We start from the raw sequence: 107,778 nt of genomic DNA, 5'->3' as shown, positions 1-107,778 counted from the left end.
TTCTAAGATGCCATTGCCACAGCTCTTTCACCTGTTGCCCTCCAAAAATGATGAACAACATTTTTTCTCACTGACTTCAGTTAGGATACTGTAGCCAAATACATCTGGAGGTGTCCACTGTTAATATTTAATAAGTAGTTAAAAATACATTTCTTGGAGAGATTGCAAAGTCATTCACCATTTAGTTGTGAAACACCAGGCTAAAAATCACATTGGCAAGAATGTGGGCTGGGTGATTTTGGGCCAGTCACTCTCTCTCAGCCCAACTCACCTCACAGGGTTGTTGTTGTAGAGAAAATAGGAGGAAGAAGAAATATTAGGTATGTTTGCCACCTTGAGTTATTTATAAAAATAACAGTGGCAGGATGTGAGTAAAGACAATAAAAAATAACTTCAATTCTTGAGCAGTAGTATAAATTTCAATATTCTTCCCTTCACATATCACATATCACCACACATCAAGGAAAGGCTGAATCTTAATGTTGTTTGCTTTTGGCTTTGCATTTAAAATTTTTATTATATCAAAGTAATATATGCACATCACTATGGCAATATGACAGAATCCCAAAATTAGTGATGAAGTTGAATTAAATAGCCTAATTCAAACAGTGACAAAGAACACATAGCAGTAATCTATTCTTGCATATCAGGGCTAGATTTCTCCTTTTGATGCTTTGTCATAATTTCGTTTAGCCAGATGATAGGTCCATAGTTTTTGCTAGATTTCTGATATTGGGGAGAATTAAAAGGAACTCATCATTTTTAACATACAGCATCTGTCTAGAATCAAATTGGATTTTGGCACCAAAGGCAAATCCACACCATTTGAATTAATATTTTATTTCTAGAATTGCATCTTGAACAGCGAAGTGATTTGGACCTCACAGAATATTTAATAAAAGCTGACTTCAATCTATAGATCTCTACTGTCAGGAAATTGTTATTTGCCTAACTAGTTGGCCAGGCAATATTTAAACTAACTATGTATGTTTATAGAAAGGCATGATATTGCTTTAAGGCTGTGCTGCATCATGCAAGCATCCTGATTGGCTGAGCTCTGTAGCCAATGTATAAAAGGACTAGTAAATTATGGCTTGTTAGGAATTTACAGGGACGCTACAGTATTGTAACTTAATGACATGGTACAACTGTATATTTGAGCTTTATGATCGTTGCTTGATCATGGCTAGTTACTGATTCGTCAAAATACTGATCGTTGTGAATTGAACTGTGTTTTGCTGAACTGAAAGAAGACCTTGTTTGTTTTACAAGTCTACATTTGGTAAGAAGACTGACTGACTGGCTTTATATGTATATGACCTGGAATTGTTTTTGGACTATGACTTTGCCTTTTCCCTAAAAGTAAAGAAATATCAAACCCCAGTTTGTCTGCAAGTGACTGTTATTGTATACATCCAGTCTCAGTCATTTTCATGCATAAGGTACTCTGATCAACAGTCCACAATCTTGGTTGTGAACCTAGATTACCCTTAACACAAGGGTGAAATGCTACCAGATCGGACCGGATCGGGTGAGTAGGTAGCGGTTCTGGCTCGCCAATCCGGTAGCAATCGCTGGCTGGCCACGCCCCCGAACCACTACACGGCTCACAGTCCAGCCTTCCCAAGCTGGATACCAGAACATCGGGAAGGCAGCTCGCCACCTGCTCGCCCTTAGGTCAGGGGTCGGGGCCCATTCCCCGAGGCCCCGGAGCTGCCGCCTACCCCAACCAGGTCAGGGAATGCACCATTCCCTGACTCCGGTCTTTCCTCAGAGCTGCCGCCCACTCTTCCTTTGCCCACTTGCTGCCCGCTTGCCGCCTGTTCCCCCTTTGCCTTTGGTCAAGGCCCAGGGATACCTCATTCCCCTGAGACCCCAGAGCCACCCCCTGCTCGCTGCCTGCCTCAACCGGGTCGGGGAATGCACCATTCCCCGACACCAGCCTTGTCCCGGAGCTGCCACCCGCTCTTCCTTCGCCATGCAGCATATACTTACTTTCTTCCAGTGGCTGGCTGCCAGGAAAGGCAAGCGTCCAAAAGTTACTGGAGTCACTCTCCTTGAATATGCCACCACCATTGCTGCTTGTTTCATGCACCGGCTGCGCAAGCGCACACCGTTTATTTCATTTATTTATCAGCGGCAGGTTGGATGTGCACTTGCGCAGCTGGCGCATAGAACCAGGCGGCATATTCAAGGAGAGCAACTCTGATAACTTTTGGATGGCGGCTCTGGGACAAGGCTGGTGTCGGGGAATGGTGCATTCCCTGACCCGGTTGAGGAGGCAGCGAGCAGGGGGTGACATCGGGGCCTCAGGGAATGGGGCGTCCCTGGGCCCCGGCCCCTGACCAAAGGCGAAGGGCGAGCAGGTGGCGAGTGGGCGGTGAGTGGGCGGCAGCTCTGGAGAAAGGCTGGAGTTGGGGAATGGTGCATTCCCCGACTCCGTTGAGGCAGGTGGCGGCTCCAGGGCCTAGGTGAACGGAGAACAGGTGGAGAGGGAAAGGGAAAAGGCAGAATAGAAATTAATTTTTTTCCCTACTGGGTTCTGTGGGCGTGGCTTGGTGGGGGGGTTGTGACTGAGTGGGCATGGCTGTGAGTGACATTGAGTTGGCCACACCCACTCAGTCACAGGACACACCCACCCACCAAGCCACACCCAGAGAACAGGTAGCAAAAAACTTTAGATTTCACCCCTGCCTTAACATCTACCTTGAGGGTTATAAACTCACTAAGGTTGTCATTGTGTGAATCCAGCCAAATTGCATAGGGTAGTTTTTTTAGCTGTTTACCATGTTGTACAAACTCAGCTTGTATGATTACTTTATCGTTTATTGCACTGTGTGAATTTTTAAAAAACAGGTAAATTCAAATTAAATTAAGTTTGCTGTATCAATGCAGTCTTAGACTATCTGCAAACTTGAACCCTGTAAAATCAATTTGTATGGGAACATATAAGATATGGCCATCAGGTGGTAACATGGTTCCATTTTCACGTGATTAATACAGGAAGGAAACCTGTGATCCCAACCTTTTTATTTTCTTTTTCAATAGCACTATGTTTCATTTTGTGTACTTGTGGTCATTAAGAAACAAGCTGCTTGGGCTTAAGTAGCAGTTGAAATACCTTTTACATTTGTGCCATTCAGTCAGTTTTATAACTGTGCCTTTTCACTGATAGTATCTTCTGAAAGCATTCAGATGTTACATTTGTAATATTTTTTAAAGCAACTTTGTTTTCATTTTTCGCAGCTCAAAGGCTGACAAAGCCAGATTTTTTAAAAAAATGATTATCTATCTCACTTTCTAATTTAAAATTTCTAGTGCTTTATTTTGTTGAAGCATGGTGTTATTATTTTTTATCAATGATTAAAGTTGCTTTATTTTTCATATTGAATCATCTTGAGACTTATTTTCCTACACAAAAATTTTATAACTGGGGATATAAATCATGACAATAGCAATACTTTAAATTGCAGCAGTCCCTACTCTAAAACTGCCAATATGCTATCACATTTCAAAAAATCTTGGCTCTATTTCTCTACAATTAAATGTTGGACTAATTGAGTAAAGTAAAATACACAATAGTAAATTAATCACTACATGGTCCTTATTTAAAATCCTACATTTGCAGAGTTTGTTTTTTGTTGGAAATGGAAATGAACATGACATTCCAATAATTTTTATATACTGGATTTCAATCAGTGAAACAGTTTTAAATACATGAGCAATCCCTTGCTTATTCCTTCAGTTTAGTTTCTTATCTCAGCCATTTTCTTTGAGACAAGACTTAGATAGGTGACATCTTTGACTCTTCCCCAACCTGGTACCTTCTTGAGTGAGTTGGATTTCAACTTCCATCCTGTTTGTGAATTAGGCTTTTTGATTGATTGATTGATTCATTCATTCATTCATTCCAGTGGTGGGCTGCTACCAGTTCGCTCTGGATCCGGTGGCGGTGGAAGGCTGTATTCTACTGCAATCATTACAACTTTCAGCACTGTACAAATAACAAAATCAGCAAACTAGAACTCCAAAATCATATTCCCAGAGCATTGTCTAAGTCCCCTGGAATAGTTTAGCTTTAACTTGCTTCTGGAAGGTGAACAGAACTGGGACAGCTTAGGAGTCATAACAAAGCAACTCCTCCAGCCTGCTCTCCAATTTCTCTATGGGGTGGAATTATTTTTCACAAAATGGTGCATTGGTCAGATTAACTCTAGATATAGTAGATAGTTCTGGAGATATTAGTACCAAGACATAGGGTTTTATCAGGGGTGAAATCTACTTACCTTCCTTACCGGTTCGGAAGTGCACGCACCACGCCCATGTGCAGACCTTATGCTCATGCACAGAAGGTAAAAAACACATTACTTCCTAGTTAAAACCAGGAAGTTTTAACTGGTTTTAACTGGTTTTAACTAGGAAGTAATGACACCCGGGTGGGTGGGTGGAGCTTAGCTCTGCCACTGCTACCGGATCGCCGAACTACTGGACATGATCGCTACCGGATTGCGCGACCCGGTCTAATCCGGGAGCATTTCACTCCTGGGTTTTATAAGTTAAAACTATCAGGTTCAATTCCACTAAATTTGACTAAGTAGAAATCTATTGATAGCCAATGTATGGGTCTATTGCAGCAATATGACATGTTCAAGGCAAGTTGGCACAGGAGCTGCTGTATTTTGAACCACCTCCAGTACATGAATGATCTTAACAGTCCCATGTTGCAAGATCTTTCCATTTGCCACTGCCTTCATCTGCCTATCCAACAATAGTCATACAGTAAGTCTAGGAAGACTGTAAGTCCACTGATCTACCCCCGAGAGTCAGTGCTACCCTTTCAAGAAATAATGCTATAACTGACAGAAGGATTTGTTGGACAAACAGCAACTTTATCTTACTTGTATTCTTTTGCAGCGTCTTTCTTCTTATCCAGGATAAGACTTCAACTGAATTACTGGAACAGCCGGGAAGGCAATGTAGATATTATTGGCATCAGCATCTTATTGAGCAGGACTATTCTATTTATTATTATTTAGCAGGATAACTATATTTATGATTCTGATACAGTATGCCATTATTCTAACCACCTGAAAGATACCAGGTTGAGGGAAGAGTTAATGGTTATGTTTAAATAAATAACTCTCTCCAAGTCTGCTTTCTGAAGAGGAGTCAACTCTATTCTACTCTTATGGGTAGGGCTGGGCACTGCAAATAAAGTGAGTCAAGGTTCTGGAAAAGTTTTTGTTTAGTATTCACCATTTAATCATTAGGGTTACAGGCCTTGTATACCATTAAAGTAGCATTGTACTATTTAGATCTATCATTGAGTATTTACCTACCATGTTTAAACAACCTCAATCTTTGTTGTCATCTGCCCTATTTTAGAATTTAAAATTCTCAACTTTCCATTTTCTCCCATCAAGATGACTCTGTCCCACCATAGCTTCAACATATTTAAAACTTGTAATGCTTTGCCACTTAGTATTTTGTGAATTAGACCAAATGGCTTGTTGCAGGCATGTAGGGGAAAATGGGCATCCTGTGACACTGTTTTCATTGAAGTTGGGTTTTTTCTAGGATTCCCCTCCCTTCCATTAGTACTTTGTTTCTCAAGTTCTTTGATACTTGTTGTCCCCTGCCTCACTATTTCTACAGAAAACATCATTCCAAGATCCAAATAAAATGGAGCAGAAGAGATGTCCACTATTATGTTTGACTTATTTTTGCCAGTTCAATACTCACTTTTCAGCTATTTGGTTCTTAGGGATAATCATACACACACACACACACACAGAGAGAGAGAGTAGGATCTAGGCTACAAGTGTGTCACAAGTGCTTTAAACTTTGCATAAAAGTTAAGAAAAGGTTCTTGAGATGAAGGTCACAAAGTGTCCTGTACCTCATAGAGCTACAGGAACCAGATAACAGGGTGGTCATTCAAGGTTGCATTAACAAAGTGTTAAGAATGGAAAATTACAGATGACCTGTATTTGGGGTGGAGGGATAGCAGTTAAAGAGGTCTGATGGGAGATTACAAAAAGATTGAAGTAGTGATGGGAAGAGTGAGATATGACAGTAGGAAGGCTATTGCAGAAGGGGCTGTGGTGGCTCAGGCTGTAAGATAGCCTGTTATTAAAACACAGCAGCCTGCAATTACTGCAGGCTCGAATCCCATCAGGCCCAAGGTTGACTCAGCCTTCCATCCTTTATAAGGTAGGTAAAATGAGGACCCAGATTGTTGGGGGGCAATAAGCTGACTTTGTAAATATACAAATAGAATGAGACTATTGCCTTACACACTGTAAGCCGCCCTGAGTCTTCGGAGAAGGGCGGGATATAAATGTAAATTAAAAAATATATATATTGGATTGGATATTTTATATCCCCTCTTTTTACCCTCAGCGTCTATAGCCACCCTGAGTCACTGAGGTGAGATGGTGGCTTTAGAAATTGAAGAGGGAATATCAGTCCCTCAAGAACAATCTCAGGAACAAAGAGTGACAAGGGGAGCTATTAGGCGTAAGGAGATGGAGGAACGACTTCAAAGACAAGAACGGGATTCTACTACTGAAGCTGTGGGAGGAGCCAAGCCGAAGAGTGAGGGTCTTCAGCTAATTGCTCAGAAGCTTCAAGAGGCCAGAGATGGCAAATAAATTTTTGACATGGAATGTTAATGGTTTAAATTCAGCACAGAAAAGAAGAAAAATATTCCATTATTTGAAACAATTTAAAAATGATGTGATATGTTTGCAAGAGACACATATAAAATTATCAGATCAGAAATATTTGATTAATTCGAAATTAGGTAAACATTTTGTTTCTTCTGCTCCGAATAAGAAAAATGGTATAGTTATATATTTGAAGAAAAATATATCAAGTAAATTAATTGAAACGGACATTCAAGGAAGATATATTGCTATTGAATTGATTTTAGAAGGAAAAAAGACACTTGTGATTGGCATATATGCACCTAATCAACAACAAGAAAAATTTTATAAATTGTTACATGAAAAATTGACTTTTTGGGACTATAAAACATTTATTATATTAGGGATTGGAATGGTGTAATGGACATTAGAAAAGATAAAAGAACTCTTTCTAAGAAAATTCCTATGCATGCAAAATTGCCTAAATCTTTTTGATTTGATGGAAGATGTTGAGTTGAAAGATTTATGGAGAAGGCAGAATTTTGATGATAGAGATTATACTTATTTTTCGGATAGGCATCAATCTTTTACACGTATTGATTTTATATTAATTACCAATGACTTGCTTTCTAGGGTTAGGAAAACAAAGATATTTCCAAGGTGTTTAACTGATCATAGTCCGGTATGGATGGAGTTGCAATATGAAGGTGGAAGAAGATCATGGAGAATAAATAAAAATTTGTTTAGATATGAGGATAATGTAAATCAATGTAAAAAACAAATGAAAGAATTTTTTGATTATAATTTGGGAAAGGAACTTGATAGAAATGGTGTGGGACGAGCAAGGCCTTTATGAGAGGAAACTTGATATATATTAATAGTAGACAGAGGAGAAAACTACAAAAACAGCGTAGGGATTTAGAAGAGGAAATTCAGAGGAAACAACAATTATTGGTATATAATCCACATGATTTAAAAACTATTGAGGCGATAAAGATATTACAGAGTCAATTTAATATGTTAATGGCAGATCAGGTGGCAACCAATATACAATATGCTAAACATAATACTTTTGTAATGCCAATAAATCAGGAGGTGGTTGGCTTATATGTTAAGGAAAAAGACACTTGTGATTGGCATATATGCACCTAATCAACAACAAGAAAAATTTTATAAATTGTTACATGAAAAATTGACTTTTGGGACTATAAAACATTTATTATATTAGGGATTGGAATGGTGTAATGGACATTAGAAAAGATAAAAGAACTCTTTCTAAGAAAATTCCTATGCATGCAAAATTGCCTAAATCTTTTTTTGATTTGATGGAAGATTTTGAGTTGAAAGATATATGGAGAAGGCAGGATTTTGATGATAGAGATTATACTTATTTTTCGGATAGGCATCAATCTTTTTCACGTATTGATTTTATATTAATTACCAATGACTTGCTTTCTAGGGTTAGGAAAACAAAGATATTTCCAAGGTGTTTAACTGATCATAGTCCGGTATGGATGGAGTTGCAATATGAAGGTGGAAGAAGATCATGGAGAATAAATGAAAATTTGTTTAGATATGAGGATAATGTAAATCAATGTAAAAAACAAATGAAAGAATTTTGATTATAATTTGGGAAAGGAACTTGATAGAAATGGTGTGGGACGCGAGCAAGGCCTTTATGAGAGGAAACTTGATATATATTAATAGTAGACAGAGGAGAAAACTACAAAAACAGCGTAGGGATTTAGAAGAGGAAATTCAGAGGAAACAACAATTATTGGTATATAATCCACATGATTTAAAAACTACTGAGGCGATAAAGATATTACAGAGTCAATTTAATATGTTAATGGCAGATCAGGTGGCAACCAATATACAATATGCTAAACATAATACTTTTTGTAATGCCAATAAATCAGGGAGGTGGTTGGCTTATATGTTAAGGAAAAGACAGAAAGCACGTACTATTGAAGGAATTGAATACAAGGGTAAAGTGCGATTTCAACAGGATAAAATTAAAAAAGCTTTCTTGGAATATTATACAAATTTATATGCCAGAGATACAATATTGAATATGGATATTGATAAATATTTGAAAGAATATAAGGTTAAAGGTTTAACTAATGAACAAAGGGAAGAGTTGAATCGGCCTATAACTTCTGAGGAAATTATTTGGGTAATAAAGCAATTAAAAATAGGAAATCCCGGCACAGATGGACTTACAGCAATATATTATAAAAAGTTACAGGATGAGATAGTTGGTCCACTTATGGAGTTATTCAATCAGATATTGAGGGGAGGAGGAGTACCACCATCATGGAGGACTACTTTTATTTCATTGATACCAAAAGAGGATCAGGATTGTACTAAGCCTGGGAATTATAGACCAATTTCACTCTTGAATAATGATTATAAGATTTTGCAAAAATAATGGCAAATAGGTTAATGGAAATTGTACAACAAAGGATCCACAGTGACCAGTCTGGTTTTATAAAAGGGAGACAAATGAGGAATAACGTTAGGCAGATAGTGAATATATTGGAATACTTGGAAAAGAAAAATCAGATTCCGCAGCGTTTATATTCTTGGATGCAGAGAAAGCTTTTGATCGTTTGCATTGGGAATTTTTATTTAAATTAACAGACAAAATGCAATTTGGAAATGGTTTTATACGAATACTTAGGGCAATTTATGGAGAGCAAACAGCTCAGATAATAATTAATGGTAGTTTGACAGATAGTTTTAAAATTGCGAAAGGAACAAGGCAGGGTGTCCTTTATCACCTTTATTGTTTATTTTATCTTTGGAACCTTTATTGGATAAGATAAGAGAGTTAAGGAGATAGAGGTATTAGAATTAGAAGATATGAATATAAAGTCAGAGAATTTGCAGATGATTTGGTTGTTATGTTGACTCAGCCTATAAATTCGAGTGTATATTTGTTGGAAGTAATTAATCAATATGGAAGAGTCTCAGGGTTTAAAGTGAATCAAAATAAAACAAAAGTGTTAACCAAAAATATGATTAAGAACCAGAAAGAAAAACTAGAGGAAATAACAGGATTTGAAATTGTAAAAAAGGTTAAATATTTAGGAGTCTTTCTTACTTCATTAAATGGAAAATTGTATAAGAATAATTATGATGTGTTATGGAAAAAAATTCAGAAGGAAATGAATACTTGGAAAAAATTACAATTATCTTTGTTAGGAGAATAGCAGCTATAAAATGAATGTTTTGCCTAAATTCTTGTTCTTGTTTCAGATGATACCAATAATTAAGAAAGATAAAAATTTGGATGAATGGCAGATTGGAATTAATAAATTTATATGGGAAGGGAAAAAAGCGAGAGTCAAAATGAAAATAATGCAAGATACACGGGAAAGAGGAGGATTAAAAATGCCTAATTTAAAATTGTATTATGAAGCAGTTGTTCTTTCGGTATTAAGTGATTGGTTTAATTTGACGGAGGAAAGGATTTTGAATATAGAAGGTTATGATTTATTATATGGTTGGCATGCATACTTATTGTATGATAAGAAAGTAGATAAAGCTTTTAAGAATCATGTGTTGAGAATATCTCTTCTGCGTGTCTGGAAAAAATATTATTATAAGTTAAATTACAAAATTCCTATATGGGCATGTCCTAGGCAAGCAGTAGAGAATATAAATATAGAACAGGAACAAGAAATGATTACTTATAAAGATCTTTTATACAATGAGAGGGGAAATTTACAACTAAAATCTTTGGATACATTAAAAGAAGAAGGGAGGAATTATACTTGGTTTCAATATGGACAGTTAAAGGCTAGATGGAAAGAAGATCAGAAAATTGGTATCATTCAAAATGAAGAAAATTTGGTTAAACAAATTAGAAATCAAACTCAGGGGCATATAAAGAGATTGTATACTGTGTTGATAGAAATAGATTCTGAAAGAGATTTAATAAAGGATTGTATGATAAAATGGGCACAGAATATTCAAGAACCAATAATGTTGGAAACATGGGAAAAAATTTGGGTTAGAAATGTTAAATTTACGCAAGCGCAGAATTTAAGGGAAAAATTTTTATAAGATGTTTTATAGATGGCATTTAGATCCTAAGAAATTATCATGTATGTATCCAGATATGCAAGCGAAATGTTGGAGATGTAATTGTGATGATGCTACATATTTTCATGTATGGTGGACTTGTAAGAAAATTAAGTCTTTCTGGATAAGAATCTGGTGGATTATGCAGAATGTTCTGAAGAAGAAGATAAAGTTCCTACCGCAATTTTTCCTTTTGGGAATAACAACGGACTGTACAGTGATTGAGACTAAGTTGATTTTGAACTTAATAACAGCAGCACGACTGTTGATTGGACAATATTGGAAGAAAAAAGAATTACCCACAATAGAAGAATGGATATTGAAAGTTTCCAATTTGGCTGAGATGGCTAAAATCTCAGCCTTCTTGAAAGATAGTACTCAAGAAAAATATTTAAATGAATGGAAGAACTGGATTGATTATATTCAAAATAGATATCAGATTAAGAAATTTCGGATTGCTTTTGAATGAAGGATGTTATTTTGATTTTAATGGAAGAAGTCAGGTTATGTGAGAGAAAGATTATAATTGTGTTAGATTTTAAAAATTTAATGTATGACTGTTTTGTTTAAGGAACTATACCTTGTGTTTGCTCCGGGAAGTCCGGGGGGGGGGGTTTAGGAGGGAGGGGGGGAGGGGGGGAGGGGGAAAAATTTAATTGTTGTAAAACTATTTTAATAAAAAAAAAAAAAAGAAAAAAAAAGAAATTGAAGAGGGAAGGAAGGAAGGCAGATAGGAAGGAAATGTTGATAAGAGTGGTTCTCTAGATATTTTATAGTAAAAAATCACTCATAACCATTTATAATTACTGGAGAATTTTGTCTCATGAAATAACAGAGACAACCTCTTGAAAATCCATTATAAGGTTCTCTATGGTGATGCTACCAGGCTTGAAAGAGGCAATAATGTGCCCCCCTTTTGGACATGCCACCACTTGACTCAATCACATTAAATAATTGCTATTGGGCCAATGCTTACCTTTTTATGGGAACCTAGAGAAGATGGGGCAACAAGTACAGGGGTTTCTGGATGAAACAGACTATCCAATCTGAATTTATGCCTGGACATGTAAAAGCTGCATTAATCATTTTTATGGATGACTTTCAGCATGACTTGAATGACCATGGTATATCTTTCCTGGTCCTATTAGATCTTTCAGCAGCATTGAATGCTGTCAACCATCATATCTTTTTGGATTCCCTGTAACAGCTGGAAATCAGAGGTATTATTTTGCAGTGGTTTTGCTGCTTTCTGAGCAGGTGATTCCAATCAGAAGAGGTGGAAGGAGGAGAAGTTAAATCCTGGGAAGTTCAATGGAAACAAGTAGCTCATTTTTTAAAAACATCTATATGAAGCCATAAGAGCAAAGCTGAACAGGAGATGCAGTGGAAATCTTGAACCAGTGTTTACAGGATGTGAAGGAATAAAAAGGGTAGAAGAGACTAAGACTGAATTCCAGCAAGATGGAAGTACTGCTGGTGCAGAAGATTTCAAGAATCAACATATTTAGCTATACATCTTGATTTAATTCAATTTCCCTTGAGGGTTAACTGGTACGAGCTGGATAGGGGAGCAACATCTGGGCTATAGGAATTTCCCTGGTGGTGAATAGAGTTATGATGTGTAATTCATGATACTTTTTATTTTTTTTAAAGCTCATTTGGATTCCCTGGCCATCATTACCCCATTACTCTAGGTGGAATTTGCCATCACATGTTTAGGTGGGAGGAAGCTCTGGAGTTCCATCCCAGAAATCAAGGGAATGGGAGCCAAGAGGAAGATTTTCTCTCTGTATTCTTTCCATTGTGGAAAAGTTTATCTCAAAAGATCAGGACTTATACCCTGTTAACATTTAGACTGTTCTTCCACAGGGCTATTGGAAGAACCTCAATTAGCCAAACAAAAGTACAACTATTTTCTGAGGTAGTACTTCTTTTTAATTGGTTCATTTCTTTTTGTGCTTTTATTAAGCTATCTAGAGGCCACAGAAAAAAGACCTATAGGCCAAAGAGACAAATTACTGCATAAAAATGAATTAATTAATAGAAACTGGCAATAAGAACAGCAAACTGCTTTTATCATTTTGTGACAACTCAGGGAAAGTTAAATAGTATATTCTTCCATTAAATAATTTTTTCTAAGTTTCATGATTTCCACAGAAATCATGATGCCTTGGGTTATTGAAAGCTTAAATCTAATGAAATATATTATATTTTATAATAAATTGCCAAATAGATATCCATTATAAAACAAAATGGAAGAAAAAATGGAAATACTATATTAAACTACATACTTAAATGATCAAAATAGAAAATTGTTCACTATGCTGAAAAATAAAATATATCCAGATATTTAACTTATCTCTATATATTCAGACACGCACACCCATATACATTTAAAGATAAATATGTATATATATGTAGATACATAGCTATCAATCTACTAAAAATATATGCCTTTCTCCAATTGTCTTTGTAGTTGTGATACAATTTTAATAAACAACAAATTGATTCTAGACCATAAAATACCATATTGTCCTGTCTTTCTTCTTCATCAGTACAAAGCTAATTCAAAGTTTGAGAGTTCACAAATTTAATTAAGCCATCATTTCAAATTAGGAATATGGACATTCTTCCATGAGTATATACTCAATTTTTTGCTACAGTACAGTGATATAGCCAAAGTTTATTGTAACAAAATATTGACATATTTAATCCTTAATTGCCTTTGAAGGATCTAATTTACAACAACAACAACAACAAAATCTAGCCAATACGGATTACAACTGGACAAATTCATATGTGCCATAATTACTCAAATTTATTACATTTGCAGCATAAAAATGGGAGCCAACCTTTTTAATACTGTATATTCTCTAAGCAGTACATTAACTGATTAACAATAATGATTTATTATGAGCCCATGCTTTTCAGAAAATTATGTTACAAGCCATTTTAAAATCAGAATTAATGTCAGTTTTTTATTAAAATAAAAATCAAATTTAAATTTTCAATCCAGTACAATAAGGGTAGCAATCTTTAACTGCTTTCGGTGTTTGATCAGTAACAAAGTTCTTGTAGAAGTATCATCTATGGGAAAGCTCTTGCTAAGTTATAATTAATGACTAGAATACAATTAATTAGGTTCCCACTAACTTACATTAATGGCTTGAATTGTATTACACACAATGTGTTATGTCAAAGAATAGTAGTGCCACTTAAATCAGTGAGACATTAAACTGAAGACTGAATTATTCTAATAAAAGGGCATCCATTTACTGAGATAAATAAGCTTGGGCTAATATTCCATAGAAATCTGTTAATATTGTTTCATAAAATAAATGTGATTAAAAACCATTAATCTGTGCAGTGAGAATGACAATTAGGTTTGATGATTGCTTTATCTTAGAAGGCACATCACCTGAAACATTATCGATATGTGAATGTGTATTATTATAGAAAGTCAATACCTAAAGCCCTCCTAAAGAATGAAATATTTTTGGAAATAATAAAAAAAGGCAGAATATTATATTTTCCCAAAGGGAGAAATGAAGAAACATTTTTTAGAGGCAGAAAGCAACCCCTCCTTTCCTTAATAGCTCACAGCAGATGTCAGCACTTAAGAGACAAAGAGCTTATTGAAAAGGTATATCTAGATAGCTCTACTCATAGGCAAAGCAAATGCCTATGAGTAGAGCTATCTCTACCTACTGCAGGCAAAAATCCATTCAAGACGGGATATTTTGAAACTCACTGTAGCAAAGTCTGAACAAAGACATAATGGTAGGATTAGCCCTCATTCAAGATCCAACACAGGACAAAGCCATTAAGACACAATAGGAATTGCCCCACATCCTTTCAGAACATAAGCCCCTTCATTGCATGATCTCAGAGCAGTCCAAACTTTCAACTAAACCTGGGAGCTTAGAGAAACACCTAGGATTTGTATTTCCTCTTTTGCCTTTAGAGCCAGCTATGAACCCTACACGACCCCATAGGAATCTGACAACAGCCAATAAAATATTAAAGGACATGTTCTTGCACAGGAACAGGAAGCTCAAATACAAAGCCCAAAGAATGTAATCCCCCCCCCCAAACTTCAACTCCATTTTGTCAGCTGCATAAATCCAGGTGGTTCTGCTTCATCAATAAGCCATCTTTGCAATCAACCTCCATGTTTCCAGTGTCTTTCTCCCAGCTTGGAACTGAATTGGATGGATATTTCTTCCCATACTATTATATAGTATATAGTTACTTCAATACAATTGGAAAAGTATCTGGAACTTAATTAATATTCAAGCTTTTACATAGCCATTACAAATAGATAACTCTGAACTCCGAATTTATCAGTACTTGATTACACTTTAGATCAGCGTTTTTTCAGCTTGCCTGAACTTTAACACGATGTGTTGATGTGTGAACCAACTCCCAGAATTCCCAACCAGCTATCCCTAACCACTTAAAAATACTATTTCAAATCAAGATATTTGATCCCCTATAACTAGCAGCAAGCATTTATTGCTCTTATTTGTTCAAAACTCCAAAGGAACTAAAAGTAGTTTTTCCTTAGACGTACAGGTTTCACTTGATGGGTGCAGATTGCAGAAGGAGAAAAAACTCAGCTTGGGAACGTATATTGAAACTGCAAAGGATTACGTCATCTTTTGCTCCTCTGGGCAACGAGGGTGACCCTGGCCTCCGCCACTGCCCTACAGAGCTCGGACTGATTGCCTGCTTTAGTCAGGCTAGGAACCCGTCTCTGTCGTAATTTCGAGGATGGGGGGAGAATAAGCGAAACGGACCACTTCCGGCCGAGACGGGCAACCCCCGCAAAGGCAAGCCCGGCTTCCCTTCGCTCTAACGGGTGTCGAAGGCGAACCGCGATTGCTTCTGGATTATGGGCACCAAACGCAAAAGCTCGGCCTCGGCCGGGGGGCAGGACTCGCCCCCAGCCAAGCGGGTTTGCAGCAGCGATGCCGCGGAATTCACCGGCGCCCGGTTCAAATTCCTCCTCCGCGACTCCAGCACTGCGATGAAAGGTCAGCCAGCCACGCCGCTCTCACGGTCCCCACGTGGATACAGTCGAGTTGATCTCTCCGCTGCAAAAAGCTGGGCGGTCGCCACAGCTGCTAATATGCGAACAGTAGTTGAATATCTTAAGGCCAATTAAGTTGTCTTTAATACATGTGTCACGGACAACGACGTGGTGTCCAGAAGCGAGAGACAAGCTTAAAATTGATTCTGTGTCCTTCGGTCCTGAGCAAAAGGATTGTGAATTCTTCGTATAGACAGCTGTTATTGCGAGTTACAATTGATAAAAAGAATTATAAAAGGAAGCGTGGGGGGGGGGGAACGTTACATTTATTGGAAGGCAGGCAGTCTTCAATAGATATAGTAAACTGTGATAGATTTTTTTTATTTTATTTTGTCACAACAGTATACACAAACATCAACATAAAACAACAACACATCATATAAACAAAAGTATGCAACAACTATATTAATTTGATATAATGAAAGGGAACAATAGGACAGGAAAGGTAGGCACTTTTGTGCTCTTATGCACGCCCCTTATAGTCCTCTTAGGAATGGAGTGAGGTCAATAGTAGACAGTTTTTGGTTTAAGTTTTGGGGATTTTGATAAGAGACCACAGAGTCAGGTAGTGCGTTCCAAGCGTTAACAACTCTGTTACAGAAGTCATATTTTCTGCAATCAAGATTGAAGCGGTTAACATTAAGTTTGAATCTATTGTTTGCTCTTGTATTATTGCGATTGAAGCTGAAGTAGTCTTTAACAGGAACTTTCAACTTTCCAACTGCTGTCCTTGGTATGGCATGCTCCTGCATTGTTTTAACACAAATTGCCAACTTTTTCGCTTTTGCTTTTACTATTACATTTATTTTGTCAACTTCTGCATTTGAAGGTCTTTTTTTCCATAACTTGTTTCCCAAATGCTGTATCGGTAAAATATTGATAACAATAAAGAAAGAAAGCAAAGTCCACTTTCCAGCTCTGCTATGAAAAAAATGAGGCAGTTAATATAATTGGGAGCCTGAAATACAAACTGCTATTTGAATAAAACCGATTAACCTGCCAATTATAGTTCGTTGAAGTAAAGAATAACATGTCCAGCGTGATTTGAAAGAATCAAATGTATGTTTCGTTCCAGGTTTGGAAACATTCATAGCCAAAGCTAAATTACTACCGTCAAATGAGCAGTATGATGTAGTGGAAGGATACATAAAAGTTTCTATTGAATGTGTAGAAATTTTTAAACTTCTGGATGGTGAAAGGCGTCCTGACAGTGAGGTCAGTGTTTCAATTGATGAGAGTTGTCACAGGCTCCTGTTAGGTATTGTTTTTGTGCTATTAAGAATGAACACTGTGTGCCATTTGTGATTATTTTACTCATTTAAAAGTGTCTTTGCACTAGGGAATTAACCCTTAGTGAATCTTATTTCTGCAATCCTTTCTAAAAATCTCACGCAATGTTTTAAAAGTATTTTTGTTCTTATGAATAATGAATTTCCTACCTGTTTCCTACAGTGCTAGGATGCTCATGGAGATACTTTAATTCAGAAATGGGCAATGCATCCAGGTCTTGTTGGACTGTAATTCCCATTGGCCACGTTGGTTAGACTTGTCCCCATATTGCTGTCCCTGCAATAAAGTGTTGCAAATAGCACTCTACTTTTGGGGTTAGAGAGGGGATATTATACTTCTGGTACTGGACTGAACCTACAATAGATACTAAATATAAATGTGCGTTCTAAATGAGGTAGTAGAGTTCTGGCAAAGAAATTGGCATGGATGAGCATTTGTCCCATCAGTGAAAAGGTTTCAATAATTTATTTGTACTATGTTACACATGTCAGCAACATCCTTTTTGTAACATAATTATTAAAATATTACTATCCTTTATGTTCTAGACCAGGGACAGAAAACTTTTTTTCCGGGTCTTTGATCTAGTCACAGTCACACATAAAGTATTTAAAGGATATTCGGGAAACAATAACAGTAGCAGAGTTGGAAGGGACCTTGGAGGTTATCTAGTCAATCTCCTGCTCATGCAGGAGACCTGTACTAAGTATTCAAACCGCCGAGCTGCTAACCTTTCTGATCGACAAGCTCAGTGTCTTAGCCACTGAGCCAGTAAACAGCTTGATCTGAAGCTGATGTGATGCAAGTATAGAACCTGTAGAAGTCCTGTCCTCAAGTTGACTTCAAGTGGAGACTTTCCAGTATCCCTATTTAATAAGAGATTTAAATTGTTGATAGAATTAAATAAAATAGGCAGATGTGTTTCATAGGCCATAGGTTTCCCATATGCCTTTTAAACAAAACCACCATAGTAACTAATAACTAAAGCTTTGGAAATTTTCATTATGATCATGTTGTCTTGTATTCTTGTATGGACTGCACCAGTAGAGGCTAAACTAATTTTGTTGTATACATGATGTACAATGACAATAAAGGATTTGAATTTGAATTTGAGTGTTGTTGCAATCCAGATCCTTGTCTGGGTATAATTTAATTTAGCAGCAAAGGGTTTTTCCAAGAATATTGCAAAGCTTCCTTTTCTGTTGGAGTACACTTTGTTTAGAATGCTCAGTTCCATTTGTATCTTAAAAAGTCAGTATATTGGGATGTTTGAAATTTTGCAGATGCTGCTAATTTTTCAAGCTCTAGAAAATATTTTGCTGCGAACAGCAAGTGATCTGTCCCATTTTCGTGTTGTGGGGATGAATATAGTAAAGAAGTTGATTAACAGTTACATGAAATTAATTTATTCCGCCTTGTATTCTGAAACTCATAGGTAAGTTCCTTGTTTAAAACAAACCATTGTTTAGAATTATGATGGAATAAAATTTTCATTGCTCAGTACTGTGTTTATGCTCTGTTACCAGGAATAACAAAGCACTCTTTAATACTGATTTACAACTATCTTACAGAAAAGCTGTGGTTACATTCTACATTGTAATCCTGTGTTGAACCTGGAGACTAGAATAATCAATTTTAACTCCAGTCATTTTAGGAACATTTTATTTCTATAAACTTCCTTATTTTGCTTTGTGGTTCATTGATTATCGTTTTATTCTCCATAATTTTTTTCTATTTTTAAAATTTTAAAAAAATCTAGAATAAAGAATAAGCTTAAATATATAGCTTCATATTTCCAACATTCATCTACTCTCAAATTACATATGTTTTCTGAAATTATAAAACCCAGATGGTGCAGCAATGGTGTTACTCCAAAAATCTGCTGTGTTCTGTCTTGTTGTTTTCATACGGCAGGCTCTGTCTTGAAATCAGAATTTAATGAATTTTAACCAGAAAAATATTTATAATACAGTGTTCATTCATAAGTATTTACTCTCTCTCTTTCCCCCATCCCTCCCTTCTCCCTTCTCCTTCTCACAGACAGGCACATACACATTTGTAAAGTGGCACTATATTCATGAAATAATATTTTTTTAAAAATCTGATGGGGTTATTGAATTGGGGTTATTGAATATTGGTGCTGTTTCATAAAGCACTAGGTTTTTTCAAACTTCAGTCCTAAAGCGGTTTTATCAATTCTGTTTTGATCTACTATGAAAGCTTTAGTAATAATCAAGATATCTTCTTTTCATGCATATTGATGCATGCATACATCCATCTTCCTGTTAAAATATTTGGGGCATATTTTAAATATAGAAGATAAATATACGAGGTCATTTACCTAGTAAATGAATAATAACTTTAGCAGTGCTATGTTACTATTTAATCTGGCCAGATAACTGGCTAAATGGACTACTGCAATGCTCTCTACATGGGGCTCCCCTTGAAGGGCATCCGGAGGCTGCAGTTGGTCCAGAATGCAGCTGCGCGGGTGATAGAGGGAGCCCCTCGTGGCTCCCGAGTGACACCCATCCTGCGCAGGCTGCACTGGCTACCTGTGGCCTTCCGGGTGCGCTTCAAGGTGTTGGTGAACGTCTTTAAAGCGCTCCATGGCATAGGGCCGGGTTACTTACGGGACCGCCTGCTGCTACCGAATACCTCTCACCGACCCGTGCACTCTCACAGAGAGGGACTCCTCAGGGTGCCGTCGGCGCGACAGTGTCGTCTGGCGACACCCAGGGGAAGGGCCTTCTCTGTGGGGGCTCCCGCCCTCTGGAACGAACTCCCCCCAGGACTTCGTCAACTTCCGGACCTCCGAACCTTTCGCCGCGAGCTTAAAACTTACTTATTTATCTGCGCTGGACTGGGGTAGTTTTTTAAGTTATGGGTTTTTTAATGGGTTTTATCTCCAAATTTTAATTGTGGCCAATTTAAATAAGTTTTTTAATTGTATTTTAATTGTATTTATAGTGTTTTGTGTATTTTTACTTGGCTGTGAACCGCCCTGAGTCCTTCGGGAGAAGGGCGGTATACAAATTTAAATAATAAATAAAATAAAATAAATAAATAATGTGTTCCCATTATATACTATATGAACTCTGTATAGGGCAATAATTTTGTATTGCTTTTGTAGTTAGCATATATCTAGATTTATACATGTAAAGTAACATGAAATCCAGCTTGCTGTAATTAAGTTCCCTTGAAATTTTTTGTGTCTGGTTAAAGTACTTGTGTCTAGATTGACTATATGATACTCTGCATCTGCTCCCTTAGCTAACTAAAATGAACAAACATGTTCATTTCAAAGGTGTCCTCACTTTTTAATTTTTCATTCATTAGTTTGTTTGCCAACATTGCTTAAATATTGTTCCCTGTTCTGACTGTCTCTCTTTACAGACTGTCTCGTCTGTGTCTAACTTTGCTATCAGCAATGGTGACACAGGGATCAGATGCTGCCAGAGATGTCTATAGCCACTTTGATTTCAATAATAAATTCTTACCTAATTTAGTGAAGAAGAGAGACTATAAGGTAAGAAAACAAAAAGTCTGCCATGAGGATTAACTGATGGCTTATGTTTTTTCATTTTATTTTCAAAACAAAGCTGTGGTCAAAAGAAAAGCTCTTTTTTATGAGACAAGTTGTTTCTTTTTTAAAAAAATCAGTCAACCATGTGCAACTCATATAACAGGAACTTGTCATCGTCTACATGATTTTCATATACCATTTGTACAAAATAGCCTCCTTGTTTTTTAAAAAAGTTGGCAGCTACGGTTTTGAGATAAATCATTTTTTTTGCAATGCAGGGACCCTAGTTCATATAAAAATCCTTAAAATTAAAAAGACAATGAAGCAGAGTCATGAGATTTTTACAGCAAACCTATAGACATGTGTACATTCAGCCTTTACATTCAGATTTTAAGAAAAAGTACAGTACACAATAGATTTCTGAAAAATGCCATGCTTGTCTGGAGAGATCACACATTTGAAGTAAAGAAGAAAAGCTATCACTTCTAGGAAAAAACAGCTTACTTACATTTTTGATATGCTAGTTTTCTGTATGCAGGCAGAATTTTGTTCTAAATCAGTTGTCCCCAATCTTTGGCCATCTTGATTGAAGATTGTGAATATTACAGTCTAACATAGTTGAATGGCAGATAATTAGAGACGGTTGATTTAATACACGTGACTCTTGCATCCTTGGGAATTGTGTTATTTGAGTCAAATAAGCATAAAAGGCAGCCAGAATAGTAGAAACTTCTACCTATCTAAACTATTATGGGCTCACTGTCAAGACCATAATTTAGGTGATACAGATATAAGATCCTGATAAGTGCAAAATAAGAAAGTTAAGGTACTGTACTTTATGAAATGTGCAATAGATACACAAATACTGGTACTTTTATCAGTTAATATGTTGGTCACTGTATGCTTAAATCTGCAAATAGATCTTTATGTAGGCTCCATTTTTAAGGCATTGTGGGTAATCTAGTGGCTTTTAGGCTTCTCATATATACTGAACATCTTTAATATTTGTTTAGGGCAAGCCTGATATCCGTACAGCATACATCCAATATGCCATTTCCTTTTTAATTGCTGGCGACCATTCTATCCTTGTGCAGGTTCTGGAGTTAAAAGGTATTTTACAAGTATTCCTAAATTATTTGTTGATGTGGGAAGGATATGTATAATGGATTTCATGATACCTAGACCAAGGTTTTGGTAATCATTACTTATTTCCATATGTTCTTGTTTTGTTTTCCCATCAAAACAAAACAAAACAAAACAATTCTTGAGGCATATAATGTAATAATAGAAAAGCTTTGGAAAGCCTCTGTTGCTCTTAAAGTAATAAGCTTGGGGTTGAGGGTCAAGCACCGCTGCATTAATAAAAAAGTAGGGTTCCTCTAACTAGAGAGCGTGCTAAGGGCCAGGAAAGCATCTGCCCAAGAATTATAAATATTTCTGTAAGGCACTATGGAATTAGTTCACAATATTAATTTTCTTTTTGCTGTGTTATATGCTCCCTGTTTTTGAGTTTGCTTTATGTTGTCAACATACTGTATTCTGATGTAATTGGCGAAGCTTTGCAAAATTGATTTAATTAAAATGTTTACTGTATTTCAGGTATAATGTTATCCTTTTTAATTTTTTTTTTTTAGATTTCATTCCAGATATTATTAGGACAGGGTTAAAAGAAGACAGAATCTCCACAATTAACCTTCTGCTTTCAACTTTGGAAACTAAGGTATACTCTGCAAATATTTTTGTTCATTATACCGTATGTTCTTTGATTGTTGAAATATCTTGATTGTGGTTTTTCAGACAATCTCTGATTACCATTTTATTTTGCTGTGCTTAAGAACTTATCAGCATTTCAGGTGTAGAACTTTTTGCTTGATTTGCTTATACTTTTAAGTAACTTACGTTTTTAAGTAAACAAAAAATTAAAGTTGCAAATGAATGCAACAGTGGTATAAAATTGTTTATGATACTTCTGACAGTTCCCATAGATGTAATAGCACATTTATGGCCTGACTTAGGAATTTTGAACTATTGTGTTAATATGTTGTGTTATTTGTAGGTGGTTCTCAATAAAGGTATCAGTAAGACCCAGAAGGTACACTTTTTTACCTCAGAAATACTGAACCACATTGCTTCACTCTATCGCTGGAATGGAATTACTGATGTCAGCACAGTGGATGTCAAGGTATAATAATCTTCTCTCCATCTTTTTCTTACATCTAAATACTGTTTTAAGATGTATAGAAACATATTGTTACGTGCCACCACTCGAGAAAAATGAAAGGCCATACCAAAGCCCATAGTTTGCCTAGTAAGGTAAAAATAGCTTGCCATTAGGAGTAGTAATCTGGGCTATTTCTGAGGAAATGGTATCCAGTTTCAATGCTCCAATGTGAGCAGCCAGTTTTATACAACCAGGTAGAATCTATACCAGACCGACACAGTATGGCTATTTTCAGGTATGTTGAAATTGCACCACCCAGAATTACCCAGCCAGATTGGGGAAGCACTAGAAACATTTAAGAGCAGAATCTGAGATCTTCTACTTTGTGCTCTGAAATACTGAATAAGCAAATGTGGTAAGATGACTATTTTTCTTCAATTTGTTAATTTTATGCAGGCTTCCCAAGGGTGTGAAGAACCAGGAAAGCTTTTAGTGAGAGAACTAGTTCATAAATTTTTAATGAATCTTTGTTGTTCTCTGAAACATGGCATTAACTTTTATGATCCAAGTCTTGGCACATCTGGCAGGTAAATCATTCAGTTATTCAGTGTTAAAGTCCAGTTATATTTTACAGTTTTATTTAGGTTAGAGCTAAATTGTTTGAAGTATTTTCTTCAGTGTTGCCTCATCTTTTGTGAATGGTAGAGTGTTGGTTATTCTATCTTATGGTAATTTCACAGGGCAAGCAGGAAACAGAGCAAGTTTTTTTACCTCTTGATCTATTCTAGAAGCAAAACTTCTACTGGTTTTGGTCATATAGTCTTCAGCAATCTGCATCTTTTAAACATAAAAATCTGTTAAATTCTGTTTTTCTTTTCCATCTTTCTGGCAACAACTTCTATAGTGGGCAATGTCTGCATATTAAACCAATAGCATTTAGTTAATTAATCCGCATGTCTGCATGTAAATTGGAATTACCAATGATAGAATAAATAACCAAAGGTTTTATGCAATAGTAGTAAGACATTTTAGAAGGAGTAAATCTCAGGCTAACAAAATAATGTTCTGCATATGTTCTTTTTTCATTCCAGTTCATAATATTTTGTGAGTGTAGAGGTTTGAATGCCTTTCACAGCGTTTGACAACATAATTTTAGTCACTTAGGGTTCCTACTGGTTTGGCATGATTGATCATCTGCTATTATATGTAGCTGTACAGCAAAGTTAGTCATTTTTATACACTTCAGGTTAATTTTTTTATTTCTTGTTAAGAAAAAAACTTGAAAAGTGGTACATGAAATCGGTGAATCTGACTTCAACAGGAAACAAAAATAAAATATTTCATTGAACAAGTACAGCTCTCTCCCCTCATATGTATATTTTATGACAGGGGTCCCCAACCCTCACTACTGGACCATGAGCCATTCAGAACCAGGCCGCAGAAGTAGCGTACAAGAGTGCATGTGCCCCCATTTGCACGAGCAGTAGCCAAGTGCATTCACTCCTGCTTGCCAGCCACTAGCACAGAACATCCCCTCTTTGCCCCTCTCACCGGTCCCCAGAGCTGGAAAGGTTAACTCTGTTTTATAATGTTCTCCATCCTGCCATCCTCCAAAATAGATGAGAAAAGCTAACTTACCATAACTCCTGCCCCCTGATAGCATCTGCAGCATAGATTCTGATCACTGATTGTCGATTATATATTATTATATTCTATCAAAGTGACGCTTCTTTCAAACTTATTATTTTGTTAGAGGAGGTAATTTGGTTCTGCTGCGCTTTCTTCTGAGTCTAAAGACTGCTGTAGAAGATGAGATGGTTGCTGATCTTATGGTGAACATTTTCAAAGTATGCCCAGATTTACTGAACAGATACTTTAGGGAATCCCAGTATTCTTTTGTTCCGAGACTAAAATCTGCATGGCTAGACAACATGAAATTGCTGAGAAAGGTAAGAACTACTTGAAAAGTATGTATTTAGTACATGAAAATGACCCTTATCAACATTTCTCTTGTTATAATGACAGTTATTGAAGTGTCTCTATGTGAACAGGACTATATTTGCCCTCTTATATTTGATGGTAAGTCAGAAAGAAACTCATTATAATTAATGGGTTGTGGAAGGATGGATAAATGGCAAAGTAGTCAGACTTCGGAGCTCTCTTGTGCTTCTCTCAAGATTTTGCACAACAGTAAAAGTAAATAACTTGAGTTGGACTGAGAGAGAGTGACTAGCCCACAATCACCCAACCAGCTTTCATGGCCAAGGCGGGACTAGAATTCTATCATCCTGGTTTCTAGGCCAGCACCTTAACAACTAGACCAAACTGACTATCTATCCTGTATATATTACATCAAATAATTGAGGGCAAAGTAATTCAGAAGTATATTATTTAGATACAGTATAATTTAAAAATCTCACAATCTCAACTTGTAAAAATCTCCTTTTCTCCCCCCCTTCTAAATAATATCTGTAGTTTTTATCTGATCTGCAGTTTTTATAAGACTGCAGATCTCACAGGTAAGAATTATTTTTAAAAAATCTTATATTATTTATGTGGACAGGATCAGAAAGGCTATATTGAAACAAATGTAGCCTAATTTGAGTAAGTTCAAATCAGATTTGAATCACTCTTTCAGTCTAACATCACAGGGTTGTGGAAAAATAGGTGGTTGAAGGAGTATTACGTATGTTCGCCATCTGGCGTTACTTATAAAAGTAATAAAGGCAGGATAAAAATATAAGAAAGAAATAATGCAGAAGTGGATTGTAAGTTCGTATTAGTTTCAAATATGCAAATTAATATTGTGATCAAAATGTAAAAGATCTGTATTTCCTAATTCTTTGGGATTATTTATAGTCTAGTTATATAAATTTCTGCCTGGAAAAAAATATTAGTGAATTCAGTGAGGTTTCTCCTCTCCCACGTAGTAAATCACAGTACATCTATAAGATTGCAAATTTATTCATTTATTTATTGTTTATTTTGAAAGGGAAAAAAGAGGGGCCTCCAACTCAGTGCCATTCATACCCCCGATCAAATCATCATAGCCATATCCAATAATCATGTATTTAACCTATTAAAATATCAGTTAGGCTTGGAAGTGCCAATGCAATTGGTATAATAAGGCTTCATATGATTTAATAAGTGAGTTCCCTCAAATATAGTACAGCATCTGCTGAGTTTTAGAATAGAATAGAATAGAATAGAATTTTATTGGCCAAGTGTGATTGGACACACAAGGCATTTGTCTTGGTGCATACGCTCTCAGTGTACATAAAAGAAAAGATACGTTCATCAAGGTACAACATTTACAACACAATTGATGATCAATATATCAATATACCGTATATACTCGAATATAAGCCGATCCGAGTATAAGCCGAGGTCCCCAATTTTACCCCAAAAACTGGGGTAAACTGGGGACTCGAGTATAAGCCGAGGGTGGGAAATGAGGCACCTACCGGTTGGGGACACCTCCTCCTCAGCTGAGAAGGCTGGCGGCTCCCCGCCCGCCCTCTCACTGCACCTGCAGGGCTTCCACACCGTCCGGTAAAATGTGAAAAAGAAAAAAAAACTCGAGTATAAGCGTATATACTCGAGTATAAGCCGAGGGCTTAAAAAAACAACTCGAGTATAAGCCGTATAGACCCGAGTATAAGCCGAGGGGACGTTTTTCAGCACAAAAAACGTGCTGAAAAACTCGGCTTATACTCGAGTATATACGGTAAATCATAAGGATTGCCAGCAACAAGTTATAGTCATACAGTCATAAGTGGAAAGAGATTGGTGATGGGAACTATGAAACGATTAATAGTAGTGCAGATTCAGTAAATAGTCTGACAGTGTTGAGGGAATTATTTGTTTAGCAGAGTGATAATTTTATAAATTAACTGTAAAAGCAATTCCTTGTACAGTCTATTATAATAATCCTGCCTAGCTGCGAGTAATGCATGGATAAGCTACACTATGCCAATATTTGCACAATTTCTTTCTGTTGTATTTTCAAACTTCAGTTGTGAAGGAAGTGGAGACTATGCTGTTGTTTTCTGTTACAATCCTCCTCATCTTGTAGATGCTTCTCTGACTGCTAAAACTTCCCAATGGAGGAATGAGTCCCATGATATTTTCTCATGGGATTTGATAGAAGTATGGGAAGCCAGATGCAACAGCTAGAGAGATGACATTTATAGTAAAAAATATACCCCTTTTGGCAGCCTCTTAATTTAATTACAAAAATGCCCCCCTAAATCCATAAAAGTCAGGCAGATTCTCTTCTCTTTGAGTACATTTCAAAAGCACACTGTTTTCATCAAACTGAATGAGAACTAAGAACACAATCCTATAGAGAAGTTTGCATTGAAGTTCATGCGTTTCAGAAGTTTGAAATGAAAAGAGCCAGAACAATAAACAGGAAGTGGGATTGTAATATGTGGGCAGCTAAATGTATTCTTGTGTGTTTTCTGTGCTTAATTGCTGTAATCTGCTCACAATCCTTTAGGAGTGCACTATTAACTCAGGAGAGGTGATTAAATACAGTAGTGGCCAATGTATGATTATCTTTCCCTGTGTTTATTGAATTCTTATATCATTGTACCAGATCCCCTCTATAGGTTGAATTACTGGTAAGCCTTTGAACTAAAGATTAGCTTGGTGGTGTGTTATTTGGTGCTACATATCACTAGTTATTTGTGGAAAATGTAACCAGCCTGAAAGATATTAGATCAGCCTTCCCTTGTGTATCCTACCAGCTTGGTGGACATTGGTTGCTATAATTTTATGTGAGTGTGGTTTGTGGGGGACAGACATAGGAAAGTGTAATAAAAGATGATGGAGAATGTTTGGGAAAGATCATTAACAGATGCTTCTCTGACTTCAAAAGATGACAATGATTTTAAGTAAAATCTTGAAAATCAAGTGAGAGTAGAGTTAATAGAAAAGGATTCATATCTCTAATCCCTCTCCCCTGCCTGCCCCCGTCCCTCCAGTTTATTTTTAGTATGCCTAAAAAGCATTGAGAGTTCTATGGTATTGTTCTTTTTATCTTGTCTTCTATGCTGCCGCTCACTGCTGATCATCTGAAAATGCAGAGAATATATATGCAGTATATTGAGAGATTCTTGATCAAATGTCAAATTTCTATGGCCCAGACAGAAGTGCCTTATGACAAAAATTACTAAAACACCACAGAAAAAGCCATAAAGGTTGACTCAGCCTTCCATCCTTTTGATGTCAGTAAAAGGAGGACCCGTGTTTCTGGGGGCAATATGCTGACATTGTAAGCCACTTAGAGAGGGCTGTAAAGTGCTATGGGGCAGTATATAAGCATAAATGTTATTGCTATTGCTATAAACTTCCAACATACCAAGTAGCAAAACTAGCAATATACTGTTGTGGTATGTTACAGTGGGAAGAAAACCCATGTATGTTCTGCAGTGCTGAGGCCTATTTTTGCTATACTTGAAGTAGTGTTTTCCTAATTAGCTTAAAACCAGAAAGTTTTCCTGCTTCAGTAATGATCTCTGATGCCAATGTTTCAGTTCTACATTTTTTTTCATGTGCAATTGGGCGTTTAGACCATCATGAATTGGCTACAGCCACTATTACATCACTTGGGTTTGTGTATATGTATTATATATTTATTTGTAAATACATGTTTTGTGTTTTTAATTTCAGATCTATGAGGCTCAACCAGACATTTCCAATGCTTTTAAAACCACTGAGTTTATTCCACTTCCTAAATTGCTTTCTATGGTGAAAGTGACTACAGTACCTGCAGTGTGCAACAAAGCCATGTTTACCCAAGGTTTAAATGTAAGAACTTAGTCCACAAGATGATGGTGATGTTTCCCATTCAGTTGTGTCCGACTCTTGGCAATTCTATGGGCCAAGTGTCTCCATATCTTCTGATCTTGCACTACTTCTTTGAGTTGTTCTATGCTCTGGCTGGTGTCAGTTTTGATGGTGCCACACTCTTAAGTGTGATCCTTCTCTCTCCTACTTTCCCTCTCCTACTGTAGTAACAGTATATTTTGAAAAAGAAAAGAAAAAGAATTGCATCATGAAAACCAATCCATGCACTTCTCAGGCTGATACTCTCCCCTTTTTTCCTTCAGGATGGTCAGAAAAGGCATGTGGAGATTTTTGTCTTAATAGATTAGGTCTGCCCAGCAATTAATTTTAACTATTAAAATAAGGCACTGTTAAAATGCAGCATGTTGTTTGTTTTATTAATCTGCAAATAAAAATAATCTCAGTGTTAGAGTGCAATGCTAACAGTAAGAATAAAAGAGCTTCCAATTTGCTCTGAATGCACTAATAAAAAACTTCACTTTTGAACATATAGTATATTTTGAACATTATTTGGAAAAAATATTTTTGAACACAAGTGTGGCACTTCTTTAGAGCAGCTGTATATTTTTGCAAGTTCGTAAATGAGTTTGAAAAGATACCACTGTTTTAATAAGTTTAATAAGTCATTTAAAGCATTACATCATTTTGCAATCTTCCATGTTTCTGAATTATTTTTGAAGCCTGTACTGTTCATTGCTATATTATTGAAAAGCAATAATAATCTTTGGGCAGCTTGAGACCACATTGTTTGCCTAATCCACATGCAAGATAAAATGGGCAAGTAGAAATGTGCAGTATCTGAAATTCTTGAAACAAGGTGGAAACAGACATGGTTTTTTAAGATAAATTTATTGTCAGAGAATCACTGTTACATTTAACAGATAAATCATTTCAATTTCTGTTTATAACTGAGAAGATAGTCAGGAAAGTTTATTAACTAAATATATACTCTTCCTCCAGCTTTTTTGTTTTGTAAACTTTTATTATCTTGGTATCTGTGTCCACAACATAGTATCCATTTCTTCCTGTCTATTTTCATTTTACCTTAAGAATTATGGGTGTAAGAACATGGATGCTTTCAGTTAGTATGACATTTTCCAATCAATATCTTCACTATCATGTTATTTGTTTGTTTGTTTTTTATTTACATCCCACCTATATTATTTTTACAAACATACTACATCAGGACTTTTAAAACCTGATTTATTGAATAAGCCAAAGAAGAATCTGCCTGCAGAACTTGCCTGCAGAAGTTGTAAATGCTCCAACACTGGAAATTTTTTAAAAAATGTTGGATAACCATTTGTCTGAAATGGTGTAGGGTTTCCTGCCTGGGCAGGGGGTTGGACTATAAGACCTTCAAGGTCCCTTCCAACTCTGTTATTATTAAATCTGGTTCAAATATCGCAGTAACGCCATAAACAAATCACATCGTATAGCACAGTATACAAATACAACCAGTAGCTCCAGTTCCTTGCTTTGCATTTTCTCTTAATTTTAAACAGCAATTCATTGAAACATTTTATTGGATCATATCATTTATTGGATCATATTGGCTGTGGATGATGGGACTGACAGTGCAACATATCCAAGGCATACCATTTTGCAGAAAATGATTATTGATTTTGCAGAAAATGATTATTGATTTCCCTAAGAGAAGCACTACATCAAAAGAGACTGAGCATACTTTTAAAAGTATTTTTATATCTTTTTTGGATTCGAATTCATTTGATGCATCCTTTTTTCCCCTCTTTCTTGTCTATATTTATAGTTGACTTGTTTCCCCTTCGTGTCCGTAGTTTGTTATGAGTTAACTTTAGAGAACATAGTTAAATCATGCAAGATGAAGATAAAGCTAAATAATTGTTTCCATGTTTTAATTTTAGATAGCCAGTAAAACAGTGAAGCATACTATATTTTCACTGATAACAACTATTCTGAAAAGAGCACTGAAAAATATTGACTATTGTCAGAATGAGAAGATATGGGAGAAGTCAGAAATCTATACTCCACTAATGATGAAGGAATTTGTTCAGCAGTACCGGGAAGCACTTAGTAAGGTACAGTCTTAAAAAAGGAAATGAAAACATGCTTGACTTGCAGTTTGATGAACAAGAAATGCTTCTGTCTAGATTCTTTCTCCTTTTTTCTGGCAGCTGTAGATATAAATATCTAAAGGTATTTCATTAGGTGTTTTTTTCTTCAATATATTGGCCTATATAGTACTATTGATTTGGAAGAAACTGTAAACGTTCTTTTGTTTTAACAATATTTAAAAACTTTTCACAAATTTAATTCCATGCTTATATTAGTGTTGAGTCTAAAAGTATAATTCTTAGAATAATGTGAAAAAAGCAAAAAACGTTTTCTTAATTATACATCTGAAATACGGGGCAGCAGACATAACCACAGGTCTAAGGAGTTAGTATACATTTATGGTTTCCCTTTTTATTATTCCCATATCCTAGCAGCATCTGCAGCACTCCTTGATGATAGTCATACTAATGACATATATATGTTCTTGTGTCTGAAATCTGTCATAAGTATGTATGATAATTGTCACACATGAATCCGTTTTACCCCGGCTACAAATGCCTATGCTTTAGAAGTTGTTTGGAAACTACATTGGAATGAATGTAAGAGCAAACAAGGATATTAAATGGGACAAATTAAATTTGAATAGATTAAAGTAATTTACAGGAAAAAAATAATCTTTCTTGTTAATATATTCAAAACAAATAATAACCTGCAATTTTTTGCATAAATGCAGATATCTGATTTTTCTGCTGTACTTCTGCTTTGTACAACATAATATAATGATCTTGTTTAAATCCTAGCTTTTACCAGATATGACTAACATCATCGCCGTCTGGCAGTCCTTTCTAAAGCAAGATAAGGCTCAGGAAGGACAGAAAGAGAAAGGAACAGAAGCTGCTTCTTATATGGAGGAAACAAATGAAACAAACAAAGAGCATGGTAAGGAATCTTTGGTCATTGTATGTACTTACAGATTTGTTCTTTTAATCCAGTGACTGAAAATATCTGATAATTCATGTTGGCCCTGAGCTGATCTTTGAAAAGCTCTATTTAATGTGAAAGTTGTATTTTAATAATATGTAATAAAATTATTAGATATCCTTTCTGAAACCCCTGTTTTATATAGACTGTTAACAACCCAGTCCTGTGCAAAATTCTGAATGAAGAGATTCTTGCAGCAAAGCAATTAAGGAACTTTTCTATAGAAGGCAAGCAGAAAGCAACTTAACTTTAGTGTTCCTGTATAGTGTAAAGCACTATTGAATCACTGTTTTTTGGATTCATAGAATTGGCTATTTAATATAACGTGGTTTATAACCTACAGTTGCTATGTTGAGAAACCATGCAAATAATACAGTTTGCTAGTCACTACTAGCAAACCGTATTATTTAGTACAAAGCAAGTATCACTTGTCTCTTGAGAAATATATTCCCGAAGAATGTCTATGGAGATTCTCAGTCATCCAGGTCATGTTTGTCCCAAAGGAGCTTTTTTCAAGAGGCAACTGGACTTTCTGGTTTTTCTTTGAAGACATTTCATTCTCGTCCAAGAAGCTGCTTCAGCTCTGACTGGATGGTGGGGAATCCTTCCATTCCCCACCATCCAGTCAGAGCTGGGATGAAAAGCAAAACTTATTCAAAGAAAAACCAGAAAATCTAGTTGCTTCTTGAAAAAAGCACCTTTGGGACATATTCCTTAAGAGTTCTTAATTTTGCATTTTCTGACTTGGCAGAGAAACAGCCCTACTAATGTTTCTTTCCTTCACATTTAGACATAAAAGTCTTATGGATCAATACTTTGTAATGTCTTTCTTTTTCCACCAGAGTGCTGTAACAATGCTGGCAATGGTTACTGACCCAGAAGAGGGAGTAGAATTCATTCCAAGCACCAAAAGAGCCAGGATTAAACTGTTAGAACTATCATTTTAATTCCCTAGATTTGCTGTCAGTTGATTCATTTTTAAATTACATATATCGGTGGCCACTATTTTCCAGGATTGTACTATGTGTAGAGAAAAAAAATCACTCATATCATAAAATGGAATTTTATTTTATGGCATTTTTTTGTTTATTTTTTAATATCTGTCAATCTGTGATTTTTCTAGGCTTCAATGATGTAGAAATCACTCTTCTGAAAGCTGTTTTACTACAAGTTATATGCCTTTATCAACAAGTTGTTCCTCATTTAGTAGCGCAGAGCAACTTTGATTTTAGCAAATTAATAAAAGGTAATGTTAAGCATATTCTAGCTAAATAGGAATACACCAAAAATAATATTTATAAAAGACGGTCTTGTCTATCACTTTAGCTAGCAACCAGCAAGATAAGTATACTTACACCACTGCATGAGATGGACTGAGATAGATAGATAGATAGATAGATAGATAGATAGATAGATAGATAGATAGATAGATAGACAGACAGACAGACAGACAGACAGACAGACAGACAGACAGATCTGTGAGGTCCTTGGTACTCTCTGAGCTTGGTGGTTTTCTTGCAGATATTACATTACCAAACTAGGTAACATCATCAGTGCTAGAAGGGAGTTGGATTTACTCTTATTTTTATATATTAGTGACTTGCCCTGTCAGTGTTAGTGGGATTGTTCTTAGTGGTTCCTTGATTAGGTTGTTGTTTATGGTTGTCTGAATTGGTAGTCCCTTGATTGGGATATTGTTTACTTCTTGACTATTGCTCCAAAGTTTATTTTGGTGTTACTCTTTGCTCATGTGGATATTGATTTCTGGTGTGGAGGTATACTGGGTTTTTTGTTTCTTTTTGGTTTTTTGATTGTCCCTTTTGCACAATATGTAGGCATAGTTTATCTTTATATGGCTGTTGATGGCTGATTTGTTTGAATGCCAGGCTTCTAGGAATTTTCTGTTGTTTTTTAACTTGGCTTGATCTAGGATGCTCACAGTTTCCCAATTGAAACTATGGTTGAGTCTGTCCATGTGTTGTGAAATTCAGTTTTCACCATGTCTTCTGACTGCTGCTTGGTGTTCATGGACGTGCTCTGTTAATCTTCTGTCTGTTTGTCCTACATAGTGGCTGTTATAATCCTTATACTGTCATAAGTTGACTCCTGTTTTTTCTTCTGGGGCTCCTGGGATCAGGGTAAACTTGCAAGATTTGCAGCTTCTTTTCAATTGCTTTGCAACTTCAGGAACCACAGTCACAGTTGAAAGATGCAGATGAGTATTGACAAAGTTGATTGAACTCTTGAGTTTGGTGCCCTAAAATTTTAGAATCTTCTCCCCAGGAAATCTTATATTTGGTGATTTCAATTCCAGATGAAGACCTTTTCATTTTCCCAAACTTTTAAAATTCATGTTAACATCAGTATTGTGATGGACAGGGGGAATAGCATGTGAATCCCTTTAGTTATGTTTTAGGCTGAGGCATAACACTAGGATGCCATTAATTGAATTGGGAATGCAAAGCTGGGATAGGAGAGGAATAACTATCTTGACTCTCCTTGATGACTTGGTGGCTTCCAGTATAATTGATTGTGGTATCTTCTGGACTGAGTACAGGAATTGGAAGTGGGAGACATGGAATTGTGGTGCTTCTCCTTTTTCAACAGTCAGTTTCAATTGATAATTGGTAGAGGAAGAGAAAAGATAAAATTCCAGCACCTTTTTTATGGGTGCCTCAGGGTTTTATGGTTGTCCCTCTCCAGGTGAACTTGCTGGGTGAGATAATCTGTTGGGTTAAATTATGATGATAAGTCTTGTTTCAGCACTTGTGGGGGAGGGTGTTGAGCAAGGCTCTAACTCAACTGTAATAAGAGTGAGAGACTGGGTTCTTGGAACACCATTTCCACAGCGATTTTAAACAGCTTTGAAAACCTGGCTGTTCCTGCAGATTTTGAATTAGGGTAGTTGTCAAGGTCCTTTAGGCTGGGTTTAATATGGAAGAGAAAGTTTTTATTATTTGACTGGGCTGCTGATGTCTTTTTTGATATTGTGCTTGTGTTGTCTTCTTTGTGATGTCTTTTTGATACTCTCTCCCGGTTTAAATGTATAAGTCACCCCCAATCTTTTTGGAGTCAAACAGTTCTAGAAATTGAATAGTTTATTGAACTGAATTGAATACTTTACTTGGCCAAGTGTGATTGGACACCCAAGGAATTTGTCACCAGTGCAGAAGCTCTCAGGGTACATGCAAAACAAAAGAATAATATAAAAATAATAAGACCAATAAGAGGGGGGAGTAAGAAGGTAATGTAGGATAAATAATTATACTAGATAGATAAAAAGATGGAGAGAGAAAGAGATAGATAGATAACAGTGTTGTGATGCTAAAATATTTTATTTATTATTAAATATATGCTGCCCTTAAATATTTGCTGTTCAAATATCTTTATGTGTAATGCTGCTTGGATTTTTTTATTTACTTTGGTTATTTTATCTTTGACTTAACTTTGATCAGCAACCGTACACTTTTCAAATCATAGGTATTTTTACTGAAAAAGGACTGCAACAGGAAATTTCTCCTGTTCTGCATTATCATATTCTCAAACTGGCTCTTGAACTGCCTGCAAATAAGTTTTCCTGGTTCAGAATACAGGTAAGAGTGATATCTATGATGTTTAGATATGTGTCTGTGTCTGTATTTATCACCAGCTGTAGGCTGTCCCCATTGCTGTGCTGACTTTCTATGTCTCTACCATCTCTGTAATGCTGTATAAACATCATTTGAAAAGAAATTTTTGCATCGTTTAAGGTTCTGTTTACACTAGGTAAGAGGAAGATTTGGTCCTTGAAGTGGTAAAATCTACAGCAAGCAAGAACCTAAGTCGGGCAGCAGTGATATTGCTGTCTAGGGGGGAAAAACTCTTTGAAGCTGGGAACATGGAACATAAAAAGCATGAACATGGGAAAGCTGATCATAGTAAAAGATTAAATGAACGGACGAACTACATACTGACAACTTAGGCCTCAACAAATTGAAATAGATTAGTGAGCATTTTTCAGTGAGAAGAACATACTACCATATTTACTAAGGATATAAGACACAGAAGGGTATTGAATTCATTGTTGGAAGATTATTGCAAAAACAGTACTTGAGTACAATGAAATCAATGAGTGAATAGTATGAATTAAACTTTGTGGGCACCCTTTAATGTGGCAATTATCCAAGTTTATGCTCTAATCACTGATGCAAGAAGTGGAGGTTGATGAGTTCTGTTTGAAATCAACAACACTGAGAAATGCAAGCAAAATATGCTGCTTGTGGTTGGAGATTGGAATGCAAAGTTGGAAATAATGAGAGAATGTAATTGGACTGTATGACCTAGGAAACAGGAAGCAGGAGAACACTTACAGATTTCTGCAATTTAACAATTTCTTTAGTATCAGCAACCAAAATTATGTCTGTGTATATGGACCTCCCCAGATGGAAGTAAACAGGAATAAAATTGACTATATAGTTACAAGGAAGTAAAAGAAGTCAGTTATAACAGTCAAGATATGGCCCGGGGTGTTGTAGAAAACAGATCACAAGCTACTCACGTGCAGGTCAACCTAAACAGAAGAATAAAGTCTAGTAGCCTACATAATTTTGAACATATACTCACCATTTTCAAGAACATTAGAAATTGCTTTAAAGTCCTGAATATTATTGAGTGGGAACCATAATGTGAAATACACATTTTAAAATACACATTTAAAAAATAAGGAATAAATATGAAGAGATTACTACAAAGATGAAGAAGAAATTAGATGAAATTAGATTTAGAGCAAATTGCAAAATTTGCCTTGGAGAGAAAAACCAACACTAAGAAAGCCAATGATATCAGGAAGGAACTTAGCAAAGAATTTCAGAGAGACATTACAACCACATGTAAAGACAGTGAAAATGAAAACAGATAAGGAAAAAGAAGGAAAGGCTTCTGAAAGATCTCTGAACTCCGAAGGTGATGCCATGCCAACCTTGAATGGGTATACTAAAGGGTGTCCATGAAAAGATAGCAATTGATTAAAAAATCCAGTCTATATGCCAATACCAAAGAAAGGAGAAATGTTAGTACCTTTCTTTATACTGGTGACAGTATTCTAATAACAACATTCAAATGATCTGCAGTCTTTAGTAATGAAAGTCAAGAAGCACAGTGAAAAAAATTGGACTAAATTTAAATATGAAAAATACTAAATTAATAGGTTCAAGTAATCCTCAGTTTACAGTTTCACTTAAGGCAGAAATGCTCAGACTCAAATTATCCTAGTTTGGACACATTATGCGAAGGCCTCACTCTCTTATAAATTCTATAATGTTTGAAAGAGGGAAGGAAAGAAGAGGAGGGAGACCTAGCAGCATTGTAGATGGACTTAATTACAGCAGCACTGTGTACATTGTTGGAACATGGCTTTCCATCTTGCAGGGAGTGACTCTAGGCAGTGTACCATGTTGGAGAACTGATCAGCTTGTAGGAAATATGTCTTTATGGTCACTAAAAATTGACACCATAGTCAAGGGTTGCCAAGATTTGCAGGCTTCTTTACTGTTTTGTGACATTTTGATTGGTCTTACAAAGATATATTTGTACATATTGTATTTTGCTTTTAGAAAATAGCACATTATTTGTTGTTTCTACAATTCAACATATAGAATATGAAAATATTGATTCATGCTATGCTTCATTACAGGTAGTCCTCGACTTACAATAATTTATTTAGTGATTGTTCAATGCTACAACGGCACTGAAAAAAGTGACTTATTACCATTTTTCTCACTTACAACCATTGCTGCATCCCCATGGTCACATGATCAAAATTCAGTTGCTTGGCAGCTGACTCATATTTGTGACCATTGCAGTGTCCCAAGGTCATATGATCCCCTTTTGCGACCTTACAAGCGAAGTCTATGGGAAAGCCAGATTAATTTAACAACCATGATACTAATTTAATAACTGCAGCAATTCACTTAACAACTATGGCAAGAAAGGTTGTAAAATGGGGCAAAATTAACTTAAATGTTTCACTTAGCTCTTCTAACCTAGGCTTCCTTAGAAAGTATAAAGCACAATCTTAGTCCCAGCAAAACCTCTTTTATTTACACGGCTGCGAATTACTGTCACAGTCCGCAACACTTCACAAACAGTCTTTTAGGGGAATGTTTATAAACACCTACTTTATCTCCCTTGGAATGCTGCCAGAGAACTAGTTGCCAAATGCAGGGCAAGGCCAAACTTGGCACAGAGTCAGACAGAACTTTTCAAAGCTTGAACTGACCAGATGAACTAATTGCTCATGTCCCGTTCGCTCCTTTTCTATGTCTTATGGGAGAGGCCAATCATCTCCAAGCTTTACTCCCAAGTTGACCCTGTTTTCTTAATTGTTCTTGTCTTCCGGCAGCTCTGCGCATGCACACACTGGGAACAGGCTCCTGCTGTTCTTCTGCCTTGCTGATGTCAGACTCCGGAGGCTCCAGAGACTCTGGAGGCAGCACATAACTAACAGATGGCCTTGCCTGACTCTGATGCAGAGCCCTCGTCCGAGCTTTCCCCAGCCCCCAGGACTGGCCTACGTTCCTCCCCAACCTCCTCACTGTCCGATTCTGCTGCCAGCTCTGTTGGCCGCTGGCGGGCCACAACATTAGCAACAGAAATTTTGGGCTCAGTTGTGGTTGTAAGTTGAGGACTACCTGTATTTATCTGGTCCTGCTATACACTTATTTAATGTATTTATTGTATGTATTTAATGTAAAATATTAGTTATTGTGATGAGAACTAGAATAATGCAACTATAACCAATGCAAATGCAAATGTGTTCTTTTAGGATGCATCTGAGAAGGTTTGTGGTGACAGATCTGTATTTTACCTACTGATGAAAATGTTTGTCACCAGCCCCTATTCACAGCTCAAAATAGCAACCAAGAAATTGATTTTTAAGGTGAGTTATTATTTGCCTAGTGAAAGCAGAGATCATGCCAGAGAAACTGATCTTTCCTGATTAGATTCCATTTTACAAACCGTTCCTTATACATAACTGGCATCATCTATAGAAGTATTTGTAAGTCCTGGATTGGGAAATGTTGCCTTAGAAGGTTGGGTTTAGAAGTTAGAAATATAAGCAACCTCCTTTTTTATTTTTTGAAGAACATACCACTTGCTATTTGAATGTACTGTTCTCAGATGAGGATCCATTAACAGTTTTAAAAATTATCTGGTTTTTTTTCAATCTTGGACAACAACTACACAATTCCATATGGGGTTTTTTTGGCAACATTTTTGTAAGTGGTTTGCCACTGCCTTCTTCCTAGAAAGAGTGACTTTCTGCTAAGGTGGGACTAGAACTCACAATCTCCTAATTTCTAGTTTGGTCTCGTTAGCCGCTATACTAGACTGGCTTATAAGGTTGAAATATTATCTTCTGCTTGGCAGGTCAAACATCTCCAGGCAGTGTTCAATATTAAAATAGCTTTTATATAAAAGATAAAGTACGTACAGGTAGTCTTTGTGGTCATTAAGTGAATCATATGGTCATTAAGCAAATCCAGGCCCCCCCCCAATGACTTTGCTTGTCAGAGGTCCTCTGGGAAGACATGATTCATTTAATAACTGCATGGCTTGCTTAATTAATCATGGCAAAAAAATCAATTTGATATACAGTAGTTGCTCTGACAATAATATACGTACAAATGGCTTGCTGCTACCTTTTTTCCAGGATTTTTTTTCTGTTTCCAACAATAGCAATGGATTTTATTGGTGGTCTATTTCAGGATCAGCGCTTAGTTTAGTCACAATAAGCCATGGTTTGCTAGTTGCTTTTAGATGTCTATTGAGATTCTCAGTCATCTAAAGGTGCTTTTTCAGGAGGCAACTGGACTTTCTTGTTTTTCTTTTGAAGAAGTTTTGTGAAGCTTCTGAAGCTTTTTCAGCTCTGACTGGATGGTGAGGAATGGAAGGATTTATATTCCTTGCAGACAGCTGGTCATTTGCATTTGGAGAGAGTCATTGAGGCCACTTGGATGTTATCTGTGTCCTCAGGGTCATTTGAGTAGTGTAAATGTGTGTGGAGCCTTCATGGCTGCAGGATGTTTTCTGTCCCGTGTCCCTTCAGTGTTGAAGACAGGCACAGGTTGTTGGGGATGAGTCTGTGTTGTCTGCATCTCAAACTGAAGTGCAAATGGTTCCTGTAGTCTGCAGTTTTTCTGGAAATCCATTCATACTCCTGTACCATTCAAAGGGTTTTCATCCCAAAGTGCATAGCTAAATGTCTTTGGAGATTCTCAGTCATCCAGATCATGGTTGTCACAAAGGTGCTTTTTCAGGAGGCAACTGGACTTGTTGAAGTGAAACGTCTTCAAAAGAAAAACAAGAAAATCCAATTGCCTCCTGAAAAATCACCTTTGGTATAGGACTTCTTGATTATATTGTCAGAAATATGAGATAAGTTCTTAATACAAGCTACTGTTTGTTTGAATATGAAGGCTATATTTAATATTTTAGTGTCTGTTGCATATTTATTCAGAAATAAACTTCACGTAATTAAATGGCAGCCCCTTTTTAATATATGCTTAGGATTGCGGCTTTAAAAAAAGGAAGCAGTAGGGCTAAAAACCATCTGAGGGAGATGGGTGGTTAAAAAGTATGAAAAATAAATATCGCAAACATGAGAACTTCTTTTTAAATTCAGCTATGATATTGTGGCCCTGTATCTAACTAAATTCCAGTGAACTCCATGGAGCTTACCAGGATATTTTGGACTGTTAACTTACTAATTAAATTGATAAATGTTTGCAGCCTCAGTATAACAAAAGTGACATATTGTTGGGACTGTTTAAAAGAAAAGGCTTTGTCTTGACTTTTTCAATTAAGACTTTTAATTCAACTATTTTTGGCAAAGAATTAGTTGGTTACTTTTATTGTTCCCAATCAGGGTCCATAACCATTGGAACAGGACATAGTTACTGACTGGGTTCATATATCAGGCAAATATATAGCTTATTTTAACTATGGTTTGCTGAATGATCAACAATTGCTAGATTTACACCTTATAATAAGTCTTATCATTAGTTAGTAGTTAGGTTTGCATGTTACAAAAACATATAAATTAGATAATTTAGTTTGATATGTGAAACCAATTATTTATGCATCTAAGCAAGTAATTTTTTATGAATAATTTCAACAAGAATGTCTTCAAGTTTATTTATTCATCATATTAATTTAACATGAAATATTTACTTTTATAAACTATCCTCTCTTTAGCACCTATCAGCACGTGCAATCCTTGCATTTATATTTCAGTGAGCAATCCTCCATTTTTAATAATTAATTGTCCTATCAACTGCTCTATTGATAATAGGAACAAGTTTATTTCTTTATCTGGGTTTCTTTCAGCAAGCTAGTAAAATAATAATAATAATAATGTGGGAAGCTTTTACCGTGCTGGCTCCATGGATGCCAAGTTTTGTTTCCTATCCAATGCTGACATGCCATCCTTCAGGAGCCATTGTTTGCATAGTCTGAAAGTGGCAAGCTGTGAATGCCTTCTTTAGCTTGCCAAGGCTTGTTTCAATTGTATCATGGCAGTGAGACTCATTAGCAAATCTGCATTTAACATTTGCACAGCTGTTGGATCAGTGCATGGAGTAATATACAGAATGTTCACTAGGACTGAACTAAAACTGGAAGATGAATTTGTGGCGAACCTTTGGGAATTTGAGGTTTTCTTTTCAGCAGTCTCTGGACGTGGAGGAGAGATAGTAATTATTTCCCACTCTCTGTCATCTGATAACTAGATGCTAAAGATAGGCACTAAGTTCTTATAAACATTCAGATTATTCATTTTGTAAGCTATCATAAGAAGCAAATAAATTGCTTGCTTAACATTCAGCAACTGCTTTGTTATAAACAAGTAACAGTTTGGATGTAAGCACAATTCTTGACTATTGAACTGGGCTAAAGAAATGCTTCTGGAGAAGCTGTTTGCAGATACGATTCTCTAATACAGATGCATGCGTGAAATCTATATATGTATAGACAGGTTGTTGGTGATTACCATTGGTTTTGCATCTATCTTAGAGATTTAAGTTGCAAGTTTGCATTAATTGCTGGTACAAACAAAAACTAATTTTCTGAAATGATATAGGTAATGTAAAATGGTGAGAGTGGAGAAGCAGAAGGCTTTCACAATTCTTTAATAGAATCTGTATTACAGGACAATACACTGTTTTTAGCAAAGCACAGCAGACTTTTATGGAAAAGGTCATGGTAAATGACTAATCTGCCATCAGCTTTTGTTAGCAGTCAGTGTAAAAAGTTGCTGTACAGAAATAGCAGCTAAAATGTATGTATAATAATTGTTTTCTTAATAGGTTTTGCACGACAGTGGAGTATTTGAGTACACTGGGAAGGAACTTGAATTGTGGCTGAGTCATTTGGATAATACAGTTGAAGCCAAAAAGGAAATCGTGATTCAGTTTTTGGAAAGGGTAAACAATATGCTAATTAATCGGTTTAACAATGCCAATGCTAATAGCAAAATCTTTTAAAAGTTATGAATGAATTATAGGAACCTGACATTTTGTAGTCAGGGAAGATGGAACAAAGAAAGTGATATAAACAAAGATTTTGTTAGAGATTTACATCTTATTTACAAAGGTGTGGGCTCTCTTCTATCCACATGATATTGTTTTATGTGGCAAAGTTAACAAAAGACGTTGGAAAGAATGGCACGTTATGTAAACTTTGCCTTAATTCCCCCAGTGACATTTTTGATGTACATATTAGTTCCCCCTTGTGAAAGCAGTAATTAAATTTGACATGCAGGAAAGACATAATACAGCCCTGAAGGATTACTTCTCAAACAGCTCAGTGATTAAGAATAATAGTACTTTGACCTCTCTTCAGATCTTATAAATCTTTTGCCTTACTAAAGAATAATAAATAATCTGCTAATTTTCTTATAGAATTAATTGATTAAAGATGACTAAAAATAAATTGCTATTTTCAAAGATAGCCCAAAATATTCAAGAATAATCCATTTAGAAGGAAGAGTGGAAAATAATAATAGCAATAATAATAATATACACTTTGTTTTTATTTCTATATTATATATTTAATTAAGACTTGGAATTATCAGAACATGAAATGAGTTTGCATATGTAGTGCAATTACAGCTCGGTTCACACATCACACTTAATCCCGCTTAGTTTTTACCATGGCTTATTAAATATATTTAATTTAAGTTGTCTCAGTTCAGTTCAGTAAACCACAAGCTATTTCCTTATGGTTAGTATAATGTATGAACTTGTATCTAATTATAGTTTAGTAATTGCAGTGAAAAAAACCCAAAACCTCAAAAAGTGATATATTGGCATTTAGATCTTGAAGTGCCACAATGCAATTTGGTTTATCATTGTTACCTTTCTTGGTTAAATTGTGTTCTGATAATAAAAAAGCTGTAGAATCATTCAAAGGAATTTCAGGAAATTAATTTGGTTGATATAAACTTCTGCAAAAAAATAATAATTCTTCCAGAATCTACTTGAAGAATAAAGTTGATACCATTATGGGTTTCTGAAATCTGACTGCTTTCCTTGTATTTTTATTCAGTTGAGTTACATGCATATGACATCAGTTGCTTTTACAACCAACACACATTGCTGCAATATTTTTTAAAAATGGATTTGATATTTTTTGTTATAGAAAAATACATCCAATCTCTCCTTTGGAGAATTAATCAATTTATTCTCTATAATATCTTGATTTTAAATGCCTTATTTTCTAGTCATCTTTTAATAAATACTTGTTCCCTTTTCTAGGTCTTGGTCAAAGTGGTAACCAATCCATATCCATATACAGATAAAGCAGCTGACTTTGTTCAAGAAGCAAGCATTCTTCAGGTCAACTTATTTAAACAAGATGTTGATAATATCAGCATACCCATTTCTCATATTGATGGTATACCAAATTCTTTCAAAATTATTCTCCTAATCTAGCACTAATATTCTTAGAAATTTACAAAAAAGCAACATTTTTAAAAAAGGCCATCAATTATAAAATCTCATATAAAGTTTAAGCCATTAACTAATATATTGCATATCTACTAGGAACAAAAGACTGTTTTAGTTTCCACTTACTGATACAGATTTTTAGGATTTTCTGGATTAAACAAATATTTGTGCATTAGCTTGCCTTTGATAATATAGATCCCAGGCATTTATTTTTACAAGGCTTCTTCCAAATTTTGGTAAGCAGCCATAATCAGATTTCCACATCACAGTTGATAAAGAAATGCTCTTTTTCCTGTTGCATTGTGTTTACACCAATGAGAACTAACATGCATTGGATTTGGTCAAAACAAAGTACCATAAATTGGAATAGATTTTCATTTAAATTAGTGGATGAAATGTGTCTCAATTAACTTGGTATCAAATGTGAGTTTCTATGAAGTTTCAGTTCCAGTAACTGCGGTAATTGGTTTATCATAGAAATTGTAAAGTATATATTCTTTATTTTCTTAATAATATTAAAATTCTTAACATTAATAATGTTTACAAATAATATTGTAAGTTACTGTAAAATATTTAATTGTTAAATAAAATGTGAAATGTTAATTGTTAAAAAATTACTGTTTGCCATATTATTTTAAAATATTATAAACAATTTTTAATTTTAAATTAAAAATTTGTAAGAGATTCCATATTTATATGGCATATGTTAATACTACCTGTTATTTTCTTTTTATAAAATTAACAATTACAATCTCTTTCCTTAGACAGTTACGTTTGCTGCTGAATGATAGAAATATCTTTTTATGTAAATTTTTTCCTTACAAAACTAGATGTTCTAGATATGATTGATGTCCTTGTGGAAGACACTGAAGGTTTAAATGAAGAAATTGGATGTACTTTAAGTCAAGACATGATTGTGAACACGTTTCCATTTAGTGCAATCGTCCCAGCTTCCTTAGAAGCAAGAAATAAGTTACTTGTTGATGAAAACACAAGAGGTATTTTTGCTTGTTTCTATTATTTCTATGCTGCTTTTTCACAAAAATAGTGATAATCAGCCTCCTCATAAAATGCACTTTTAACATATTGAAAATTCCTGTAAAAGCACACTTAAAAGGGGAACTTGCACATAAGCAGCTAAAAAAAACCCTTACGTTCAATTTCACAATCAAAATCAAGAAGCTGTTTGATTTTTATTGTGAAAAGTAAACAACGTGCAGATAACTCTACAGATAATCATGCAATTTTTAATCTTCCTGATAGAAGTTTGCTGAAGGTGCTCTTTGAATGAGGCTTTGAAGACTTCAGTTTCAGAAATCACAAGCATTTAGTCTTAGTTTTGTTATAGTTATTGTTTTGTCCTTATAGAAGAAAGCATTGTGGAATATCTCATTGCTGTGTTCACTGACCTCCTGAATTCTCAACGAGATCCTTTAGCCCTTTGCCTGATGTTTCAACACTATGATAAAGAACTTCAGTCTGTCACTGCTCAGCTTTGTCAGTTCAACTGTTACTATAACCTTTGGATACCACAACAAGCTAAGGAAGCTTTGGTAAGCAAGCCAAAATGTATACTAAACAGCATAAACTGGTGTTAATTAACATTATAAACACATAGGACAATTATACATAGCAAAACATGCTCAAATACAATTTGAAACTGAGACATCTTGTTAGCTTGCTCTTTTTTGATGCATCTTTTTTCATCACCAATCAGTGGAACTGCGTGATGAAAAGTGGACTGATGTCTGATATATCGCAGACTTTGCTCACAGAGGCACGAAGCTGAAAGCACCAGCCTGAAGATGATGAGTGATATACATACATACATACATACATACATACATACATACATACATACATACACACACATATATATATATATATATACATAAATACATACATACATACATACATATATATATATATATGCACATACATACATACATACATACATACATACATTATAACTGAGCTCATTTAAGTCTGATAGCAAGAAAATCAGGCTAAATCAGCCCTGGGTTTTTTTTTCAGACAACAATTCTTCCTGTCCATAGAATTGCTTTTAGATTATTTTGATTTGTTTTTTATATTGATTTTCCTAGGAAAATAATACTCACAAAATGTGAGACGCTTCGTGCTCTCTGAGCTTGGTTGTTTTCTTGCAGACATTTCATTACCCAAACCTGGTAACATCATCAGGAAGCACCAAGGTGGAATGGGACCTTCAGGCTCCTACCCTTGGCCATGCCTTCTTCGCCTCCCACCTCAGCCCATTTACAGCCAGTTTTCCTCCTCTGCAGCCTTTCCTGGCCTGCCCTTTGGCCCAGCCCATTCGCTGGACCAAAGGGCTACACAGGACAATTAGCCACCATGCAACTGAGTGGCAGGCAGAAGCCATGGTGCAATGGGCAATAGGTGATAGCAGGGGCTGTAGGGCTATGGGGAAGGTGCACCTGGTGAAAAGCGGTGGGGCACAACTTCAGGCAGGGGAGAATACGGCTTCAGGCATGGGGGAAAGTGCCTTCTGGCATGTGGGGGCACAGCAGTAGAACAGCAGAGGTTCATGGCTTCAGGCGTGGATTAGGGGAAGGAAGGAAGGGGAGGGAGGAAGTTCTCATGGCTTCTGCCTGTTACCTGATTGGGTGGCATCTAATTGTCCTGTGTGGCCAAAGGCCAGGGACAAACAGTATCTCGGCAAATGGGCCGGCCAAAAGGTGGAGGGAGAAGGGCCAGAGGCCCATTGGCTAGAGCGAATGGCTGGGGAGGGCCAGCGGAGGAGGAAAGCTGGCTGTAAATGGGCTGAAGCTGGAGGCGAAGGAGGCATGGCAGAGGGTGGGAGCCTGAAGGTCCTAGACCCCACCAAGGACCCCTCATTTCAACCCTGAGCTACCAATATTCTCCTTTATTGGAATAACAATGTGTGTTTTCTTACAGATTTTGATGTAAGAGCACATTGTTCTTTTAAAAGCTAAACTGAAAAGAAATCTGTCTGAAAACGTAATCCAAAACAGAGCTAGCAACCAAAACTTAATTTCACATAACTTTGACCTTAATTTCAGGGCTGTTTAGAGGAAGTAGAAAAAAGATGAGGCTACTGATCAACATTCCTTTGGTATATGTTTTGTGACACTGCGTGCATGTACGCAAGTTTTAGAGAGCAAATTCGGTATAGTGGTTAAGGCATCAGGTTAGAATTTGGGAGACCATGAGTTCTAGTCCCATCTTAGCTACGACAGCCAGCTGTAAGTGATCTTGAGCCAGTCACATTCTCTCAGCCCTAGGAAGGAGACAGTGACAAACCACTTCTGAAAAACTTTGCCAAGAAAACTGCAGGAACTTGTCCTGGCAGTCTCCAAAAATTGGACACAACTGAATGGGGAACCCTCCCCCCCCCACAAATGAGTTTGTGTTTCAGAGGCCTGATGCTGCTTTTGTCATTTTGAGGTCTGCCTAATTTCAAAAGCCTCCTACAGGCAGTTTAGCTCTCTGACAAGAGGAGTTGGTTCCTCTTCCAAGCGTCTTCTGTTTAGATAAAAGGTATTGGAGTACAAACAGTTTCCTTTACATACATGTAATTGTGTTTTCTTTTGTTCTTACTCAGTTCCAGCAAGACAGGAACAAGAGTATGGATGAGGTGTGGTCATCAGATTCCTCTTTTTTTACCTTGTTAAAGAATAGCTATCAGAAAGGTGTTGCTGTTTTACTGGATGAGGATATTCAAACAAAGCTAAATGAAGCTATTTCCCAGCTCCAGCCTCAGCAGCTTTCATTGGCTTTAAAACATGTTCTTCTGTACCTGAAAACTACTGTGGAGAACTTCGGCAGTGTGAGCTATTTTTTTTTCTTGTTTGTTGAAAGCAACTTTAATAGTTACATACAGTCCCTTTCATTAAGGACCATCTCAACTTTAGATGACAGCAAACATGCACTTTCTGAAGCAGGTGTACTGTATGTAGCTGAAAAATACATATAATCTCTTGATTCAGGCTTCTAAGATACATGCTTATAATAGTGTCCACTTGTAAGCATTGATTACAGTGTTGAATGGAGATACAAAGTATGTTGTATTGACTTGCAAAACAAATAAATGGAGCCTATATATGGTAATTAATATGTCCCTTTGATAAAATATATAATTGGGGTGTTTTGTTCTCAATCTCCCTTTTTTTCCCTTCACTTAGAAATGTCTTATCATTTTTCTAACAGTTTGGCAAAAATTCTGGCCTTTCCCTTGTTACTGTCTACATGGATTTGTTGAAGAGCTTGTTGCGCAAAGGTGATGATACAGAGTTGAGTGGTCAGCCTGAGCAGAGAAATACCCAGATTGAACCTGAACTTTTAATGGATGCAGAAATTTTGATACAAGACTCTGAGAATGACAAGGTGCTAATTTTTCTGTATGGATATTCTGGAGAAAAAAAAAACTTTATGCATGCTCTTTATTGTGCATTTACATGGACAAAATCCATGACAGAGAATTTTTTTGCTTAAAATGAGTCATGAGTGCAGTGACTATGTTCTGAGTACAGTGAGGAAAAAAAAATTCTGTCATGCACAGGTTAAATTAAAAATTAAATTAATGACCTCATACTCTGTATTTAGCCTACATATTTCAATATGTGCCATGGTCCTGGTAGGACATACAATTTCTGGTAGAGAAGATGTGCCCTCTAAGATTGATTATACTGAGTTCCAGTAAGAATGTACCATATTTTTTGGTGTATAAGACGCAGTTTCCCCCTCCCCCCAAAAGTGGGTGGAAATGTCTGTGCATCTTATATAGCCAAGGTTGCTGAAGCCCCACCCAGCTGCCGGCCCCACTCTTCAGCCTCTGTCTCCAAGCAATTTGCCTGAAGAGGAATTTAACACCTCTTCGCAGGATAAAAACAAGTAGGTCTTGTTTTCAGTCAAAATCTTTCAATAAATATTCTTTTTCAATTTGATATATATTACTCAGACTGAATGTACTATCAGGTGTAAGCTTTCAGATCCCACTCTTAACCATACTAGAGAATGTTGCTTTCTTATTAAGTGAATTTTCCTAGGAATTTATCGTAGGTAGCAACAGTGAAAAACAGAATGCTGATCAGACACTGATCTAATCCAATAAAGTTTGTATGTTTATTGGGCAAAGTTTTTTATTGCAGCTATTTCTATTTTAGATCATGGAAGAGATGCTCTCTTTGGTCTTCAAACACCCTATCCTAGAAAATTGGTTCCTGGCTATAGAACAACATTCCCTCCCTCAACACAGTCTTAATCCAATTAAAGTAAAACTGCTTTCAAGTCATCTAAACCGCCACATTCTTGACTTGTTGAAAATGAGCTGTCCATTGCTACAACTTAGGCATCAGCTGGATATACTCTGCAGATATTTTGAAGCCATCACAAAGACTGTTTTGGAAGAGCTGCACTCTGGTGCAAAAGAAGGATGCAGAATATCTCCCAAAAAATCTCTGCAGATAGAGGCTTTACAAGAACTGCACATTTACATGAGTACGGACCAACTGAAAGAAATCATGCTGCAACTTTGCAAGGCCAACCTAGCCACTTCAAAATCTGAAACTTTAGCTGGAAAAAAAATCTGTCTGAATATTCATGGACAAACTTTGATGCAACTGCTCACAGATGGCTACCAGAGAGGTTCTCTGAAAGGAAACTCCTTTTTTTCAAGAGAGCACATTCAAGGAATGAGCATTCTGTTGTCTGCATGTATCACTGAAGAGTTGGAAAAGGTCTTTATGTGTGTGATACAGAAAGAACCTATCTTTGCCCAGGCAGTTGACATTGATGTGCAGCTTTTGTGCCTTAAGCGTTCCACAGAAATTTCTCTTTCTATTGTAGCTTTATTGATTCAGTACTCTCACACTCATTTGCTACATTTTGAGCTTTGGTGCCTGAAGAGCAGTACAAGCAAATTTCTGAAAATGAATGCAGCCCTTTTTATGCCCCTTGTTAACGTGTATTTGGACTGTCAAGAGAAGCAACATTTCAAATGCTTATCAAACGGTAATCATGCCAGCTGATTTTTAACACTACTCTAACCATCTTACGAATAATAACATGGTTATTATGTTATTAACATGGTTATTATATGCCTCAGGAATAATATAATAGTCTTTTAAGCCTAACATTGTTAAAAATGTAGGACATTGAAACATTATTTTATTTCTGATTCATTTATATTTGAATATTTTGTTCTGCATTTCTTGCTTTGAAGCCATCTGCTAGGCTGATTTGTGCTTCTATAATATTGCCTAGGATAAATGATGCAAGAAGCATTTATCTAGATCTTATTCTGTTAGCTTTTTCGTGTACTATCATGAACCTTCTTTCCAAGCAGATAAGCATTTCTCCAGATAAAGTTCTGTCTTGGCTAGAAATCCTGCTCTTCTGTTGAGTCTATATTTAAGAAGCTCTTCTTAAGTTTTAAGTTAGTTACTGTGGGCCCTGGTGCGTACATAATCCCTTGAATTTTGGAAATGTTGTTTTGTTCCTTTGTACTTTGACTTTGTATCTTGTTTTCAGCTGTTAAGTCTGCCTTGAGAGAAGCTTTATGGCCAGAACTGCTGAATAATCTTTTGAAAGTGGATTCATCACAGCCATCTACTATGGAATGTCATGTTCTTTCTAAGTTATTGCCACTATCCGATACACAGGCCTTTACTGATCTAACAGAAAAATTAACTCTAACTCTTGAGAGACTTGGAAATTATGAACAGTAAGCTTACATAATTTCTAGCTGTGAAAGAATTATACATGTGAACAATTAAGGAATTATTTTTTATTTTAAAACAAGAGTAGACATTCAGAATTCTCTTTTTGTAGTGTATTTTGAAGTGTGGATGAAGATCATAAAGTTTAATGTAGATATATAACAGTTAAAGAAACTAAGCCAACTTTTACCCTCATGTGGCCCAATCCATCTTGCTGCCTTCTACTCAATTAACAATAGACATTTTGGGCTCAATAGTGGTTGTAAGTTGAGGACTATCTGTAGTTATGTTGAGCTTATATAATGGGGTAAGATTGGGGAGTGAAGAATTGAAAGAAGAATTGAAATAGACATTGCCTCTGTTCTGTTACTCTTTTCAAACCTCTCCAGTTGGATAATTGCTGATGCTGTATCAAGAGCTCTGGAGACCTCTGCAGAAAAAGTGCATTCATGGGGAAAACATCTACTAATTTCCTGTATGAAGTGGTTGATCCTGTCCTTCAGTAGTAGCCAAGAGCAAGAAACACATTCAGAAGTGGAGAATACCATGCTATTGAAACTAGAAAACTTATTGGTGAGGACTGGAATTTTCCATTCATTTGTATATTAATTTATTAAGAAATGGTGGAGAATCAGACAAAAGATACTGAATACAGCAATACATTTCAGGTTTTTTTCCATTAGGAAGTATATATCCACAGATGGATCCAACAAATAATTGCAAATGCTAGTTTTTCAATTTTGCTAGAATTTTGGAGAGCATGGACCCAACTATGGTTACTCCAGATGGGGTTTCCAAATGTTTCCTCTGTAGCTGTGCATTCTATTAAAGGAGACAAGTAATATACTGTCAGTATTCATTAAACTCCTAACTTTTCATAAATTTCATTAAAATTAAAATTCTCTACTGTAGTACTTTCCCTTTAAAATTTATGAAAATTGTTAATCATGGAAGGAGATTTAATTCATATAAAACTTTATTGTAAATGATAGAAGAAACATCATAGGAGCCAATCCACACCTTTCTAAAAAAAGTGTTATGCCAAAAATTTTAATATTTGTCAGTTTGCTGCGTTAAATTCATGAAAAAAGGATGGGATTTTTCTTTTCAAAGAGTGCAGAGACCTCCTTTTGAATGATCTCTCTTTCTAGTTTAGGCCAGTCAGTTCTGAAAGCTTTATTATATTGCAGTGCATGATATATTACTATTTCTTGTCTATCCAGAATTCAGTAACTGAAGTGGTTCCAGACGACTGGAATAGTTTTGTGAAGCTGGGGCTGAAGTAAGCATATTTATGTTTATAGCAATGATGCATTTTTTCAGATAACCAAGCTGGAAAAATTCTTAAGAACACACTGCTTTAATATGTCTATGGAGACTCTCAATGATCCAGGTCATGGTTGTCTCAAAGGTGCTTTTTCAAGAGGCAACTGGACTTTCTGCTTTTTCTTTGAAGACGTTTTGCTTCTCATCCAAGAAGCTTCTTCAGTTCTCCCTACTTCCAGTACTCCCTACTTCTACACAAATGAAGTGTTTTGGTTATGCAAGCTATTTTACTGAATTATCTCTCCCTATGTGTATTTAGAATAATTCTTGCACAGATTATATGTATGCAGAGAATTCTGCTTCCTTTTTTTTTTATTAAAGAGTTCTACAAAGAATTTTTTCAATACATCCCACTTCCCTCCCCCCACCCATCTTCATCAACCATTCATCCATTGGACAAAGAACTTGCACTATTTCAATCAACCTGAATAAAGTACAGGTTCACTAAAATTCGTCACTTCTATAGTAATGTGAATATGAGGTTAAATATTGATAGAAGTGGCCATAGGGATGCATTGGTGTCAATATCTATGAAATATAACAACTGACTGAATTGCTTCCTGATTATGGAATTTCTTTTAATTTAAGAAATAACACCTAATACACCACGTTATTATCCTTTAAAGCTGAAACACACAATCTGAATACCCAGAACCCCAGAAAACCCTTGTCCTTTATAGATCTGCAAAAATTTCTATTAAACTGTAATTGTTAACAAGGATAATTATGAAATTATTGAATGGCTAGTCCTTCAGCAACTGTTCACAGTTACAATGGCGATGAAGAAGTAACTTTTTGACCAGTCCTCGCATTTATAACCTTCTGAATTCTATGAACAAAGAGCAGTGGTTTAAGCACAATTGCAATTTTACTGAGTTGTGGCTTTCAATTGTGGTCACTAAATGACAACTTCCTATTATAGTAAACATATTTAATTTTAATTAAATGTAAAGATAATTTAAATAGTTTGATTTTTTTTCTGGTCTAACCAACTAGGACAGGGGTGTCAAACTTGCATCGTCAGGGCATCGTCACGTGACGTATCACGACTTTTTTCCTTTTTGCTAATGTGGGCATGGCCAGCATGTGACGCATCCGTCCATGGGCCACAAGTTTGACAGCCCTAAACTAGGAAGTTCAGCATGCAACTAAAAAGCCAAGTTCAGGAAAAATTAGTTACTGGATGAGTTAAATGACAGCACTAATTATCCATTGGATAACATGGGCAGGCAGCTAGAATCTATTCTTTCTAGAGGGCTCCAGGTTGGGAAGGCAATTTGGAAGCACATTCATTGTTTCTACAGACCCCAAAATAATGTCAGCATGCAGAAGAACTTCTGGTGTATATCTCTTTTTTACACAAGCTTGTTAGCAGAACAGTCTGATGTTTGATTTAATGTCTTTTTAATTGTCATGCAGGTATCGTTATAAAGACCAAACTTTCCTGAAAACTCTGAATGCAGCTATAAATGTATTATACCAGAAAGAAAACTCTTTTAAAAAGAGATTAACCAAACCTGAAGTGCTTTATATGATGATCACGCAGCATTCACTGTTTTTGTCCACAATGTTGAGACCACAAGAAGGCAGTGACACGAATGCTCATTTAAGAGGTCTCTCTTTCTTTCTAGCTTCTTTGGTGTCTATGTGTAATTTATTTATTTGCAAACCATTTTTCCATACATTTTGTTTGTTGCCCACTGATGTATTTTGGCAGTTGTATCTATCTAGCATGATAATTTATAGACTCATACAGACAGCATACAAGTTTAATAAATTATTTTAATGCCCAACTGAATTTGTCAGTGGACTTCAAAAAATGATTGTATATGGTTATCATACAGTGCATTTGGCTATACAGTGTACAGTGCCATACAGTGGTTACCAAATGTAGTAGAGGAGGGGGTATGTGAGAGAAAAGTGAGAGAAGTGAGAAATACTTTCTCTTCATAAAAACTGCTGATTTCCCAGCAAATTAGTTTTCATCATTCTCTCAAGGTCATTTTCCCAGAGGGTCCTGAACAAATTGAATTTATGCTAAGCTATAAAAAAAGGTATGGATGTGGGATTATTGTTAAATAATTAATGGTCTGTAATGTTTGTACCAAAAACACTATTCATGTGTAGTGCTTACCAACCTGTTGCTTTTCAAATGTCTTGGACATCCAGGATATCTTGCCAACATATAGTTGGAAACACATCTATAGTTTTCCAATTTAGATACTAGAAAGTTTTGTGCATAGCTTAAGTCATATGAATGAGAACACTGAAGAAAATTGGTGCGGCGCTGTTGAGATGATTTATTTATCCCAGAAGATCCTGACCAGTCAGCTTATTGTGCAGCATGATTATGTTAAAAAAGTGCTGGAAAAAAAATCAAATTGCATGATGGGAGAGAAAGAGCAAAATACCTTTCCTTTTTGCTTTCAGAGACGTTAGTGAACCTCCTGTTGTCTCTTGTGAAACTCTGCCCTGCAGTTTGTGAGAGTAATCATTTTGCTGTGCTGCTTGGAGCATATGGTGCAACACTGAACGTTTCAGGTGAGCAAATTTTCACTTGAAAGTGATGTTTATTAACAAAAAAGCTTAATGTAGAAGAGGAGGAGTAATCAATTGTGCCCGTTTGACTTAAACCATTTAACTGTAGTACTTGAATCAATCAAGAAAACAGAAGTTAATTTTAAAAGATTTTGTGTCTTTAAGGCTTGAACGAAACATTCATTTTTTCTACATTTTTAAACTAACACCCAGCAAAAATTCAAAAAAGAAGGGCTCATTGCTCAAGATAAAGCAGTAGTGATGACTGGATGGGGGCTTGTATTATGGGGTGGACTGAGCCTGAAGGATATTGAATACACTTTGTTATAGATGTTCAGGGACGTGAGGTGGTCTCACAACTAGATGATGAATGTTTCCATAAAATATTAGAATTCAAGATGATAGGATGGCTATAAAAGCTCAAAACTGAGAATAACAATAATGAGTCAAAGATGCTAGTTTTCACTTTAAGCCCTTAGTGACACACCTGAATGTGTGAAGTGCCTGAAATGGAGAGAATGGGATGGACACACACCTATGTTTAGTCTCCATGAAAATGTTATATGGCTATGTTGTTAGGAATGTTGGTTTCCTCTAAGTGTATGTCATTTTTACATTGTCTTTCATTTTTTTTAGATCAGAAGATACTGTTTCTACTTAAATTATATGAAAATAATGGCCTAAGCCTTCTTGACTTCAGGTTTGTTTATACACCTTGGTCATTGTAATAGATGCATAATGTACATATCTTGTCAGCCTTGTTTCGCTATGGTTTGCTTAATCAGAATTGGTTGAATAAACCAATATATATTGGGTTCATAAAACAGGTTAAGATTTAAACTATTTATAGAAAATAGTTTATATAAATATAAACTATTTACAAAGTACAAAGCTTGGGTTTACAATGCATAATAAGTTGAAATCAAGAAGCAACACAATATAGCCTAAAACTATAGGCCACATGAGGCTCTCAAAAAAATTGTGACTCTCAGCTTTCAAAACATTGTTATCAAATAGTAATTTTTAGTGTGGCAAAATAGGAAAATTATTTAAATATGTAATGAGTCTGATCTTAATTCAGTTTAATTTTAATTAAGGCTATAAGCTTACTAAATGAAATTGTTTAGTTTTTGCCTGGCTCCACCTGCTATTTTTGGAATGAAGCCTTCCCTACACCATTCAAAAGTCAAGAAATATTTATACAGTCTTGGAATAGTGTGTTACCAGAATGGAGTCTCTATGTCTACAGTCTCTTCTTAAATTATTTACTGCTGCCATAATTGCCTGTGGCCACTAACTCAAAGTGCAGTAAGTAATACGAATCATCTGACTGCTGCCATCTTCCTCCAATTAGAAACAGCAGAAATTCAGAATGGGGCCTTCCTTACCTACTATATATGTGCAAGGACAGATAAGATAATAGAGTTGTTTTATTTGGTAGGAAAATGGCACTTTGCTTTCTCTTTGCTTTGCAGGCCTTCAGATATTGGTACTTGACTATAGGTTTCAATATAAACTTAATGAACTGGTAAATTCAGGGACTGCCTTTTCTTCTGATCATTCTCCCAATTTATTTCAATGATCAAGAAACACTGTTATATAAATATTCTTCCCACAAGAGATAGAGTTGTAGGACAGATGCTTGTCATCTCTCCTGGTCACAAAGTGGTCAAGAATATAATGGTAGCACTTAAATATCTGGATCATCTTGCCCCTAGGACAAGCAATATTTATGATAGCTAGAAATATTGTTGGACTGTCTCCCCTGTCTTTGACATATTTCCTGAATCATTAAAGAACATCTTGAAGGCAACAGTTTAGGGTCTGTTGTAAAGCTTTCGTTTGATTAATTAAAAAACAACATTGTGGCTATGAAAAGAAGCCTTCTGCTGACTGATTTTGTTGACACTTTGCAGGAGTTAAGACTTTGTTAAGATAATTCACTGTGATCATCTCTCTGCAATTTACCAAAACTAACAGAGTGGACTAAATGTCATTTCATAACGGTTTAATTTTGTTTGAAATGGCTTAGGAAGGGAAGGAAACACATTCTTGTGTAAGAAGTGGATGCAAACGCTAGCCTTTTCTACTGTTAATAAGTCAGATTAATATTTTAATTGCTATCTTCTCTTCAAGCACAACATAAAAATAGATGTTTTTCTCCTGGTATAATTCTAGAATATTGCTTTGGGGCCCAGCTGCTGTGGAGCATCATAAAACATGCAAAAGTTTGGGGAAGTCACTATGGCAGCAACCAAGCATGCAAGAAATTATGTGCCTGCTGGATCGAGAAGTAATGATGAGGACCATACTCCACTTCCCCCAGCATCGGCATCTTCTTTCCCCTGAGGTGCTTTGGACTTAACTGCAGATTTCTGTTCTTTTTATATATAATTTAACTTGTTGCTCAGGGATTAAGCATCAGATCCCTGTTCAGGATTTGTCATTTAGTTTTGAGCTAACTATTGAGGAAACAGTTAAAATGTTTTTGAAAAAAGAAAAACCAGTCAAGCCAACATGTAGCAGTAATTTCTAAATTTACTGGTAGTCCTCAACTTATAATTAGTCATTTAACAACCATTCATAATGATGATGGCCTTAAAACAGGTGCTGTATGGCCCATAAAGCACTTCTACTGTCGTAAAACATTGTGTAGGGCTCCCCCCAATCACATGATCGTATTTCAGCCCCTTGGTAACCTGTTCTGCAACCTGCCCTATGATCACAATTTATACTCTTCTCTCTGACCTTCCCCAGAAAATTAATGGGGAAGCCAGCAAGGAAGGTTGCTGATGGGAGGGGGGACATTAGATTCTCTACAACAGGGGTCCCCCCCCACCCTGCCCACTTCAGGTCTGTGACCAGTTTGCAACAGGGCTGCAGAAAGATCAGGCGAGCTCACATGCTCAACTCCACTTGCACAAGTGGAGCTGTGCACATGCATGCGTGTACCCGCACACTCAAACAAACATCCCCCCTGCCCCCCATGCCAGGCCGCCAAGCCAGAAGGGTTGGAGACCTCTACCCTACAAGCACTGAGGAGTTTCCTCTCCCTTCTGTACAAGGTGGAGCAATCCTCCCATGTGCTGAAGGAATGGACCTCAAATCTGGCAAAAATGCTAGTGAATGCCAGCAATCTGCGCCTTTCAGAATGCTTTATTTCCCCAGAGGGGACATTCCTTGGTGCGCTGAAGGAATGCACTTCAACTCTGGTGAAAAAGTTAGCACATGCTATCTTTCTCGTCATTATTCTCCTTGGTGGGGCAGGCAGAGGGCCCTAGCCTCCTGGGTATGGTGGGAGGCCCAAGCCCTCTCCCTTCCCCACCCTGTCCAGGAGACTTGAGCTCTCTCCCTGGCACTCTGCACAGTGACCCATATGATTGCTTAACGACTTCAACTGGGCGAGCCAGAATTGCAGTTGTTAAGCAAATATATAGCATAGTATTTCTGTTGACAATCGCTTTGCTCAACAACTGAGATTCCAGACCCAATAATAGCCATAAGTGGAAGATTAGCTGTAGGGGTTTCTTTGCAGGATTTGTATGATTGGTTCAGAGAAAAAACAACCAAGGGATCTAAAATCCAAAAAGCAAATCGAAATTCAGGCATACATTCTTTTATGTTTTTCGTTTTAGGAAGAACACATGTTCCAAAGCAAAGGGAAAAGTGATGTGGCTTTTGAAGATCTCTACGATCCATGTTTTCTTCTCCAGCTATTCAGTGAATTATTAAGGCCAGGTATACAAAGTGATTGCTTTGCATTGTCTGGAAGCATTCAATACAGTATGAACTTTTGGACCAGTCTTTCCCAGTCTGGGCCAGCAATTGGCTGACTTCTGTTCCAAGAGTTTCAGCATTTGGGGATGGCTATATATTGGGGAAGATACTATAAACACTGTTTTCACAAAAAAATATTTCCGTTCTAAACTTGTGAGGTCTTAAGACAGGGGATCTTTCACAAGATCTTAGGGGCATCTACCAGAAAACCTGCTGAATCCAACAACTTTCTTGGTCAGCATGTATTTGATTTTGTCATTTGGACTTTTTCTGAAGTGTCTCTTTTTGATTAAGGGGATTTATGTTTCCTTGTCTGAGTTAAAAGAAAACTGGATTGTTTGAGAATATTTTCCAGCTATCTCTGATATTGTTCTCAGGGTAAATATTATGTTGTGGTAACTGGTCTTTACTTATCCAGCAGTAGTAGGATCTAAAAGAGTTGATTAATTAGAAATCTGATTGCTTTGAAAGAAAGAGCAAATGTCTATAATGAACAGAAATAAAATAATGCTTTAAGAAAAATGGCACTTATGTGTGTTCTACAATATTTTTAAATAATATATCCCAGAATGAATGGAGTTACCTTAACATTTTTTTAAAAAAGCTTCCGTTCAGAGTCATTAGCTGATTTTCAACAGAGAGCAAGTGGGGCAGGAGGGGACTTGAGGTCGTAATTTCTGTATTTCATCCCCAAAACTCTAAAAGGACAATCACTCAATTATTTTGTGATCACGAAAGAGAGAAAATGTTTAATAGAAAAGAAATTTAGGTAGCTTCAACATTATAATTATATTTAACAATTTAAATATAATTCAATTTTTCTTTCAGTTTTATCTTTTTTGTTGTTGTTCCAGTCCCAAGCTGCTTAGTGCTTGGGGCCTAGATACTTAGTGTTAAAAAAAAAAAGCACTGTTTTTGTCTCAAAAACTTCCTTTTATGTTGTCAAATCCAGAAGTCTACTGATTCCCCAACATCTTTTGTCTCAGTTGTATCTTCTTTCTACAAGTCTTGTTTAGGTTCCTTTGTGTTTTTGTGGCATCAGCTTTATGTTCTTCAAACCGAGGATTCCATTGTATGTCCTGCATGCCTTAATACTTCCTTTTATCCTGCAGATATAATTTTAAAACAGGCTAATTTTGTGAATCTTTTGACTACAGAATTCTGCAAGACAGTTGAGCATCCTTAGCTATGGATGTGGGCCAAAGGACCCGTATTTCTTTTTTTTGTGGTGTTATATACCACAAAACACTGTGAGGCAAACATTTAATAATTCTCACTATTTTAAAATAGTGTTATTTAAAAAAAAGAGAAAGATATGGCAATTTCCAGAACTGATTATTGTATCAGCAATTGTTTGCTTAGCAGACATCTTTCCAAGGTTCTGTAAATAAGCTGTGTGTTCAACATAAATTAAAGCTACATTAGCAACTGATTCTAGCTGACAAGGTCAGGGTTTTTTGTACATGTTTCTTTGTATGTCCTAGACCTATTTTCATATTAATCTTCAGAAAGTTCATGTAGGCGTTGCCCATAAAAAGGTTTTATCCTTGATAGAATGTGTCTTTTTATAAAATTGAATTGGGGGATTAACCAGAATTGCTTTTCATTCTGTTTCTGTCCTCAAAATTGCAGTGATTTTCATTAGACTTACTGCTCGACAAACATACGTGTATTGATTGAATAAAAATTCAAATCCTTCTCACAGGATACGTAGAAAAGTGTAGTAAGAGATACTATATTTTTCGGAGTATAAGATGCACCTTTTTACCCCCAAAAAGAGGGTGAAAATACTCTGAATGTTGCATCAGCCATACCTGGAGGAGGGGGGAGGGAGTTGATGTGATGGCTGCAACGGTGACAATGGCAACAGGCAGCTGATTGGCAATAATCTGGGATCCAACCGTCAATCAGAAAGGTGAAAAGCAAACGGTTCTGGGAACCATTTGTTATAAATTGAGCCCCGCCCTGCCGCTGCCTGAGCGCCCCCCCACATTGCTGCCACTCACCTGGAGAAGCTGCCTGAAATGCCGCCACCCGCCTTCAGGAGCTGCTGCTGAAGCCACACACACCCAATGCCGCTGCTCGCCTTCAGGACCTGCTGCCGAAGCCGCACCTCCTACCCCAACACCACTGCTTGCCTTCAGGAGCTGCCATCAAAACCGCTTGCTTGGAGAAGCTGCTGCCTGACAGGTTAGTCTTAAAGCTTTCAACTTGTGGACTTTAAATCTCAGTATTCTGGAAGTTGAAGTCCACAAGTCCTTAAGCTGTCAAGTTTGAAGACCCCTAGGATAGGGGTTAAGGTTAGCATCTGTTTGTAATGGGTTAGGATTAGCAACTGTTTATAATGGGTTGGGGTTAGCACTTGTTTGTAAAGGGTTAGGGTTAGGGTTAAGGTTAGGTTTAGGGAGGAAACGAATCACCAATGTCCTAAAATTCTCAGCTTCCTATTGTTACCGTAGTTTAGGGTGGGGGCATAATGAGCTACCATAGTATGTGCGTATGAATGTATGAACATGGTTTCAGCTACAGTGCTCTGCATTGTTATAAAGGACACAATATTGTTCTTTCTTGCAGAAAAATTGTCAAAGCCAAGAAAGTAAGCATACAAAATCTCTTTCAAGTTGGAAGTCATGAAATATGCTCAGGAGCATGGAAACAGAGCAGCGGAGAAACATTCTAGACCACCTCCAACTGAAAAAATGATAAGCAAATGAAGGAAACAGGCGGAACAGCTGCAAAAGATAAAGGATAAAAGCAAGCACAATTTTCCTGCAAAGTGGCCACAGTTCGAGGAGGACATGAGAGACTGGATCATAGGTCATCGGAACAGTGGCTTCGCAGTCACCACAAAAATGGTGATGTATGAAGCCACACAGAAAGGCATTCAGGATTTTACTGGATCACCATCGTGGTGCTTCAGATTTATGAGGCGATATGGCCTTGCTATGCGCACCAAAATTAGAATTGCGCAAAGAATGCCAAAAGAGTATGAATGTAAGATGATTCTGTCTTTTCATACTTTTGTGATAAGATTCCAGGAAGAAAAATAATTTTGAAATTGGCCAGATTGGGAATATGGATGAAGTCCCAATTACCTTTGATGTGCCATCAAATAGGACTGTTGATGTGAAAGGTGCCAAAAGCATAACCGTGAAAACCTCAGGACATGAAAAGAAACAAAATTGTGTTGTCCTGCTATGCAGTTGGTGCCAAATTGCCATTAATGTCAATATTCAAAAGAAAAATCTTCCCAAAGGAAGTGATTCCAAGAGGTGTTGTTGTGCAAGTCCATGAGAAAGGATGGATGGACAAACATGGAATAAAAGTATGGATTGAAAGATTGTGGTCCAAACGTCCTGGAGGGCTTCTGAAAAAAACAGCTGTATTAGTGCTTGATCAGTTTAGAACACTTATTAGTGAAACCACAAAGAAAAGATTCAAAGAAGTGAAGACTCATCTAGCTGTAATTCCTGGGGGTCTTACCAGCCAGTTGCAACCTCTTGATGTTTCCATCAACAAGCCATTCAAAGTGCACATGCAAGAAGAGTGGAACAAATGGATGGTTGCTGGTAATCATGATCTGACACCCACTAGAGTAATGAGGAGGCTCACTATCACTCAAGTTTGTGAATGGGTGAAAACATCATGGAACTCAGTGAAGGACAAAATTGTTACACGGTCCTTCAAAAAATGGGGTATAAGCAATGCCTTAGATGGAACTGAAGATGACATCATTTTGAAGATAGCGAAGAAAGAGATTGTGAGCAACTGAGTTTCCTAAACTCTGATACCACCAGATGATGATGAGTTCTTGGGGTTTCCAGAAAATAAGAGGAGTGCTTGAACCTTAAAGTCTCTCATCATTTGTTAATTAGATTAGATTAGATTTTAAATTTATGGGTTTTAAATGGGTTTTATTTTTTATATTGTTTTTAAACATTTTAACATTTTTAAACATTTGGCTTTTTAGAATAAGTTTTTTAATTGTTATTTTACTTTGTATTTATGTGTTTTTATTTGCCTGTGAACCGCCCTGAGTCCTTCGGGAGATAGGGCGGTATATAAATACGATTAATAAATAATAAATAAATAAATAAATAAATGACAGTGATAATGGTTCTTAATACCGCTGTTGACTTTACATGGTTGTAAAAAGTGTACATGGTTGTAAAAAGTGTACATGGTTGTAAAAATTATTCTGCTATACTGGTATTTTATTAAATAATATATTACCACCCCATTTGGTTCAGAATACTTTTTTCCTTGTTTTCCTCCCCAAAAATTAAGGTGCGTCTTATACTCCGGTGCATCTTATACTCTGAAAAATACGGTAACTACTCTGTTTTTACTGGCTATGAATATGCATTCTGGTAGAGGTGAACTGAGAAAAAGGGAGAAAAAAAATGGTATTTATACCAGAATGTAGAATCCATTAGAAGGGTACAGTAGGGATCCTTATATGTGAGGAGAACTTTAAGGCAATTCAACTTTATACAGGAGAGAGTGACAGAGAAGACTGTTTTTCTAACAAGTCTGTCATTAATTCTGCTGGTAATTGTTGTGATTTTAATGTGTGATTTCAGATTTTATTTTCTTAAATTATTTTTGAAATACTTTATTAAAAATGCATATTTCTTTTCTTCCTGCTGTGTAGAATGTGTGGTGGCATGTCATAAGTTTGTTGAAGTCAATGCATTGGGCTTGACAGTAGCTGCCCTTAGCAGCTATGACAGTAACATGCGTGCAGCTGCCTACCATGTCCTGAGTTCCTTTCGCTCTCATCTGGAAGCGGCTCGGTTTCGAGAACAGAAACAGGTAGAGATGAGTTAACTTTTGTACCACTTAACAGAAAAATAAATTTTTTGTATTAAAATGAAATCCATTCTATTCCAGTAATTTAGAATATCTTGATTGTTAATTTTTTAAATTAAATCCAATCTGGAATCATGATTAGAATGCTGATTTTTCTTTTCTGTCAAATATGAAAATGTATTTAGAGCACTTTGTAATTTATCTGTCTTCCTGAAATTTGAGGTTATGTATGAATCAACAGGTAAGTGAATCCAAGTTTGTATTAATATTCTTTATGCAATTTTTAAATTAAATCCAATCTGGAATCATGATTAGAATGCTGATTTTTCTCTTCTGTCAAATATGAAAATGTTTTTAGAGCACTTTGTAATTTATCTGTCTTCCTGAAATTTGAGGTTATGTATGAATCAACAGGCAAGTGAATCCAAGTTTGTATTAATATTCTTTATGCAATTTTTAAATTAGATTTAAGCTACTAATAATTTCTATTTTATTATGCATCCACATTGATCTTGTATATTTAAATGGTATGGTTTCAATGAGTTTGTTAATCTGGGATTAGGATAAATAACAATTTAATTGCAGTGGTCTACAGGAAAATAAATATTGTTCTATGAAAAATAGTTTTGTGAGTGCAATTAAAGGTTTCTAAATGGAATTTTAAAAAACCTTTTTCCAGTTGTTTTACTTTTTCTCTTTTTTGTAGTTGCTGTACCTCATGGACGTTGTGCAAAATGGAATAAAACAACCAAACCTCAGATTTACTTTCCCTTTAACACTGTATATAGCTAGAGTTGCTCAGCAAATACTGAAGCCAGGTACTATAGAACTTTGTAGAGTTATATAAGCTAAAGGTTTTACCCAGTTTAATAACAAAAGATTTGAGAGCTAAATGGCAGGCTCAGAGAGCAAACCACTACAAAAACAATGGAAATATTTGTAATTCACAAAATAATGGGGCAAATGGTCATTTTCCATTTGAGATATCTATGTGATAATGTTTCCATTGGAGAAAAGTTAACTAGAGGGGAAAATATAGTGAAATTAATTCTATGTAAATATATGTACAACAAAACAAATTAAGAAAATGAAGATGATAGTTGATACCTGTGATTTGTATTACAAATTTTATTATTATTATTATTATTATTATTTATTGGATTTATAAACCGCCCTTCTCCCGAAGGACTCAGGGCGGTGTACAGCCAGGATAAAAAAGAACAATATACAGGTAAAATACAATTAAAAAACTTATTATACAGTATGGCCGAAATAATTAAGAATTAAGAATCTAAAAACCCCAATTAAAACCAGAGAAAAAAATTTTAAATTTAAAATTAAACAATTTAAGAAAGCCCATACGAACAAAACAAATATGTTTTCAGTTCGCGAAAAGTCCAAGGTCAGAATTTGACGAAACCAGGGGAGTTCGTTCCAAGAGTGGGGCCCCCCCAGAGAAGGTTCTTCCTCTGGGGGCCGCCACCCGACATTGTCTGGCGGACGGCACCCTGAGAAGGCCCTCTGTGCGAGCGTACGGGTCGGTGGGAGGCATGAGGTAACAGAAGGCGGTCCTATAAATACCCAGGTCCCAAGCCATGGAGCGCTTTAAAGGTGAGTACTAACACCTTGAATCGCACCCGAAAGGCCACAGGGAGCCAGTGCAGTCTGCGAGGAGAGGTGTCACATGGGAGCTACGTGTGACTCCTCTATCACCCGCGCAGCTGCATTCTGACCAACTGAAGCCTCCGAGTGCATCTCAAGGGGAGCCCCATGTAGAGAGCATTGCAATAATCCAGGCGGAGGTAACCAGAGCGTGAGTGACTGTGCATAGGGCATCCCGATCAAGGAAGGCGCAACTGGCGCACCAGGCGAACCTGGTGAAAGGCTCTCCTGGAGACGGCCGCCAAATGATCTTCAAACGACAGCCGCATCCAGGAGAACACCCAAGCTGCGCACTCCCTCCTTTGGGGCCAATAACTGCTTCAACAGTCAGCTGCGGCTGCAGCTGACTGTATCGGGTGCCGCATCCACAGCCACTCCGTCTTGGAGGATTGAGCTTGAGCCTGTTCCTCCCCATCCAGACCCGACGGCTTCCAAACACCGGGACAGCACTTCGACAGCTTCGCTGGGGTGGCCCGGGTGGAAAAGTACAGCTGAGTATCATCAGCGACAGTTGATATCTCACCCCAAAGCCACTGATGATCTCACCCAACGGTTTCATATAGATGTTGAACAGGAGGGTGAGAGAATCGACCCCGCGGCACCCCACAAGTGAGGTGTCTCGCGGTCGACCTCTGCCCCCTGTCAACACCGTCTGCGACGGTCGGAGAGATAGGAGGAGAACCACCGATAAACGGTGCCTCCCACTCCCAATCCCTCCAACCGTGCAGCAGGATACCATGGTCGATGGTATCGAAAGCCGCTGAGAGGTCTAATAGGACCAGAGCAGAGGAATAACCCCTGTCTCTGGCCCTCCAGAGATCATCCACCAACGCGACCAAAGCTGTCTCCGTGCTGTATCCGGGTCGGAAACCGGACTGGAACGGGTCTAGATAGACGGCTTCATCCAGGTACTGGGATAGCTGCCGTGCCACAGCACTCTCTACAACCTTCGCAGTGAAGCGAAGGTTGGAGACCGGACGGTAATTACCTAAAATAGCTGGGTCCAGGGAAGGCTTCTTGAGGAGGGGTCTCACCACTGCCTCCTTCAAGGCAGCAGGGAAAACTCCCTCCAACAAAGAAGCGTTGGTAATCCCCTGGAGCCAGCCTCGTGTCACTTCCCGGGAGGCCAGCACCAGCCAGGAAGGGCACGGGTCCAGTAAACATGTCGTGGTATGCAGCCTCCCCAGCAACCTGTCCACGTCCTCGAGAGTCACAGGGTCAAACTCATCCCAAATAACCTCCACAAGACGCGACTCCGCCCCCCCACCTGGATCATCCCAATTTCGGTCCAAGCCGTCCCAGAGCTGAACGATTTTGACGTATAGATAACCACTAAACTCCTCGACACGGCCCTGCAACGGGTCATCCCACACCTCCTGATGAAGGAGGGAGCGGGTCACCCGAAACAGGGCGGCCGGGCGGTTATCTGCCGACGCAATGAGGGTGGAAGCATAGGAACGCCTCGCCCCCCTCATTTTAGATGTTTTATGCATGAAAAATATTTTTATTGTTGAGATAAGAATATAACATAAATGTAGTTATATAATGTGCTTTGTAATGAATATGAAAATATGCAGTCCTTTTTCATGAGCCGTGGCAGCGCAGTGGTTAGAATGTAGTATTGCAAGCTAATTCTGCTGACTGCCAGCAGTTAGATTCTAACCAGCACAAGGTTGACTCAGCCTTCCATCCTTCTAAGATCTGTAAAATGAGGATCCTCTGTTCTATGGGGACAATATGCTAACTCTGTAAAATCGCTTTGAGAGTTCTGTAAGCAATGGTCACCAACCAGTGGTCCACAAGAAAATTTTGATGGTCCGTGGAGAAATCTTCGTATTTTTGCCAATCCACCCTGGTGGAGGAGCTGCGGTACAAGCGGGCTGAATTGCAATGGCTGGAAGCTGTGGCTGGAAGCTGTGGGAGCAAAGCACTACTTGCACTTGTGCAGCATCAGCATTCTGCCTTGGTATATTTGCCCAGCCGGTGGCGCAAAGCAGCCCTTCTCTCTTGCTGCTTAGGACTCGGAGCAGTATATGGTCTGGGGAGCAGCCGGATTTTGCTCTATATTGCGGACACCAGATCAGCCTCCTGCAAGTTCTCATCTCATTTCCTGTGGCGCGGGAAACTTCGGCCAGGCTCCTCGAGAGACGAAGGCTTGCAGGGAGCCAGTCTGGCATCCGTAAAATCTGGCTGCTCCCCTGATCAAGCAGCAGGAGACGAGGACTGCTTTGCTCTTCCCGCTTCTGCCCGCCTCCTCCTTCTCCTTCCAGAGTCTCTGGGCTGCTTACTCAGCCGGAGGGAAAACTCAAAGGGTGCTCCACCGCCTGGCTTGCCCGCCTCCCCAGGGATGTCGCCCAGGGAGCCGCGAAGCCGTCTGGCTCTGAAAGGGATGCATGGAGAATCAGAATCAGAGAGAGAATCAGAGAGTGAGAGAGAGAGAGAGAATGAGAGAGAGACAGAATGAAATAGAATCGGAGAGAGAGAGAATCAGAATGAGAGAGAGAGTGGGGGGGGAGAGAGAAAGAGAATGAGGGAGAAAGAATGGGGAGAGAAAGAGGGGGGAGAGAATGAGTGGGAGAGAGAGAGAAAGAGAATGAGAGAGAAAGTGGGGGGAGAGAGAGAAAGAGGGAGAGAGAGAGTGAGTGGGAGAGAGTGGGAGAAAGAGAATGAGAGAAAGAGTGGGAGACAGAGAAAGAGAATGAGAGAGAAAGTGGGGAGAGAGAGAAAGAGGGAGAGAGAGAATGAGTGGGAGAGAGTGGGGAGAGAGAAAGAGAATGAGAGAGAAAGAGTGGGAGAGAGAGAGAGAATGAGAGAGAAAGAGGGGAGAGAGAGAGAGGGGAGAGAGAAAGAGAATGAGGGAGAAAGAATGGGGAGAGAAAGAGGGGAGAGAATGAGTGGGAGAGAGAGAGAGAATGAGAAAATGGGGAGAGAGAGAAAGAGGGGAGAGAGAATGAGTGGAGAGAGTGGGAGAAAGAGAATGAGAGAAAGAGTGGGAGAGACAGAGAAAGAGAATGAGAGAGAAAGTGGGGGGAGAGAGAGAAAGAGGGGGAGAGAGAATGAGTGGGAGAGAGGGGGGAGAGAGAAAGAGAATGAGAGAGAAAGAGTGGGAGAGAGAGAGAAAGAGAATGAGAGAGAAAGTGGGGGGAGAGAGAGAAAGAGGGAGAGAGAGAATGAGTGGGAGAGAGTGGGGAGAGAGAAAGAGAATGAGAGAGAAAGAGTGGGAGAGACAGAGAAAGAGAATGAGCGGGAGAGAGAGGGGGGAGAGAAAATGAGAGGGGAGCGAGAGAGAGAGAGAGAGAGACTGGGAGACCAGGCGCTTCAGCAAGCGGCATGCTGGATTCGTATTAGTGGTCCGCGGGATTTAAAATTATGAACTTGGTAGTCCCTGAGGTCCAATAGATTGGGGACCCCTGCTGTAAAGGACTGTGAAATAGTATATAAGTCTCTGCTATTGCTATTGCTATAATATTCAATTATATTTTGTTGTTTTTACAGAGGAACATATGTACACAAAGTTGAACAGATTTCTTCTATCTCACCAGTATTTGGATTTGAGAAAAGTGCCAGGATTTTTTCAGCTTTTCTATAGTTTTGATTCAGAGGTAAAGAGACTCATATGGACATTTTATGTCCAGCTATCTTTTTTTCACTTTTCTTTTGCTCCATTGCTTAGCTATTAATATTCAATTACTTTCCTGCTGTTATGTTGCCATTTTAAACATGTTCTCCAGAAAGTCTCATCCTGAAAAACCTTCACAACTTTTGCATTCTTATTTGACATAAGAAAAATGTGTAATATTGTTTTATGTCCACAGCAACCATTTTCTGATAGAAAATAGGTTTGATTTCACCATATATGCAGAATTATTATGAAAATCTTTGGGCATTATGGATTGCTAATATTCATTTAGTTGAATCTGCTGATTCAAAGAAAACTGGATAAAATTGAGTTGTAATCACTAAATTGTAAATGGAAAAATACCTGCTAGTATATCTGGAATTTAATTGGTTCAACTGTGGTTTAAGGGTTTCTAATTTTTTTTTACTCTCCTTTTTGAAGCACATCTGTTGTCTGGACTCAGCATTCTCTCTACATCAAAAAGAATTATAATGTAATTTTGCTTGATTCCTTGATGATACTTTACGCATTTTCTTTGTTTTCTAGCACAAAAAGGAGCGTGAATGGGTTCTAGCTATTATTGGAGAAGGTCTCAGAGATAAAAACTGCTATCAGCTGTATGATTATCAAAGAATTTTCCATGTCATTCTGTCCTTCTTCCATAGCCCATTGTGTGATGAAGCAACGCAGGTAAAACTCTTCTAAAAATAAAATGGTTTTTATTTCATTTAGAGCAGGAATGACATTTACACTTTTAACCCAAGATGTCAATCTGAGTCTGTCAGTGTAAATTGAACACTTGCCTAGCTGTTTCCCCAAAAATAAGACATCCCCTGATAATAAGCCCAATTGGGCTTTGAGCGCATGCACTAAAATAAGCCTCCACCTGAAAATACAGTATTTAAACGCAGAGCTGGAAATCAGGTATGACGGCAAGAGGATCCCCATCTTCTTCACGCACCCCAAAATAATAAGACCTCCCCGAAAATAAAGCCAAGGGTTTTTTGGGGGGGGGGTTTGAAAAAAATATAAGACGTGGTCTTATTTTCGGGGAAACACGGGATACATTCTGTAATAAATGTAACATTTGAAGCAAAAAAATATAGAAACTTACCAAATGTTGTTGCAGTCAGTTGGATTTTTAGTCTAAGAGAGATTTTAAACTCTGATGCAGAGGGTTGCCATTTCTGTGAAATGCTGTGGAAGATGGCAGAGAGAGGCCACCAGGAGTAAGCAAGTTTGAAAGGTTACCGCCTTTCCACTCCTGTTTGGAATAGACCCTTTTGGAGCAAAAAACTACCTTAAGCAGAAGAATATAATTGAATGCAATTTCAAATTAGTCTGGATGAAAATATAGAATCTGCATGCTGATGTTATTGCCGTTTGGATTTTTTGATGTATGATGGACAAATTGTGTATTCAGGTATAGAATTTGCATAACACAAAAATAGACCAGGAAATAGAAAAACTTCCAAAAAGCCTAATCTGACATGGATTTACCAATATGTTTGGGTACACACACACGCACACACACATATTCTTCAGTTGTTGTAGTCTACCTGAGCATTCATTATCCCAGACTCTTGCATATCTATCTAGTCGCCCTATATTGGCTCCTCTCTTAGTTAGTATGATTGCTCCGACAACTGAAATTCAATCTAGAAAATTTAATGAATACTGCGACAACTACAGCAACATCACTTTATTCTCTTCCCTAGGAAGTTTGATAGTATAGGAGCACAGATAATATAATAATTAGTATTTCTCCAAATACTCCAGCTCTTACAGTTAGAGTTGAATTGTAGCCACTATTATTAAATCATTAGATGCTATCCGGATCTATAACATGGTGTTAGAAAATTCCCTTTTATCATCTTCTTTTATTAATAGTATTGTATTGTATTGTATTGTTTTGTTTTGCTTTGCTTTTCAGTATCAGATTCTGGAAATACTTCAAAATGCTGCATACATCACTAAAGCTGCTTATGAACTCATAAGGGACCATAGCCTTTTAACTTGGCTGTTATCTGTTGTTGAGAAAAGGTACACAGAAATCTCTTTAGGCCTCTATGCTAATCAGGGATGTGATTGGTCTCTCTCTCTCTCTGTCTCTCTCTCTCTCTGTCTGTCTCTCTCTCTCTCTTTCCCTTCCTCCCTCACTCCCCTCCCTCTCTGTAACAATTCAGTAAGTGACTAAAATTAAATTTATTTTTAAAGAACACAGTATGCAATAAAGCAGTTTAAACCTTTTGCAATTAATTTATCTAATTGTTCTGGGGACATTGACTTTCATAGATGTATGTTTTCTTCTTTCATATTTAGACTTCGATATAATTGAATAATAATCAGAAAAATGACATGTAAGTTTATTAAAAGCTTAAGAAGTACTTCAGGGTCAAATAAAAACTCAGTTCAAAATATGCCATCTCTTTTAAAAATATCAGACTTCACTTAAAGCAAAGTGACTTACTCAAAATTTTATTTGAATAAAATCTGAAGAATGTAATATTGTATAATTGAAATTAGTATAAAAGTAACTGGTAACTAGTCTTATATTATCCTGAATGCTACAATGCTTAGAAGTTACTTTTTAAAACCAAATTGTAAGGACTAATATTAAATTTATATAAAAGAAATTGAATTCAGATGTTCCAACTATTTTGTCAGTTCCTAAAAATGTGAGATTTTATAATGTAAAAACATAGAGTAATAAAATTAAATGTTTCTTGAAATACTTGTCTTTTTTATTTCTAGGTTTCTAGAAAACAAGTTGTTAATATGTATAATCTCCTTAATCGACACTCTTTGGAAAACTAATTTAGGAAATAAGCAAACTTCACTCAGTTCATCTAGCCAATTAAAAGAAAACCAGAAATTGCTTCCCATCCAACTTATTAATGAATTTCTCTATGTTCTGCTCACACTTCTTAACCACATCAGGTAATTATTATCCATTTTTAAGGTATGGTATTGTTGTACTGCTTTGGCATATATTTTTCCTTTACAAAAAGAATTTTTCATTTTAAATAAGAGTAATATTTGTCATCATCATAATCTAGCCCAGTCTAGGCAGCCATTAATATTTTCTGCTGAAGTCAGGACTATCTTCCATAATTCATGCTTTGTATCATTTGGAATTTCTATCTCACATTGCTACTGATTTAGGAGGCTTTTCTTAAAGTTGTTTCACAGTAGTTTGGATCCTGTTAGCAGAACTGAATACGTAGGTATCAACTACTTATATTCTTTTGAGCCTTTGTTTTAGATGGGCTTTTGACCTATCTTCATCCCCTACAGATATTCTTATCTAAGAGAGATGTTAAATCTAATTTAAATTCTTAATGAACAATAAAATAAATGTATCTTTTATGGTTTTCCTCCTCATGTCTTCACATTCCTAAGAAAGAATTTGGAAGTTAAAATTATCAGCTTTGCAGTAGTTGAGCCAGAAGGTGCCTAGGACATGACTCACTGAAAAGCTTCCTGATCCAGGAAAGGATGCAACTGGTGCACCAATTTGAGCTGCCCAAATGCCTTTATGACCACAGCTGCCATCTGCTTACAGAGCAGGAACCCCAAATTGCATTGGTTAAAGATTTAATATTCCCAGATCCAATGGATCTTAATAACCCATGGCTTAGTTTTGGTAGGATTGAGTCAAAGTTGGTTGCTCCACATCCAGGGAGCAACAGATTCAGAAGCCATAAAATTTGGTAAGTCATTGGCTCCAAGGCACATATTATACTAATTTTCTATAAGATTAATATATAGATACAACATTTATGTCATATTTGTAATGTTTTCCAATAATGTATAAATTATCCATCAGTTTCTTGTTTTGCTTCATTCAGGAAAGGTTAACCATTTGGGCCTAACAAAATCAACACAGAGCAGTTAATTATATTGTGCATAATGTGAGATGATATAAATATTTTATCCCCTGTTTTCTGCTGAATAGAACCAACTTGGATCCTGTTGAGTTTATTCAGTTTTTCAGTGTATTAAGTTCTGTATTGGAATACCGTGCTCTGGTTATTGAAGCCTTCAGACAAATGGGCAGATTCGTTGCAAATGAACATATCCTTTCAAACAATGATGTGTTGGTACTTTTGTACAAGTGGAGTATAATTAGCAAAGATATGGAACTTCAGGATGACCTGCATGTTGTTGCACAACAATACCAAATCAAAGAATTGCTTAGTAAGTATTCTCAAAGTACTTCAGAGAGTTGCTATGTAATATTAATGTCCAGATTCAGCAAATGCTGTAAAAACAGCCACTTATTCTGAGATCAAAATAGATTCCTGCATTTGTAATAACTCTCACAAACAATATGTTTGCCAGATGAGTTACAGAATATTGAATTCAGCAGGCATATATCTGAAAATATCTCGATTCATGATGGCAAATTAATTTGAATATCTTCATGCTCAACCTCACCAAATGTCAGTGTCAAAAGTTTTTTATATAACACAAAGGCATTGAAAATAGGGAAATCGTCAGTTGTTTTAGTTTGTCAAAGATTACCTCAGGAAATGCAATCCCTAATGAGGGAGGAATGACTGAGGAAGAACTGTAAGGGAGTTAAAATACTTTGAAAATATGCAGGGATACAGTGTATAAGCAAATTTATCTTGTGTAATGTGAACATGTATCTGATTCTGTTTAGTTAAACTGCTACCGTTGATGTTAATTTTAAAGACGAGTATAAGCCTTTGATGCATTTGATACAGATATTTTTGCTGCACAAAATGGGTGCTGTTCCAGAGATCTTGTTAGATATGAATTATTAACATTTGCTTTTAATAATTGAGGTGCCATAGTTAACTTGCTGGCATTTATTTAATTTCAAATTGCTACTTTTTGAGGTAATGAGCATACTCACTAGGAAGTTAATCTGCATGACATCTGTCAATTCATCTCAGCCTTAGTACTGTTTAATTACTCAATGATTTCCCTTGTTTCATTGTTTATAAAAGGGGTTTTGCTTTTATCTACTTCAGGAAATACAGAAAGGAACAAACCACGGTTACATTCTCAAGCATCAATACGACTAGCTCAGAGAAGGAGTAAAATTGAAATAGAGGCAGCTGCAATCTCTGTAGGGAAAGAAGTTTATTTAAATGAATGTAGAACTCTTCTGAGATCCATTTTTATCCACTGGGAACCTGTTTTACTGGAAACATCAGCAAAATCTCCAACAGAACAGAAAGGATATAGTAATCCAGATCTTACCTGCAAAATTGCTTATTTAGTATTTAGATGGCTTGTGACAGCCTTCCTTGATAGCAACTTGAATATTCAGAATGCGCTCCTGACTTTCTGGTGGTTTAAAAAATGTGGTTTTGGAAACAACATTATATTGGATTATATTCTTAAAGATGAAACCCTGAAAAAGGCTATATTTAAGCTTTATAGTAGCATCTGTAATGCCTCTGAAGTTGTGAAATTGAGTGAGCTCTCTGTGCTTAATGGAATCATGCTCCATCTACTAGAATCTCAGGGCCTGACAGAAAATAATTTTCATGGGGCTGTAAAAAAATTCTGCCTCACTGAAGTGACAGAAGTGAACAAAGGTAATTTTTTTTTACACAAAACGTACTGTCCTTTCTCTACATGTTGCCTTTGACATAAGCTAAACTTCATGTCTATTAACTTATAGGTACGATTAGAAATTGTCAAATTGAAAAAGGCTGTTCTGCTTCATGAAACCTTGGAATTTGCTATATATCATAATAGATTAACATTTCCAGAAGATGGGTTACGGTCAAGGGCAAATAATAGTTCAGAACATTGGGTTTTAGTATATAATTATCTGTAATATCCCAAAGGTTAAACTGGACTTTCTTTGTTTTTCCTTGAAGACATTTCACTTCTCGTCCAAGAACTTTAGAACTGAAGAAGCTTCTTGGATGAGAAGCAAAATGTCTTCAAGGAAAACCAAAGGAAGTCCAGTTGTCTTTTGAAAAAGCACCTTTGGGACAACCACGACCTGGATGACTAAGAATCTCCATAGGTATTTTTAATATTATTTTAAAAGGTACAGTAATGTTTAATAGTTTGAGTCTTCAAGTATTAGTTTTTCTGCTATTTTTAAGTCAAGACAATACAATATTTCTAGTAGCTATTCAAATATTAATTTTGGGGAACTGAGGTTATAACTGGAGTGGGTGGGTTCTACTGGAAAATGAAATGTTCATGGCAGATCTTTTGAAGACTAAATTAAATCTATAAATCAGATACTCAAATACTAATAACTAGGAATATCTAAACTAGGCATGGTTATCTACGGGCCGGGTTATCTACGGGACCGCCTACTGCTACCGAATACCTCTCACCGACCTGTGCGCTCTCACAGAGAGGGACTCCTCAGGGTGCCGTCAGCTAGACAGTGTCGTCTGGCGACGCCCAGGGGAAGGGCCTTCTCTGTGGGGGCTCCCACCCTCTGGAACGAACTCCCCCCAGGACTCCGTCAACTTCCGGACCTCCGAACCTTCCGTCGCGAGCTTAAGACGCATTTATTCATCTGTGCAGGACTGGCTTAGATTTTAGATTTTAAATTTAGATTTTAAATTTGTAGACTTTTAAATTTACAGGGGTTTAAATTTGGTTTTAAGATTTATATTTATATTTTTAATATTTGGCATTAGAATAAGTTTTTTAATAGTTATTTTAATTGTATATAAATGTTTTATGTGCCTGTGAACCGCCCTGAGTCCTTCGGGAGATAGGGCGGTATACAAATTTGAATAAATAAATAAATAAAAATAAATAAATAAATAAATAAATAGGCATGTCCAACCTGCCAGATGCAGAGGGCATGTAGTCCTGGACAGCTAGTAATGCACCCCCACAAGACCATAAAGTTTTAGAGTTATTATGCGATTTATACACATTGACTATATTATAAATTATATGTGTGGCCCAGGAAAATTCCTGTTCATTCAGTGCAGCTCAGGCAAGCCAAAAGGTTGGATATCCGGTATCTAAATCATTCTCAATGCAAGTTATTCTCGGTACAAAACAAAAAAAAGGTCTATTTCAATCAGGGTAGAAGTATGCTGGGAGAAGCACATGAAAAGCCAAGACATCAGTAACTGAAGGGAGGAAAGCTAATGGGAACAATTCTTGGGTGGCATGGTGGCACATGTCATACTGGGACATCAACAGAGGCTGAGAAGGGAAGGCACTGAGAAAATTGAGGGTAGACCAGAGGGATATGCTATGTTGCGATTTGCTAAGAGGTGAAGGAACAGCATATATAACTCCGTCACTTAAATTTTGCTTTGTATAAAACCAAAGTGTTATGGGTTTTGGCCTGCCATACCATGACAAAATTTCAGCCATAGGGTAGGTTCTTTAAAGTTTGAAACAAAGTTGTTTTCCCATGTTATGCATACCCCTTTTGTAATTATCATTTTCTTTTTCCTAGCTGCAAGCATTTTCCTTACTTCAATTTATATTGGAGACATTTGGCTAGGAGGAAGGCAACCAGACATGTTTATGACACACATTAAACTAATATGTGGAGCAACCGATACTGAAAGAAATGACAAAAAAAGGTTGGAATTTGAAGATTCGATGGTTTCTCTCTGCAAAGACATATACTCATTCTTAAGTCTTCATTGTCATATTCAATCTTAAACATTTGTCAACTTCCCTATTTTGTAATTAAAAAATAAAATAAAAAGAACCATTGCGTACAATTCTACAGGAATTGTTTCAAAAACAGTGTCTATTTTCCTATTAACAGTATTACAATTGTATGTTATAATAGGCATGGTTTAAAATAAATTTATATTTTTTCAGAATTTGGCAAAGCTGGTTTTAAATACTGTTTTTGTATATTGTGTTTTAAACTGCTGGAAAAAGTAATGAACAAAACATTGATTTGAAGTTAATAATTTTGCAGTAAAGTAAACACAGAGTAATGTTTACTGTTGTGTGAAATAAAGATATCCATTAGAGCTGGGTATGCTTTGAAAATGGTTTTAGAAGTAGTGTTTTGTTATATGCAGAAATAGAGAAACAATCCCAGTTTAAAGCAACTGCAGTTCTTTTCAGGCTTCTCTTTTAATAAATCAGATTAAAAGGTGAAGTTGCTTCAATGGGGTGTTCTTTTCAAAAACAGTATCTTTGTAACAAGTTCATCACATAGAAGCCTGGAAAAAAAATGATAAAGAATATTTTTCTGAATTATTTTTGAAGCATGCACATCCCTAGTATATATATATATATCTCCACACTCCTAAGGAGTTTTTCCTTCTCTGAAGCTTCTGAAATGTTCGTAAGAACAATAACCAATGTTGAAATAGTTTTCTTGAATCATATTACTGCATAATGATTTCATGTGTAAATACTGTAACTACTGTTGAGTATTTATTTCTTGTTAGAAGCTTATACCTGGTCCATATTGTGAGATAAAAACCTCAAAATAATACCTATGCAGATATTGCTTCAGCTAAATGTGATTTCTCAACTATAAGAAACCATTCCTTTAATTCAAAGGTACATAATGCACAGGCTTCATACAATCCCATATCTGGATCCAGAAACTGGCTGAAAGAAAACAAGACCACAGTAGTGTCAGAGTTATACCTTGTTTTGTTTCTTTTGTCATGTTACCAGGCTAGTCTGTTATATACATTTACAAGAAATTGTCTGCCACATTATTTTGCAAAAGTGCTTAGCTATTTTCTGTAAGGGTGTAATGAAATCTGACTTCATTATCTATTATGAATTAATAAGTTATATTTATTATATTTATTAACATATACTATTAATAAGTTTGAGAAAAAACTAATAGAAGAAAAAGGGGCCCAAAAACGCACAGCATGAAGTGAATCATAGGTATTTACAAGCAAATCAAATTGGCTAAAATGAAATTTATTAAGATAAACATTTTCAACATTAGATTTATATAACTGACTATCCTACGTGGTTTGAAAAATTGCAACGTATTTAAAATCCAAATAATATATGAACAGTAGTAAAATCAATACATTATAAATCATAAAGTAATATAAATAACTATAATAATTTCTGTCCAAACAAATCACTGAAAATTAGAATATTATCACTTGAAATTTTAGATATGGTATAAACTCAAATATAGTATTATAATCCTTAAATGGTTCCCAAGTTGAATTGCATTCTGCGTCAGATTTACTTTTGAAATATAAAAGTTATTTTGGACATAGAGGTATACTCCTACGGGTTAATTAGCCATTCTTCTGAGAAAGAATTCTGTGTACTTTCTTATCAGAAGTGTAAAGAGTCCATGCAGCAATTAACATGTACAAAGCTGCTCCAGTGTACTTCGTGGGGATATAAGCTTTGATAATATTAAATTGGTTGGAAAGGAAAGTAAGCTTTTATAAATTGTTTCAATCCATTAGAGAGAAAATGAAGTATACCTTTCATTGTAAAACTTTGCCCAACATTATACAACACTATTGTATATTTTATATTACAGAAAAGAAAAAACATTTTTTATATTTTTTGTAGTAATGCTGCTTCCAATACATGATATATTCTATTCCGATAAAAGGATGTGCAAGTTTAATGTTGCATATACATACATACACAGAAATGTTTGTATTTTATAAAGTGAATAATTTATAATATAGAGCCACTGAATTTTGTTCCACTGAATCTCAGGCATAACTACTTTTTAGTTAGTCTTAATCAATCACAACTTATTTGCAATTAGGACAAAAGTCAATCTTTGGATTTAGCCAGTTTTTTTTTTAATATAACAATCATTATACATTGTGTAAAAATAAAAGCAATGTATTATTTCTAGTACTAGTTCAATAGAGATCTGGTTCTGGTTTGTTCAATTTCCTGAATGATTTGAAGCATGACTTTTAGCTTTTAATCTGTATATATAATGTTAAAATGTTGTCTCATCTATGTATAACTCATTTGATATTTTTTAAAAAATTAAATTGTGGATTTCATATTTTCTGGTATTTTGTTTTTGTATTAGATACTACAATGATTGCTATATAATGAAAAAGCCAAAGTATTTTTTTAAAAAAGAAATACATATTTTTTTACATGGGTATTCCTCCTAGCACATTATACTATATTATAATATGTAGTGGGCTTCATATTTCATTTGTGAGAAGGTTTTACACTGAATTGTCCGTATGGTGACATGGTAATCTATTACTTGAACAAAGCCCTTCAATTTTTTCTCCTTGGTTATCTACAGATGTTCATACAGTGTCATTGTTAACAAGATTTTGATGAATAGTTTCTGAATAATTCCATGGAAACTTCTTTGAATCTCCAGTCCTGAGAACAAAATTGCTAAATTAAGTTTGATTATCTTTAAATTGTTATCAGGTAATATGGGAAATCAGTAATAACTGATAACCAAACGTTCATATAATAAATTTATTGGGTCAAATCACACTGAACTTTATAACAGTGAGGATTTCAACTAGCATGTTTTCAATGCTAAATCAGTTTTTAATAACAATATCTTTCTCTATAATAGTCCCAGTAATGTTTATTTGGTCAATGACCAGCAATGCAATATTTATCTGTATAGAACTATTGCTCACTTACTGAGAGGTTGTCAATATGAGATAGGTTATGAGATTGGCTGTCAGATTGTGATATTCTGCAAATTGATAAACACTATGTCTAAGATATACAGTATATATTCCAAGTAAAAAATGATGTAATCTTTAAAATAAAGCAGCACTAAATTTGGCAGTTTAGATCCAATTTAATTTATTTCAATTTACATTAGTTAGAATTAATGTTTAATATTTGTTATAATAATATTATATTATATAATTATAATATTATAATAATATAATGTTAATATCATTTGTGTTGTAAATGTTGTACCTTGATGAAGGTATCTTTTCTGAGAGCATATGCACCAAGACAAATTCCTTGTGTGTCCAATCACACTTGGCCAATAAAAAATTCTATTCTATTCTATTCTATTCTATTCTATTCTATTCTATTCTATTCTATTCTATTCTATTCTATTCTATTCTATTCTAGTAAACTGAAATGAATAAATATGGATCTAACATGCCAATTTTGTAGGAGGTAGGAGATGAAGAAATTTATAGAAATCTGATATGTTTGCAATATTCAGTAAATACCCTTCAATATCTTTTCTTGAGATTCAACAAATTTCTTTGGTTATTGGTCACATTTCCGATACTAAATGCAACATGTGATAAATACATAAATTGCTTGGATTTATTTATTTGTATTTTTAAATACTCTAACCATCGCAAGGACTTTGCCATCTTTAAGATGTTGAAAAGTATTTTCAGAAAAACTGAACTGCAAATAATTAAGAACTCTCCTGACTATGTTTAGTTTATTATGTACTTTAAATTCAGTGGTTTTCATATGTAAGAGTTAAAATCACAGTCTTTTCAATGTATACCAATTTTTCTAGAGCTATACAAAATTTATAACTAAAAAATCATTTGTAGAATAAAAGATATTTCACTCACTTCATGGATGTTGTACCAGATCGAGAAATGTAGAACAAAATAAAGAAGAGTAATGCCACGAAAGAAACAAGTCCAATCCAAAAGCCTATGACAATTGAATCTGTTGAAAAATAAATTAGAACTCTTCAAATGAATATGAAAATCAGCATATTTATATACAAGTAATTCATATATCCTTTATTCTGTTTAATTATTCAAGAGATTTTCTTTAGTGCGGTATTTAAAATGCATGCAACATTTCCACTATAAATGGAAACTAACATCCTCAGTCTGCTGAGACTTATTGAGATCAATGAGTATTAGGGTACAGTAGTAGTGAAAGTTAAAATTGAAATACCACGTTATAATGCCTTGATAAGATCACACTTGGAATACTGCATCCAGTTTTGGTTGCCACGATTTAAAAAAGATGTTGAAATGCTTGAAAGTGTACAGAGAACAGCAGCAAAGATGATTAGCATACTGAAGGCTAAAACATATAAAGAACGGTTGCTTGAATTGGATATGTCTCGTTTAACGAAAAGAAGGACTAGGAGTGACGTGATAGCAGTGTTCCAGTATCTCAAGGGTTGCCTCAAAGAAGAGTGAGTTAAACTATTCTCCAAAGCACCTGAGAGCAGGACAAGAAGCAGTGGTTGGAAACTAATCAAGAGAAGCAACCTAAGGAGAAATTTCCTGCCACAACAATTAATCAGTGGAACAACTTGCCTCCTGAAGTTGTGAATGCTCCAACACTGGAAGTTTTTAAGAGGACAACTATTTTTCTAAAATGTTATAGTTTCCTGCCTGGAGGTGGTTGGACTAGAAGACCTCCAAGGTCCCTTCCAACTCTGTTATTCTGTTATTATTTTATTATTTCAATAGTCTATTTTAAAACATACCGTAAGTTGCAGGTGCCTGCCTAGTTACTTTCAAGAGATATTTTTCTAAATTAATCCATTAAAATTGAATACATTTTATTTAAAAAGAATAAAACATGCTTAGGATCTATTTCCTTGTATTCTAGATGTAACACTGGCCATCAAAAACCTGCCTCCATGAAGGAAGATTAAATTTATCTCCACCCATAGAATTTAAGGTTTCCCTGGTTCTCCTACCTTATCTATGATATTTATATCTGAGGGACTTACCCTTTTAGTTAAGGGAAATAAAATATTTATTTTGATTAGTGGAGAGAACAGCAGTACTTACATCTGTTGGCTTTCAGCTTACTTGCATCAACTGGAGATAGATCAAGGTAATCAAAGTAATATTCATAGCGCTCAATATAATTTGTTGAATTGGTCATTTCAGTAGTATAACCAAGGTAGCTTTGGACTCTTAATAGATCCAGCACAAAGCTAGTGTTTCCATAAAGCCGAGTTGTAATTGTGCAAATAAATTTTCATTTGACTTCCTTAAATAGATTGAGATAGCAGAACTATTCAGGCTGACCTTCATTTCTGCTGTTACAGCTGCCAAATGTTAAAATGACACTGAATGTCTCTTGCTTGAAGTACAAGCCATGGCCCACTGTGTTATTGTTTGTACTGTAATCTAATGCCAACAGTAAAAAAAACATTTTGCATCTACATTGTTCAACAACTGTTTAAATTCATTTTAGAATATCAGATGCTGCTTGTCAAGTGCATACCTCCTAACAAGTTTGACAGAAATTTGACAAGGATTACATAATTTATTGTTAAAAACTTCTCATTTTGGGGTAGGGTTTGTCTGATTTAGCTACCTGCATCCCGAGAAGTATTAAACGTTTAAGAGGGCAGCATTTGTTGGCACAGCAGGGTCCCCACGACTATCTGTAACACACGTTTAGGCTTTACCACCAGTTTATTTTGCTTTTTATACATTTACGCAGTCTTTTTTTTTTTAAGTGCAGGGCTGTATTATAGAATAGTATAGTCTAAATGCTAGCCACGATTCAGAAGTAAATGAAGCCGGCATCCACGTTTCTCGCTCTTCAGGCGAAACACGCTCGCAGTCTAGCAATCTCGGCTCTAAGCCGTCGAGTTCAAAGCGCTTCCGCGGCGAATCTATCAACGGAGGATGTCTTTCCATCTTGAGGGAGACCGTGAGCTGGTACGCATGCGCACAAATCCTCACACCCCCCCCCCGCCTTCCTTGCCTCGCGACTACTTCTGTCTCCTCTCCTCGGGAAAGAAAACGAAACAACCCTGTTGACGTGCTAGAGAGGGGTCGCCCGTTATTTCCGGTATTGAGGCAAGGGAGAAGGCGGAGTTCGGCGCGGGTGGTTTGGGGAAAAAATGGCGGCATTCCAGTTTGAAGAAGCCTCTCAGTCGGTGGTAACATTCTCTGACAATCTAGAGTCCGGTAACGAGGAAGGGCCGAATGCAGAGGACCTGCCTATGGTGTTCCTGTGCGCCGGATGTAAACGGCCTGTAGGAGACACGCTCAACTGGGAGACTAACGACGAAGAGACCAATTGCATCCTGCTCAAGAGTCAGTGGAAAAAAACAGAAAACAAAACGCGGGCGGCTACCTAGCAACGCTGCGCGTTCTTGGTCGAAATTCTTTTCCCGCGCGAGCGCCCCGTTCCATTCCTCGAGGCGCGCAACGGCCTTGTCAGCCGTGTAGGCGCCGGCGAAAGAATTTCCGCTCTTGGCGTCTTGCCTTGCTTTTTTCTCGGGTTGCGGTTCTGTATTAAGTAACGTAGTATAGATAATCCTCGACTTACAACAGTTCATTTAAGTGACCGGTCTGAAGAAAGTTATTTATGACCATTTTGCACACTTACAACCTTTGTAAACCTCTCCAGGAGCATGTGCCCAAAATTCAGATGCTTGGCAACTGGTTCATATTGATGACCATTGCTGTGTCCTAAGGTCATGTGATCACCTTTTGCAGCCTTCTAACAAGCAAAGTCAGTGGGGAAGCTAAATTCACTTAACAACCATGTTACTAGCTTATCAACTGCAGTGATTCACTTAACAATTGTGGCAAGAAAGGTCATAAAATGTTAACAAATGTCTCACTTAACAACAGAAATTGTAAGTTGGGTACTTGAAGTCATTGTCAGCAGCGATATTTTATAGGCTAAACTCTTCTCCCTTTCTTAGATTGGACTGCAAGACTATTTAGGGTTTATTTTTTTCTAAGAACCTGATATTGTTGGTCAAAATCTCAAACCCAAGAGAAGTTGTAGTTTGTCACTGCTGCTATTGGTGATCTTCAACAAATTTCATGTTCAACAAAGCTGGTTTATCTGTTCCTTAGATTGCATATGCTGTTGAACTGCATTGTATTGGGGTTTTTTTACTCATCTTTAGTTTTCTTTTACATATTCACTTGATAACAATAAAGGAGAATATTTATAGCTCGGTTGAAATGAGGGGTCCTTGGTCCTCTCTGAGCTTGCTTGTTTTCTTGCAGACATTTCTTGCAGACATTTCATTATTCTAACTAGGTAACCTCCTAGTTAGGGTAAGGAAATCTCTGCATAATGAAAACAAGCTCAGAGAGCACCAAGGACCCCTCATATTCATTTGAATGATGGTTTGTATGCTCCCCTACTCCAAATGGAATATGTTTAATTGTTAAAAGGAAAGTGTAACCTTTCCTGGCCCGAAAAGTATCATACAATCTTGTCATTGCTTTCTGTGTTTTTTGGTTTATTAAAGTGGCCTGTCTTTTTATGAGAACATTTTGTTACTGCTTGCTTTGATATGTATCTTTCACATTTCAGGTGTTACACTCAATGTCTCAATAGACAAAGAGCAAAAACTTTCAAGCCAGGCAGGTGAAACTGGCTGGTAAGTTATGATAAGAACTTCAGAATGAAAGTTATAATTGACTTGTAGCAGAACTTCATATTGCTGTAGCTGATTACTTTTGATCAAAGCTTCTTCTTTTTTTTTGAAATGCCCATGTAGTTTAATAGTAACCATATTTAGATGCCCTATTCTTTAATTTATCTGAACCCAGCAAATTAATATTATAGTAATATTTGTGTTAGACCATTCAATAACATAGTATGTTGTTTTTCATTTTTGAACATTTTATCAGACCAACTGTAAAATCAAAAGGCAAGAGGAAGGAAAATGGATGAAGAAACCCTGAATGTGTCAGTAGTGGGTTTCAAATCCCAGAACTACCGGTTTGCTATCAGTAGCGCATGGGCACGCTCACTCGCTTCTGTGCATGCACCGAGCGTTTTTGATGACATCTGGGCCGGTGGGCAGAGTCTCCCGCTGGCGCCACTATTGGTTCACCCGAACCGGGGTGAACTGGGAGCAGCCCACCACTGGAATGTGTAGATAAAATCTGTAGAGATTATATCTGTTTCTCCAGGAATTTTCAGTATTATTTGTTTCATTTGCAGGAAATTCTAAATTAGAGCATGTAATTAAAAATAAATCTGATGTTTTGCTTTACAGCATTCTTGAAACCTTAATTTGCTCTGGCTGTAACATGAAACTTGGAAATATTTATAGGTGTACCCCAAAACATCTTGACTATAAACGAGATTTATTTTGCTTAAACATAGACTCCCTAGAAAGGTAAGCAAACCTTTCACGTTTTCCTTATAATCTCTTAAGTAGAATTGGTTACTTTGGAGATTTAACTTTTTCAATTACAGATTTTTTTTTCAAAGGCAAATGAAATGTTTCAAGTTTAATGGAATATTATTTATTACCGGTATTTTTTGTTGCTTTAAATTTATGGAGCATCATTCTTTGTGCTATTGCTTTGTGGAAGAAGAAAACTACATCAGAAATGGCTTCTTCCTCCCCCCCCCCAAGTATTGAGTTTCTATTCATTTTTCCTTCCCCCCCCCAAACATTATATTTATCTCTTTATGAAAAAAGTCTATGAAATAGATATAAGTTCCAGAGATAGAATAGAATTTTTATTGGCCAAGTGTGATTGGACACACAAGGAATTTGTCTTGGTGCATATGCTCTCAGTGTACATAAAGGAAAAGATACCTTCATCAAGGTACAACACTTAATGATAGTCATAGGGTACACTTTACCACTTAATGATATAACACTTAATGATAGTCATAGGCTACAAACAAGCAATCAGGAAACAATATCAGTATAAATCCTAAGGATACCAGCAACAAAGTTACAGTCATAAGTGGAAGGAGATGGGTGATAGGAACAATGAGAAGATTAATAGTAGTGCAGATTTAGTAAGTAGTTGAGGGAATTATTTGTTTAGCAGAGTGATGGCGTTTGGGAAAAAACTGTTCTTGTGTCTAGTTGTTCTGGTGTGCAGTGCTCTAGAGCATTGTTTTGAGGGTAGGAGTTGAAACAGTTTATGTCCAGGATGTGAGGGGTCTGTAAATATTTTCACAACCCTCTTTGATTCGTGCAGTATACAGGTCCTCGATGGAAGGCAGATTGGTAGCAATTGTTTTTTCTGCAGTTCTAATTATCCTCTGAAGTCTGTGTCTGTCTTGTTGGGTTGCAGAACCAAACCAGACAGTTATAGAGGTGCAGATGACAGACTCAGTAATTCCTCTGTAGAACTGAATCAGCAGCTCCTTGGGCAGTTTGAGCTTACTGAGTTGGCGCAGAAAGAACATTCTTTGTTGTCCTTTTTTGATGATGTTTTTGATGTTAGCTGTGGATTTTAGATCTTGTGATATGATAGAACCTAGAAATTTGAAGGTTTCTACTGTTGATACTGTGTTCTCTAGTATTGTGAGAGGTGGAAGTATGAAAGGGTTTCTTCTAAAGTCTACCACCATTTCTACAGTTTTGAGTATGTTCAATTCCAGATTGTTCCGGTCGCACCACGAGGCTAGTCGTTCAACCTCCCGTCTGTATACAGATTCATCATTGTCTCGAATGAGACCGATCAATATTGTGTCATCTGTGAACTTCAGTAGTTTAATAGATGGATCGTTAGTGATGCAGTCATTGGTATACAGAGAGAAGAGAAGTGGGGAGAGCACACAGCCTTGGGGGGGCCCTGTGCTAATTGTACAGGTATCTGATGTGATTCTTCTTAGCTTCACCTGCTGCTTCCTGTTTGTTAGGAAGCTTCAGGTACCTGTAGCTGGTTTAGCTTAGTTAGAAGAGTGTCTGGAATAATGGTATTGAATGCTGAACTAAAATCTAAAGGACCCTAAAGGACCCTTGCATAGGTCTTTGAAGATTCAAGATGTTGTAGGATGTAGTGCAGAGCCATATTAACAGCATCATCTGTTGATCAGTTTGCTTAGTATGCAAATTACAAGGGGTCTAACAGCGGATCCATGATGGTTTTCAAGTGGGACAGCACTAGCCTTTCAAAGATAAGAGTTATTATCACATATTTATATTAGTACATCAAAATTGTTGACATTGTGTATATTGTTTTCTTAGAATTCTGGTGTTTGCATAATTCTAATCACAATGGTTTTTCTTTTTTAAAGTTTTTGGTTCTAAACCTCATTGTGGGAATAAAATAGATTCATCGGCAAATGAAAAAGAATGAGTTTGTTAGCACCTTTTCCAACTAATTAATGTAATTAAAAAACAAATCACAGGATCTTATGCCATTTAATAAAATTGTAATAAATTTCAATAAAAAATTGTTAGGTGGAAAGATGCCATTACATTCTTTCTAATTTTTTGCTACTATACATTAACATAATTCCTCCTGCAAATTTCCATACTTATTACAAGTATGGAGAATGTTACAAGGGTTGGTCTTCTGGGCATTATTTTAAAAATGACATTGAGTTGATTGATCATTTACTTACTATATTTTGAATTCATAAATAGATTCAATAGTATTATTATTAATTATTACTACTACAGAAAAATGAGAATTGTTCTCTTATCTTTCATCCTTTGATGGACTATTGCAGTGTGTACTACAGTCATGACTAGTCATGATTATTCCCATAAATGATTGTTATGTTGCTTATAACTGTACAAATGTCTAAGTTATACCCTAGGGTCATCAGAACAAAAAGCTAACATTGATGAGGAACCTCTCACACTTGAAAGTCGAGCTAGTTTAGAAGAATCATTAGGAAGGGTAAGATAATTATTCAGTATTTATATTTTGCCTTCTATACTTATTTATGTAGCTGTATTATGATGAACTCTTAAATCTTTTATTTAGGGGGAGAAGGGAAGAAGAGAGGAGTGGCTTTTGTGGGGCTAGCCTGAGGGAGAGAAGAGGAGAGGCCGATCGTAACTACTCTTTAATTTTCAAACTCTTAAGTGTCGATTTATCAAGCCCGATCACATAGTTTCAGAGCACGGGTATTCAGCTAGTACACAAGTAAAATCATTCAATAACAGCTAAGGGAAACTTTGGGTAGAAAAGAAATAAATTTCTTTGTTCTTTACTATGTGCTTCTGTATGAAAATATAATTGTTTTTTTGATTAAACATATTAGCACTATTTTTATCTATTCATGCAACTACTTATGCTCTTTGCATAATGCTTGTTTGAGACCAATGTATCATGTAGTTCCAAATCCCTATTTATATCAGTTATAAGATATGAAAGGTAGTATCCACTATGAGTTCTCTGATTGTACTGATGAAGTAGGAGAAAAGTGGTATATTAAATTGATTTTTTTCAAATTTTATTTAACAGGCAGAAACAATACTGAAAGCATTAGAACAACGATTATCTGCAGTGGAATCAAGTTTTGCAATTCTTCACAATATTGGCTGAAAAATATTATTGCTGACATTAATATTTATAATATAAATAAAACCTTTGTATTTACTGTTGTAAAATTGTTGGATTACTGCAAGAGTCTAGTTGCAAATTATAAAAGCCTACCCAGTCTTCTGATTAAGAATAAAGACACTTTAGAAACAAAAACAAAATCTCTAGAGTTTGAAGAAATCTTGTAAATATACCCACTTGGGTCCTTTTACAGCATTTTTTAATCTCAAACATTCTAAATAATTGAATTTCCATAAATGTGTCTGTATTTTTGTCATTTCTGTTGTTTTGTATACTACGTACAATTTCTTACTTTGGTTGGCAGCTTAGATTGGAATATAGTTAATCCACTTTTTGGGGAAAAGATTATTGTTTTGGATACCTAATTGTTTTCAGGGCATTACAGTTGAAGCTTTTGTAGCAGCCATTTAATTGTCTGCTAGTTTAAGATATTGATACAGTATGTGTAATATATTGGCAGAGGCTGTATACATACATATTTCTTAATCTGTGTTGTTCCAGTGATTTTTTTCTACTGTACTTTGAAGTATTCAAATCTAAATAACTATTCTAGAAAATTCAAACAATATGGCAAGAAATTCTTAACCAAAAATGAAGCATAGAAATAAATTGACTATACTAGTTATTTTACAAAATAAAGTGGTAAAAGTTATATAATGTAAACATTTGTCACTGTATTTTAGAAGAATTGTTTTCTAATATCAGGAACGCTGTTTAAAAATCAAAATACTTGAATACAGTGATATACATGTTTCAGTACAAATAAAAATTTATAGTTAAACTGCAATTTAAAATTCAGTTTTCTTGTAAGTCTTTATGCTTATTTATTACTTTATTCTGTAATGAAGAATAGAATAGAAGCTACATGTAGTTTGTTATACTGAAATGTCTTTTATGTTCCAAATAAATCTAGGTAGGATTAGTCATCACAGATTTCTCATTATGTTGTAGCACATTTTGTTCATCTAAATAGAACACATCATGCTGGTTTATCCTTATTTTTTTCTTCTTTAAAAATGGAAAAAGCAGCTACTATTCATCAAGCTATAATTTGATATGTAAAGTATGTATGTGTGCTTGTATATTGCATATAGACATTCAAATATCAGTTCTTATTTCTATTTGTTTAAATAGAATGGGATATGTTGAATAAAACAAAATCTGTATTGACATGAGGTTTTACATTGCTGCTTCAGTGCAAAGACTTAGGTGGCTAATCATTGCCAATTAGGTTTAAAACCAAGGAATATCATACAGTAATAGCAAACCACTTAATACTTCCAGAACAGATAAATTTACATAAATTCTATCTTCAAAATCTATAGAAAAGCTAAGATTTAACTGCTCTTCAAAATATTGGGAGAGATGAAGCTCTTCTTCACACAAGCATTTTCTTCCAGATCTGAATCAGTAACAAAAATGCATTATGCTGGTGTCTTTATTTAAAAACATGAAATTATAACTGGGCTAACATCTCTGATCTTATTCGTTATTAGAGATAGTCTAACTGTCTCTGGGAACAATACAAAGTGATATCTTATAAAATTATTACATTTTTTTAAAGGCAGCAAAAGCTTGGTACCTTATAAGCCTGTTACTAGCAGGGGTTTGGAATTATCAGCATGCTTCCCATTGTTACTGTTCTATCCGTTAAATTAGAAGTGCAGTCTTACTGCTCCATTGGAATAAGCCTGATTGCACTGAGTAAATTGTAATAATTAGCATGCACTGAATCATTTTATAAATCTAATGATTGGAATATATCAGTTCAGTTTAAAAATAGATCTAGAAAGACACAAATGCATTTTTAAGTATGTTAATATAAATTCCAAGATGTGGGCAGAAATCGTCAAGGGTAACCATGCATGAATTTTAATTGTTTTCATGGATTAATAGTGTAGACTTTTAGAGAGTGGCTGGTTTTAGTTTCTTTTTTCCCCTTGCAGCCCAAAGATTAACTGTAAACTGGTGCCAAGTGTTAGGATGTACTTTACTTGTACTGACTGCTGAAGGCTTTTTAAAATTTACACAGAAGTGATAATATCCCATGGGGAGAATATTTTTGTTTTTTATACTAATGTATGATAATAACAGCCATGTTAGTTTTGAAAGGTTGTAAAAGAATTTGCTATTTAAACAGCAATCATTGTAAAAGGTTTCTTAAGAGATTGGGGTGCATTCAGATGTCCTGCACAGGTAAATAGGTGACAGAATAATTACAGCAGCTATTCTGATAGAATTGGATTGACATTTTATTAGGAAGTCATTTTGCTGCACACTTTTCTTAGTATCCAAGCAGGATGGCATATCCAGGCTTTGGCCTCTTTAAAGGAATATTGTTAACGATTTTAAGTTACTAGTTTTTATATAAAATTACAACAAATTTACACCTGGCAAGTGGTATTTAACATAGCTCCTCATCTATCCTGAGATTTTTTTTTCATTTGTAAGGAGTCTATTTTATCTTTGTAGCTTGTAAGATCTTTATCTCCACAGCCATCTCCCAGCTACTCTACAATACCCAAATATGCTTTAAATCTAAGTCTGCTTAGATTGAAGCTATTCAATCTAAGTTCCCTAGTAGCATTTTTGCAGTCTCAAAATGCATGTACTATCTGCCTTTGGATTTGGAAATTTTGATTTAAGAAGAGGGGAAAGGTCAACTTTGGAGCATTGTTTGTCTAGTCATTGGCTGAAACATACTCTATTAGCTCCCCAAACTCCCCTTGCAACTTTTGTTGACCAAGTCTTTGACTTAATCCCAAGGGAAAGACTGGAACAGATTAATGCAATCAATCATTGACAAAAGTTTGCTCTTATACATACCTATATAATCTCTCTAACACTTAACTGAGAATTAGATCTTTCCTCAAGGTCATATCTTTGAAGCTGTTCCAACCAAAAGGGCTAAGGCAAGGCCATACACTAGCCCCCTTTTCAATTTCTAGATTAATCCAATAATACAGCTGTTCATGGTCCTTGGTTATCGTCTTGCTGTTCTGGCAGAACTGGTGATTTTGGCACTTTTATATGCAGATTATATGGATCTCTCATCTATTTCTCTGGTAGGGATGAGAAGGACACTGACTTTTTCTGCCTAGAAGATTAATAATTAACAGAAAACAAGCATTCTATTTGCTTGACACCACCATAAAATGGCATAAATGACAATTAATGGGACTCCCATTGAGCATCAATACCTTGGAGTGCTGTTGCACAGCAATCTATCTTTAAATGTACATCTTTTCTACTAGGCTGGTGGTGTTCAGGCTAGTTCCAGAGCTATTCAGTTGTTTTTATCTGTATGTCTATAGAGAGTCTTAGTCATCCAGGTCACAGTTGTCCCAAAAGTGCTTTTTCAAGAGGTAACTGGACTTTCTGGTTTTTCTTTGAAGAAAGAAAACTTCTCATCCAAGAAGCTTCTTCAGCTCTGATTGGATAGTGGGGAATGGAAGAATTTATACTCCTTGCAGACAACTGGTCATTTGCATTTTTAAAGCAAATTGTTAAGGCCACCTGGAGGTTTTTCTGTTTTGTTGGGGTCACCTGAGTAGTGCAAATGGGTGAGGACTGTCCATTCAACAGTTCCAATAAGTCCTTCTCCAGCAGGGCGGGACCAGCAGCCAGGCATGGGGAGTGACTCGGTCTGTATCCAATGGGATCGAGTCTGCTAGTTGAAAAGCACCTCCTCCTCCTGGTGCCTTCCAGCTTTCAGACTCGATCTGATTGGGAACAGACGCACTTCGGAGCTGCTTCCCTTTGAATTCTTCCCAAAGTAAGCTTTTCTTAAGTAATTAGGAGGGCGATTCAGCCCTATTTATTCCTTCCCAGCTGCTGGTATAGGGGTTGAGGCTCCCATTGTAGGTGAGCTCTCCCCCTCCCCAGCGAGAAAGGGCGATTCAGCCCGATACCGCTGGGGACAGCATAAGAAGCTGCTGGAAGAACGGGGAGGCTGTTAGGCCTCAATTACGCCTCCCCGTGGCTGGCAAATTCGGCGGCTGCCGAAATTAAAACACAGCCCCGTGGCGGCTTTAATTAATATTAAGTTTGGGCGCCCCGGTGCTTCCCGATCGCCTCGGCCTACCCATAAAGGGTCTAGGCCGCCAGCCTGCCCTTACCTGAGCTCTGGGCGTCTTTAATCAGGCCATTGATGGGCCTATTTTCCAGTCACCGGATCTTCGTGGGCGCCCCCGGGCTTCATTCCCGATCGCTTGGTGACTCAGCAGGGCCTCTGCATCGATCTTCGACTGGCTCTCCGGCCACTCACTGAGGCCTTCAGTCTGTGAGTATGATTACCCTTTTAGCCACCTCCGGTTTTACTAGCCACGTGGCAAAATACCTAGTAGGCCCTAGAGAATGGAAAAATTTCCCACTGAATTTTTATTTAAATGGTAATTTAATTATAATTTGTCCTAGGTCATTTCTGTAATAGGCCTTGGCTTGGGCCTCTAAAGGCTCATAGGCCTCGCATCCAGGCCTTGTCCACGTGGGGTTTGAGGCCTAACTATCGGTTAGGCCTTTCAAGATGGCCGCCGTTCCTCCAGTCCGGCCTAGTAAAAGGAAGCAACATCAGACCAGTCCAAGCCCAGGGCCTAGTGCTTCGAGCTCTCATGCACCCACAAGGTCAGAGACACTTCAATCCTCCATTTCTAAGCCCCAAAAGGCTATTTCTAAGACTTCTGAAAAGAAGGCCCTACAACGCCAGAAGGCTATGGATAGGGCCATTGCTAGGGCAGTGAGGGAATCTGCTGATACTATACAGGAACAGCAATCCACCTCCTTACCAGTTCAGCCTCCTGTGCAGTCTCCTGGGGCTCCATTAACTTTATCTCCTGATATATCTGTAGACTCATCCCAACCTCTGCCCAATTCTGATTTATTCTGTCCTATTTCTGTATCTGAAATGGAGGTTTTACCTGCAGCCCCGCCAGTACTTGAGTCAGCAGAGGTTCCTTCTAGTGCCACTATTCCAATGGGGCCTGTGAGTCACCAGGCAGTTGCCCCAGTGGCTAATGACCCTGCAGTTATGGCAGAAATGATTGCAGCTGCTGTTCAGAGGGGTATTACTGCTTCCAGGCAGACAAGAACCCATTCATGGGTTTCAGAATATGTAGCATCCCAAACTAGTCACGATTTGGTGCAGGACTACTCCACACCTCAAGCTGAAGATTTCCAGGCTCATTCTCCATCTCGGGCCTCACTGGGGGATGAAGGGGACCTTAGGGATGAGAACCTCTCTGAGGATGAGGATTTGGTTCCAGACCAACCCTCCTTTGTGGGTCTCTTCAACCCACAATTATTTCGGTCTTTGCTACACAAGGCCAAGGTCACTACCCGGCTGGGAGTGGCCCGTCCGGCCCAATTCCCACCTCAGAGACCACTGATCCACCCATGGACTTGTTTTCAGTTCCGTGGTCGAGACAGAAGAGGTGCCTGCCCCCAAGCTCTTTGTGGAAGTAGTCGATAGGCAATGGAACACTCCTATAACTGGTCCTAATCCTAATGCCTTGGACCGTCGCTTGTATAATTTGGAACCTAACTTCCTTAAATTACTGCAAATCCCCACAGTTGATGCCCCAGTAGTTGCATTAGCAGGGCCATCTGTGGTCACAGGTCCTCCAGAGGAAACCCTTCGCCCGGAAGACAAACGGGCCGAACAAACCCTGATTAAGAGTCATCAGGCGGCTGCCTGGGCCGTTAGGGCCTCTTCCTCGGCCTCTTTCTTTAATAGAGCGGCCCTTTATGGTTAAAACAGTTGCGGGACCGCTTACCAGTCACTGACTCCCGGTCACATCAGGACTTAAACAAGATTATAGCTGCCATCGAATACTCAGCCGATGCCACCCTGAATGCTTCTCGATTTGCTGCCAAATCGATTGGTTCCACAGTATCCTCACGCCTTCTCTGGCTTAGGCGTTGGCAAGCCGACGCCAAAAACAAATGGAGGTTGGCCTCAGCCCCTTATTCGGGACCTCACTCTTTGGAGCAGCCTTGGATCCTTTACTTATAGAGACCAAGGACAAGCGCAAAATCCTTCCAAGCATGTCCCCTGCTCAGACTCCAGACCAACCCCATATTTTCGTCCCTTCAGAGCGGCTGATTCTAACTTTGGAAACTCCAGAACCCAAAGACCCTTCTCCCCAGACAGGGTAGACAGGATAGGCAGGATAGACAGGCAGGTCAAGGTCAGAGGGGTTCCTTCAAGCGGCCCTTCGGGGAGAGGTCGCCCATTCAGACGCTCACGTTGACTGCTTGCCCGTCCCTCCCATTGGGGGCAGACTGGCGCCTTCGCCAGCCAATGGGAGGAGTCCACCTCGGACTCCTGGGTCAGGGAGACAATCAGGTTCGGTCTATCCTGAATTCTCTCCACCCCGGCCATTTCGCCAGGTGCCCGTTATCTTGCAACCCGAAAACGGCTGCTCGTGGCATCGGCCATAAAACATCTTCTCTCAATTCAGGCCATCCAAACGGTGCCACGAGATCAGCACGGTCGGGGGTTTTACTCCCGACTGTTCATAGTTCCAAAGCCCTCGGGGGGATGGAGAGCAATCCTCGACCTGAAGGCTCTGAACCGCCACATAGTCTACAGGCGGGTCAAGATGGAGGCACTCCAGTCCATCTTGGAGGGCATCCGGGAGGGGACTTCTCACGCCAGTAGCCCTGACGGAGGCATACTTACACGTCCCTATCCTTCCGGCTCACAGACGATTCCTCCGCTTCTGCCACGGGGGTCTCCATTACCAATATTGTGCCCTTCCATTCGGGCTCTCCTCGGCCCCCAGGGTCTTCTCAAAGCTAATGGCCGCCTCACAGCGCATCTCCGGCTATTCCAATCAGAATCCAGGCTTATCTGGACGATCTCCTTATTCAATCTCGATCAGAGACCCTGGCAGCGGATTTGTCCACAACCATTCAGGTTCTAGAAGCCCACGGCTTCTCGATCAACAAGGCCAAAAGTCACTTACATCCTACGAATCGAATCCAACACTTAGGGGCCATCATAGACACGATCGAGGGCCGGGTCTATCTGTCACAGGAGCGCCTCACCAATTTACAGAATCTAGTCAGGGGTAACCAAGAGACGCCTTATTCCTTTAAAGACCCTTTCCCAACTCTTGGGAAACTGGTCTCCTGCATCGGCATTGTACCTTGGGCTGCCTCCACTGCAGGACACTGCAGTGGTTTCTACTCCCTATCAAAAGGCACACACAGCTACGCCACCAATACTTGTCCAACTTCCACAACAAGTCAGACACTCTCTTTATGGTGGATCTCCCATCCCTGTCAAAGGGCAGAGAGTTCAGGGAACCCCAACGCCTAATCTTGACAACAGATGCCAGTCTTCACGGCTGGGGCGCCCATCTGGGGTCGAACATGGCTCAGGGTCAGTGATCCCCAGGGGACCTGACCCACAACATAAACTGGTTAGAACTCAGGGCCATTCATCTGGCCTTACTATCGTTCCAGGACATTGTTCTCAATCAAGACATTCTAATATTAACGGACAATGTGGCGCAAAGGCTCATGTGAACCGCCTGGGGGGAACCCACTCTCAGCCTCTCTTGCAAGAGGCAGTGCAACTGGGTCTCTGGGCGGAGGCTCACCTGAGGTCCATACGGGCCTCTCATATATCAGGGGTGGCAAACACACAGGCCGACTGGCTCAGCCGAGTCTCAGTCGACCAGGGGAGTGGCGACTGAACCGGATATGTTCCTCGAGATCACACTCCGCCTGGGGAACCCGCTGGTAGACCTCTTTGCCACTCGAGACAATCGTCAACTGGATCGGTTCTTCTCAAGGTACCCAGTCCAGGGGCGGAGGGCATAGACGCCTGCGCAGCCCTTGGCCCCCCGGCCTCCTTTATGCCTTCCCTCCCATTCCGACAATACCCAAGGTTATCAGGAAGATGCTGAGGGAACAGGCGGAACTCATCTTGCTGGCTCCACACTGGCCTCGGCGCCCGTGGTTTGCGGACCTGGTGGCTCTCTCAGTGGCTCCCCCGTGGAAACTTCCTCAGACCAAGACCTCGCCCAGCCAAGGGCAGCTGACTCATCCGGACCCTCAGTGGTTCAAGCTGACCGCCTGGCGCTTGAGCGGAGCCTCCTGAGGAAGAGACATGTACCTGCCAACGGCGCCAACACCATCCAGGCGTCTCGTCGTAGTTCCACCATTCGCATGTACGGCTCGACGTGGCGCACCTTCTACACCTGGTGTTCAAGCAAGAACATAGACCCTACCAACGCTTCTACGATCACTATCCTGATCTTCGTTGAACACGGATTGGAACAAGGTTTGGCAGCGAACACGCTCACGACAGGTAGCTGCTCTCTTCTATTTTAACTTGCGGTGCTAAACGCCCCTAGCCCACCGCCCCTCATCCGTCAATTTCTGAGGGAGCAACCAACCTTGTCCTCCGGTAGTCCACAGGTATCCATCTTGGGACCTCACGAAGGTTCTAACATCCTCACCAAGGGCCCTTCAACCTTTGCGGAGTGTGGCCTGCAATATTTGACATATAAGGTGGCCTTTCTAGTAGCCATTACTTCAGCTCGCAGAATTTCTGAACTTGCTGCCCTTTCCACCAGGGCGGATCTCTGCGTTTTCACTCAGATAGGGTGGTCCTCCGCCAGATCCTACCTTCCTGCCTAAAGTTAACTCACTGTTCCATAGATCACAAGAGCTCATTCTTCCCGACTTTTCTCCAGATCCGCACACCGCTGGAAAGGTCCTGGCATACCCTAGATGTCCGGAGAGCCCTCCGTATTTATATCAAGCGCATCGCCTCTCTCAGGAGGACGGAGGCTCTCTTTGTGTCCTTTCAACCAACCACCATCGGCCTTAAGGTATCTTCCTCTACCATCGGTAGATGGCTTAAGGCATGCATTGCCAGAGCATATCAGATTCAGGGAATTCCTGTTCCAAGTCGCATCACTGCGCATTCTACTAGAAGCGGCTACTTCAGCTAAGTGGGCCACTCAGGCTCCGTTAGAGGAAATCTGCAAAGCAGCCACATGGTCTTCTCCGAATCCATTCATACGCCATTACAAGATCGATTCCTATGCATCTGCTGATGCGGCGTGCTCGCCGCAGGGTTCTCCAAAGGGTCCTAGAAGGGGTTCTAACCCGGACCGGGCGGATCCTCCCGATAGGACTTGCTTTGGTATGTCCCATGCCTGGCTGCTGGTCCCGCCTGCTGGAGAATGGACATTGGTCCTACCTGAATGTCCTTTCTCTGTTGGCGGGACCAGCAGCCAGCCCTCCCTGAACGCCCGGTTCCTGTCTTCTATAGAGGTCATTCGGGCTCTCATGGTCATATGCCGGGGAGGCATAATAGCATATTCTTGCAGTTCCTGTTTTACAGCTCAGTGCGCCGGTCTGCCGCATCATCCTCGTCCGAAAGCTGGAAGGCACCAGGAGGAGGAGGTGCTTTTCAACTAGCAGACTCGATCCCATTGGATACAGACCGAGTCACTCCCCATGCCTGGCTGCTGGTCCCGCCAACAGAGAAAGGACATTCAGGTAGGACCAATGTCCATTTTAACAGTTCCAAGAAGGCACCACTGAAGACTCAGATAAACCTCCAGGTGGCCTTAACAACTTGCTAAAAAGAATGCAAATGACCGGATGTCTTCAAGGAGTATAAATCCTTCCATTCCCTACCATCCAGTCAGAGCATGATTTAGCTGTTTATGTTTCCCCTTATTTTATATGCTGCCCAGTGTCCACTGGAGTTGGATGACCAATATAAGGTATTCGTGGCCAAGACTGTCCTTCAGATTTTGCACTATACTTAGGCTTTAAAAATACCAGATCCACTCTCAAGCCATGGATCTGAGGTACAGATCTTCAATTTAAACTAAGCCTATTGTCTATTCCTATAATTTGGGGAAATTCTTCCAAAAGATTTTGTATTAACTACCTATTTGCCATCTATTATAATACCGAAATTTCACAGGACTTTTATATTAGCTAGGCTATAAAATTATTCCAGTGCATCGGTGCCTATGCCCATATGGAGATAGCTCAGTAGTGTCTCTGAGTCATAGGCTCCTTTGTGATCACCTTTACAGGGACTCTAGGATAACCCTCATTCAACCTGATCACTTTCAATCAGTGGCAAAATAGCAGATTTTCAGTTACTCACTTCTTTTATTCCTTCCCCTCCAGTGGACATGATAACAAGAGGTCTCCAGCAAGAAACCACATCTATTCTCTTTTTTAAAAATACCCTCACACATTATTTGAAAGCAAAAGGTGTCATAAAACCATAACTTTAGGCTATTTAATTAAATGTTGGGCAGGTGCATTGATAGGATCAAACTGATTTACATTCCAGACAAGTTTTGTTTTCATTCTCATCTATACACTGTTGCCAAAATTGCAAAAAGGCTAGATGTCCCATGCCTGGCTGCTGGTCCCGCCTGCTGGAGAATGGACATTGGTCCTACCTGAATGTCCTTTCTCTGTTGGCGGGACCAGCAGCCAGCCCTCCCTGAACGCCCGGTTCCTGTCTTCTATAGAGGTCATTCGGCTCTCATGGTCATATGCCGGGGAGGCATAATAGCATATTCTTGCAGTTCCTGTTTTACAGCTCAGTGCGTCGGTCTGCCGCATCATCCTCGTCCGAAAGCTGGAAGGCACCAGGAGGAGGAGGTGCTTTTCAACTAGCAGACTCGATCCCATTGGATACAGACCGAGTCACTCCCATGCCTGGCTGCTGGTCCCGCCTGCTGGAGAATGGACATTGGTCCTACCTGAATGTCCTTTCTCTGTTGGCGGGACCAGCAGCCAGCCCTCCCTGAACGCCCGGTTCCTGTCTTCTATAGAGGTCATTCGGCTCTCATGGTCATATGCCGGGGAGGCATAATAGCATATTCTTGCAGTTCCTGTTTTACAGCTCAGTGCGTCGGTCTGCCGCATCATCCTCGTCCGAAAGCTGGAAGGCACCAGGAGGAGGAGGTGCTTTTCAACTAGCAGACTCGATCCCATTGGATACAGACCGAGTCACTCCCATGCCTGGCTGCTGGTCCCGCCTGCTGGAGAATGGACATTGGTCCTACCTGAATGTCCTTTCTCTGTTGGCGGGACCAGCAGCCAGCCCTCCCTGAACGCCCGGTTCCTGTCTTCTATAGAGGTCATTCGGCTCTCATGGTCATATGCCGGGGAGGCATAATAGCATATTCTTGCAGTTCCTGTTTTACAGCTCAGTGCGTCGGTCTGCCGCATCATCCTCGTCCGAAAGCTGGAAGGCACCAGGAGGAGGAGGTGCTTTTCAACTAGCAGACTCGATCCCATTGGATACAGACCGGGTCACTCCCATGCCTGGCTGCTGGTCCCGCCTGCTGGAGAATGGACATTGGTCCTACCTGAATGTCCTTTCTCTGTTGGCGGGACCAGCAGCCAGCCCTCCCTGAACGCCCGGTTCCTGTCTTCTATAGAGGTCATTCGGCTCTCATGGTCATATGCCGGGGAGGCATAATAGCATATTCTTGCAGTTCCTGTTTTACAGCTCAGTGCGTCGGTCTGCCGCATCATCCTCGTCCGAAAGCTGGAAGGCACCAGGAGGAGGAGGTGCTTTTCAACTAGCAGACTCGATCCCATTGGATACAGACCGAGTCACATGCCTGGCTGCTGGTCCCGCCTGCTGGAGAATGGACATTGGTCCTACCTGAATGTCCTTTCTCTGTTGGCGGGACCAGCAGCCAGCCCTCCCTGAACGCCCGGTTCCTGTCTTCTATAGAGGTCATTCGGGCTCTCATGGTCATATGCCGGGGGGGGGGGGAGGGCATAATAGCATATTCTTGCAGTTCCTGTTTTACAGCTCAGTGCGTCGGTCTGCCGCATCATCCTCGTCCGAAAGCTGGAAGGCACCAGGAGGAGGAGGTGCTTTTCAACTAGCAGACTCGATCCCATTGGATACAGACCGAGTCACTCCCCATGCCTGGCTGCTGGTCCCGCCAACAGAGAAAGGACATTCAGGTAGGACCAATGTCCATTTTAACAGTTCCAAGAAGGCACCACTGAAGACTCAGATAAACCTCCAGGTGGCCTTAACAACTTGCTAAAAAGAATGCAAATGACCGGATGTCTTCAAGGAGTATAAATCCTTCCATTCCCTACCATCCAGTCAGAGCATGATTTAGCTGTTTATGTTTCCCCTTATTTTATATGCTGCCCAGTGTCCACTGGAGTTGGATGACCAATATAAGGTATTCGTGGCCAAGACTGTCCTTCAGATTTTGCACTATACTTAGGCTTTAAAAATACCAGATCCACTCTCAAGCCATGGATCTGAGGTACAGATCTTCAATTTAAACTAAGCCTATTGTCTATTCCTATAATTTGGGGAAATTCTTCCAAAAGATTTTGTATTAACTACCTATTTGCCATCTATTATAATACCGAAATTTCACAGGACTTTTATATTTGTCCGTTTTTTGGTGGGCACGGCTTGGTGGCCAAGTGACTGAGTGGGCGTGGCCAACTTGAAGTCACTCAGGGCAAGGTGGGGAGGTACCTGCTGTGAATGACATCAAGTTGGCTACGCCCACTCAGTCACATGATCAAGAGACAGGGCGATTTCTCCCGAGGGACAGCCAGAGCTTCGCCGCCTCCTTTTTTCCTCAGAGGAGCTGCCTCCAAGTCCTTGCGAAGGGAGACATACATACACACACAAACACAACACAACTGACACACACAATGTAAAAGCAGCTGCACTTCACCCAAAATGGTCCCTGCAACAAGCAGGAACTTCAAACAGCCACAAAAAGCTCAAAAACCAACTTTCACACTTTACACACACACAACACAACTACTCACTCACACACACACACACAAAATGCCACATACAGCTTTGTGAGATTCTGTGTGTTTGTGTAGTTAGAGTGAAACACTACAGAAACACACCAAATCTCAGAAAGCTGCACAAATATTTTATTATTTTATTTTATTTATATTTTTTAGATCAGGGGTTTCCAACCTTAGTAACTTTAAGGTTTGTGGACTTCAACTCCCAGAGTTCCTCAGCCAGCAAAGGCAGATTCAGTTGCTAGCTGATGCAACTGATTGCAGAAGCCTAAGGAAAGCGAGCCCGAAAGGAGCAGTAAATAATTAGGTAAGTGAGGAGGGGGGATTGGGTGGGCCAGAGGAAAAAAAGATTGTAAAAGGCTCCTCTGACGATCCCAGCTGAAGTTGCTTAATCGCAGCCCAGAAGCTCTTAACTCATCTGGGATCGCCAGAGAAGCCTTTTAAAACCTTTTGTTTTAACAACCTCTTCAGCCAAAGCAGTTGTTAAAAAAAAAACTTTTAAAGGGTTCTGATGATCTCTGCTCAGCTGCGCAATCATTGGAGGTTTTTTTTTTTTTACTTTTAAAAGCCTTTTTTGGCTGAAGAAAAGATGCTTTTAAAAGTAAAAAAAAACCCAAACCTCTGATGATCGGGGAACTGGTTTGGGGGTGTGGCCTGCCAGCCATTACTACCAGTTTTCTAAACGGCAGCAGATTTTTACTACTGGCTCTCCAGAACCGGAGCGAACCGGGAGCAACCCACCACTGATCTTGAAGCCTGCTGGATAGACTAGACTAAACTAGACTAGACTATACTATACTAGAATAGAATAGAATAGAATAGATTAGAATAGAATATAATTCTTTATTGACCAAGTGTGATTGGATACACAAGGAATTTGTCTTTGGTGCATATGCTCTCAGTGTACATAAAAAGACAGGATACACTCGTCAAGAATCACAAGGCACAACATCCAGTGACAGTCATATGGTACAATAAGCAATCAAATAATACTAGGAAACTTGGATGGTATCCAAGTCAGTGGTGGGTTTCTACTGGTCCACCCCGGTTCCTGTGAACTGATAGTGGCGGAGGCAGGAGGCTCCGCCCACCTGCCCGGATGTCATAATGGAGAGTCTGCGCATACACAGAAGCACTGTGTGTTCACAGTTGCGAACCGGTAACAAAAGTAAGTGGAGACCACCACTGATCTAAGTTGATCTATAATGAGCTGATAAAGACCATCCATTGTTTGGTCTGATTTTTGGTAAGGGCTGCCTCTATATCTGTGCATTGTCTGTGCTTACAGCTGAAATTCTTACGCAATTTTTTAAAAGTTATAAATGTGAAGTTCTTTGGGAAGATACATTCTTCCAAAATTGTTATGAAACACGACTAGCCATCAATATAGTACATTATTTTTACTTATTTCTACAAATCTTATATTTTTCCCAAATAAATGTGGTTAGTGAAGCAATAATAGTCTATCTGTTATTTTCCTCCTACAATGGGTAATAATTCCATGTTTAAAACAATATCCTACAGAAATCCCTTCTAAGAATAACTCACTTTTATGTCCTTTTCAGATGCACATTTCTGTGGGTTTATAGTGTAATGCAGGCTAGCCCATTCAACAAAGACTATTTTGTTTTCTGCAAAGCAGAGAACCTTCTTCTCCATCCTAACTTTAGAGGCTCATATATACTGTATAAACCAAAGCAGCTGGTTGAATCAATAAGCTAAATAAATAGCACTCATATGGAAAAAGTTAGATGTCCCTGCCAAGCAGAGGGAGATGAAGAAATATGCATTTGGTGATGATTGTAAACCAAATGATTTGTGGAGGGCTGAGCCGGTGAGAGGTCAGAGAGTTAAGTTTGGATAGTGACTCCTGTTTGTCTTATTTCTCATAGAGTTAAAATGCTGAATATAACGTATGCTTTCATTTGTTTGTATCTCAGTTTTTACTTATGTATTTGATACAACAGTGACACTTTGCTAATCTTGCTCCCTTTTAGAAATGAAAGAATTTGACCTCTTTGGCTCTTCTGTTTTTCAAGAATCTATTAGATTGGAGAAGGGGGGATTCCTTCTATTTCTCGTTTTTGAAAAGTCTACTTAATGAGTCTGCTTAGAGAGAATGTTTAAATGTTGCATTATCAGTTGGGTATAGTTTAAAGCAGAGTTCTCAAAAAATGAATTTTGGGTGAAGTTTGTCTAATGTATATGATTTTTGCAAATATTTCTCTTATATAGTGCTTCTTTTGTAATCTTTTGATGTATATGATTGTATATAGAAAAACATACTTTTATATTAGGCAAATATGAAAACATGAATGTATATTTCCCATCTTATCCTAATTAACAATTATAATTGTCTCTATAAATCAGAATGAAAGCATAGTACAAGTTACATACAATACGAATATATTTTACAGAAGTATGGATGTCTGTATCTTGACAGGTTGGGAGAACTTAACGAATCTTGTCTTAACTCTTAAACTAGACAGGGTCAGGACTTGCTTGGAACTTGATGGAAATCTCCAGATAATGTCAATGCTGTAGGATAAACTGTGATTTAAAAGAAGAAGAAGAAGAAGAAGAAGAAGCAGCAGCAGCAATGGCAACCATTTTTATACTTTTGCCAAGAAAGCTACATCAGTCTCTCCATGAAGTTGTCATGAATTGAGTTTAAATAGAAAGAAATTCTAGTTTATGAGTATCTGTAAATATAATAAAGTATAAGTGGTATAAGTAGCTTTCCTGAAAAAACAAATCCGGTTTTCATCTGCCACTGTGAATGGACAACTATATAGATTTCAGTGGAAATTTTTTGTAAAAGATGGAAATTCAGATGGAAATCCCAATGTTCCTATGATTAAAAGTGGCTTGGTGACTGATATTATGAACTGTATTCTATTTAGAGATTACATGAGCAATATAATGCTGTAAAATGTTTTGGTATAAGATTATTTAAGGACATTCCCATGCTATTTTCTGAATCTCATTCTTGCCATATATTGTGCAAAAATAAGCAACTGACCTGAGCTAAGACGAGAATTTGACAGGTGACAAATTCCTCTTAACAAAAAGCTTGCAAACCATTCCATGTATTTTAGTGATCCCATTTCTCCCATTCTAAGTCATTACTGGTGGTTGGTATGAATATTATGCATAACTAACAATATGTTTCCTCTTATTAATAGTATGGCATTAAATTGTTCCATGCAGCTGTTATTAGATAAAATTAAAATCTCTTTCTAAAAAACAAATGATGCATTACAAGAAACATTGTAATGCTATGCAGTAGCATTATGCATTTTTTCACATTTTCTGTTCTATAGCTTAGTTAAAATGATACAATTATAAAAATAAAAAAGCCTCAGGAAACACACATGAAATATGCTAAAGCAGGGATCTATAAAGATACCCAAGACATCACATGAGAGCCATGTGATCAGAATATATTATGGGAAAAAATATGTGAAACCAAAATGTTACAAAAGCAGTTACTTGAAAGCCTAAAGGACATGTTCTCCATATTTACCCTTTGACATCCTGGGTATTAGCCTACTCACTTCTATTAATACAATTCTGGATGGTCATAACATATATTGGCCAAGTATTATCTGCTCTTGACTATCCTGTGGCAAACAAGGCACACAAATAAGGCAGTTAGAGGGTGTAATGGTTTTATTCAGAAATCACAGATGCCACTTATGAGAATGGCTCTGTGTAAGCTGCACTCTTCCATATGTTCCCATTCCTCCTCTTTGTCTTCAGATGTGTGATTGATATTTCTGGTTTTGTTTTTTATTCAAACACAGCTCCACTTTATGTCCAATTCCTGTGAAACTGGTTTGTGGTCATAATGGGGATCAAACAGGGGTGGGTTCTATTTACCTTTACTACTGGTTCACAATGGGAGTACACACGCTTCTGCGCATGCACAGATCATCAATTATGATGTCGGGATGGGTGGGCGGAGCCTCCTGCCGCTTTTACTACCAGTTCTATAGAAACGGACAGAACCGGGAGCAACCCATCACTGAAATCAAGAACAAACAAGTTAGCTTTAACAGAGTGAGAGATGTGGCTTGTTCTGTCTTCTTTCACTTGTAGGGAAAATGAAAAGAGGATCAAAATGGCAGATATGGACAGGCATTTTTGTAATGGGGAAAAAGCACCACTGTTTACTGTGTGCTCTTGTCTGTAATTTAACTAAGCTGTCTTGCCACTAGACTAAACTTCAATAAGTGTTACCATTACCATTTTTAGTCATTTAAATCTTCCTTGCTTTTATTATAAATGAAATGTTGGACTGAATATACAAATAATGTTTCAAGCCAAACAGAACTTACAATTAGTGAGATGAAGTTTTAAAGAAGAAAACTGAAATCCAGCTTTGTAATGAAAGCTTTGTCAAAAACCTACAGGATAGTAATTGATGGTGAACAAACAATCAGTTTATTTAATCCTACTCTTTTGAAAACATTTTAAAAGTGCATTTAATTGACTGCACTCATTACAAATAAAAGACAGCACGCTTTCAAGCTTAAAATCTTACTTGCACAATCATGATGCATTATTGGAAGAGGTGAAAAAATGGAAGAAGAAAAAGAGTCTTCACAATAATTTCTTTTTAAGATCTGAAATCTCACATGCTACATTAGAGAGATGACATACAGTTGGAAGGACCTGCATTTTGATCCACAGTAGGAGGTCCATATACTTAAGCCTTGATATAATGGATATTTTTTCCATTATAAAGGATGAAGAAATGTTTAGAGATCCTGAAGGATTTTGAAAAATTAATATATTGTTTACATCTATAAATGTATTAAACTGATTTCTCCAAACATTTCCATGTATTTTCCCAACTTAATTTTACAAAAGAATTGTTCATATGTCATTATTTATTTGATGTGTATGCTCCTACTTTTCTAGTCAATATCTCTTTTTTTTACAGCTGTCTAGAAAAAATATATTTTTATGCTTTTAGATGAATTGATTTTTCTATATTAAAAGATTCCGGTAAGATAATTAATTCTCATAGTCATAATGCTGCCTTTTTATAAAACTGTTTTTATATCATAATGTTCATTCACATGTTAAAAATGTTGGATATAAGGATGGGTTCTGCCAAGGACTCGGCACGTACCTTCTTCCCTCTCTACCAGTTAAACTATAAAGAGACAGAATTGCTCTAATTATTTTTTTGAATCCCTGGGTATGCTACCTATTTTATTAACTCCAGATTTATAGTATATAAAACTAAAAACATTCATGAAATATTCATTAAAATAATAAGCAATTAGTAAAAAAATATCTACTATTACAGTTAGAAGAATATTTTAGTGTCTTCACCATTTTTCTAAAAGACATTAAGGGTCTCATTCGAGCTTGGGGATCGGTTGTGCCAGAGAGAGGGAGTTGCTAATCTCCAGCTCCTAACCTTGAATGTCTCTCTGGATGGGCACCTGGAGCATTCTCTCCCAGCTAGACTGTGTGTAGTAAACAGATCTCCCTGAAGATGATCTTGAAACTGGCAATGCCCCAACTTATCAAGTTGTGATATGTGATCACAGTCTTTTTGAATGGGACATGGAATCCTACTGGCAACCAATCATCTCTTGTAGAATAGTGTTACTCTGTTGAAGTACCTCATGCTGGTCAGCAAGCAGGCTCCCCTATTCTGTGTCAGCTTCCAAGTCAACTCGAAGAGCAGCACCATGTGAATCAATTACAGTGTCATAGCTGACAAATTGGAAGATTCACAATTTATGCCACCGGTTATGTCTTGCACCAAAAAAGGCATAATGAAGCTATTCAGGCTGTGCTCCTACCTGCTATTCCAGCAGCAGATGAAAGTCCAGGAGAGCCCCCTGATTGAACAAACAGTGCCTTCAGAAGAAATGCTACCGCATCGAGAGCTACATATATAATTCCAGCTTGCTGGGATTCAGCAATATAGGTAGTTTTCAACTTATGATCACAATTGAGCCCAAAATTTCTGTTGCTTAGTGAGACAGCAATTGAGTTTTGCCCCATTTTACAACCTTCCTTGCCACAGTTGTTAAGTGGTTAAAGTACTGTGGTTCTTTAATTAATAACATGGTTGTTAAGTGAATCTGGCTTCTCTACTGACTTTGCTTGTCAGAAGGTTGCAGACGCTGATCACATGACCCCAGGACACTGCAACTGTCATAAATATGAGTTAGTTGCCAGGTGTCTGAATTCTGATCATGTGACCATGGGGATGCTGCAAAGGTTGCAAATGTGAAAAACAGTCATAAATTTTTTTTGTTACTTTGAACAGTCACTAAATGAACTATTGTAATTTGAGGACTACTTGTATTCTGTTTCATTCCATCCGAGTCCCTCACAGTCTCCAGTCTGTGTGATTAGCCTGGAGTTATTTATTTTTATTGCTTTATTTACAAGTGTTATAAGCTATTCCAGTTCAACCTGACTTTAGTGGTTTGTGATTTAAAGCTGGGTACCATTAGCATATTGAATTAGTTGGAACCTACATATAGAAAGGAATGAGACCATTGTAAGAACCTATATCATCCAATCCCTCTCAAAAGGATACCATAATCAATGGATGCAGCTAAAGGTTCTATTGAGATAAGAAGAAGTATGCTAGCTCTATCATGTCCCATTATGTCATCAACCTGAGTGACCAGCATATTCCCCATCCCAGACCCAGGCTGAAAAGGAACCAGATAATCTGCCACATGCAGTAATCTTTCTAGTTGACATTTACATGTTGTAACTTGAGGTACCTATACTACTGCCTCCAATGGCTCTTTGCACTTAATGGGGCCTGCAGGTCTTGGAATCTTAAAGTAATCCAGTCTAAAATGAACATGGGAGCCCAAAGAATAAGAAAACTTAAATTTTATTTTTCTCTACAAAAGTAGAAGTTACAATGTATTATGATGTTATATAATAATAGTAATAATAATAATAATAATAATAATAATAATAATAATAATAATAATAATAATAATAATAATAATATTTTAATTTTTATTCCGCCCTTCTCTCGAAGGACTCAGGGCGGTGAACAGCCAAGTAAAACAATACAATATATTACAATAAAAACTATTTAAAAAACTTATTCCATATTTCTATTAATGTACTTTTCCTGAGAAATTACCTTCTGTATATCATCAAAATGCATTATGACTCACAGGTAGAATCTGGCCAGAATAGGATCTTTTAAAATATTCTAAAAAACAAAGTAGCAAACATGTTTGCAAAATTATTTGGCAACAAAATTGTTTTCAGAGTTATTTCTTAAAGCCGAAATAAATAATATATATTGGTTTTGAATATTTCCTACATTTATTTATTAAAATTCTGCTTCCAACTTAATGTTCTTGAACTGAACCTTCTACTGGTTAGCAATCAAAGTGATGCACGATATTAAAATAATGAACAAATAACATGTGAGTTGTTTTATTTTAATAGTACAAATTTCCTAAGAATTCCAGTTTTAAAAATCAAGAGGAGCTTTGTAATAGCTAACTGGGAACAGAAGAGCAGTGGAAATGGAATTTCCTGAACTAATATTCACTTTTGGGAAGGAGTGAGTCAACGGACAATTGCTAGGAAGACAGTTTTCTTCCATTATCCGGTATGGAATTATTTAGAATGAAAAATGTTATCAGTGACATAAAATACAGCAATAACAGCACCTGATAATAAAACCAGGCC

The 107,778-nt window shown here is 37.6% G+C and overlaps 4 protein-coding genes across 5 annotated transcripts; 3 read left to right on the top strand and 1 right to left on the bottom strand.

Moving 5' to 3' along the window:
* The first annotated feature begins 14,830 nt into the window (after positions 1 to 14,830).
* On the top strand, positions 14,831 to 77,711 carry URB1 (URB1 ribosome biogenesis homolog). Its single transcript, XM_058184836.1, has 39 exons — positions 14,831 to 15,772; positions 16,904 to 17,043; positions 18,399 to 18,550; positions 20,512 to 20,644; positions 21,655 to 21,751; positions 22,276 to 22,361; positions 22,698 to 22,823; positions 23,259 to 23,389; positions 24,556 to 24,751; positions 28,479 to 28,616; positions 30,542 to 30,715; positions 31,493 to 31,631; positions 32,797 to 32,919; positions 35,154 to 35,266; positions 38,476 to 38,589; positions 42,017 to 42,133; positions 43,466 to 43,604; positions 44,488 to 44,655; positions 45,026 to 45,210; positions 47,262 to 47,486; positions 47,867 to 48,043; positions 48,823 to 49,669; positions 50,189 to 50,381; positions 50,766 to 50,949; positions 51,600 to 51,658; positions 53,122 to 53,315; positions 54,133 to 54,243; positions 54,877 to 54,940; positions 56,419 to 56,590; positions 57,876 to 57,978; positions 62,672 to 62,832; positions 63,536 to 63,647; positions 67,987 to 68,093; positions 68,657 to 68,800; positions 70,044 to 70,153; positions 70,865 to 71,050; positions 72,069 to 72,310; positions 73,114 to 73,686; positions 75,543 to 77,711. Exons 1-39 carry the CDS (start codon positions 15,631 to 15,633, stop codon positions 75,752 to 75,754), a joined length of 6,789 nt encoding a protein of 2,262 aa, XP_058040819.1. The 5' UTR covers positions 14,831 to 15,630; the 3' UTR covers positions 75,755 to 77,711.
* Positions 76,133 to 81,799, bottom strand: MRAP (melanocortin 2 receptor accessory protein). Of its 2 annotated transcripts, none has more exons than XM_058184839.1 (3): positions 80,797 to 81,799; positions 79,606 to 79,705; positions 76,133 to 76,272 (listed from the first exon to the last, which is right to left on the bottom strand). In XM_058184839.1, the coding sequence occupies exons 1-3, from the start codon at positions 80,891 to 80,893 to the stop codon at positions 76,215 to 76,217; spliced, it is 255 nt and encodes an 84-aa protein (XP_058040822.1). In that variant the 5' UTR covers positions 80,894 to 81,799; the 3' UTR covers positions 76,133 to 76,214. The 2 variants fall into 2 exon arrangements, with proteins under 2 accessions (XP_058040822.1, XP_058040821.1); XM_058184838.1 differs by lacking the exon at positions 76,133 to 76,272 and adding an exon at positions 78,224 to 78,412.
* Positions 81,800 to 81,828: 29 nt separating this feature from the next.
* On the top strand, positions 81,829 to 88,437 carry MIS18A (MIS18 kinetochore protein A). Its single transcript, XM_058184837.1, has 5 exons — positions 81,829 to 82,062; positions 83,306 to 83,372; positions 83,997 to 84,119; positions 86,505 to 86,598; positions 87,169 to 88,437. The coding sequence occupies exons 1-5, from the start codon at positions 81,867 to 81,869 to the stop codon at positions 87,247 to 87,249; spliced, it is 561 nt and encodes a 186-aa protein (XP_058040820.1). The 5' UTR covers positions 81,829 to 81,866; the 3' UTR covers positions 87,250 to 88,437.
* A 3,019-nt stretch (positions 88,438 to 91,456) lies between these two features.
* On the top strand, positions 91,457 to 92,734 carry LOC131199920 (uncharacterized). Its single transcript, XM_058186214.1, has 2 exons — positions 91,457 to 91,549; positions 91,684 to 92,734. The coding sequence occupies exon 2, from the start codon at positions 91,793 to 91,795 to the stop codon at positions 92,732 to 92,734; it is 942 nt and encodes a 313-aa protein (XP_058042197.1). The 5' UTR covers positions 91,457 to 91,549; positions 91,684 to 91,792.
* The last annotated feature ends 15,044 nt before the right edge of the window (positions 92,735 to 107,778 follow it).

Source organism: Ahaetulla prasina, chromosome 5, assembly GCF_028640845.1.
Source record: "Ahaetulla prasina isolate Xishuangbanna chromosome 5, ASM2864084v1, whole genome shotgun sequence".
NCBI classification, from domain to species: domain Eukaryota; kingdom Metazoa; phylum Chordata; class Lepidosauria; order Squamata; family Colubridae; genus Ahaetulla; species Ahaetulla prasina.
This window is presented reverse-complemented; position numbering and strand designations above follow the sequence as displayed.

Coding starts and splice junctions, on each gene's coding strand:
- LOC131199920 (XM_058186214.1), top strand. CDS start 91,793: ATGGCCGCCGTTCCTCCAGTCCGGCCTAGTAAAAGGAAGCAACATCAG.
- URB1 (XM_058184836.1), top strand. CDS start 15,631: ATGGGCACCAAACGCAAAAGCTCGGCCTCGGCCGGGGGGCAGGACTCG. Junction 23,390..24,555: donor AGTCTTGGCACATCTGGCAG/GTAAATCATTCA, acceptor TTATTTTGTTAG/AGGAGGTAATTTGGTTCTGC. Junction 45,211..47,261: donor AACAAGCTAAGGAAGCTTTG/GTAAGCAAGCCA, acceptor GTTCTTACTCAG/TTCCAGCAAGACAGGAACAA.
- MRAP (XM_058184838.1), bottom strand. CDS start 80,893: ATGACCAATTCAACAAATTATATTGAGCGCTATGAATATTACTTTGAT. Junction 79,706..80,796: donor TAAGCTGAAAGCCAACAGAT/GTAAGTACTGCT, acceptor ATTTTTCAACAG/ATTCAATTGTCATAGGCTTT. Junction 78,413..79,605: donor TCTGGTACAACATCCATGAA/GTGAGTGAAATA, acceptor TTTTGTTCTCAG/GACTGGAGATTCAAAGAAGT.
- MIS18A (XM_058184837.1), top strand. CDS start 81,867: ATGGCGGCATTCCAGTTTGAAGAAGCCTCTCAGTCGGTGGTAACATTC. Junction 82,063..83,305: donor CAATTGCATCCTGCTCAAGA/GTCAGTGGAAAA, acceptor TTCACATTTCAG/GTGTTACACTCAATGTCTCA. Junction 83,373..83,996: donor CAGGCAGGTGAAACTGGCTG/GTAAGTTATGAT, acceptor TTTGCTTTACAG/CATTCTTGAAACCTTAATTT.